At 35.6% G+C, this 142,764-nt stretch overlaps 14 protein-coding genes, 2 long non-coding RNA genes and 2 pseudogenes across 23 annotated transcripts; 11 read left to right on the top strand and 7 right to left on the bottom strand.

Annotated features, from left to right (window-relative positions):
* The first annotated feature begins 8,269 nt into the window (after nt 1-8,269).
* LOC129901651 (ubiquitin-conjugating enzyme E2 34-like) lies at nt 8,270-14,640 on the top strand. The gene is made up of 10 exons (XM_055976898.1): nt 8,270-8,399; nt 10,444-10,558; nt 11,006-11,065; nt 11,488-11,526; nt 11,718-11,781; nt 11,907-11,968; nt 12,059-12,098; nt 12,724-12,751; nt 13,677-13,768; nt 14,163-14,640. Coding segments are annotated over exons 2-10 (645 nt in total). The 5' UTR covers nt 8,270-8,399; nt 10,444-10,557; the 3' UTR covers nt 14,422-14,640.
* Nucleotides 14,641-17,954: 3,314 nt separating this feature from the next.
* Nucleotides 17,955-19,769, bottom strand: LOC129899900 (RING-H2 finger protein ATL3-like). Its single transcript, XM_055974899.1, has one exon. It carries the CDS (start codon nt 19,068-19,070, stop codon nt 18,198-18,200), a length of 873 nt encoding a protein of 290 aa, XP_055830874.1. The 5' UTR covers nt 19,071-19,769; the 3' UTR covers nt 17,955-18,197.
* A 5,680-nt stretch (nt 19,770-25,449) lies between these two features.
* Nucleotides 25,450-29,108, top strand: LOC129900783 (O-fucosyltransferase 36-like). Its single transcript, XM_055975828.1, has 3 exons — nt 25,450-26,803; nt 26,877-27,126; nt 28,773-29,108. Exons 1-3 carry the CDS (start codon nt 25,527-25,529, stop codon nt 28,947-28,949), a joined length of 1,704 nt encoding a protein of 567 aa, XP_055831803.1. The 5' UTR covers nt 25,450-25,526; the 3' UTR covers nt 28,950-29,108.
* A 5,100-nt stretch (nt 29,109-34,208) lies between these two features.
* On the top strand, nt 34,209-39,897 carry LOC129898706 (uncharacterized protein C23H3.12c). The gene is made up of 8 exons (XM_055973350.1): nt 34,209-34,586; nt 34,674-34,738; nt 34,815-34,913; nt 35,994-36,041; nt 37,601-37,670; nt 37,820-37,891; nt 38,437-38,568; nt 39,191-39,897. Exons 1-8 carry the CDS (start codon nt 34,386-34,388, stop codon nt 39,332-39,334), a joined length of 831 nt encoding a protein of 276 aa, XP_055829325.1. The 5' UTR covers nt 34,209-34,385; the 3' UTR covers nt 39,335-39,897.
* A 6,762-nt stretch (nt 39,898-46,659) lies between these two features.
* Nucleotides 46,660-54,356, top strand: LOC129898704 (26S proteasome regulatory subunit 7 homolog A-like). Its single transcript, XM_055973349.1, has 10 exons — nt 46,660-46,851; nt 48,770-48,851; nt 48,980-49,071; nt 49,152-49,229; nt 49,885-49,946; nt 50,680-50,824; nt 50,933-51,151; nt 51,229-51,410; nt 51,595-51,770; nt 53,954-54,356. Exons 1-10 carry the CDS (start codon nt 46,756-46,758, stop codon nt 54,109-54,111), a joined length of 1,290 nt encoding a protein of 429 aa, XP_055829324.1. The 5' UTR covers nt 46,660-46,755; the 3' UTR covers nt 54,112-54,356.
* A 195-nt stretch (nt 54,357-54,551) lies between these two features.
* Nucleotides 54,552-59,293, bottom strand: LOC129898707 (protein STRUBBELIG-RECEPTOR FAMILY 7-like). The gene is made up of 15 exons (XM_055973351.1): nt 59,166-59,293; nt 58,974-59,045; nt 58,819-58,884; nt 58,634-58,705; nt 58,472-58,543; nt 58,170-58,241; nt 58,025-58,090; nt 57,856-57,912; nt 57,469-57,758; nt 56,907-57,193; nt 56,484-56,749; nt 55,799-55,931; nt 55,546-55,682; nt 55,312-55,468; nt 54,552-55,067 (listed from the first exon to the last, which is right to left on the bottom strand). The coding sequence occupies exons 1-15, from the start codon at nt 59,282-59,284 to the stop codon at nt 54,960-54,962; spliced, it is 1,974 nt and encodes a 657-aa protein (XP_055829326.1). The 5' UTR covers nt 59,285-59,293; the 3' UTR covers nt 54,552-54,959.
* Nucleotides 59,294-63,062: 3,769 nt separating this feature from the next.
* On the top strand, nt 63,063-68,345 carry LOC129898703 (glutamate receptor 2.8-like). 5 transcript variants are annotated; one of them, XM_055973345.1, is made up of 6 exons: nt 63,063-63,150; nt 64,039-65,053; nt 65,251-66,590; nt 66,727-67,036; nt 67,128-67,534; nt 67,637-68,345. In XM_055973345.1, the coding sequence occupies exons 2-6, from the start codon at nt 64,768-64,770 to the stop codon at nt 68,189-68,191; spliced, it is 2,898 nt and encodes a 965-aa protein (XP_055829320.1). In that variant the 5' UTR covers nt 63,063-63,150; nt 64,039-64,767; the 3' UTR covers nt 68,192-68,345. The 5 variants fall into 5 exon arrangements, with proteins under 5 accessions (XP_055829320.1, XP_055829319.1, XP_055829322.1 ...); XM_055973344.1 differs by having other exon boundaries at nt 67,128-68,345; XM_055973347.1 differs by having other exon boundaries at nt 63,065-63,150; nt 64,955-65,053; nt 67,128-68,345.
* Nucleotides 68,346-84,333: 15,988 nt separating this feature from the next.
* Nucleotides 84,334-88,312, top strand: LOC129901204 (glutamate receptor 2.8-like). The gene is made up of 5 exons (XM_055976330.1): nt 84,334-84,965; nt 85,055-86,397; nt 86,536-86,848; nt 86,940-87,349; nt 87,459-88,312. The coding sequence occupies exons 1-5, from the start codon at nt 84,575-84,577 to the stop codon at nt 88,014-88,016; spliced, it is 3,015 nt and encodes a 1,004-aa protein (XP_055832305.1). The 5' UTR covers nt 84,334-84,574; the 3' UTR covers nt 88,017-88,312.
* Nucleotides 88,313-93,059: 4,747 nt separating this feature from the next.
* Nucleotides 93,060-97,132, top strand: LOC129901020 (glutamate receptor 2.8-like). Its single transcript, XM_055976125.1, has 5 exons — nt 93,060-93,691; nt 93,897-95,236; nt 95,358-95,670; nt 95,852-96,258; nt 96,346-97,132. The coding sequence occupies exons 1-5, from the start codon at nt 93,385-93,387 to the stop codon at nt 96,901-96,903; spliced, it is 2,925 nt and encodes a 974-aa protein (XP_055832100.1). The 5' UTR covers nt 93,060-93,384; the 3' UTR covers nt 96,904-97,132.
* Nucleotides 97,133-97,696: 564 nt separating this feature from the next.
* Nucleotides 97,697-98,443, bottom strand: LOC129900111 (uncharacterized). Its single transcript, XM_055975068.1, has one exon. The coding sequence runs from the start codon at nt 98,441-98,443 to the stop codon at nt 97,697-97,699; it is 747 nt and encodes a 248-aa protein (XP_055831043.1).
* A 33-nt stretch (nt 98,444-98,476) lies between these two features.
* On the bottom strand, nt 98,477-99,133 carry LOC129900110 (uncharacterized). Its single transcript, XM_055975066.1, has one exon. It carries the CDS (start codon nt 99,131-99,133, stop codon nt 98,477-98,479), a length of 657 nt encoding a protein of 218 aa, XP_055831041.1.
* Nucleotides 99,134-101,262: 2,129 nt separating this feature from the next.
* LOC129900109 (glutamate receptor 2.8-like) lies at nt 101,263-107,963 on the top strand (annotated as a pseudogene).
* On the bottom strand, nt 103,573-105,861 carry LOC129901397 (uncharacterized). The gene is made up of 2 exons (XR_008769832.1): nt 105,685-105,861; nt 103,573-105,085 (listed from the first exon to the last, which is right to left on the bottom strand). It is a non-coding gene; the product is annotated as an uncharacterized LOC129901397 (long non-coding RNA).
* A 4,284-nt stretch (nt 107,964-112,247) lies between the features above and the next one.
* Nucleotides 112,248-116,084, top strand: LOC129900908 (glutamate receptor 2.8-like). The gene is made up of 5 exons (XM_055975990.1): nt 112,248-112,699; nt 112,905-114,244; nt 114,366-114,678; nt 114,769-115,175; nt 115,285-116,084. Exons 1-5 carry the CDS (start codon nt 112,414-112,416, stop codon nt 115,840-115,842), a joined length of 2,904 nt encoding a protein of 967 aa, XP_055831965.1. The 5' UTR covers nt 112,248-112,413; the 3' UTR covers nt 115,843-116,084.
* Nucleotides 116,085-119,011: 2,927 nt separating this feature from the next.
* On the bottom strand, nt 119,012-121,426 carry LOC129898580 (uncharacterized). Its single transcript, XR_008769400.1, has 2 exons — nt 121,137-121,426; nt 119,012-120,537 (listed from the first exon to the last, which is right to left on the bottom strand). It is a non-coding gene; the product is annotated as an uncharacterized LOC129898580 (long non-coding RNA).
* Nucleotides 121,427-124,898: 3,472 nt separating this feature from the next.
* Nucleotides 124,899-128,661, top strand: LOC129898752 (glutamate receptor 2.8-like). Its single transcript, XM_055973411.1, has 5 exons — nt 124,899-125,350; nt 125,556-126,895; nt 127,017-127,329; nt 127,420-127,826; nt 127,914-128,661. The coding sequence occupies exons 1-5, from the start codon at nt 125,065-125,067 to the stop codon at nt 128,469-128,471; spliced, it is 2,904 nt and encodes a 967-aa protein (XP_055829386.1). The 5' UTR covers nt 124,899-125,064; the 3' UTR covers nt 128,472-128,661.
* Nucleotides 128,428-141,751, bottom strand: LOC129898755 (uncharacterized). 4 transcript variants are annotated; one of them, XR_008769439.1, is made up of 2 exons: nt 141,600-141,751; nt 128,428-128,515 (listed from the first exon to the last, which is right to left on the bottom strand). XR_008769439.1 is itself a non-coding variant. In XM_055973414.1 (2 exons), the coding sequence occupies exon 2, from the start codon at nt 139,464-139,466 to the stop codon at nt 138,813-138,815; it is 654 nt and encodes a 217-aa protein (XP_055829389.1). In that variant the 5' UTR covers nt 139,467-139,804; nt 141,600-141,751; the 3' UTR covers nt 138,487-138,812. The 4 variants fall into 4 exon arrangements, 1 of the variants encoding a protein (XP_055829389.1); XR_008769440.1 differs by lacking the exon at nt 128,428-128,515 and adding an exon at nt 130,884-130,970; XR_008769438.1 differs by lacking the exon at nt 128,428-128,515 and adding an exon at nt 133,125-133,368.
* LOC129898757 (glutamate receptor 2.8-like) lies at nt 129,942-134,610 on the top strand (annotated as a pseudogene).
* Nucleotides 141,752-142,764: the final 1,013 nt, after the last annotated feature.

Genomic DNA, 142,764 nt, shown 5'->3' with positions numbered 1-142,764 from the left:
AATGGAGCCCATATGGTGTGGGCATCCTTCTTTAGTGACCTTATTAAAAATAGTTTTGACAATTCTGCCAATCTCCTCAATGCCATTGATACCTTTCAAAAGGATGTTGTTTCCTCGAAGAAATGCACCTTTGGAAATATCTTCTGCAAGATGAAATGTATCCTAGCTAGACTAGATGGCATTCAGATATTCAACTCTTATCATACTAGTGACTCCCTTCTCCAACTAGAAAACGACCTCCTCAAAGAATATAATTCTCTTCTAAAGTATGATGAAGAATTTTGAAGAACGAAGTCTAGAATCAGTTGGCTTAGTGAAGGTGATGCTAACACCAAATTCTTCCATTTTTCTACCATTAACAGAAAAAGGGGAATATAATCTATAGCTAAAAAGATGAAACTGAAAACCTCCTCACCAACCAGAAGACATCTCCCACCACATTGCTACCTACTTCACCAGACTCTTCTTTACTGAGCAGAACCATTCTATCATCCATAGCCTCCATCCTCAACAGAGTCTTAACCACACTCAGCAAGCTGATTACCAGAATCTTGAGGCTTCATTGAGAGACTCTGAAATCACAAAAGCCATTAACTACTTCAGCCCCTTAAAGCTCATGGACCTAATGGTCTTCACCCACTCTTCAACCAAAATTATTGGCAAGAAGTTGGTAAAAAAATAACTACAATTTGTAAAGAGGTCTTTGACACAAACTCCATGCCTCATCACATGATTGTCGCTCTTCTTTGTCTCATCCCTAAATGCCCTAATGCCTCTAGTATAAGTAACTACAGACCCATTGGACTTTGTAACACTACTTACAAAATTATACTAAGATTATTGTGAACAGAATCAAGCCCCTTCTTTCAGTTATCATTGGTCCCAATCAAGCAAGCTTCCTCTCAAATAGAAGGAATGCAGACAATGCCATTATTGTCCAAGAGTATATCTCCTATTTTAAAAAAATAAAAGGCAAGAATGCCAATATGATCTTCAAACTTGACCTTTGACAAGCTAGAATGGTCCTACATCAGGGATTTCCTCTTTTAATTCAATTTTCCCTTGAAGCTTATGTCCTGTGTCAACACCAGCTTCATCTCCATCCTTGTGAATAGGAAAAAACTAACTTCTTTGAGCCTTCTAGAGGTATAAGACCGGGTGACCCTATGTCTTCGTACCTCTTCATAATCTGCATGAAAATCCTTTCAAGAGACATCAACAAGAGAATATACAATAAATCTTGGCATCCCATTAAGATCTTCCATAAATGCCCTAGTCTATCCCATCTATTATTTTCTGATGGCCTTACCCTTTTTGCTAGGGCCAACCATTTGAACTGCAAGACCATGCTCCTCACCATGTATGAATTCAATAAACACTCTGGGCAAAGCATCAATTTCTCTAAATTCATATTGATCTTCTCCTCCAATTGTACTTCTGAAAATGCCAGCAACTGCAGTAGTATCTTGAAAATTCAAACAAGTAAGACCTTTGGAAAGTACCTAGGATTCCTTATCTTTCATAAAATATTTGCCCACAATAATTTCTAATCCATCATTGACTCTATGAACAATAAGCTTGCTGGTTGGAAGACCAATTTCCTTAATATTAGTGGAAGAATTATTCAAACTAAAGTCATCTCCCTCAGTACCATTCCCGATCATATTATGCGTAGATCAAGCTTTCTACCAAAACTAGCAAGATTATTGATAAAATCCAAAGAAACTTTGTCTGGGAAACCAACACAGAAAAGAAAAAGCTCCATTTACTAAACTGGACACTTTAGCTAGACCAAAGAATCATGGAGGACTAGGATTATAGAAGACTGAGCTAAAGAACAAGTCATTACATGTTAGCCTAGCATGGAGAGCCCACAATAATCGTAACAAACTTTTGGGTGGAATCCTCCATAACAAATATTCCAATCACACTATTATTTGGAGAAACAAATCAATCTCTAGAACCTGAAAGTGTGTTATGGAATGATGGAATGATAGCACTGAAGGGCATAGGTGGATTATCCATAAGGGTACCAATGCAAATTTCTTTACTCAAAAGTGAATACCTCACCATGACACCATTAGAAGTACAATCCAGGGTCTTCTCCAAGCTGGAGAAGATAACATCAAAGTATGTGATATGATAAGCAATAGGGAATGGGATCTGGAAGGCATCTCTTTCACCCTTCCCGAAGACTTAAAGTCAATATTAAGGCTGTCATGATCCAACCCTGTAGGCCATGACTGGTTTCCGAACTGGATACTCATATACACACCTGTTATTTCTAATCGATCAACACTAACATGACACGGAATTTATACGGATGGAGCATCATCTCAAAAATGTCACACACACATATATATATGCATACCAAAACCATATGTCTCATAGGGAGTCATCATTATCAAAATATAAGATAAAATAGTATGTAAGCCGACAAAGCTGCCAATACGAAAGGGAATGTTCCAAAATATAAGTCATACTAGCACAGCTGGATAATATCTATATACAATCCACATATGTCTACAGGCCTCTAAGAGTATTAACAGTAGCATATGGCGGGACAGGGCCCCACCACACCCCTGGATAAACAAATATATACATCAAGAGATCAGTATCAAAAGTCTATGCTCCAGAATAATGGAGCACTCCAAAACAGCTGAGTGGAAATCCTAAGCTAGCGGATCTCCAAAATGAGTATCTGTATCTGCGGACATGAAATGCAACCCTCCCCTCCCCCCGAAGAGAGGGGGTCAGTATAAAATATGTACCGAGTATATAAAGCATAAAATACCATAAAAGAGATCACATTTGAAATAGAGATTCAGGAGACAAGTATAAAAATCAAGAAATCACTATACTTGTATTTTATAAATAAAGTCATACATATCATGGTCATATACTGTACCCAATCTATTATGGAACTCGGTGAATAAAGTTGTGTACACATATATCATACCTGGCCCGTCATGGGACTCGGTGCCATAATCATATCATCATATTATCATATCACATACCCGACCCTCTAGTAAGGGACTTGATGAATAATGTAGTGAAATCCATACATGATAACATACCCGGCCTATCATAAGACTCAGTGGATAATACAATAACAATATGCACGAATAGGGTATCATTAGAAATCATGTGTAATTTGATCATCATATGATACTTAATGGACTAATCAAAATAAAAATCAAGATAGTAGTCATTTTAAGTACCCTTTGATCATCATTATGAATTATACCAAATATGAAGTATACCAGAATATGAATTATACCAAAATATGAATTGCACTAAAATAGAATGACTAGAGTCATACACATGTATCAAACATATTGACATAAGTTTTAGAAATCAAGATCATTAGTCATCCTAGTGTATTTAAGAATAAGAGCTTTCTTTGGAATTTATACATTCGTCGTCAGTTTGTTTCATATGGATCATGCCAAAAAAAGAAAGGTTAGCTTTACATACCTTTAGCGTTTACTTGCACACAATATGTAGATGCTTCCCAATATTGTCTCAAACTATATTAAAATGTTAAGCACTATATTTAAGCTATGGAAAGGTATAAAACGTAATTTATCGTTAGTCGGTTATTTCTAAAAAAAGTTGGATAGCACCTCCCCTATACCACTCATTTTTCCCACTTCCAAACCAGTCATACAATCACCAAGAAATATCAACAATCACACATTCAAATGTCATGTCAAAACAAGCCAAAATGATATTCAAAAATACCCTGAACAACCTACATAACCTTCGACTTTCGTTAGTTATCTACATGACGACTACGGTGCTGCTGAATTACTCTTAATAGGTTATAGCCACCACATCTTATCAAAATAATTTATAACAGACCAATAATTAACCATATAAAGATGCTCAAAAACCTTATGAGCACCTACAACATGCCAATCAAACCACCTCCAATTTTTATATGTTATTTCATACAATCTTCTCATCTAATTTAATGACATATAACAGTAGCCCCATGACAGCAACATTACCCATTTAATTGCAAGAAAACCATGTTAATGTTACACCAAGTTCTACAATAGCCCACAAACAATTACAACTTCAACTTTAACCACTAATTACCTTCATAGAATCCATAACATTAACAATCAAAATACTAAGCAAAATTAATTCACCATTTTTCTACAGCAAATAGCCCCCAACGTCTCCCACCTGCTTCCATCATCAATGATCATAATTTTATACATTCATCATACATTTACCAACTCATACGAGTTCAAATTACCTCCAAAATGTGTAAAAGAAAGATTGAATCTTACCTTAAGCTATAAGGACACAATTTGCTTGAACTTGAGGACTTGATTCATCAAAATTTTTGCAGCCCTAAATACTCCATCCTTGCTGCCATCCACATGAAAAATAACCACACTTGACCCTTTATTTTTTCCCTCAAACCTAAGCCTTGGCCGAGACCCTCTTTCTCTACAACCCTCACTTCTCTCTCTAAGTTAATTTGGTCAAGAAGAAGAATGAAATATTTTTCAGCATTGTCCTTTAAGACTTAGTCTTTAAATTCTTTCTATAGGTAGCCCCTAGACTTCTACGTGACATCCTCTACATGTCTTCTATCTATTTTATTAATTAACTAGAATCTATCCATTTTATTAATTAACTAATTTGGGTGGGGACCACACAAGTACTTAGGCTAATTAATTTAATCAATCACTAACTCTTATTTAGTCATCTAATCCTAATTAAATGAACTCCAAATCTTCAAAATATTTTCTAATTAGGATTGGAAATTAAAGATTTCTACTTCGTGTCCAAAAATGATCTCGTCTTTAACTTGAGTCGATTCTATTCCGAATGAATCGACATATGAAAATATGGGATATAACAAAGTCCACCCACCTTATTCAGGACAATCCCAATAAAGACACTCTAGTGTGGGACTTAACCAGTAATGGCAAGTTCTCTACTAATAGTGCCTACTCCCTCATCCAAAACCAATTGCAAAGTTACCCTTCCACCCTTCCAAATCATGATTTTCACCGGATCTGGGCTTTGAAATGTCCAAACAAGATTAAAACCTTCCTCTGGCTTATGCAACATAAAAGACTCCCAACATCCTCCTACCTCAATAGGATAGGAATTAATGTTAACCCCTTATGTCACCACTGTAACCATCCTGTGGAAGACATTGAGCACATCTTCCTTAGATGCCCCCAAGCTACCATCTTATGGAAATATCTCCTAACCATAAATACCTCCACTCACAAGCTTAACATCACCAACCTCTCCCAAAATGACTAGACCAATTGTTCGGAAATAATGAAGAATAAAGACTTCAATAATTTCTTGACCTGGGGTAACATCCTTCCTTTTTGCTTATGGACCATTTGGATCCAAAGGAATCATAATCTCTTCAACAAAAGGAAGGATGAAATTTCATTCAGAAATACCATTAACCAACCATCTGAATACCACCTCACAATCGAGAATGTTTCAACTCCTAGTAAGCCCAAAGGCAACATCCTAGTCAAATGAGAGCCACATGATAAAGGAAGATACAATCTTAACACTGATGGTGCTATCAAGAATAGCCCTAGGTGTGGAGGATTGGGAGGAGTCATTAGGAACCATAAGGGTGATTGGATAATAGGCTTCATCAGTAAGGAGGCCAATGTTACTCCTCTCCTAGCTGAACTTCGAGTCCTTAGACAAGGATTAGTTATGGCCATCTCCAACAACCTCAGTTCTTTAGATATCAATCTAGAATCATTAGAGGCTATTAACTCACTACAACATGGTTATCCCCTCTATAACAACTTGATTTATGAATGCAGGTCATTAATAAAGAAGCTGAAAGTAACTTTACCCGTGCACACGTTCATGGAACAAAATAAGGTGGCGGATTTGCTTAGAGAAAGGAAGGCCTGAAGTGCACAGTTTTTGGAAGGCCCAACTTTTTGATAGTTCCCTCAATGTTTGTGAATAGCACACTCTGAGCAGACATTCTGAGAACTATGTATTTAAGGAAAACTAATGTTTGTAATGACTCTAACAATGATCCTATCACGTCCGCAACATACTGTAATTCTGTTGCATGCAACAGACCTTTCTTGCTTTAAGTTATAATATCTATCTTTTGAATCAAAAAAGAAGAAGGAGAAAGACCAAAAAAGAGCAAGAGTTGTCAAGCAAAACTTTAGTGGGCCCTATTCTTTTGGATGAATAAATTTTAAAAAAATTACAACTACATGCCATAGAAATTTGAATAAAGACCACACTTTCAGCAATTGAAGAAGCAGGTGGCGCGTACCACAGAAGTTATATGTGCACAGTTTGGGGTCCACAAGTCAAGGCAGTAGTACTCTTTTAGAGAGGACAGATGAATAAATAAAGAAATGTGCTTGGCTTTTTTGTCCAACAAAGAAATAATATAACAATAACGGTATTTAGTACAAGACATTCAGAGCAATTAATTTTTGATATACCCAAATTGCCCCTTGGTCGGCAAGCAAGCATGTCGACCAAGAGCTGCTTCGACTAGACTCTTATATATAGTAAGTTATGTTGGAATTAGCTGAAAAGGGCTACAAAATGAAATTATATTAAAAAGGCTAAAAAAAATGTCTTTTAACCTTCTTAGGCCATCTAGTGTCAATAGTTTCAAGTTGAAATTATTTCTAGAAATCTAGTTTAGTGCTACGTGTGAAATGACGTGGTACACAAAGTCACTTCAAAGAGTCAATGAAATTATGTCACGTGTCAAAATGACATAATATGCTTATCAAATCAAAGGTCAATGAAAATATGTCACGTGTACATGTGATATCTTCTATGACGATAAAAAAGTTGGTTATATATTAAATGATTTTCCATATTTAAAAAGTTGGATGTCTATATATTGAAACAATAGTTCTAAGTTCTTTCATATCTTTTCTTCTCGCTTCATCTCATCAGCAGCGGCAAATCTCTTAGAGCTTGAGATTTGCAATTTTCCTTTGTTGGACAATACGTTGTATGGACAGAGTGATCACCAGTTTTGAATCGGTAATTCTCTTGATTTTATAAAAATCTTTGATTTGGAATTTTAGATATAGTATCAAACTCTTTATTATAAAGTCTTGTTCTGCTCTACTTTTTTATAATGTCATCAAAAGTTTGAAAGTTAAACACATTCACAATCATGTTTTTTGATCAATTTTGTATCGATATGTTGAGTCATTTATGCCTTATGTTTGACATCAAGATTTAATATTCTCCCTCTGCTTATGTGAGTTTTATCCACCTTTTTTACTCTGCTTGTTACTGACTTCCGATGAGCTCTTACTTTTTTGAAAGGTTGAACATGACAAAAAATTTATTGTAACAAATTAAGAATCATAATAAAATCTTGGCTCATGTTGATTTTGCGTTTGCATATAAAATAGGCATGTCCCAAGAGAATGAAGGAACATCACCCTTTGCCGCATCGCACAGAAAAAATGTAATTAAAGATATTCTAATTTTTGATATAGATGTGACACATTTTATTAATGGTAGGAGTATATTTGCACTATATGTAAATAACGGTAAAATTATTCCATTTCTGATAGTTTAGGATGAATTTTAGTCTTATTCCCTAAGTTAAAAATGGATCAAATCGATATGGAAGTTTGTTGATTTTTAAGCGTAGATTTGACCCATTTTATTAACAACATATGTGTTTTGTAATGCCAACATCAGCATTGCCTAAACCTCTATGTTGCGATGATTATTCAATAATCCCGTTAGGTGCATATTGAATTCTTCCTGAATTTTCGAATGTTTCAATACAGGTGCCTCAATTATTATTTTTAATAGCCTGAGCAACTTAAAGACTTTAGCTAATAGCATTTAATTAATAATGTTACTTCAAAAGAAAAAGAAGGAGTGATGATAAAATAAAACAAAATTTTCAGATCTAAAGGATAAAGAATTTTTTTTTGTTAACCCCAGGCCAATGACAGTTCAACTGTTCTTTCTAGCAGTGCTATAGCACGCTATGTTTTAATCGAGTCAAATTTCTTATTTTACCAGTGCTATTGCAATTTCTTAATATGATCATTATTATTGAAACATTTCAAGATTTGCATGCTTCAAATTAATTTTTTTTATATATCATGTTTCTAGTTGTGTTTAATGAGTGATAAAATAGGCGTCGTTAATAAAATATTAATGACCACTAACTTTAAATTCAACATTTTTCTCAATATCATATACTATGAGGGAAATGTTGAATCTAAAACAAATACATTTTTCATCAATATTTTATCAAATAGGAAAAAGGTACTAATGTGGGCTGCAGAAGAAGAGTCAGAGAAACTTCAATAAAGGGTCAAAGCTCCAGTTGGGGATTTGAGATTCTCAATTTCAATTCCCTTTTCAGTGCGGTAATCTCTTTGTACCTACACTTTCCTTCACTTCAACTCTCTAATTGTCGGTTATTTTGCAATCTAATTTGGTGAATTTTGCTATAAATTCTGCATTAGATTGAATATATAGTCATATAATTCAGATGTCTTAAGTATAAATGACTTTTTCTGTTATTGTATGTGATTGCCGAGAGAAAGTAGAATGGAGAGAGAGAGAGAGAGAAGAGGGTTCCATTGATGGAGGTTGGAAGGAAACGAGAACAAGTGAAAATAAACGAAGTAAATGGTTTCGGGTCGGGTATGAGTTGTAATCTAAAATTCGGGGATAGGTTCTTTGCTTTTGAGCTTGCCTAGTGTCCCTTTGTCTAAATTAGGGGCAAATTACACGTTGTTTGGATGGTTGTTACCCATTGTACTATTAGTTTAAATATCATGCTTGTTTTGAGTGTGACTTAAATTTTATTTTATTGTATCGTGTAAATTCATTATTAGGTAGTGATGAAAAGTCTTATTTCGTATAATGGCATTGTTCTCAATATATATTTTTATTTCGTTTTGTCTTTATTTATTATTTAATAATTCTATTTTATTCTTTTCCTATGCTACTTTTCTTATAGATTTATCATTTAAATCATTGACGTGTCACATTATGTAACGACAAAGAACGATACAATCTATCCAAACTATACAATACGATACATCTATTGTTACATAATGTCACACATCAACAATTTGAATGATATACCTACAAGAAAAGTATAGCACGGGGTAAAGCTACTATGAAACGGTAGTGTAAAGAATATAATAAGATTATCAAATAAAAAGTAAAGATAAAATGAGAATAAAATATTAAGGTAACAACGTGATCACACCAAAGCGGTCATTATACAAAATAAGACTTTTTGTCGTTCCCTAACGATGAATTTAAATGGTACGATACGATAAAATTTAAGTAACAATCAAAACAAACATTATATTTAAACTAACAATACAATAAGTAACAACCATCCAAACAAGGTGTTAGTGGCAAAATATAAGGGTAGGGTCGTAGTTGAATGGTACTCATCAGAGGGAGGTTATATTGAACTATTTCGAATAGTACAAGGGTATATTTGATTGTTTTCACTATAAAATATTGTGAATAATTAAATTTTTGGTTCTCAGATAGTTTGAAAGACTTAGGTTCACCAAAATGTCATGTGTGATAACAGATCATGCATTTCTTGGCTTTGTACTTTTTCACATGCAACAGATTTCTGTGTAGAAAAGATGGACATCAACTGCTTCAGCCAAGCTGTAGAGTGGCTCCAATCGTATTTTATAGCTCACCAATGATTCTAAGTCCACATGTTTATCCTCTAATATGATTGTTTTGAGACACAATTCATACACTATGATGCTCGAATAGCTGGTTTATTATATATTGTTATACTTCTATTCAAGTATGTCTAGATATTTTTCCCTTGAGTGCTGAAGAGAAGGGAATTGAAAGGTGTTGATCCCTCATATTAAGAACATACACAGACCTCTCAACAGATAGCTAATTTCTTTTCCAACAAATCAAAACAAAATTCAATTCTATTGTAGAAAGACTCTCTCTCTGGTAAAGATAAAAAAGTTCGCTGCTTTGCCTGGACGATGTACCTGGTGAATTTTATTGGGGAGAAGATGAGCAGCACCCGTCACCCAAAAATTCAAGATTACAGCATTTTATCGTTTGGGATTTTGGGAAGTTCGGAGGTTCCTTAGAAATCTACTGATGTCCCTCTAACTTCTGAAAATTCATATTAATCCTTCTATAAATAAGTTCCTTCCCTCTTCAGTTCCTGGCTTCACCACTTTCTAAGTGTTTGTTCTTGTGGAATTGATGACCATGCTTAGCTGGAGGATAAGATTATATCCTTTAGCCTCTTTTTCTTTATGTTTCTGCACTGATTGATATTGACTTAATTTTTCTTTGGCTATGTTTTTAAGAATCATATACCCACGTCATTCTTAATTTTTTTCCCTTTACTTTAAATTTTTTGTTTTTTAATTCAAAATCTCATATGTTTACTTGTAGAGAATAAGTGAAACTCCAAGTATCATCCTGTAGTTTCCCTGCATTTTGAAGCTTAGACCTGGCAGAAAAGGCATGTGTAAAGCGACTCCAGAAGGAATATAGAGCACTTTGTAAAGTATGTATCTTTGTTCCTTCGGTGAATGTATTATACATAAATTTGTTGCATTACAAGGCAGCTACCTTTACTTCCCATGAAAATGAATATGTCAGAGGTGCTACTTAAAGTGCAGGTTAACCACATTGGATCTTACATATTATGAACTCTAGTTGTGACTTTCATCTTCTTGCCCCTCATGACATTACCACTTGGAATTTATTGTAGCTTAACATTTGTTAATTTAGTTGAAGTTCTTTGCTTTTCTCTGCCTGATTGTCAGAGGTGAAAGCATGGCACTTCTATTATTATTTCCTATACAACTAGGACCTAATTTTTTTTTTCGTGGACTTATTGGTATTGGACAACAACTACTGTGCCTTTGTTAATTGGACTCTTCTTCCCGATGTATGTTTGGACATTTATACTCTGATCTGAATCCTCAGAAAGTGATGAAGCTTGTGATAGTGCAGGAACCTGTCTCCCATGTTGTGGCCCGCCCTTCTCCAAATGATATTCTTGAGTGGCGTAAGTCCCTGCTGCTTGTTCTCTCAACCTGTATTTGTCAATATATTTAGTAGAACATATTGGTTTTCATGAACTTTGTCTAGTTCCTTTTCTTTTTCCCAAATAAGCAGACTATCTTATTCCTTTCCTTTTGATACCTCCTTTGCATGAATTTTTGTTTTCACTTGTTTGTGCCCCATGCATCTAAATAAACTATTGTAAGGCAGTCTAATAAGGAGCGAAATTGACACAAAACTCCTAAATGAAATGGTGATAAAGGAATAAAATTGTCATGTATCATCTGATGCTCTTCTTCTAGTACATATATTACTAGGCTTACTTGCCAATGTGCTATACTTTTAGCTTCTTTTCGTCAGATGACTCATTACCTGTTTGCTTTGCTTTTCCTAATCTTCCGACTTTTACCCAAATCTCATGTCCAGATTATGTTTTGGAGGGGAATGAAGGAACACCCTTTGCAGGTTTCTACTTTCTCTAACTACCTTTGATATTTATTTTGACAATGCACTTATACTGTAATGTGATGCACCTTTCTTCCCAAACCTTGTCCTTTGACAATCTTTTTATCACCTTTGAATACTCAGTTGTTATTCTCTGAGTTAGTCTATCTTTTGGTTGTTGCTTGTGAAATGTTGCCAACTCCAATAATAAGGTGGATTATATTATGGTAAGATCAAGTTTCCTCCAGAATATCCATTTAAACCTCCTGGAATCAGGTAATCTATATTCAGATGAGTTTTGATTATCCCAGACTTGTTTCTACTCTTTGAGCAATGTGTCTCTGTAAGGCTTTTCTTTTTTGGTTTTTGGATCACATCAACTATGTTTGCTTTGTCTGTAGCATGGTTACTCCAAATGGAAGGTTTATGACGCAAAAGAAAATTTGTTTATCTATGAGTGATTGTAAGTGTTTATAGAGTGCATTATAGTTACTATTATCTGTTGTTTTGAATTCGGTGTTCCTGACCTTCGTTTTGCCATATTGCTTCACAGTTCACCCAGAGAGCTGGAACCCGATGTGGTCTGTGTCAAGGTAATAACTTACAATATACTTATCAAAGAGTAAAACATATGGTGATTTATCTGGCAATAGTTACTTTAGGGCTTTCTTGGTACAAGAATTTTATTTTTCTCCATTTTTATTTCTGAGTATGTTAGAACAAGGCGAGTTTGTTCAAAATAAAACCTGTATTACTGTGAAAATAATTGTTTCACTTCTTTTTTTCTGAGAAAAAATGTGTTCACTTCATTTATCAAATTTGGTTTTCAGCATTTAAAAGATGAATAAATAAAACGTTGGTTTTCAGAACCACTTCCCCTCGAACTTCCACCTCACCGCTACCCATACAAAGCCCCCAAGCAGGAATCCCCTTCACCCTACCTTTTCCACTCATTTGTCCCCCTCACCACCCCACAGCTCTCATCTTTTTCAATCAAATTTATCTGAAAATCTTTATTTTGCCCACCAAAATTATTTCCACTTTTTGTATAACAAAAATGTGATATGAAATATTTTTCTGATTACTATTCAGAACAAAGTAGCAAAAACCTGTTTGTTTTTTTTTGTTTTCCGAAATAAGTTGAAAATTTACCATTATTATTTTGGCTTCATACTCATATTTATTCATTTGGATTGATCTTCCTTCACTTTCCTGCAGCATACTCACTGGACTGCTCTCTTTTATGGTAAAGGACCTGCTTTCCTTTTCATTACTGATTTATTTTTTGGGTTGTGCTCTTTTTTTAGTTAATGCTCATTTCTTTCATGTGTAGGACAGTTAGGTTCTTCTGTCTTTACGCATCAAGCAGCACTAAACAAAATAAGGTCCTTATTTTGAACTCACCAGCTATAGGCTGAAATTAATCCTATCTCATCCCACTACATCAGGACCTATTTACCATACCACCTTCGAATGGTGCAACAGAGAGGTGGGGGCTGCCTTGAATTCTTCCTATATTGCCCTTTGTCTGCTTAGAAAACTGCACTAACCCTCCCAGTTATCCACCCCGTCTGTGAGGATGCCTTTCTCTTTTCTATCTTTAGAAATGGTTACTGCTTCTTGACACTGTCACTTAAGCATTCTTACTGTCTTTCCAGCCTCTCCTCCTGCCCCCCCCCCCCCCCCTCCCACACACACACACACATAGAGAGAGAGGGGGAGATGTGAAGAGACCCTGTGGTGGATTAATTTGTATCTTCTTTCTGTGATTGTATAATAGTACCTATTTTTGGTTAGAAAAGAATCCATGGCTGCACTTAATTTTTTTCCGACTTTGTTGTTCCTCTCCGTCTCCGTTTGCTAAATAGAGACTTCAAGAAGCTTCTAGTTATGTTGGAAGCCCTTAGCCCCTTCTTATTATTAGTAAGATAGGTTGTCTTGGTTCCGTAACATGGATCATTTCAAATATGGAACCCCATCCACTATATTTTAGTAAGCTGAATAATAGGTCATATTAAGCCTGCATTATCCACAATGCTTATTGTAGTTATCTTGAAAACCATAGACGACTAAATCCATGAAATATTCTACATCCTATAGTTCAAAATCTCTTTTTGCTTCCCAAACATTCATTTGCATTAGTGGCAACATTTATGTCTCCCATCCTGCAGATGGACACCAGCTCTACCACAGGCAGTGTAACAACAACAGTTGCTGAGAAACAGAAGCTTGCTAAGGCTTCTCTTGCTTTCAATTGTAAAAAGTGGGTCAACTACGAGTTTGACGCTGCATACCTTGTATTTATTGCAGATAATTGCATTAAGCTGTATCGTTCATGCAGTACAACATCTGTTACATGATAATTGATCTACTAAAAAAAAAAGGGCAGCCCGGTGCACTTAAGCTCCCGCTATGCGCAGGGTCCGGGGAAGGGCCCGACCACAAGGGTCTGTTGTACGCAGCCTTACCTTGCATTTCTGCCAGAGGCTGTTTTCAAGGTTTGAACCCGTGACCTCCTGGTCACATGGCAGCAACTTTACCAGTTACTCCAAGGCTCCCCTTCTATGATAATTGATCTACTATTTTCATAATATTGTCAATTGTTTTAACTGCACCTTCTATTTGATCCCAGTTAACTCACTATTTTTTTATGACAGCCCTGCCTTTAGAAAATTGTTTCCAGAATATGTGGAGGAGTATGAAGAGCAGCAGCTCCTGGTGCATTCTGTTCAGGAGCAAGTGTCATCCATGCCAACTCAAGCGGAAAATTGCACACCCTTATTGGATGGTTTGAATAGAGTAGAGCCCCGTAAGGACATGGAAATCCAACGGAGGAAATCTTTGCCAACTTGGTTGTTGCTGTTGCTAGTATCAATTTTTGGTGTCGTTATGGCTCTGCCGCTACTTCAGCTTTGATGGTGAGTTCCATTAGCAGGGAACTTGCTACCCTGTAGAACAAAGCATCCGAAATCTATGGTTGTGTAATACTTATATGTGTAATTACCATTAGTGCAAAATGTTCTAGGTTTGCCATATATCTCTTGGGAATGTATAGGCATGCCTTTACCCTTGCAAGATGTTGTGGTTACACCAACATTTGGTAAATGCAAGTTTAGAAAAGTAAATTTAATTTCACATTGGTTAGCATCTCCATTAAATAGTTAATGTGGCAATCCTCAAGGGCACTAGCCTCTAGACATTAAATAGTTAATATGGCAACCGCTCAAATTTTATTTAGACAATTGAATTATGTTTCCCGCGGGTATGAAAGATTATAAAATGTCAATATATATTTATTCAGACATGTAATTGATTTCATATAGAAAAACGTTTAGTTAGTAATTAAATGACTTTCAACAAAGTCATAAGTTATTATTACGGAACAAAATACTATTATGGACCAAAAGAAAATACAAACTTACAATAATAATTTTTTATGTAAAAAACAAAATAAGAGAAATCATAAAGAGAACTACAATAAATAAATAAATAATGCAACATTATTCTTATAATCTTAATCATTAAAAAATAAAAAAGGAAAAAACACAAATTAATAGGCTAATGTGCTCATTTCTACAAAGTCTTACAATACTTCTATTTATAGGAAATAATTTATATAAAATACAAAATAAAGAGAACTACAAAAAGTAAATAAATAGTTAAACATTATTCTTACAGTCTTAATCATTAAAAAATAAAAATATAAAATATAAAATTAATAGGCTAATGTGATCATTTCTACAAAGTCTTACAATGCTTTTATTTTATAATATGAATACCAAATAATATCATGAATATAACTATTAATTATTTTAGGGGTTATGATAATAAAAATTATGAGAGCTATGAAAATAAATACCATTAAGTTTTGCATTAAAGAATATGAATGATCAGTTAATTGACATATTAAATATAGAATTATAATAAAGATGATAAACTCAAGAGACTCAAAACATTATTGTGTTGATTTTACTGTTATTTAAAGCTTACAATGAAGGATTTCTAATTGAAAATTCATGAAAAAGAATTATAATTAGACATTTTCAAGGAAGTAAAGGCCAAAAAAAATAGATAATTATGTCCTACAAAGTTATAACTTATAAGTTACTCAATGCACACATATTAAGAAAAACATTCAAGAACAAAATTTGAACCATATTTTCCTCTATTACCTTTTTATTTAATCAACCTCATAAAAAAGATTAAATGTGAAATCATAAATACAAGGAGTCTTTTATTGGATTATAACTTTGTAAGTAGTGTAGTTTAATTCCTAGAAAATTACAAAACTTCATTAATGGAAAGGGTAAACATGGAAAAAGTTTCAAACATTTCTCTTGAGCTTTGAATAATTCAATTATTTTGAACAATGAAAAAAGTTCTAAAAATTCAGTTAATATGGAATAGAGGGAGTACTATTTTGAACTAAAAAAATTATAAATTTACTGACAATTAAAACTTTATATAAAATACAAAAGAAAGAGAAATCTTGAGAACTAAAATAAATAAATAAATAATGCATCATTATTACGATCTTAATTGTTAAACATTAAAAAAAAATACATAAAATCAACCCACAATCTTCTTATATAAAGGTGAAAGTATAATCATTAGGAAAATTTGATGGAAAAATTTATATTTCTAGTTTGTTATTATATATAAATATAAATTATTATTGTTCTCTTGTAATGTATTTATCATAACGGTCATTTAAAGAGCCTTTTTTATCCTGCAAAACAATAAAAATCTATAGGATTTGCATGCAGAAAGACCAGCTTTTGACAATAAATCCAATGAATACTTGCACTGGGTTCCAAAACTCTTTGCGTCCTTGGCGGTGTGATGCAAAAGGCGCAAAAGCGAATTTGGGATCAACTCGAGGTTGACATAGAGAAAAAGCGTCCTATCCTACAAAGCAATCTCAAAACTTATATAAAGGTCAAAGTATAGCCATTAGGAAAGTTTGACGGAAAAATTTATTTGCACAACGATTTGGCTTCTTTTTTTTCCTACATTTCAATAGCTACCTTTCCTCTTCTATATTTTTTTTCTTCTTAATTAAGCTTTTTGATTTTATATGATTTATCTTTGTATCTGCATTATAACTTTTTATTCAACACTTTTATGGACATAATATACTAAAATTTACATCACTTGAAACTCTTGTCAAGTTCTTACAATAAAATTCATGTAATAAAAAAATACAACTTACATGTAAATAAAAAAAGGATTATACCTTTTCGCCAATAATCTTACGGAAATCTGATTAGATTTTCTCACTAAATTGCTAGATTGAAGTTCGATCTGTTTATCAAAAGAATATCATGAAGAAGGTGAAAATTTTTCATTCAACAAAAAAAAGCATCTGCAATAATATAAGTAAATCTCATATAGGGAAAAAAGTTGAAAACAATATATCAGCTATAAAATATTATTTTATAAAGTTATAAAAAAAACTACGATTTTTGGCCAAAAAAATGAGCAAGCTTCACCTAGTTAATCCGTAACTTTACTATACATATAAAATTGATCATTTCTTTTGTAACAAAATGTTCTTATGCCTCTATTTGTAGGACATAATATGAAATACCAAGTGATATCATGAATATGACCATTAATATGATTTAGGAGTTATGATTATCAATAGTCACGGGAGTAATGGAAATAAAGACAATTAAATTTTTATATTAAAGAATATGAATAAATGGAGTAGTAATTGACACATTCATTTTTGTATAATAATATAAAATAAATAAATAGAAAAAATTGTCAAAAAAATTATAAAAAAAAAGATAAATAGAATCTTTGGCCAAAGAGAGGTGCCACGTCACTTTTCTTTTATCTAGCTTTATATTATATATAGATTTTTTATTTAAATTTTGAAAACGACTTTCCCGTGTAATCTCAAATGTCCATTATATAAATAAGTTAATCATGATTTAAATTTGTCATTTTCTTTAATTATACACATCATCCTCAATCAATTGGAGTATGCTTGAGGTTAAGATAGTGTATTTTAAGTGGTTAACTTATCTATGTAATAAACATTAAAAAACATGCAACAAAATAATTTTAAAATTTGAACTAAAAATGTCTAATAAAAACATGTATTAGATATTTAATTAAAACAAGCCAGATTTCAAATGCATAAATGAAATTTGTTTGGTTGATATAGCCTTCTTAATATCTACTGTATAATAATTTAGCTAAATCAAAACTTAGTTAAAAAAGATTCTGACAGCATTTGACCTATTTTCAACTCTCACCAATGTAAGAGCCTGTTTCAATTGGCTTAAGAAAAGTGATTTTAAAGCCAAAAAAGACTTTTAAGTTGAAAAGGATAAAACAGGAGAACCGAACTTTTAATTTTTGATTTCTTTTGATAAATCTTACCTTTTTTTTATTCGTCAAACACTTTGAAAAGTTTAAAAAATAACTTTAAGACTTGCTTTGCCTAACTAATGTAACCAATATTGGTTTGATTATTTCTGCAACAAAAAATGCATGATATTTTTCAACAAAATACTCTACTGGAAGAGAAGACAGATTGTTTCATTCTCAATCAAAAAGCCCACTACATTGTTGTTTATACTTGTACAATATATATTCACTAGCAGTTTGGCCGGAATCATTTTTGACCAATTCATATCCCACTCAACCCGTCCGTTTGACAATGGAAAGTGTCAAAAACCTCATCTGTCTCCTTGTTCTACATCTACAATTCTTGGACTAGAAGGATTAACCCTCCTATCCCGACTCAAGAGCCTTTTCAAAGACCTCAATCTTGTCGGCATTGGAGATTTATCTTCTTCTTCTACTACTTCATTAATCTGCCTTGGAATATCAATTACCAATGAAACCAACGACAACGAAGACGATGATGGTGCTAGTGCTGGTTGTGGTGGTGGACAAGGTGACTGAGAAGAATTAGTACCTTGTAAAGAATCCTCCAAATTACTTGGACCCATTGTGCTCACTTGAGTCTCATTTCCCCAAAACAAGACATTAGTTGGGAAATTTGGTACCTCTATTGAATTAGCCGCTAAATCCTCTTCTTCTACTGTTGATGATTCTTGTGACATGACTGGGTTTCGACAAAGTGGGCAAGTAGAATGAGATTGAAACCACATATCAATGCAATCGACATGAAAACCATGATTGCATTTAGGCAAAATTCTTGCCATTTCACCATCACACACATCGCATAGACAAACAGCACATTCCAATCCATCTTTGAATTCTTCAGAATTGAATAAAACTACGGGAATTGTTTTAAGAAGAAAAGGGTCAAGTCCCCTTTTGAGAACAGATGTAACATTAACTTCTTCATGACCTGGAGAAAAGTCGAAGCGGCGGAGGCGGAGGCGCCGCTGCCGTGTGGTGGGGTTGGGGTTGTTGTCTGCTTGCCGGCGTTGGTTCCAGAACCATTTTGAGTAAAGGTGGAGAAAGAAAACCAACATCACTACAAGAAAGAGAACTATGACTGCCACCACTAGTATTTTCCCAGTCAGCTCAATCATACTTGGATCGTCTAGTTTACCATTGATTTGCGAAGCATCTGCCATTTTTAGAAAACTGAGCTAATCCAGAAAGTTGAATGTCAATTCTGGATTACCAAATCCTTAGGAATTTTTAAGAACGTCTTTACCAGACAAGATGAAAGTTCATCTACTCTACCAGCTGAGCTATTAATATTCTTCCTTTTGTTGGATCTGCAGACTTTGAAAAATTGTTCAAATTAACAAAAAGGAATAAAGGAAGATTTTTGAGATTCAAATAGGATGTGTCACAGAAAGCAAAATCTTCTCAAGGGGAAAACCCAACAAAATAAAGTGTCAGAGTTTTGGGATTCAGGAAAAAAACCCAGAAATGAAAAGAAAAAAAAAGAGTAGAAAGGAAAAAGATGAAGATGGAAATTTATTGATGTGTAGTTGAGGTGGGAATAAAGATAGTGGTATGTATGTATAGAAGTTGAGGTTTGAAGAAGACAAAAAATTGGTCTAATTTGGAAAGGAAGAAAAAGTGTAGAAGAAGAAGAAAGAGTTGAAGAAATTGACAGACAAGGAGGAAAAAAAAGTCACTCAGTAGTCACTGTGGCTGCTACGGCGTATTAAACGACGAATAACATTTCAAACTTCAAACAAATAGACTCCGGCCAGGAATGGATATGGTACCATATGATTTTACACCAACAAATTGATAATCATAGTTATTTTATTTTAATAACTATAATTTTTTTTATTAATCAATTACACAAATTAAAAAGCATCCCCCCAAAAAACACAACATACTAACATCTTACACGTTTCAATTTGATATGATAATTCGATACTATCATATCATGTTCATCCCTAACTCAGATCATGATTGTGAACCTCTCTTCTTTTTTTCTCCTTCTATCTATTTTAAAATTCCGACTAATTTAAAGGAAAATTGATCTTTATCAAAAATATATATTAATATTTAATTTTGAGATTTTTAATTAAAAATAAAAAAATATTTACATACCAAATACATAATATCAAACGTTAGGTTTGAAAGTTTAACGACTTACAACAACCATCAACTAAAAGAGAAATAGTGTCCAAATTTCTGTTTCAAGTTAATGAAATGTGGGTGCCTGAATGGATCGTTTGGTTACTGGATTACGAAAATAATTTTCATATCAAATTTGATATTTTTATATTTCAACTTTAGTTGCACACTTTTACTTGAACTTGAGGAATGAATAGTGAGGTTGAATAAGAGAAAATGATTTTTTAAAAAACTTTACACGTAAAATAAAGATCTTTTATAACAAAAACATATAAACTAAAAATAAATTTATAAATGACTATAGAATATGAGTTTTTTTATTGTATATAATCTCAAAGAATAAAAAAAAAAAAGTAATTGTATTATTTTAAGAAAGACATGATACATAAACATGCTCCTTAATTTGATTTCATCTAATATTTATGTTCTTTAAATTTATGTGTATACAAGTAAATATTTAAATTTAAATAAAATTAAATAAGTAAATACATACATCCTATATAACATAATATAAATCAGTTCAAATGTAAGTTCGACTGCTATTATATAATATGTAATTATATTTCAAGTAGAAATATTGACTCTTTTTTATTTAGAAAAGAAATTCCAGTTACATGAGCCTCATAAATTCCTTGCTCCAAAATGTCAGAGATCAGTTTGAACATGTTTTTGACGAAAGAGAGAAGTGAATGTACTATTTTATCCAACTTCAAAAATTAATTTACAAATTCTTGTGACCTCTTTTAATTAACTCTGATGCTGACTTAACTCACAACATAATACATTTCTGTTGAGAGCTATTCTTGTTCTAGGAGAGAGGAGATTGACATTTCTTTGTCGAAAAATTTCACGATATAAATAGATTAAATTTTTTATGTTATATATTTATCGATTCTTATATTGAAAATTTTGATTTAGCGCCGAACTAAGTCCAAACGTAATGTGTGGCATGATGTTTGGAGGGGGAAGAAAGTCAAAAAGAAATCCTTGTCCATCCCCAGACTTCTGTTTTTTAATATGATTTATTTTCCACCTAATGTATAGTTATGGACAACATGATGATGTTTAATTGTTTATTAATACTATTTAATCATTTTTCCTTCCTAACTCCCAACCCACTCATTTTCCCTAGCCAACTCCTATTTCTATCTTAGGCTTAATTTCTCCTCATGTTGTATGGACCTTTTCCTTTACTCTCTTACCTCTTCTTCAATAAGTTTAGGAAAAGGCATTCTCATCATGTCCATGAATAAATTATCTACATTCGAGTTTGATAAGTCCCATTGAAGAGTCTTCCTGACAAAAGAGACTACTATCTTACCTTTTCTTCAATAAATTTAGGAAAAGGCATTCTCATTATGTCCATGAATTAAATATCTATTGGAGTTTGATAAGTCTCAGAAGAGTAAAGTGTTTTCTGACAAAAGAGACTTCATATTCAAGGAGACTTGAACCTAAGACCTCAAGATAAGGATGAAGGAGTACTTATCACTCTACCATAACCCTTATTGGTAGAGACCTCAAGTTTGTTGCTTTCTTTCGTGGGCAGGATTGAAACTAGTATATTGTTAAGATTAGAAAAGTAGATTATTGAGTTGTGAGTAAATTATTTAAATATATTATATTTTTTAAATATAAATATAAAGGCACTGCAAAAATTACTGAGTTTTGTCTCGTCGAATGGTCTCGTGTGTGCTTAATAACTCGAGATAGATCTATGAATTAAAATTTATAAATTACTTATTTGAAGTTACCATATGATATTTACTAGTGTATGTGTATGTGTGTGTGTGGTGTGTGTATTAAGGTATGTGAAAATATTATTTGGAAAATCTACACAAAATAGACCCTTTAAACAAATTATTTATCACCCCATACCTCATCCCAAAATAATTTCTTTTGGTACCCATTCGGCCCAAACTAATACCTCTATACCCCCTTTAATTATTTTTAAATTCGCGCGTTGGCGCTATGCTGAGTTAATCCCCACCCTAAATGATACCGATAGGATATCAATATACCAATGGAGTATCATAGAGGATTAAGCTCACTCCTATATTATATCGATATGGTATCAACATACCGATAGAGTATCACAAAGAACATATTTACTAATTAATTTAATAAATAAGATTGTGATTTTATTAATTTTCTCTTAATTATTTTATTTTTATTTCTTAAAAAAGAGCTCAATCTTATATGATACCGATAAGGTATCAATATATTGCTATGGTATCGTTGAGGATTTTAAAAGTGCCTCATTAAGAATTTTCAATATCATGATAATATACGAATATATTGTGGTAGTATCATTCATGTAATACCGAATGACTTAGGAAAACCTTTATGATACCATCGCAATACACACACACACACACACATATATATATATATATATATATATATATATGTGTGTGTGTGTATGTATGATGGTATCATTCAACATTTCTATGAAACGATCCTTAATGATACCATGTCAATATATGGTGGTTTCATGGATATATAACTGAAGGATTGAAATAGACATCAATGATACCATAACTGTATATAGATATACTATTGTGGTATCATTAGGGATTAAAGCAACCTCAATGATACCATGTCAGTATATTGATACTGCGACGGTATCTTGATCGCGATTCTCATGCTTTGGAGGTATGAATTGTAAAGAGGTATTTGTCTGTAATTATTTTATTTTTATGGGCATGAACTTAATTTTCCCATATTATTACGTTCACGTAAATTCTAAAATAAACATAAGCCCTGATCCAATTCTTGGCCGCCCAACATAATTAGGCACAAAATTCAGTAGATTTTAATGTTTGATCTGGCTAGCCAGCACTAATTTCAAACAATTTGTAACTAAAATTATAATTTTGATAAGATTAAACTTGAGAGATTTTTAATTAAAGTTACGATTTTATGAAGGTTGTGGATTTCCTAATGTTAATCCCTTGTTACAAATATTGAAGATAAAGAGTGCACATATAATTCAAAGGAGGATAATTATGCCTGCACTTTGGTCCGTGTTTGAAGTGAAAAGATAAAATTCAAAGACAAATATACATGAAAATTGGCTAAATTGTAGTTAATGTGTGACAAGTTCACTTGAATTTTGCTTCGAATTTTAATAGTTTAATGCTCAAACTCTCTTTAAATAAGCTTAAATTTAAAAACTTAAGTTTCATATATTTTAAAAATTAAAGATTAAATTTCTATCATCAATTTGTCAACTTATTTGACAAACTCATTTGCAATCAGGATGATTTGCCATTATTTTTCAAGATCCATTTAATTTAACTCACTTTTTATATTTGAAATTGACGAACTATTTTTTTAAAAGGAAATCTCATAATTAGCTAAGAGAAAAAGTTTAATTAGCCTACAAAGTTACAATTAGCCTAATTACGCTCTATAACTTTGCTTCAAGTATTTTTGTTTGTATATTTTGTGTGCATTTAATTATTTATACAATTTGACTTTTAATTTTTTTTGAGAAAAATGGGCGATAATTTTAGTTGTGAAAAAGGAAAACAATCCCATAAATCACGGAATTATATCTCATTAGAATTTCTTACCAAATATGACTTCTACCAAACAAGAAAAAATAAATTTAACTTCCTAATTAAACATGTCAAAAAAATGACTTAACAAATAAGAAGTGATATGTATAATTTGTATAATGAGCTACTTCCGGAGGTATAATTCTGTTGGTAGACTATTCTGTATAAATATAATTCTGTTGGTAGACTTTCTGGATATGAGCCAGAAGATTATAAATTTTGTATGTGTATCAAAATATACAAATAAGTATACAATTTGTTGGATTGGAAACTAGATTCGAAACATACAAATAATTATCAAAATATACAAATAATAAGTGGACAATTTGAGTATGAGTCGAAAGATTATAAAATTTATAAATATATAAAAATAAGTATATAATTTATTGAATTGAATACCAGATTCAATTACAAATAAGTATCGAAATATACATATAAGTATACAATCAAGGTAGCAATATATAATTTCGAAATTATACAAATATGAATACAACTGTAGAACTAGAAATGGCTGTAAATATCAAAAATTCGTTTGAAGTTATACAAACATAACCATCAGAACTTTAAAATTTATACAAGTTACTTCAATTCCTTCCTCATCTTTTTATTCTTATCTTTGAAACTAAAAGCATGCACATGTTGTTGCATTTTCACTAGGTCATTCCGGTATTTCGATCTAATTTCTTGTTGATTACTCGAGATTTAGCAAGAGATCCTGCACTTTATTGAAAATCTTGAGTTAGACCCAAAGAAAAAGATGGGAAATCATCCAATTTTTTTGGATGCGTTTGTATACCTTGAGTGATTTTCTTGGAGGAGTTTGTTAATCCATGATTTTGATTGTATATAAAGAAATTAGTGTGAATACAAAATACAAATAAATAAATAAGATTAAAACTACAATTAAAAAAAATAAAGATAAAATTTAAAAGCACAATGATTATCAATAAAATTATGTTTCTTCATATTTTATTTGTGATTGTAATTTATTTTCCCATCACTTTAACATTATTGCAAACAAGTGTGAAATTGAATAAAAATATTTAGGCAATAATTTGGTCAAAAATTCTCATAGTATTACTTAATGGGTCAAAACATTTTTTTCCTAATAAATATATTATTTGTTTTCTTTTTTAAATATATTATTTGTTTTCTTTTTAAACACATTTTATTTCTAATAAGAATATTATTTTTAATTCTTATTATTTTTAAAGAACTTATTCGTATTTTTTTCTTTTAAAATCATTTTACCTAATAAATAAGTAGGAGATGGTCTTTTTTTTCTTAATCTCATTTACTAGTTAAAATAGAATAACTATATGTATATTTGTAACTTATAATATAAGTTATATATATATATAAAAAAAACTTATATCATAGTAACCCCATCATTAATTTCATTTTGATAATGATTACAAAATTCTAACAAAATAAAAACATTTATATTTGTTAATTTTTTTTTCAAATTGAAATAGAATAAACATTTACTAATAAAAGAATAAGAAAATAATATTAAAAAATAATATTTTTATCTTAAAAAAAGTATTTTTGATTCTTTAAATAACAATATTTTTAGACCAAACTATTAATAACACATTTTTATGAACTTTCTATAGCATTTTTGACTGTGTAACTAAATTAAATGACACTACAATATTTGGTTCTGAAGTTTGATTTTTAATGGAGTATTAATTGCATGAACCAAACACCTCCTCCTAGCTTTCCGAATCACGAAGATGCATGTTGTTCACTTTACACTTGGACCCCTAACTACACACACGTTGCTCCGACTCGCTGCTCTTATTCTCCGATCACATTCCGGCAGTCTCAATTCCATCGGAAAGTTGCTGCAAGTGTTAGATACACACTTCGCACTGTTGAAAATTCTCAGAAATTGCCAATGCACATTGATTTCCTGTCAAGATGATGGAGAGAGATCCCTCTGACGAAGAAGAGGATCAAGAGAACCTGATCGCGCAAAGAGAACGCGGAAACAACCTTGCCGAATCTCCTGTGCGTACGGCATTTCAAATTGACGACGTCGAAACCGTGAATAGTCGCCGCTTCAATTTCAGCTTCAGTAAGTGGTACTATTTCTTAGTAATTATTGTTCCAGTCTTCATGATCATCCTTTACTTCAGCACCGACGTTGATAGCCTATTCGGAACCGGAGTTATGAATGCTAATTACGATGACTCCGTCAATCGCATGCGAGAGTCCGAATTGCGGGCTCTGTATCTGCTTAGACAGCAACAACTGGGGCTCTTCAAGCTGTTGAACAGCACATTGATTGATAATTCCTTGAACGCTACTGCCGCCAACACTAGTAATTTTGTTTCAAAGCCCTCATTTTCTTCTGTGTTGTCTGAAGAATTGAAATTGGATTTGCTCAGTCAAATTTCACTGAATAAGCAAATTGAGAAAGCACTCTTGTCGTCTCATCAATTAGGTAACTTGTTAAATGCATCGGATAATGCTACTGATCCTAGTCTCGATAATTATGGTGATTTGCAAAGGTGTAGGAAGATGGATTATAGATTGTCTGACAGGAGAACTATTGAGTGGAAACCGAGGCCGGATAAATTTCTGTTTGCAATATGTGCTTCGGGGCAAATGTCAAACCATTTAATTTGTTTGGAAAAGCATATGTTTTTTGCTGCTCTGCTTAACCGCATTTTGATCATTCCTAGCTCAAGAGTAGATTATGAATTTCGTCGTGTGTTAGATATTGATCATATCAACAAATGCTTGGGGAGAAAAGTGGTTGTGGCTTTTGAGGAATTTGCAATAAGTCAAAAGGGTCATATGCACATAGATAAGTTCATTTGTTATTTCTCTCAGCCACAGCCATGTTTTCTGGATGAAGAGCATGTTAAGAAGTTGAAGTCATTAGGTGTTTCTATGAATAAGATCGAAGCTGCTTGGGATGAGGATGTCAAGAACCCGAAGCCAAGGACTGTCCAAGACATTATGACAAAGTTTTCTTTGGATGATGATGTTATTGCAATTGGTGATGTATTTTTTGCCAATGTGGAAAAGAAATGGGTAATGCAACCTGGTGGGCCCATTTCGCACAAATGCAAGACACTCATTGAACCAAGTCGTCTTATATTGCTCACTGCCCAGCGTTTCATCCAAACATTCTTGGGAGAGAACTTTATTGCTCTTCATTTTCGCAGACATGGTTTCTTAAAGTTCTGGTATGTTTGTTTCTCATCTAAGTGATTTATTGTAACATAGTTCCTTGCCTGACTTTACTTATCTATTTGATAGCAATGCCAAAAAAACTAGTTGCTTCTATCCTGTTCCTCAAGCTGCGGATTGTATTAATCGTGTGGTTGAAAGGGCCACTGCCCCAGTAATTTATCTTTCCACAGATGCTGCAGAAAGTGAAACTGGTATACTTCAGTCACTTGTTGTTGTCAATGGCAAAACTGTGCCACTTGTTAAAAGGCCTGCTCAGAATTCAGCTGAGAAATGGGATGCTTTATTGTACAGACATGGCCTCGAAGGAGATCGTCAGGTAAGATAGAGTCTAGCCCTGGAAATACATTTAGTAGATATTCATGCAGAAGACTGATACTAGTTTATGTATCAATTGCCGGAGCAAACCATTTGGTCACTTTAGTACTTGAACTTCTTTGCACTATTAATCTGACCCAGCTTTCTCTTAATCTTAGTTTATCAAGTAGCAAATTGACTTATTGGAATCGAACTTGGTCTTGATTGAAGTTAAATAGAACATCCTATTAAACCTAGGGAAGGGTTCAGCGAGTCTGATCTAATTTACTTAGTCTGCTTTCAGCCTAAAATTGGAAAAGAAATTGATCAACTCCACATCGTAATTGCTTTGGCTTCAACTTTAGACAGATTGACTTAGCTTCAGTGTTTGTTAAGTTTTTGCTAAAACCAAGCAGGTAAAAGTAAGTTTCAAGAAAACCATCCTCTAATCAATAGAAAAATGAGAGTAGACCCGATCTGTTTCTTTAGATTCCGTTGATTTGCTAGTCATCCTACCCTTCTCATTGTAATGGTTGCTTCCTTAGTTCACTGTCCATGGAAGGTTACCTAACTCCCTCTTCCCCTGTTCAACATTCCTTGGATCCTACGGCAGTTCCAAGTATGTTTTACCTTACGGATTGTTGGCGGTTGAACTCGAAAAGGGGTTTGTTGTGAAACTTTCCTTGGGCAAATCCTACATTGTAATGGGAGAAAAAAGTTAGGGTCATATAAGGGCGAGTTAATGATTCAACTATCAAGGTGTCTTTTGGGTCAAAGTCTAAGGGGACAAAATTGTGAGGCCCAAGCCTTGAGGCGGCAAGGGATCGGGCTAAATCTGACAATGCTTTGACAGTGGAGATTAGGCCATGACAGGTTGTATCAGAGCCAGCTGGCTGTTACACACCTCCTTTGCTGTGAAATTTGTCGTGCGAATTGGACTTGCTGTGGAACTTGCCTTAGGCAAATCTCAGATTAGAATTGGAGGAAAGAGTTAGGAGTCATATAAGGACGGAAAGAGTTAGGAGTCATATAAGGACGACTTTAGGATTCAGCTGTTGAGATGACTTTTGAGTTAAAATGCAAAGGGACAGAATAGCGACGCCCAAAAGCCTTGAGATTGGCCAGAGAGGTCAGGACAAAGCAGACAATACCTTGACAATGGGTCTGGGCTATGAAAAAAAACGTCATATATCCAAGATGCCTCATGTTTCTTCTAACAATTGTGTTGTCCATAAATTGTATGTGTAAATGTTACTTCTTTTGTGTCAATTTGTTTGTTTTAGTTTGATTCGACATGAAGTTTAAGAAAATAAATAAGACTTTTGAATCATATGATCTTAAACTAAAGATGGACAAAAATGTCCTTTGAATCTTTGGTTTTAAATATGTCATGTAGGATGTTGAGTGTAAAGAGTTGCTAAAAATATAGAAAAGTGATATTCGTTTTGGAACATACTAAAGAAGAAAGTAAGACAAACAAAATCAAACGGAGAGAGTAAGAAAATTTATTTGCAAAAGAGAAGGGCCATTTAGCTTTGTTCATAGAACATTGTTCAGCAAATATTGTTGTAAAGATTAATAGAGGGTGACAAGCAATTAGGACATAATGTTTTTGCTTTTCTTGATTTTGCTTCCCTTATTTACAATCTGTTTTTTCCCTTCACGAAGGTGGAAGCTATGCTGGACAAGACCATTTGTGCTATGTCTGACGTGTTTATTGGATCAATGGGCTCTACTTTCACGGAAGATATTTTACGGCTTAGGAAGGACTGGGGATCAGCATCCCTTTGTGATGAGTATTTATGCCAGGATGAAGTTCCCAATTTCATTGCAGACGATGAATGAACCTGATTAATTATTGAGATTTTCTTGTTATCGGGCAACACATTCTGCTACTGAAACTGGAAGATTTAGGAGCCCTTCCTAACAAGTTACCATTGCCTGAGTTGATTGCCCTACTTATTCTAAAAATGTTAGAATAGACTATCAGTCAATATCAATTATGAGTCCGTTTGGATGAGCTTAAAAAAAGTAACTTTTATGTACGAAGTGCTTTAAGAACTTTGAAGTGCTGAAAGTTATTTTTATAAATAAGCAGTTGAGTGTTTGGATAAAAGTGCTTATGTCGAAGAAATGGGGAAAATAATGTGAATTTTAGGGTTAAAAAGGAATAAAAAGGATAGTTTGGAAATTTAGTTAAAATATAAGAAATATAAAAGTAATTTTCATGGTAAAAAAAATGGCTTTAAGCACTTAAAAAAAAAATTAAGAATTCTAACTTTTTATTTTTGGCTAATTTTAAAAAATTTATGGCTTAAAGTTAGCATTAGACAAACACCACAATAAGCTTAAAAGGACTTATAAGTTGGTTTGACTAACTTATTAGTCCATCCAAACGGGCTCTATGTCATTGCCATCTTGATTGATTTCTCATTTTTCGGATCTGATTGTAACAATGGAGAAGTAGGAAGACTTTGGCGATTCATAATAGAAGGGGGTATCTAGAATATCTATGTCCCAGGACGGACATAAAAGACAGAATGATTTAGTTTGATCTTATGCATTTGCAGTTTACCAGTGTACAGATTCCATATACTTTAACATCACCTCACCTGTTCAATCCTTAAAATATTTAACCAAGTTCTTTTCACATCTGTTATGTGAAGATTTCTTATGCCTCAAAATGAAAATCTCTATTAAAAACAAGTTTGTATGTAAATCTAAATTGAAGTATTCCCAAATTTAGAAAGAAATTGTTATTTTCAAAACGAACTATAAAAGAAAACTAAAGTCACATAAACGAGAACTGCTGTAGTACTTATTACTAGTTAGTCCTTTAAGATTTACTATTAGGTTAGAAATTATACTACATATTTACCAAAGATTTTACTCATCTCAACAAAGTTCACAATAAATAATCCTAATTTTTATCTTTATTTTTACAAATTTTAGCATGAATGTATGTACATCACGAGTATATACCGGAGATGACTACAAATAATTAACGCTAGCCAGGTAAAATTTCTTTTAAAGATCCATTATGTATAGTTTAATTTCTTACCTAATGTTAGGTCCTCCGAGGGTGGCGCCAAATTCTTAGGGGTCGTTTAGTTAGGTAATGTGAAAGAAAGTAAAAAAAAAAAACAAAGTAAGGAAGAAAAAGTAAAAGTTAGGCAACAACTTTTGAACAATTGTTGTCAGCCTTTCCTTACGCGTTTTGATTGAAACACAAAACGCGTAAAAATCTTTTACACATTTTGTTTCTCCTATAAAGTGAGGTCCTCTTCCCTCATTTAATTTATCCCATAAGAAAAGAAAAAGTAAGAATACAAAGAGAGTTATATACAAAGATAAATATTGTAGTCTTGAGTGTGCTCTTTAGTGAGTTGTTCCTTTTACAAGAGAGGAGTGTTAATTGTTGTTTTCTCTTTGTATTTGAGAGCAGTGTACTCTCATATTTTAATAGTAAAATTCTTTTACCCCGTGGTTTTCCCCCTCTATTTGTTTGAGGGGTTTTCACGTAAAATTCTCGTGTCCAATTTATTTTCATCATTTATTATCATATCAAACTTTAGTTGTGGTGCTTCCTCCCCCAACAGTGGTATCAGAGCCCCCGGTTATTCTGTCTATTTTATGCGAAGGTACTATTCGTGAATAGTTAATTCGGTGAAAAGTACTATTCACGTGAACAGTAAATTTCGTTAGCGGTACAGTTTGTCACGATTGTTCGCAAAAATATTCAGAAATGATCTAGAAGGGTGTGAAGCAAATAACAATGTTGAGTACAACAAAGTTTGACGTTGAGAAATTCAATGAGACTAATTTCTCATTGTGGAAAATGAAAATAAGAGCGATGTTGAGAAAAGAGAATTGCTTAGCTGCAATTAAAGGCAGACCCACTGACTTCACTGATGATAGCAAGTGGAATGACATAGACAGCAATGCAGTTGTTAATCTACACTTGGCACTAGCTGATCAAGTGCTGTCTAGTGTGGCTGAAAAACGAATGGCGAAGAAAGTATGAGATACTCTTACGGGATTGTATGAGACCAAATTTTTGCATAATAAAATCTTCTTAAAAAGAAGATTGTATACTCTTCGAATGACAGAGTCCACGTCGGTTACTGAACACGTCAATACTTTGGATACTCTGTTTTTGCAACTTACAACAATGAGTTGCAAAATAGAGGGGACTGAACATGCGAAGCTTCTACTTCAAAGTCTATCTGACTCGTATGATCAACTCATCATCAACCTGACAAATAATACAGACAGTCTAGTTTTTAATGAAATTACAGTCGCTGTCTTAGAAGAAGAAAATCGGCGCAAAAATAAAGAAGATAGACAAGCAAGTTCGCAGCAAACTGAAGCTTTAATGATAGTGAGAGGATGACCAACGGAACGTGGCCCCAGTGGGAGTCACAATCATGGTAGATCTCAATCAAGAAGTAAGAAGAATATCAAGTTTTACAACTGTGGCAAGAAAGGTCACTTCAAGAAAGATTGTCGGTTCAAGAAGAAAAGTGAACACCCTGAGTCATCAAATGCTCAAGAGAACGTTGCAAGTACCTCGAATGATGAAAATATTTTATGTAGTAAAGCAATATCAAATAATGAAGGCAAAAAATATTTCACTGATATCTGGATCATGGACACAGGAGCAACATGGCATATGACTTCCCAAAGAGAATGGTTCCATCAATATAATCCTATCTCAGGAGGGTCTGTGTTCATGGAAGACGATCATGCTTTGAATGTTATTGGTATTGGGTCCATCAAAATAAAAATGTATGATAGCACGATACGCACTATCCAGGAGGTACAACATGTAAAAGACTCGAGGAAGAATCTATTGTTTTTGAAAAAATTATATGATAATGGATGTTCATATAAGACTCATGGTGGAGTCATGAAAATATCCAAAGGAGCGCTTGTAGTGATGAAAGTAGAAAAACTTGTTGCAAATCTATATATGCGTACAAGTGAAACACACCAAGAAGGAGAAGCGTCAATCGCATCAGCAAGTTCGTTTGAAGAATCAACGGTGATATGGCATCGTAAACTTGGTCATATGTCGGAACGAGGTTTGAAGATTCTTGCCAAGCAAAAGCTTCTTCTAGGGCTCAAAAATGTTTCACTATCCTTTTGTGAGCATTGTGTTACCGGTAAGCAAAATAGACTGAAGTTTAGCAGTTCATCTGCTAAAAGCAAGAAAATATTAGATCTGATCCATTCTGATGTCTGATAAGCACCGGTGGAGTCCCTAGGAGGAGCAAAATATTTCGTGTCATTTATCGATAATTACTCTAGGAGAAGTTGGGTGTATCCAATAAGATATTTTCTTTGGTGGTTCGACTCACAACAATTCGAGTGGTCCTGACGATGTGTGCTACATTTGTCTTGTACTTGAGCAGTTAGATGTCAAAACTGTATTTCTTCATAGAGAACTTGAAGAAGAAATTTACATACTCCAACTAGAAGGTTTTGTAGAATAGGGAAAAACGAACTTGGTTTGACGGTTGAACAAATCTCTATATGGTCTCAAACAGGCGCCGATGTGTTGGTATAAGATATTTGATTCCTTCATTATAATCCTTGGATACAACAGACATAGTTCAGATCCTTGTGTTTATTACAAGTGATTTGGTGATGACGATTTTATTATTTTGCTGTTGTATGTTGATGACATATTGGTAGCAGGCCCCAACAAAGATCGTCTCACAAATTTAAAGGCACAGTTGGTTAGGGAGTTTGAAATGAAGGACTTGGGACAAACAAACAAGATTCTAGGGATGCAAATTCACCGAGACAGAAATAATAGGAAGATTTGACTTTCTCAAAAGAACTACTTAAAAAAAATCTTGAGACGCTTCAAGATGCAAGACTGTAAGTCAATTTCTACTCCACTTTTTATTAATTTCAAGTTATTCTCAAGTATGAGTCCTAGCAATGAAGCAGAGGGGATGGAGATGTCTCGAGTACTGTATGTATCAGTGGGAAGTTTAATGTTCGTCATGGTATGTACAAGATCTGACATTGCACAAGCAGTGAGAGTGGTTAGTCGATACATGGCTAATCCTGGTAGAGAGCATTGGAATATTGTTAAGAGGATCCTGAGATATATCAAGGGTACCTCAGATGTTGCAATGTGTTATGGAGGATCAGACTTTACTGTTAGAGGTTATGTTGATTCAGATTATGCAGGTGATCTTGATAAAAGCAAGTCCACCACAGGTTATGTGTTTACTCTTGCTGGAGGAGCTGTAAGCTGGGTTTCAAAATGCAATCTATCGTGGCTACATCTACGACGGAAGCAGAATATGTAGCAGCTACACAAATTAGCAAAGAGGCAATATGGTTGCAGATGTTACTGGAGGAGCTTGGGCACAAACAATAGAATGTTGCTCTGTTTTGTAACAGTCAGAGCACTTTGCATCTTGCAAAGAATCCAACATTTCATTCAAGGACAAAACACATACGAGTTCAATATCACTTTGTTCGTGAGAAGGTGGAAAAAGGCAGTGTGGATATTCAGAAAATTCACACTAATGACAACCTAGCAGATAAGTTTACAAAGTCGATCAACAGTAATAAGTTCATATGGTGTCGATCTTCTATTGGCCTAGCAGAAACGTAACATTGCAGTAATTGAGTAGAAATGATAGTGTGAAGACTTAATTGATTCTCAATTAAATCTTCAAATGGGAGAATGAAAGAAAGTCAAAAAAAAAGGTTGCTAAGAAAAGTAAAAAAAAAACAAAGTAAGGAAGAAAAAGTAAAAGTTAGGTAGCAACTTTTGAACAATTGTTGTCAGCCTTTCCTTACGCGTATTGATTGAAATTATATTAATTACTATAGCACATAAATAACATTTAAGAACTCAAAAATTAATCGAATCATATCAAAATATTAATTAGAAAAACAATACCACTGAAATTTTAAAAAATATATTTTAATTATACATCATAGAGTAATCAAAAAATTATTTTTTTTAAATAACCGACCAAATCTTCTCATGAACTAAATGATCCCTTAGGTCTAGCCGCGTAGCCAAAGGCCTGTTTCTGGTGAGTGGTCTGGGCGGCCGCTGCTTGCTTCATTTATCTCAGCTTCACTTTTGGTGTGTGCTCCATTTAGTGTTCATTTCATTTCTCCAAAAACCGTTATAAACTTGCCAGTTTTTTCAGCTCCTTATTACTCACTGCCTTTGTTTCCTCAGAAGATAAATCAATCGAACAATCTTCCTTCATTTTTGTTGTAAATCGTGCATTGAAACGAATCATGAAGGCTAGATTAGTAGTTTTTCCAATCAGGGGAAGGAATTGGTGTTTCAGCCGATCGATCGAGTCATCGCAATCTGAAGCTCACTCTTCTAATACTCCTTCTACATTGAAAGACCTCTGGAACAAGATTTCCTCCAAATCTACTCATAATTCCTCCGGCTCGAATCTCGAAGTCGTCGTTGATTTCGCCTCCGATAAGGTTTTCCTCTTCACCTTTTTTTTTGGCTGAATTTACATTGTAATATGAGGTAATGGAATCGTTGTTATGTTTGTTATTATCGCTCAGATGAATAAAGCTTGGACTAATTTGGAAAAAGCGCCTGCAGGAAGTTTAAAGAACAAACTTCACGGGTAATCTCTAGTTTTTCTTGGAGTACAACGCTGTAGGCGAAGATACTGAAACTAAATAGACAATTGGTGATGTTAGGCTAGGGTTGTGGCTTCTTTCTCGTGTTAAGCCTTCGGAGATCTTTTTGAAATCCATTCCTAAGGAGGTAACGCGTGTCGACATCACCTATCCCTCAAGGTATGGACCCCCACTCTCTCTCCCCTTTTGTCTTTTAGTCAGTGTATAAGAATAGTACTGAATATGGTGCATTACTAATGTCGGGATTAGTTATGGCGGAATTATTTCTTATCCACTACTTGGTTTGGAGTATTAAGGGCAGTTTGGTCTTTAACCTTGCCTATCCATGTACTAATAGCTCTTGTGTTGCAAATACCATGGATTGCTATGTAGTATTAGTTATACACTGTGTAATACTGAATAGAATGTATGACTAATACACATAGGCTGAAAATGCTACCAAACAAAGGATTAGATAAATACATCCTATCAAACAACCCCTTACATCATTGGAGCTTGATATATGCTGTGCAGGATTGTTTCTGTGTAATGCAAGTGTTCCTTTTAGTCGTACACAAATCTGAATGATTATAGATCCTATTTTATGAACTAAAGAGTGCAAAAAAAGGGCGTTGATACATGATTTTAAACAAATGTTTGATGGAGATCCAACTTTTTTTGAAAAATTTATCAGAGAGATAATTTTAATTCATTTTAGCTTTACATGAGCAAGTAAACTTAACAGTTTAATCGTCAGGGTTGATCAGCAGAAAATGAAAATGGTAGTATTCATCAGTAATGAGGATCAAAGACTTGCTTTTAGAGTAAAGTCATATAGTCAGATGAAAGTAATCTTATTCCCAAGTTCTCATGACATGTCATGGCTTTGTAGAGTCAGAGTTACTTAGAGAAAAGATGGCTTCATGTGCTTTTGCTGAATAAAATTGGAAACAATTAATTTTGCTTCAATATCTCTGTTTGCACTCTGATAAGTTGATGTCAGGGTGCACTTTTTATCCAGGAGAAAAGCTTTTTAAAAAGATTAAATTTCTATCCACATTCAAAATATCTTTTACATTTTTTATCCATAGGGTTGCTTGAATTTCTTCAGTTTATGTACCATGTTATACCTTGTTGTCTCTGAGTGTACATGTGATTAAACGAAAAGGAAGGGGAAAGTCACATTAGATGAGCACCTCTACCTTTAGATTCTATGTTATTCATCTGTTTGCACCAATCTTGTCTTTTCTTTCTGCACAGTTTAAATGGGCGGCTTGTTCGGCGGAGGCTACGTCATATTGCCTCGAGGTAGGGTATAAAATGCTTATTTTCCTTGTTGCTTTTTGCGCCTTCCTTGCACAAAGTCATTTATTGTTTTTTTTTCCTTTTCCAAAACATCATATTTTCCCTTTCTCATGAGGTCTTGTAGTTCAATCTCCTTCGGTTCCGCTATAGTCGCCAAAAATAGACTATTTCTCCTGCTCTCTTTCGTGATATTTCTTACACCACTCAATAAAAGCTTCTATTTTTATTTAGGATAGCTTATATTTTAAAACTAAGGCATGTATCACTCGTTTCTGGAATTCTTGTTTCGGCAGGCATTTATCCCATGTAACAGAATATTTACCATTGTTTTCTACCATTTATAATTACTGTCTTGAGAAGCTAATAAGCTATGAACAGTAAGATCATCTGTCCACTTAGAAAAGAAAACAACGTTAATCCTCCTATTCCAATTTATCTGATCCACTTTGCACTTTGGGTGTTCCCAAATGTTTGACACACTTAATAGTTAATACTAATAATGCTACTCCTTACCTCTCTTAACAAAATCCAAGAAGTCAACTTGAACTTTGATAATACGATTGGCTAACTTTGTTATTAATACTTCAATATAATTTTCCTACTTTGATTTCTATATTATTTTTACTTTTCAACTTTTTTTTTTGAGAATTCTTCCTAGATGCTTTGCTCTGTGTCACCACTGCCAATAATTAACAATTTAGTCTGATCTTCCATTTTGTGATCCTTTTTCTGAATGTTTTAACCAGGAAGCAATTCTTTTAGCCTATTCTGTTTACTCGTACATTTTCCTATAAGTCACCTTTCTTTCTATGTGGTTTCTGCACTACTGCAACTTTTCTAGTAAATATTCACTGCAGAAAAAACCAGATGCTTGAAAGTCAGCCAAAGAGTTAATATCCTGACCACACTTGGTTAGGATTTAAAATCTCTTTCTGCTGTGGAGGAACATATTCTGATTAAGGTTAGAGTTTTGTGCATTCATAATCTACTAGACCAAATGAAGATGGTTATAAAATAATGCATGATAATTTCATTCCGGTGGCCAGGCAAAAGCATTTACCGTTGTCAGATGGTTAAAAAGTGCTTTTAGGCACTTCCTTTCATCTCAGATTTTGACATGAACAATAATGTGAGCAGATTCATCCTCCTGCCAGCAAACACGTGTAGCTCTTATTTTATTGTGTGAATCTGGATTCAGTATCTCAAAATAGATCCTGAAGCTTATCTCACTGTTTGAGATACTAATCCTTGACAATGCATTTTATTTTGCAGAAAAGAACTTCCTTGTGTTGCTGGGCCATGAATATCTTAAATGACTATATGTTTTCTTAATGACTATATCATTGGCTTGAATCTAATTGAAGTTATGTCAAGGGACAATGGAACAAATCCTTTTAACATCGACCAAGTCACCCAGTCAACTTTTCTCTTTCTGAACCCTGAATTAGTATTTGCTATTTTAAGGATGATAGTTTCCTATGGTGTTTGGTGTTGTAATCTAACATAATTCAAAAACTCTTTCCTTCTATATATTTCATATTAATGTATGATTTTATTACCAGGGGGACTATCATCCACAGGAAGTACTTGTATGGATCAGCTACATTGCTTCCACTGACATCATTTTTCATGGTATTGATACACTATTTATGAAATGTCTAGTCTTTTATTTAGTTTTTCTCTTTCTGATCATATTGAGATGTACCTTTTTCTTACTTGTACCTCTGATTTATAGTGTTGTGATTCTCGTGCTTTTCTCAATTTATTTTCATGTCATGCAGGTGCTACCCTTGCCTAATATACCTTTCTTTTGGGTCTTATTTCGGACATACTCTCACTGGAGAGCTCTTCAGGTGAAAAATATTTTGAACTGATTAAAATGTTGAGAATTGCCCCATGCCTACTATAGTGAAAAGATGTAAATAGTTCCTCTTTGTTGTAGCAAAACTAGACATATATTCACGTGCATGCTCATATACTGGGATCACATTTATAGAGTCCATGTGATTCCATTTCATTGCACAACTCTCTTTGTATAGTCACATTTCTTCCCCATCCTTTCACTCTTTCAAATCATTTAGCCCTGAAGTTTAATTTGTTCTATATGAACAACTATGCTCTCAGTTCCAATTAAGTGGGGGTCGGCTATATGATCCTCATAGACCATGTTATTCCCCATTAAATTTATCCCTGGCCAATATTGTACAAAATAAAAATAAGTCTGAAAGGTACTAGAAGTTTAATGTGTGCCCCCTAAAATTCGATATGTGCTTACACCTTACAGACAGTCTTATTATTGATTTTTGTATTTACTATGTTGCTTCGGTATTTTATCTTCTCTTCGTAAGAGCTCCTTCTGTTTAGGTTGCTAATTACCTTTACGTATTTGGATCTTCAGGGAAGTGAAAATCTTCTTCGATTAGTTACAAACAGCTCCTATCAACAGGAGTCAGATAAAGGTACAACAGACAAGAGTACAAATATAAAAGATGACCCTCAGAGAACGAACAACTGCTTTAGTCCCCCATGGGTAGGATATCACTTGGAACTTAGCTGAGACATTTATTAAAATTTTCTTGTATCCCTTTGTTTCTGCTTCCTTTCTGCAGGTGGATGCATACATCATTAATCTTTTGTACATCATATTCTAATTTGTCCGTCTTTATGGAATCATTTAACTCGGACAATTACCAAAAAAATTCTCGTCTTCCTTTCTTTGCTCCTTCCTTTTCAGCAGTTTTTCTTTAGTCGCTCTCTTGTTGGATATAATGGTAATATGATTGTCCTTGAGTCTTGCACGATACCTTTATTTAGATAGATGCATGTTTAAAAAAAATTGGCAGATCCATGCATCATTTTTCTGCTTCATCAAATTAGGAGTGTTTCAGCCACACACTTTCACTCTTAAAACCTGATCTTACTTTCAATCTAGGTATCTCTTTATGCCACTTCCTCTCTCTCTCGTTCAATTATTGAGTTGTTCTAATCTGTGACACTTATCCTTCTATACTTGCTTCCATGTTTGCAAAGCATGTTATTGATGGATCATTTTGTAGCTAATGGTTGGAGTCATTGGTTTGTTTATGCTGCTTTTGGAAGTTGCCTGTGTAATCAATATTAATTGCAGTTCTTGTACTCGGTGGTATTCACAGGTATTATTGCCATCAGAAGACCTTCAAAAGCTTATTCGATCTGGAGAATCTAATGATGGTTTGAGTGAGCCGACCATATCTGATATCTGCCAGAGATTTAACTTGAACACAATGGATGTTATTAAGTACAAACACTCACTGTAGCTGACTTTTCCCAAGTGCTGCAAGTCATTCCATATCAATCTGGAAAGAACAGGTCATGAGAATTTGAGCAGCTTCTCTGACTCTATAAGACTATGGGGAACCAAGAAATTCATCTTAATCTTCGCAATTACTACAGGAGTACACAACAAAATGTTTTTTCTCCTGTATTTTCATTGAATGCTGGGAAGCTGCCCTGGTTCAATAAATTCTGCCTCTATATACATTTGTTCCCTTGTGACATGTCTTGGAATCGACAAGACAAAAATGACAAACATTAGGACAATATCTCCATCCACTGTCACTAACATACATGTTACCTATAGGTTTCTTTGATTCAGTCTGCAATAATATCTTCCTAGAATTATAGCTTACTGTAGTAAACTAGAAAGCTATAACTCTTCATTTTGTTTTAGTGGTTGTCAAGAGGCTTAGTTTCAAAATTGTGGATTCGTATAAACCGAAACTGTATTAGAGCGTTTAGGCTCTTGATTCTGAATGTTGGATGTAATTGATAGTTTTTAAGTTCAGACTTCAGATGTGCATTAAACCATACCAAATGTGAATGCTTGAGCATCTGTTAAACCTGCCTCATAAGATGTCTTAATATGAACAAGTCGGGGTTTTCGCATTTTGCCTTACCCCATATTGCGACAATCCAGTCAGCACCACAGCCATCCTTGTTTCCAGTTTCCTCCTTTCATCCCCCAAACAATTGATGCGTATTTGGTTGATCCGATAGGGTATATAAACTCGGTGTAACTACGGTTGCAAAAATCTTCTTGAAGAAGTTGAAAGAGATGGCAATATCAATCAATTTATGAGCTAATAAAACATAAGAACATAGTTTTGAAGAGAGGAATAAGTTGATGCATATGGTTCAAAACTAGTCCAGTGTTATTCCCAATTTCCAAATAAAAAACTGGAAAGAGGGAGGTTCAGTAAAATAATTAAAATCACAAGACATGCACTACAAGTTGAATTTCAACCAAGTACAACCACTTCTCTTCATAACAACTATCAATCAAGTTTTTTCCTTGAAATCAAATTTCATGTTATATTGGATTACATGTTCTTTATAACAACATTTTGCTATAGCAGCCAACAAATATCAGGACAAACAATGTCGTTCTTGTTGTAAAATAGACTAGATTAATAATTCAGAAGAAGAAAATTAGAACAAAATAGATTAAGAAAAATAAGAGAAAGTAATGTTCATATTTCTGTATCTTATTTCACCTCTTCATTTGCATAGAATATGCACATTTTATAGTCATGAATAAGTGTCAATTTGTTGCCTAACTTGCTCAACTATCCAAATGGGTGGACTCCACTTGGATAGATACATCCATACATAACACTCCCCCTTGAATGTCCATGTATAATGTGTCTCCTTAGTAATTTTATAAGAGATAATATACATAGTTATTTCCAATATCCATAGATGTTGTGCCTCGTTAAAACCTTACTAGAAAAAAACCCAGTGAGAAAAGCCTAATAAAGGAAAAAGAGTACACAGATCTGGTAATACGTCTTGATTGCTGCCTCATTAAAAACCTTGCCAGGAAAACCCAGTGGGACAAAAACCGTGGTTAAGGGAAAAAGAGTGCAGCGCGTATTTTACTCCCCTGATGAAAACTTCATTTGATATTTTGGAGACGGCGCATTCCAAGCTTATGCCTTAGTTTCTCAAAAGTTGATGTTGATAATGCCTTTGTGAATAAATCTGCAAGATTATCACTTGAACGAACTTGTTGTACATCAATTTCACCATTCTTCTGAAGATCATGTGTGAAGAATAATTTTGGTGAAATGTGTTTCGTTTTGTCTCCTTTTATGAAGCCACCTTTCAATTGAGCTATGCACGCGACATTGTCTTCGAATATAATTGTGGGTATTTTAACATTATTTTCCAGACCACATCTTTCTTTGATGAACTGTATCATCGATCTCAACCACACACATTCTCTACTTGCTTCATGAATTGTTATTATTTCAGCATGATTTGAAGAAGTAGCAACAATGGACTATTTTGTAGATCGCCATGATATAGCAGTCCCTCCGTGTGTAAACAGATAACCTGTCTGAGATCGAGCTTTTATGTGGGTCTGATAAATAACTTGCATCTGCATAACCAATAAGGTCTGCGCAACCTTTGTTAGTATAAAACAAACCCATATCAATAGTACCCTTCAGGTATCGCAAAATATGTTTGATACCGTTCCAATGCCTTCGCGTTGGAGATGAACTATACCTTGCTAGCAAATTGATAGAAAATGTTATATCAGGCCTAGTTGCGTTAGCAAGGTACATAAGTGCGCCAATAACACTGAAATATGGTACTTCAAGACCAAGAATTTCTTCATCCTCTTCTGGAGGTCGAAACTGATCCTTTTCCACTTCAAGTGATCGAACAACCATTGAAGTACTTAATGGATGTGCTTTGTCCATGTAAATCTTTTTAAGATTTTCTCAGTGTAGGCAGATTGATGGACAAAAACTCTGTCTGCTAAATGTTCAATTTGCTAACCTAGACAAAGTTTTGTCTTTCCAAAGTCTTTCATTTCAAATTCTTTCTTTAGATATTCAATTGCCTTTTGGACCTCTTCAGGGGTTCCAATGAGATTTATGTCATCAACATAAATGGCGAGTATAACAAACTCCGATTCCGTTTTCTTAATAAAAACACATGGACAAATAACATCATTAATATAGCCTTTATTTATTAAGTACTCACTTAGGCGATTATACCACATGCGCCCTGATTGTTTCAGACCATATAATGATCTTTGTAATTTTATTGAGTATACTTCCCGAGACTTTTTACATGCTTCAGGCAATTTTAATCCTTCTGGGATTTTCATGTAAATTTCATTATCAAGTGAACCATAAAGGTAAGCTGTAACCACATCCATTAGGTGTATTTCAAGATTTTTATGTATAGCTAAACTGATGAGATATCGAAATGTTATTCCATCCATAACCGGTGAATATGTTTCTTCATAGTTGACTCTGGTCTTTGAGAGAATCCTTGTGCAACAAGGCGTGCCTTATATCTTACAATTTCATTTCTCTCATTTCGTTTTCTAACAAAAACCCATTTATAACCAATTGGTTTTACACCTTCAGGGGTTTGGACTACAGGTCCAAAAATCTCACGTTTAGCAAGTGAGTCTAATTCTGATTGAATTGCCTTTTGCTATTCTGGCCAATCACATCTACGTCGACAATCTTCGACGGATTTAGGTTCAAGACTTTCACTATCTTGCATGATGTTAATTGCAACATTATATGCAAAAACATTATCCACCGTAATTTTTTGATCGATCTAAATTTATCTTATCACCGGTAGAACTTATTGAAAGTTCTTCATTCACTTGAGTCTCGGGTTCACTAATTTCTTCAAGAATATCAGGATTACTCAAACCTTGACCTTTTTCAGGAAGTTCGTGTATAGTATCATCTTTATTATTTTTTACGCTTCTTTTTCTAGGATTTTTATCCTTTGAACCCAACGGTTTACCACGCTTCTGGCGTGTTTGGAATTCAGAAACTATGATACTTGTAGATGGTCCTTTTGGGACATCAATTCGGATAGGTACATTCACTGCAGGGATATGTGACTTAGTTATCCGTTTCAAATCAGTAAATGCATCTGGTATTTGATTTGCTATTTTCTGTAAGTGGATGATCTTCTGGACCTCCTGCTCACATGTGCGGGTGCGTGGATCAAAATGTGATAGTGATGAAACTTTCCACGCAATTTCTTTTTCTTTTTCGGGTTCCTTTTTCTCTCTCCCTAATGGCAGGAAAATTGTTTCATCAAACCGACAATCTGCAAATCGAGTAGTGAATAAGTCTCCAGTCAACGGTTCAAGGTATCTAATTATGGAGGGTGAGTCAAACCCGACATATATGCCCAACCTTCGTTGAGGGCCCATTTTTGTACGTTGTGATGGTGCTACAAGCACGTATATCGTACAACCAAAAATTCTTAAATGGGCTATATTTGGTTCATGACCAAATACTAATTATGACGGAGAGTATTTATTATAATGTGTCGGTCTTAGACGTACAAGTGCTGCTGCATGTAAAATAGCATGACCCCAAACAGTAATTGACAATTTTGTTTTCATTAGTAGAGGTCTTGCTATCAATTGCATGCGCTTTATAAATGACTCTGCAAGGCTATTTTGAGTATGAACATGAGCAACACGATGTTCAATTTTTTATCCCAATTGATAAGCAATAATCATTAAATGCTTGGGATGTAAATTCTCCAGCATTATCAAGGCGAATGGACTTAATTGGATAATCTGGAATTGCGCTCTCAATCTTATTATTTGTGCTAACAACTTCGCAAACGCCAGGTTGCGAGATGATAACAGGCACACATGAGACCATCTAGATGATGCATCTATTAGGACCATAAAATATCTAAACAATTCACTAGGTGGATGAATAGGTCCACATATATCTCCATGTATACGCTCTAAAAAGCCAAGAGATTCGATGCCAACCTTCAGGGTCGATGGTCTGGCAATTAATTTGCCTTGATAACAAGCAGCACATGAAAATTCATCATTTGTAAGAATCTTCTGGTTCTTTAACGGATGTCCAGTTGAATTTTCAAGAATTCGTCTCATCATTATTGATCCAGGATGACCTATTCGATCATGCCATAGCACAAATATATTTGGATCAGTAAACTTCTGGTTTACGATCATATGTGCTTCAATTGCACTAATTTTTGCATAATATAGGCCAGATGACAGAGTTGGTAATTTTTCCAAAATATATTTCTGGCATGAGACAGTCTTGGTTATACTAAGATATTCAATATTTATTTCATTTAGTGTCTCAACATGATATCCATTTCTGCGGATATCTTTAAAACTTAACAAGTTTCTTGGGGATTTAGAATAAAATAGTGCATCTTCTATAACAATTTTTGTTCCCTTAGACAGAATTATAGTAGCTCTTCCGGAGCCTTCTATCATTTTTGAATTATCATAAATTGTAGTAACATTAGCTTTTCTTCTAAGTAAACTGGAAAAATATTTCTCATCTTTAAATATAGCATGGGTTGTTCCACTATCAATTACACAAATATCCTCGTGATTTATTATTGATCCAAATAAGATTTGAGGCATTTCCATATTTTCTTCACAAAGAAAGAAAGTCAATATTATAATTAGTACATAATTTATTATACAAAATTTTATTTTATTACATGGATCTAGAAAAATACAAACATAATATTTAATACATACAACAATAAAGAGAATTGTTTAAATATTATCGGGCTTATCAACATTCATATTTACTTCTGGAAAATTAAAGAAATCAGCTACATCCAGATGCATGGGCTCAATATTGTCCTCAGAGATAAAATTTGTCTCTGGATTATTTTCTGCCCTCTTTAACGATGTCTGATATAGCTGAACCAGACGTTTTGACGACCGGAAAATCCGCGACCAGTGCCCAACACCTCCACATCTATGACATATTGTTTTTGAATTATTCTTTGGTAAAGCTTTTGGCTTTTTACCCTGCCTTTTATATTGCTGATTATTTCTCGGTGTCAGCCGAGCATCATGATTAAAATTTCTTCTTTGACTACGACCACGACCACGACCACGACCACGACTGGGGCCATGGCCTCTTTCTCGTTGGTTAGAATTTGTCTGATTCACTTCAGGGAGTGGCAAAGAACCAACGGGCCGACTATCATGATTTTTCATTAATAATTCATTATGGCGTTCAGCAATAAGTAAGTGAGATAATGATTCCGAATATTTTGTAAAGCCTTTTTCGCGATATTGCTGCAGGAGCATATTCGCGGGTGGAAATGTGGAGTATGTTTTTTCAAGTTTATCTTGTTTCGTGATTTCATCTCCGCATAAAGTTAACTGAGCTATAATTCTAAATAAAGCAGAATTATATTCAGTTATATTTTTAAAGTCCATTAGTCTCAGATTTAACCAGTCATGACGTGCTTGTGGAAGCATGACCAACTTCAGGTGGTCATACCTTTCTTTTAAATTTTTCCACAATTTCAAGGGATCTTTTAATGTAAGATATTATAATTTAAGACTCTCGTCAAGATGGTGGCGGAGGAAAATCATAGCTTTTGCACGGTCTTAACTAGATGCCGTGTTATCATCTTTGATGGTGTCTGCCAAACCCATCGATTCAAGATGAATTTCGGCATCTAGTGCCATGAGGAGTAGTCTTTTCTAGAAATATCAAGAGCAGTAAATTCAATTTTGGAAATATTTGCCATTTTATAAAAATAAAATTAAATAAAACTCTTACCACTTTTGTTACCTTGAAAAATTAGCCGGAGCCTCGTGCTGATAACGTGTTATAAAATAGACTAGATTAATAATTCAGAAGAAGAAAATTAGAACAAAATAGATTAAGAAAAATAAGAGAAAGTAATGTTCATATTTCTGTATCTTATTTTACCTCTTCATTTGCATAGAATATGCACATTTTATAGTCATGAATAAGTGTCAATTTGTTGTCTAACTTGCTCAACTATCCAAATGGGTGGACTCCACTTGGATAGATACATCCATACATAACAGTTCTAAAAATGTTTGGCTATATACATATATATATGTAATTTTCTCCTTCTTTTTAGTAAAAATGGCACCATTCACCCGCTTGTAAATTTACCTTGTTTAATACATAATTGATTGTTTAGTGACTATTTAAAACTTAGTCAAGGTTGACAAACTTTAGATCTGCACTGCTCCTCCTCCTCTTTTCTTTTTTTGCAACTTCATTCAATACACTTGTATGAATAAAAACTAGAAATCAAATTCAAAACTAATCTAACTCATTTTAGGTACCAAGATTCATAAAGTTGAACCGTAGTCATAAACAAATTTCGATGCTCTTGAATTTCAATTAGGATATATAGATTTCCGTTATTTTCTTTCTTCATTTTCACAGAGTATAAATAGACTAATTATTTCTCGAATTCAAAATCAAAGCAAACTTGAAGCTCCTTATTTTTGCCCGGTACGACTTTGTACAGTGAAAAAATAAAATAAGATCGCCTACCCTTAGGTCTAAGTTAGAAACTTCACAACTACTATTTCAACTTAAGATCCAAGTTGAATTTTTGGATTTTTTGCATGTTCTTTAAACAAGGACCCTAAATGGCTATTTTTGCACTTGTGCCTTCTTTTTCAATCTTTTACTATATATGTCCATTGGGCCCAAATAGAAGGTAACCGGGCCGATTTTGGATATACCCGGCCCAACAAGCACATGTATCGGGTTTTATAAAAGCGAAGAGATCTCATTGTTCTTATACTTTACTTGCTGCTTCTTTCTCAAGAATTTTTTTGATATACAGATCTTTTTTGTTCTTGCGATTAGTGAGAAGAACGAACGCATCTGAAAAATCCATGGCACCCGCAGCCGCCGATATCGAAGATGAGATCAAGGACGAGAAGAACCCTCCGCCACTTGATGAAGATGATATTGCTCTACTCAAGACTTATGTACTCTTTCTTCCCCTAATATTTAACCCTAATTTTTACTTATTGGCTCTACCTGATGCTTTTTAATTCATTTTGAACTGTTAATTTTTTTCATTGCCTACTGTTGAATAATTGAGATGGTACATAATGTTGCAAAAATGTTATTTTTGATATATTTTTTTCTGTTACTGAGGATTCGAATTCGAAGAGTGTTTGAGCTCTTGAAGATAGTGATTCTCTTATCAGGATTTAGGTTGAAGTTTTGTTGGTGTGGATGCGTGCAGCTAGTAGCATCTCTCATTTTCATTATGCTCAAACGCTTTTTTAGGTTATTCAATCAAATGAACATGTTCGGGGGAATCTTAGTAGCTCAGTTGATTGGCTATTTAACTACCTGAACCTTCACCTTGTTGGTGAGGGTTCCACTACCCACCTTGTAATCCCCTCCCCTGCCGCCATTATCTTTTTTTTTTTGAAGACATTGAACATGTTAACCCTTCTTGTCTTTAGTAACAAGAGCTTAGCTTGAACCTACTTAAATACAACTTATCAGGGAATTCCACTCTCTTACGTCTCACTCAAGTGAATTGGTTTAGGGAGGAGTCCTATGGATAATTCAGTTATTGGAACTAAGACAGATTCAATGGGAGAAATCAAGGTGCTTGGCTTAGTGGAAAATATTCTTTCCCCTGGGTGTAGCTCCGGCCTATCTAGTAACAGCCTCTAAAGTTATGTTTGGAGGATCAACATAGGGGCCTTGGTTGTGCCTTGCCACCTTTCTAACAAGCCTTTGAGAAGTCGCGTGTGCTTGACTGAATATGCAGCCACGGAACTGTTGAATCACTTATGAGACGTGTGACCAGAGTTACTCATAGCATAAACTACAACTTTTTATGGTCTGAGAGGATCCATAATGTTACTTATGTTGCATTGCTCTTTTTGTGCTTTCCAATTTATATTTTGTGGCTTAGAATTGATTTTAAAAAATTAAATTCAAGCTCTCCATTCACTTTTAGGAATGAAAAAGGCAACACATATTTTCTCCAACTACATGCCATGTTTGAGAGGCAGAAACATAACAGAGAGATTGTATCACTGCAAATATGGGTTACACTTGTATCTGAACCATTCTTGGGCAAATTTGGTGAACTGTAGCGGGGCATGTGTGATCCATGTGATCTCCTTGTTCCTTACTTGTTGCTTTCTGTTTTTATACTTCTAATGGAAGCTCTTATTGTCCTACATAAGCTCCATCCACTGTTGTAGCTGATTCCCCATCTGTTGTGTTGAGCTGATGCCTGGGAGCTCAGTAGGTTTATGCTAATCTAGGGTATTGAGGTTCCTCTGTTAAGCATGGATAAGTTGCCTTGGTCAATTTTGCCTCATTAAAAAATAAAATTTAAATAGAATTTGTTTTGATGATTGAGAAATCTGCCTGGGACCATCCTTAAGACCAATTGTTACCTTCGAAGAGTGGGTATAATGACCTGCCCTTTTACCTTTCTCCGCTGAAATACCAGGCTTAATTGTTATAGCACAAGGTTCAAACCTCTTGCCTAAGTCACAAGTCCCAACTAAGCTATGAGGGCAAAAATAGAAGAAATATGCTTGTTCATCTTTTTTTTTTTGAGAAATTATTAAGTTTTAAGAAGAATTGAATAAGCCGCCTTCAATTCTTCTTGCTGATTCAGACTGGAGGTATCAGATTGAATCAGTGAGGTGCATATGTGTTACTCTAGGCCTAAGTCACAAGTCCCTCCTCCTTGCTAGCTTTTTGGAACAATGACCCTTCTACATGAAGTACATGATGTAGATGAAATGCAAGATGTGATTGGGAATTGCCGAATTTGTTTTTTTATTTTGTTTGCTGGCTCAGTGGAAGTTCACAATTTATAAATTATTCTCATTACCTATCAACAAAATATAATGATTTCTCCAGGGCCTGGGACCTTATTCGACCAGCATAAAGAAAGCTGAAAAGGAAATCAAGGAAATGGCCAAAAAGATAAATGATTTATGCGGTATGTTTGTTATGTCTCTTGTTGATTTTGTATTTGATTATGCAAAGGAAATTCTTTTTGTTTTTGTCGAACCTTGTGTTTCCTTGTTGCACATTCTTGTGAACTACATCTTAAATAATTTTCCATAGGCATTAAGGAGTCTGACACTGGGTTAGCTGCCCCAAGTCAATGGGATCTGGTTTCTGATAAACAGATGATGCAGGAGGAGCAACCTCTTCAGGTGTGTTTCATGTAAATACAGATCCGTTGCTCTCTTATTACTAGGTACGTTGAAGCTTTAATTGAATTGTTTTGGAGCAGGTTGCCAGATGTACAAAGATAATTAGCCCCAACACTGAAGATGCAAAATATGTGATAAATGTCAAGCAAATTGCAAAGGTATGCATCATGTCAATTACGTTCGAGCTTTTTGTCAACTGATTCCACTCAAGCAATAGAAAGAAAGGCTATCTCCTCTAATCTCTAACTATGCTGAGTTCAATCTTCTGCTTTCTTTGCATTTGGCATTTGTCCTGAAAAAAGCCCTTATTGTGTCTTTCAAACATAGTATTGTGTTCAGTTCTAGCTTCTAGCAACACTTCTATCGGTGAATGTATTGGTATCTGGAAGGAGGGTGCCTAGGAAGCCAGGTTTACTGTTAAAACTGGAGAATCAGAATCTATATCTGAGCTATAATGTATGGAATGGTTTTTTAACAAGACAGAAGACGGTGTGAAGCTTGATAATTTTGTGGTTCAATCTAAACATGGGAATAATCTTGTTATCATGATAGTTGTAAAACATTTAAGTTTTCCAATCCGTCTTCAAAGAAAACATATTGATATTACATACTGGACACATTCCTTGTTTTTTTGATAAGTAATGTTTCAGGGTTATCATGTCTTCAGCCTGAAAGGTTATATCCATTTTCTTTGGGGTTGGGTGTATGTTTTTAGCTATCACAGAAGTTTGCGCAACATTTTTTGTTGGATTCACTCTTTAATGAAAGGACTCTGATCACCTTTTTTTTATTATGCTCATTTTATTCGTGCAGTTTGTTGTTGGATTAGGTGACAAAGTTTCACCCACTGATATAGAAGAAGGCATGCGAGTCGGGTAGATTGTTATTCTTATTCTCTCTCTCTCTCTCTCTCTCTCTCTCTCTCTCTTTCAATAGATATACATCCCAAAAACCTGAAGTGGTATTCTTAAGCAAAGGAAGTTATTCTTAAGCAAAGGAAGTTACTATGTATTGTCTTCTGGTAGCTGTATCTGAGAGTCATATGTCTTGTTGCACAAGAGTGAGTTTGTCAAAGGAAGTGGGTTACTGCAACATAGGGATACCCTAGAACATAGTAATCTTACTGAGAACTGGTGAGGATTTGCAGATACTAGTTATCCATTGCTTTATTGGAGATGATTATCTGGAACATTCACTTCATGTGCTTGCTCAATTCCTCACTGGTTCTCCACTTGATCACAGTACTCATTTTCTTGATGGATGGCTGAACAAGCACTTTATGGGTTAATAGGCGTGCTATCTTATTTGATTGGTGGAATCACCTAATCTGATAAACTGTGTCCCTTTTGCTTTTTGTTGGCCTCAAACCTTGACATTTGTGCTTTATGACAATATTAAGTTTAAAAAAAATCCTTGTCGATGGATTGCATTGCTTAGCTTTCTTTTAGTATTGGGGATACCTAATGTTAGGCATACTCACACTTTATAGGCGTAACAAAGAAGCTTTAGTGGGAAAATCTAGTTCTGTATATAACAATAATGAACTAGTCAAAACTTCTGCTTTGCCAAATCTTGCCAGTCTCTCTGACCATATTGTTATTGTTGTAGGGTTGATCGGAATAAATATCAGATTCAAATTCCATTGCCTCCCAAAATTGATCCTAGTGTTACCATGATGACTGTTGAGGAAAAGCCTGATGTGACATATAATGATGTTGGTGGATGCAAGGAGCAAATTGAAAAGATGCGAGAGGTATTCATGGTTGTATACTATGTTATTTATTATCTGTCCGACTCTGAACTTGTTCTGTTTAAAATTCATGGTATTGTATAAGCTGATTCATTTTGCTTTTAACTACAGGTTGTTGAGTTGCCCATGCTGCACCCTGAGAAGTTTGTGAAACTTGGAATTGATCCCCCAAAGGGTGTTCTCTGCTACGGGCCTCCTGGTACTGGGAAAACACTGCTTGCTAGAGCAGTGGCTAATCGAACAGATGCATGCTTTATTCGTGTTATTGGCAGTGAGCTTGTTCAGAAATATGTTGGTGAGGGAGCTAGGATGGTTCGTGAGCTGTTCCAGGTCAGAAGTAACCGTGTTGGCAACTTCTTTAGCAAGTTTTTGTAGTTTGATTGCTGACTAACTTTTTGGTGTGGCAGATGGCGCGCTCTAAGAAGGCATGCATTGTCTTTTTCGATGAAGTAGACGCCATTGGAGGTGCAAGATTTGATGATGGTGTAGGTGGAGACAATGAGGTTCAGCGCACCATGCTTGAAATTGTGAACCAACTAGATGGATTTGATGCTCGAGGGAATATTAAGGTTCTCATGGCCACCAACAGGTTAGTGTTCTCTCTTTGTTTTAGCTTTTCGTCCTGGTAGTCTCTCTTGTGGGTCGTCGTTGCTGGGACAACTTGGGGTGATTTATTTTCAGCATGATAACGGAGTGCTTCAAACTGGGTGTTAGCCATGGGTATTTTGTATTTGGTGGCTAACTTCTGTAATGCATTTTGTTTTTGTTTGCAGGCCTGATACTCTTGATCCAGCATTGCTACGTCCTGGACGTTTGGATCGCAAAGTTGAGTTTGGTCTACCTGATCTAGAGAGTAGGACCCAGATATTTAAGATTCATACACGGACAATGAATTGTGAGCGCGATATTCGATTTGAACTTTTGGCACGTCTCTGTCCAAACTCCACAGGTAATCTCCTATACATTGACATATAATAGAATGTCTCATGTATATTGCTCCAAAAGTTGCATATCAAACATCAATTTTGTATTTGATCTTGTGCACATTGTTCTATTAAAGAGCTCTTTCTCCTGATTATAATGCCCTGCCTTTTAAGACTGCCCAAAACGTATAATAATCTTCTAGAAGGGGAAGTTCTACCACATCTGAACTCAATTTTTTTTTTTTAATTTCTCAAAATATTATACATATTTCAGAATTTTTTCAATCTACGTGATTTCTAAAGTTCCGAGAATTTAAATTTACATCCCGATGTTTTATTTACCATAAATAGTTCGGCAACTTTTAGATTTATTTACAAGTTTCCTCGTTGGACACTGGACAATGTACAACTGAAACCTTTCATCTTAATTGTCGTGCTGAGTCAAAATGAGAGGAAGGAGTGATGGAGTATAGTCCGTTGGTAGTTTTAATCAAGAGTTGCTTCGGTACATGAGCTTGTATCCTGTGCAAAGTATAAGTTTATAACAACTAATGCACCCATTATTACTCTCATTCAAATAGTTTCTTGTTACATTCTGAATCCAACTTTACTTTTGTTCCATGTCACGGGCTTCTCTTACTTTCTTGATAGAACTTGAACTTATAAAAACATTTCAAATAATAAAACCTCCAACTGTTCTAGGGCAGTCTGTTAATGTAATCTTGATCAGTTCTATTGAAATGAATATTGGGGTTTAGATACATAATGTGGTGTCCTTGAGCCAAGGGTCTATAAAAAATAATACCCTTATCTCTGAGGTAGGGGTAAGGCCAAACCCCACTTTGTGGGAGTACACTGGGTATGCTGTTGTTGGTGTTGTACATACATACTGTGGTCGGAGAACTTAGATTACTTGTTTTTGTACCCTCAATGTTGGATGGGTTTATATCAAAAGGAATTCTTTTGAAACTTATATCAATAGGATTTTAGGGTGAGTATTTACAGAATGAGATCTCTTTGAGATTGTCCATTGACCAGTTAAAGGCAAATTTTGGAAGAGGTTGATATTTTAATTGAGTTTGATGTATTTGAAGAGTAAATTTGGCAATAAGTTATAGCTGCTTCTGCCGACTTTATGGCATTTAAAACAATATGAAGTGATTGTGGCAAATATGGAGGTCTAGAGAAGGTTGATTTACTAGAGAAGGTTTACTTTCATGTAAAGAGAAGTGATAAGTTCACTTCTATACAATGTTCTTTACACCCAAAGTAGAAAGTTGCAATGCAGCTCCCTTTGATTTTCTAAATGTTGTTGAATCTATCTTCAAAGTTTCTCCCATTCCTTTTCCTCAAGATAGTCCACCAGATACAGTGTGGGATTATTCTCCTAATCCAGCAACTTAACAAGTCTGCTGTGTGCTCTGGCATTGACCATTTGGTCTCTGTTAAACTGAGGAACGTAGTCCAAAGCTGAGATGTGACTTTACAATGGAGAAGCAGATGGTTATTTGTCTCTCTAGCCTCACTTCATGACGTGCATCTGGACACAATTGGCAATCCCTTTTTCTGTAGGATCTCATGAGGGAGGCAAGCTTTCCTGATTACTAACCAAGCAAAGCTCTTTAGTATGAGCCATACTTTCCCATACATGCTTCCCAAGGACCTATTTTGTTTTCATGCATCCTGGATACCTCTTTCCTATAAATTCTTCCTACAGAGAACTTGCCATCCTTATTGAGTTTCCATCTAAAAGTGTCATTCTCTGCAGTTGTGCCTTTGAAACCATCAATCATCTGCAATAGCTCCACAAACCTTCCTACTTCCCAGTCATTAAGATGCCTCCTGAAGTAGTAGTTCTATCCCTTTGGGGGGGGGGGGGGGGACCAACTATCAGCCGCTGTAACCTCAAGGATAGTGCATATTTTGGCCAGATCAGGGAAAGCTTGCATTAAAATTTCTTGTCCAATCCATAAGTCTTTCCAAAGCAGTATTTGTTATCAGCACCCACCTCATAAGATGAGTTCTTTACTAGTCTAGGCCAAAGATTCCTTATAGATCTCCATACCAATGTTTCATAGGTGGTTTTTGGACAAGTATAATTTCACGTACATGTATCACTTAAAATTTCAGAATATTGTAGTAATTAAATGCACAAATACGACAGTTAGGGGCTCACTTTTGATCTTTTCTCTGATTTCGTTTATTCCAGGAGCTGACATAAGAAGTGTGTGCACGGAGGCTGGAATGTATGCTATTCGAGCAAGGAGGAAAACTGTTACGGAGAAAGACTTTTTAGATGCCGTCAATAAGGTCATTAAAGGATATCAGAAATTCAGTGCAACACCGAAGTACATGGTGTACAATTAGTTGGACTACTTTCTATTTGGTACAAACAATCGAGCGTTGGCAGGAATGGAGTGACTTTGCTATTTGCCATTTAGTTATCCCATGTACTCAATTTGATGATTTATGATGTCCACTAAGATTTTATTACCTGTTTATTCATCTCTTGGTGCTTCTCTTTGTTGCCAACAAAGATGCAGGACCAACTTCTGCATTGTAATGCTTGATGATTTGGTGTTTTGAGTTAAAATCTAAGAGCCGTAATGATAGCTAGCTTCCCTCCTTATTTTGATTTAATTTCATTTCCGTGATGTTCACTTCTGCTTCAGCGTCAACAATTTTGAAAGCTAACACTATTTTCTCAGGTGTTCACTCAATTAGATTCTTAATAGTTTCATACGCATTCTTAGTGGTGTTGTAATTGCTTAGTATGAATGAACCTTTGCCAGAAGGTAGGTGCAAAACTGGTAGTTTTTGAAGTAGAATAAATGACACGCACTTAAGAGCCTCTTTCTCAAGGGTCATTCAATATGCAGATGTGATTTTGTCGGATCTTCAATCCAAGTCGTGTATCCATCAGATGTCAATGCCGGTACAATATGTGGGAAAAGAGTACAAATGCTGGTATCCATTTATTTATGTGTTAAAAAGGTTCTTTATAAGTAGAGATAATTTATGTATGTTTTGTAGGGTGATCAGTGAGAAGCAGCTGAGGTAATTTACAATATTTTAGCATTTGGTATTTTAATCAAATACGACTGCACTGAACAAGATATTGCTGGGCTGATCAGCATCAGGTGTTCTCCTATAGCAGCAAACTGTATAAGAGAAGCATTTGTTGTTAACATTTAGCAGGTCTTGAGCATATCTCTTCAGTCCTGATCATTACTGTGTAACCTCTTGCTCATGGTTGCTCGTTGTACTAGCCGGACTAATGGTTGAACCACTTCAGACATGGGTGGACGGAACTCAGGCTCAGGCTGACACAACATACACAAACCATTGAGATAGTGCGATTTAGGGGACTACGTTATTGCAAATTGAACACATGGTATATATCAATTTATTATTTGAAATAACAATGTACTTCATTCATTCCAATTTATGTGACTTTATGTAGACGATTCCAAAAATGAAGGAATGAAGACCACAAGTTTCAAATGTCTTCATTTGTTTCTTAAACTTCGTGTCAAATCACATGAACTGAAACAAAGGGTGTATTACCTGAACACATAGAGCAATCACATCAGCAAACCGGGAAAGAGATTTGACAGAATAGAGTCCAGTGAGAACTGGATCAACCATCTTTTCCAGGGCATCAATATCATGGAGCTGAGGGGTTGCCCATCTAACTAAAGACTGTTCAGATCTTGGTCTTGAGCTGAGTAGAGAAGAGCACTCGTATTTTATTATTTGTTTTCAACAGATTTGGTTTCGAAATCATTAAATAACATTTACCTATCGAAAGGTTTTCGTCCAGAAAAAAGTTCCAACATAACAACGCCAAAGCTGTATACATCACTCTTGGTAGTACACTTTCCAGATATAGCAGCCTCTGGTGCACCATATCCAGACTCTATATTATGGTTCAATCCCTACAGGGAGCAAAAGAAAAGGGTCCAAGTTGAAGCCATTTAGAAGATACTTATGTGGAGCTTTAGGAAATTGTACTTTAAGAGTAAGGAAAAACACAAATTTATAAAGTGTTTACCTGATCTACATCAGCCATAAGGTTTGCCAACCCACTGTCTGATAGATGAGGATTGAGATCAGCATCAAGTAAAATATTTTCAGATTTTATATTTTTATGAACTAAAGATGGAGAACAAGCTTCATGTAGATACCTGCAAATTAAAGGATGCTTATGATTTAGCAACTAGAATAAACCTGCTCATAAGAATTGGAGAGTTCGCGACCAAAAATAGAAAAAATATTCTGATTAGATCTAATGGAAAGCCAGCATCTACGGTGTTCTACAACTTTAAATAATATAATTGCTTTTGTATTCGAAATAATATTGAAACACTTTAACATACTTGCTTACTAGTTATCAATGGTGTAAGGAAAACTAAAGCTCTAACATTCATTGATCTTTCCAGTTCAAATTTGTTAAATTTATTTCCAAATGAAAGACAACTAATGAATCTCTATCAGTAATATCACAACTCAAGACGCCCTCAGGGCTTTGGTCTAATGGTATAAGGGGTTGTTTGGTAACTGGTTAGAGTTATGCATGTATTAACTAATACAAAATTTGGTTTTGAGAAGATCTATGTATTATTTTTTTGCAAGGATAAATTATGTAGAGTTTAATTATTCATGTGTTAGTTTTCTCCAAGCTGCATTAATTTTATGTGATGCCCAATCAAAGTAATTTTGTAGATTATGATACTGACTCTAGTGCTCTTGCTGTGCCAAGTGCAATCTTGACTCTGCTATCCCACGTTAGTCGCGTGCTGTCTTCATCCATCTGATGCAGGAAATCATGCAGAGAACCATTTCTTTGGAATTCATAAACCAGCAGGTGCTGCTCATCTTCTGAACAATAACCAACTAGTTCTGTTACATTTGGATGATCTAGCTGGGATATTTCAGGAATGATCTTTAGAAAATCTTCAGGATTCCGGAGCTCAGATGAATAAAGTTTCTTGACAGTGAGAACCTACAGCATTTCAAATAAAATAGAAACTTAAACTATTAGTACGTAAGCAAAGGGAATGTTAGCTGCAACAAGAAATAGTTAAAACAACGGAACTAATATATCTTTTTCTAGTAGAACTAATAGTTACATTTGCATCAGTCAAACAAAGAGATATTACTTTGCCATTGTCAAAGTGCGCACGATATACACTTCCAATGGATCCTTCACCAATAAGATTTTCAACACTGAAGTTGTCAGTAGCCATCTGTAAGTCTGCAATTGAATATTGCACAACTTTTCTTACAGCTGTACGAGTTTTCTTCTGCGGAAGAATGAGTTTTTCTGAAATGTCATCTCCACCAATGGATTTATGAGGATTAATAGGTGGAGGTCTTAGAGACACTACAGTGGGGGTTTCAGTAGCTTCCATGCTTGTTGCGGATGGAGTTTGGCTGAATTTCATATCTGCAGCCAACATAGGTGATGAATAGAAAACACAGGTTCCAAAACTAACACAAGAATGAAAACAATAGAACTTCCTTGCAAGGCTACATTTATAGTTTTACCAATTAAAGGCTACAGTCCAGCATCAAATCTCATTTTCCATATTAACAGCCGGGGTAAGTAAAATTAGATTTATAACACGTGGACTAAATGTTGAGATACTGAAGGATGTATCAGTAAAGGTGACCAGCTATGTTTCTCAACTGACCACAAAAAGAAGTCATAAAATTATATACCTTGTACTTCCTGTGACTGAGGAACAAATGGCTGAACGTCAAGTTTTTCTATGTCTATTGACGACTTTCTGCGTCTTTTCTTGATAATACAGATTACTGCAACTGCTCCAACCACTGAAACTGATATCAGTATGCCTGCAACTCCTCCACCACCTATACCAGATTTCTCACCACTATCACTTTTACCTCCACCGCTGGAAGGGTTGCCATTGCCTCCTGATTTGTGACTTTGAGTGGACTTGTTCGCAGGGGTTGCAGGCCCTGAGCTCCGTGTCTTACCGTTAGATTTTCTACAATTGTGTCACAAATCCCAAATTCAGTTAGGAAAGTTATTCACTACGAATTTTCAAGGATGAAAAATAATTTACAAAATGAAACACTCACTGCATTATCCCTTTTAATTTCTCAGGAATCCCACCAGTGAACTGATTGTTTTCAATATTCCTAAAGCATAAAGTAATCAACATGACAAACAATATAGTAACTGAGAAAGCCTAGAAATGGAACATTCAGAGATTGATAACATTCACACACACAAAGATGTTACATAACTCACAGATCGTCAAGAGGAAGATTTGCGAGGACATCAATGTTTCCAGTAAACTGATTGTTCTGCAGGTAGCTGCACAACACAATACTAGAAAGTTCAATGACACTCGACCAGTACAGTACAATAATGAATCAGAAGATATTCGTCTTACATTTTCTTCATGCTAGTCAGTGACTTTAAGCTTTGAGGAAGTTTACCGGTCATTGAATTGAAAGAGGTATCTCTGAAGCATAAATGTAAACAATCAAAAGTAAGCAACACGGGATAAAACATAGTGTAATCAACCAAGAAGAAGAAAAGATACTTTCACTAAGTGACAACAACTCACATGATAAACTGAAGAGATACTCTATTTATCTATCAAGAATAGCACAACATACATTGGAAATCTCAATCATATCAGGGTAATAACGATCTGAAAAAGAAACGGGACAAACTGAGACAAGGCCTTACAATGTGTTGAGAGAAGAAAGTGATCCAAAAATGTCATTCAATTCTCCTTGAATTTGATTATGACTGACATTTCTACAATCAGGCACGTACAACAGAGAGAAAATTAGAACAACGAGCCTAATGGTACTATATAGGTAAATTAAATTTTGAAAATTCACTTACAAGTATTGAAGGGAAGTTATTTGTGAAACGGAATAAGGTAGGACACCGGTAAAACCATTACCAGCCAGGTTACTGCAATACAAAGTAAGTGGTCAGAATGATTATGTAAGTAATTTTTTAAAAACACTTGGAGCCTGGAATTGAGCACCGAAAAAAAGAAAGAAAATCCGAATAAAAATACATACAGTCTCTTTACATTCGGAGGAAGCTGGTAAGGTATCTGGTTTCCGAGATTATTGTTGCTTATATCACTGCAAATTACAACATTATACGATTTAAATACAAATAACTGAAGGAATTTTGGAAATATTGAATTGAAAGCCTTTGATGATCATCTTACAAGTTGGTTACAGATGTTAGACTCGTTAATTGATATCCCATTGATCCGGATAGTCCTAAGCCGTTTATCTGGCTGAAGGAAATGTAAATGAAAACTGAAAATCAGCAATTGTCAAATCAATTACCAACTAGAAGTTATCAAATAAAGTGTATACGGAAAATGATAGCAGGATCGCGAAGAGAACATAGTTACATTTCAGTTACTCTATTGCCCGAACAAGTAATTCCTTTCCAGGATTCTCCACAAGGATCACCACCATCTGATGAGCTCCATTTCGTAAGCTGCCCCGGTGAATTTAGGGAGCTATACATCACTCTCAGGGCAGAACCTGATAATCAAAGTTTCACGCAACATATAAATAAACACACAGAAAGAGACTAAAAACAGCTCCAAAAAAATTAAACTCTACACTATTTTGTTAAATTTCTAATCTATTCCAAAAAGAATGACAGCCTTTTATTATACTTCCTCGTTCACCTTTAATGAAATGCTCCTATATCCACAACAATGTCATGAGTTGTTACTGTGAACTCTTTGACTTATCAACGGGCTTTTCAGTGAAAATTAGCAACCTAGTTTAGCTATAAAAAAGTCTCAGATTTGAGCTTTGAGAATGAAAAATTACTGACAGGAAGTGCTTCCCCTTCTAATGAGTTTTGGGCATAACGAGTCTGAATTAGTGAGTTAATTTCTTTATAATTAAGATATGGAGTAGTAGAATTAAGCTGACCGTCGGATGGATCTGTGCCCGCATTGATGAAGCTGCGGCCATGCAAAATGAAGAAGAGTAGGGCCACCCTTACCACCAAACTCATCCTGACCCACCTTCTTCGTGTTCAATTAAACCCAATATTTTAACACGGAATTTTATCAAATAGTAGTATATCATTAAATTGCAAACTCATAAGTCATAACGTGATAACGTGATCAGATGGTTTCAATTGTCATAACTTTAAAGGTTGATTCATCAAATTTAAATTTTAAATCCATCGTCGAACTTCTCTAAATCCGTCGTCTCTAAGTTCGAGAAAAAAAAAGGCTTTATTAGACCTTTGCTTTTTTGTTGTTATAAAAAAAAAGAGTAATCCTCTTGACAAATTAATAGGAGAAAAAAAGGGACGATCTGCAAATCCTCTTGTATATGATCAATCGATCAATATATATATGCATATCGTCAGTAAAGCTGACTGAATAATTTGATTAATGCCGGATCGGAAGAGTTAAAAAGAACTGGAAAATATATATTTAATATTAATGCGGAAGAAAAATGTAGTTGATAGGTTAACGTTGATAAATTGGCATGCACGATAAAGTTGGTGCCGGGGTAGGGAGGGAAGAAGGAGTGATAGATGAAAATGGAAATGTGAGGGAGGGAGAGATTTACGGGTATCGGGTTGCCCCACAAGGTGGGGGTGGGTTTATTTCGAAATTTTACCTTGTTATATATTAGTTAGTTGTTTTAATTTATTTGTCTTATAATTTCATTTAAAAATATATGGTCTTTTTTTTTGCTTCAACTCTTTAATTTTCATTTTTTAGTTTTCATGTGACATGTTTAAGATCATTAAATAATATTTTGATATATTTCATATGTATTAATTTAAAATCACAAAATTTAAAAATCTCTATCTTTTACCGTTTACATGTTAAAACCAAAAAAACAGAAATTAGAAAATAGTAAATTACTCCGTAATATGCACGTTTAAGGTGTAAAATATTTGGAAAAAGAAAGAGCTTATAACTTGATATAGTAACGATTTTATTTTGATAGTGTAAAACCTTTTATACCATCTATGAAAGTTGTCAACCTAAAGAAAATGGTTAGTAACATTGATACAATATGAAAAAACGGAAATATAAGAAACTCTAAAACTAAGAATAATTAAATAAAAAGATAAAAAGTTAAACGGAGAATAATTAATAACTATAGCTAATTTAAAGTTAAAATTTTAATTATTAGAATTCAAAAGGCATTTACAGTCACTATAAAGACAGTCTCAAGAAAATGATATTCAAGCAAATAATTTCATCAATATTTTCTAGCAATTATGGCCTTAGACTCAAACTCCCTCAACAATATATTCAATTGAGAATTCATCATATCAATATCGCTAAATGAGTTATTCTCCACTAATTATCGCTTATGCTAATTATTATAAAAATATATTCTTACATTTCAAAAATAGCCATTTGTATTTATGTCATCTTTATCCCTACCGTGAATCCTTTTTTCCCCCTTCCATTTTAGCACATTATCAAGCTTTAGGCCTTTGTTTGAAGGGGAGCCTTGGAGTAACTGGTAAAGTTGCTGCCATGTGACCAGGAGGTCACGGGTTCAAGCCTTAGAAACAGCCTCTGCAGAAATGCAAGGTAAGGCTGCGTACAATAGACCCCTTGTGGTCGGGCCCTTCCCCGAACCCTGCGCATAGCGGGAGCTTAAGTGCACCGGACTGCCTTTTTTAGGCCTTTGTTTGAAGCACCCTCCAAGCCTCCGAGGTACACAGTGACTCTAATTTTGGCTAAATTCATTCCTTCACAATGACTCAGCCTTACGTTTCATCCTTGTGCTATAATAAAGGGCAGTCCAGTGCACTAAAGCTCCCGCTATGCGCGGGGTCCGGGGAAGGGCCTGACCACAAGGGTCTATTGTACGCAGCCTTGCCTTGTGCTATAATAATGAACAAAAAACATTTGATCTAAAATATTGTAAGAATTATCCTTCCGTTTATTCTTGTTAAAAAACTAATGCTACGGTTCCAAAAACATGACTTTTTCTCTCCAGGTTAGTTTTTTAATAGGAATAAACAGAAGGATGATTCTTGCAACATTTTAGACACTAAAGATGTTTTTTGTTCAATATTATAGCACAACGATGAAACTTAAGGCTGAGTCATAATTAAGGGATGAATTTAGCCCAAAACTCCAGTGACTCGATGACAAATCTACAAACTCATGAGCTGGGCTTCTTGAGAAAGGTTTTGATGAAATTCGGCCTGCATCACCATATATCCTCTGCATATTCATATACATTCTGTTGATTTTGATACAAATTTGTGTTGATTCTCTTGGACTTGTGATGTAACTGATACGGTTTACACCTTGTTTGGATGGTTGTTACCCTTTGTATTATATTATTAATTTAAATATAAGATTCGTTTTATTTGTTATTTAAATTTTGTTGTACCGTATCATTTAAATCTATTGTTAGGTAACGACGAAAAGTCTCATATCATGTAACGACCTATTCGGTATAATTACGTTGTTATTTTAATATATTTTTAATAATTCTATTTTAGACTTTATCCTATATTTCAAGAGTAGTTTATCACGTGCCCTACTTTTCTCATAGCTTTATCATGCAAATTATTGATGTGTGACATTATATAACTATACAAAATGATACAATTTATTCAAATATTATATTAATTAAAACATTACAATACATCTATTCAAATATTATAGTAATTAAAACATTACCAACCTGTTTGGATTGACTTATTTTTAAGTAGCTTATAAATTGAAAATTACTAGTTAAAAAAAAAGTAGCGCAGTTCATCAAAATAAACCCAACTATTTATATTTTAACTACAAAATAACTTTAAATTAACTGGTCAAACTTAAAAAAAAAAAAACTCAAAACACCTAATTGGCCTCTACAAACCATTAAACAAAGTAGTGCTGCCTGACAAGTCCATCGTTTGCTCCAAAAATCCACAATTTTCACTTCCTGGCATTGAGTTGATTAACAGGTTTGATATCTCTGAGGAAAATGTTGCGGCGGTGGTGGAGGGAGGTACAAGAACCCCGAAAGAATCTGGCTTGGCGGGTTATATCCATCAGAAAGGAAGGCCTCGTAACCCTTTGTTCGTATACTCGAGCATTTCGTGACATCTGACGACGGTAGGGTTATCGACATCCCGGAGAATTTCAAATTTCAATCCCTCTGGATGCGAACGCAGTCCTCATGGATACAGGAAATCACCTTGAGGGCGTAAAATTCACCGATGGGCCTTTGTTGGACCTTGTACGCGGAACTTCCGAAGCCGGTGCCAGTACCCGTAAGAGGAATAAGAAAATTCCCCAATGGATCCCGCTGCTCAGAGAAAGAGGGTGGTGCCGCCGTGAATAAGGAAGAGGCGGCGGTATGATGGATTTAGTGATACGGGGCGAAACTCTGGTATGCATTTTGTTCTCTCCTCTGTTTTTCCGATTAGGGATGTAAATTGGTAACAATAATATTGTAATCCCATTATCCCAGTTTGGATAATAACATACGCTAATATACTAGGGATAATACACAAAATCCCCTCTACTTGTCTTTTTTATGTGGCGAAGCTATATTATTATCTAAAAAACATGCCATATTTATTACTCCCTTTCAATTTGTTTTTCCTATTTTCCTTTTTAGCTCGTTTTAAAAAGGAAATGCCTCTTTCCTTTGTTTAAAATTCCTTAATTCAAATTTTCCACATAACATTTTGGTACATTTGACGTGTCCTTAGTTCAAGACACAAGATTCAAAAAGTCTTTTTTTTTCTTAAATTCCGTGTCAAGTCAAAACAGAACAAATAAATTGAAATCATATTTTGTAGGATCATGTATATATTTATATAATGTCTGCAAATAATGTTTGCACAAACCAAAAATTTCATTCAATATCTGCAAATAATGTTTGCACAAACCAAAAATATTGCAAAATGAGAAGGAAAAAAACTTATAAGTTAGAAAGATGGTAGAAATGCTAATTTATTTTTTTTGGCTTTTCAAATTTTATTGTTGTTTTTGTTTTTATCATCAACATCTATGTAGGGGGATATGATTTGACAGAGTTATGTGGCATGAAAGAATTCAATGCATGCATCCATTGATAAGACACTCAAATGAAGTAGTATCTTTGTTATGTTACAAAATAGAACAAAAAAGAAATTAGCACATAAGATGCCAACTTATTTTTAGATTACATTATATTGCTACATATGAAAGAATGGGGTATATGGAGAGTTTATGAGATAATTTCACAATAAAAGGGCGAGAGATAATTAGTAGTACTGAACTTATAATGCAGGTGCTAGGAGACAAGATTATCAACAGCAGACAAAGACCATAGTAATGGATCAAAAATGATGAAACTCTTTAGGACCACTATTGCTTGGAAGACTAGCAGTAATATGTTCATTTTGACATCATAGATAAGTTCCCAAGCAGCTTCCTCTTGCATTAACAATTACAGTGAGCGAATGACATTGATACCTACACATATAGTCATCTCAAAAACCAACCGTCCAAGTTAATTACTTCTGTCATCTAACTGCATCCTCATTCCCGTACATGATGCTATCTCGGAATATTGGTCAATCAGAGAGGTGGATGTTGGTGTGTTTGCTTATTTTGGTGTGCAAGCTACTACTATTGACCCAGTCAAAGCTGAACTATTTCTGAATTTTCAGCTACTAGATAGTCTGCATTAAATAGAATGAAAATTAGGGATTGGGGGAATGTGTCAACAAAAACAATTTTGTCACTGAGTTTACTTAGTCTGTATTTGATTGGGTCAAACTTAGGAGGAAGCTTTACTAACTTCTTGTGACTCCGCCCTCTCTCTCAATAATCAAACAACATATTTTGAAATATTTGTTCTTTGGAAACTTAAACTTTGGCTGCTCTTTCCACATTTACGGGGCTTGGTATAAGGAGGGGTTAAGAGAGCTTGAGACTCATCTCTGAAAGTTGGTTACTTGCACAAAACAACTGCTTCTTGCCCAACTCTCCGACTACTTCTACCAGAGTTTTTCAAATGCAAAATCCAAGATGCAGTTTCCTAATTCTTTTCATTCAACTTGTCTCTATCATTAGCTTTTGTCACTACACAAGGCAAATAAGAGGTGAAGATAATAACACTAGTGCTGTAAAGGTGGATGTGGGCATAATTCTTGATCTGGCAACAGATGTTGGAAAAGTAATGAATATATCTATCTTACTAGCCCTTGCAGATTACCATGCCAATGCTAGTCGCGGTGCCATTAAGATAGATCCTCATTTCAGGGATTCCAAGAAAGATGATGTTGAAGCAGCATCCGCTGGTAAATTCAGCTCCATGATTTACTTCTGTTAAACTAGCATGTCTTACTCTCTTTGCTTCACGAGTCAGACATACTCTCGTAGTTAGTCATCCATGCCCTATTTGCACAAGATATTCTCTTTTTCTATAAGTTATCGGTTTTCCTATTTTAAAAGGGATTTTCAGATAATTTCTTACAGTCTGATTGTGTATGTGCAGCCATTTACTTGCTAAAGGATGTCCAAGTACAAGCTATCTTTGGGCCACAAATGTCTACACAAACTGGTTTTGTGATTGACATAGGGAACAGAATAAAAGTCCCTATCATTTCTCCAGCAACAAGTCCTTCACTCTCAGTCAAGGAAAATCCCTTTTTCATAAGGGGAGCACTTCCTTCTTCCTGCCAGACTAAAGCCATTGCAGCAATTGTTAGAAACTATGATTGGAGGCAGGTTGTGATCATCTACGAGGATAACTCTTATGGAACTGGGATAGTTCCATATCTGACTGATGCTTTACTGGAAATCAACACTTTAGTCTCCTATAGAAGTGTTATTTCTCCTTCAGCCAATGATGACCAAATCCTCAGGGAGCTATACAAGTTGAATACAATGCAGACCAGGGTGTTTGTCGTGCACTTGCAACCATACCTTGCGTCACGTCTTTTTCTCAAGGCCAAAGAAGCCGGGATGATGAGCAGTGGATATGCATGGATCATCACAGATGTTCTAACGAGTCTTCTGGACTCGGTAGATCATTCAGTCATTGAGTCATCAATGCAAGGTGTTCTTGGTATAAAACCTTATATTCCAAGATCAAATGAGCTTAACAACTACACGAAGAGATGGAAAAAGAGATTCCGTCAAGAGTATCCAGACACGGACCCAGTTGAACTCAATGTGTACGGGCTATGGGCATATGATAGCATCACTGCTTTAACAAAAGCAATAGCGAAAGTGGGCACTACTATTATCCCAAAATTCAAGAAAGCAGACACTAAAGAGAATTTAACGGACTTAGATGCACTTGGAACCTCAGAATTGGGATCTCTGCTCCTTGACTCTATGCAAAACACAACGCTAAAAACAGGACTAAGTGGTGAATTCCGTATCATTGATGGAGAATTGCAGCCATCCCCATATGAGATTGTGAATATAATTGGGAAAGGAGAGAGAAGCGTTGGATTCTGGACAGAGAATGATGGCATTTCACATAAATTGAAGATGAATGGTAAAACAGCCAAGAGTATGAATGAGCAACTAGCGGCCATCATTTGGCCCGGTGAATCTACCGTTGTTCCGAGAGGCTGGGAAGTACCCACAAGTGGGAAGAAGTTAAGGGTTGGAGTTCCTGTCAAAGGAGGATTGAAGCAGTTCATTAAAGTGGAAATAGATGCCAAAACACAAGCAGTAACTGCAACTGGTTTCATTCCAGATGTCTTCAAAGAAGTCATCCAATCTTTGCCATACGCCATCCCTTGTGAATTTATTCCATTTTCAATAGAACATAGCCCCACTTCTCAAGACTATCATGATCTTGTTTACAAGATCTCTTCGAAGGTAATATCCAGTCCTCTTTTGAATTAACCTTTTTGGATGATACCTTGCATGCTCCTTTTTGGAACTTCCATATCTACTTTCTGCTTTGACTGAGATCAACCATAATACTAAAATAATCATTCATTGCATGAACCAGGAATATGATGCAGTTGTAGGTGATGTGACCATTTTAGCGAGCCGATCCAAGTATGTGGATTTCACATTACCTTTTTCAGAGTCGGGTATTTCTGCTGTTGTGCCGGTAAGGGATGATAGGAAGAATGCTTGGATTTTCTTGAAACCTCTAAAGAACGAGCTTTGGATAACAACCGGAGCATTCTTCGTTTTCATTGGTTTTGTGGTTTGGGTACTTGAACATCGTGTAAACAAAGAGTTTCGAGGACCCAAACACAAGCAAGTCGGGATGATATTCTGGTTTTCCTTCTCAACTCTCGTTTTTGCTCATAGTAAGTCTCTGACGCGAGGCAAATTATATACGAAAGCTTTATGATTTATCCTTGTTTCTCCACAAATCATATATATGGTTGGTTGTTTCAGGAGAGAGGGTAACAAGTAACTTTACAAGATTTGTGCTGATTGTGTGGGTTTTCGTGGTTCTGGTGCTGACATCAAGTTATACAGCCAGCTTAACATCTATGTTAACAGTGCAACAGCTTCAACCTACTATAACAGACCTTAATGATCTCATCAAGAATGGAGAATATGTTGGGTACCAAGAAGGTTCCTTTGTCAAAGACGTATTGAAGCGCATGAATTTTGACAGCTCCAAGTTTAGAAGTTATCGTTCATTGGAAGAGTATAATGATGCCCTCTCAAGAGGGAGTTTAAATGGAGGTGTTGGTGCAATTGTTGATGAACTACCTTATCTCAGACTCTTCCTCAACAAGTACTGCAGGAAGTATATTATGGTCGGTCCGACATACAAGGCTGCTGGCTTTGGATTCGTAAGAATGTCGCACTCCAGTGATGTTTCAAAACGCGTTTACATTTGTTTAGTATGGTTTGGTTTACTCAATAACCTTTTATTTTCCCCCAACTTCTGGCAGGCATTTCCAAAAGGATCTCCTTTGGTACCTGACGTCTCAAGAGCAGTCTTGCAGGTGATGGAAGGAGAGTTGATGAATAACATAATACAGAAATGGTTTGGAAATGAAACAGATTGTCCACAGAAAGATATAATGGCTATGGAATCTAGCCTCACGCTAGATAGTTTTAAGGGTCTTTTCCTCATAGCTGGTGTATCAGCAGGCTCCGCTCTTCTCCTATTCTTCCTCATCTTCGTTTATCAGAATAGAGAAATCTTAGCCACTGATGATTCAGTATGGCAAAAGCTTTCTGCAATAGCAAATGTTTTTGATGAAGAGAAAGACAACTCTAATTCTATGTCAGAAGAGCCATCTGAAGGCAATGAAATCCAAACTGCTACGCTATTTGCAGAAAGTGAACCTTCTACTGAAATATTGCCCGAACTTCCTTTGCAAAGCCCAGAAATCAGAATTTCTGACGGCCTAGGAGCATCCCCTGCTGCTGAAGTGTTCTCTACAACAGAACCTGGAACTCCAGTTCATGAAACCATTACAGGGTCAATTGAAGCAAGATGAGCTAGGTTTAAAATAGTTAAACCATATTATATTTGCATTAAGAGACGGCTCTAGAATTTAGACTTGATGGGTTTTACCTTCAATATCTTACAATTGACTTCCTTGCACTTTTGTAACATGAGTTCAAAATTTAATATTTATTGAAAGTTTACTACTTTTTCGCATATATTTATGTTCCATGTCGAAATTTTGCTTTCAGTTTTGAGAAAGCATCTGCATCTGTTTTCATCAAGGTTTTCAGGTGGGCAAATGAGAGATTCCAGTGGAATAGGAACAGAACTTCCGCACAAGTTTTAAGATGCCTTTGAGTTATCAAAAAGGATCAGATTGTGTTACTATGAAATTCTGGAAGACTAATTTCTGACAAATAAATATATTTGAGAAGGGAGCCATTATTATCTTCCTCTGCTCCCTGCGGAGTTGATTTCTTAGATATCACTCAAATACTATTTTCTTAGAAAATCATTTTGTTCGTCGATATGTGACTGTCCTGTCCATTTTTATGTGTTGTGATCTATTGCCTTTTTAAAATAATTATTAGTTGAGTAACCATACGAGAAAGTCATTCCCATCCATGTTTATGTGTTCTCTGCAGTGAGATATGTGATTCTCCTTCCTTGGTAGATGCCTTTTGAGTCACGAGGGATCAAATATTTGTGGTTAAATGCGATCGTTATGAAGAAACAGTAGGAGATGCACACGCAGTTAGTTGACGGTAACACAGAGAGTTTGAGTTTGAGCAAGTACGATATATAGTAAAAAAAAATAAAAAATGTATCAAGTGTTTGATTTTCTTGACTTCGCATCTTCATAAATCTTCATTTGTGCAATTGTTGGATTTGGTCAAAGTGGAGGAGGATCATCTTTTCTTTCAATTATTTTCCATAGGCTAAGAGCTTTGAAATAAGCCTTCATCTTTATCACTCATATGCGATAATTTTCTCCTGTAAACATAGGAGGGCCTGTTTTATCCCGATTATAAGTCAATTGATTGTAATGAATATAAATATGAATAATGGTTAACTGTTTAGATTTCATAATATAATAAACTGATGAGACTATAAGAAAATTGATTGTCTCATTTTTTTTGGTGATTAGACTTTATTAATTTACTGGGAACGTGGCCGATCGTATCATTATCTTCGGAGTTAATTGTTTTATAAATATTATTTTGAAATGATGATACATAACAAAGCTTATCAAATTTAGCATCTTTTAATGATGGATAATACATTTATAATGAATAAGTCAGAATATATTCTCTAATAAAGAATTGTTTCATTTCTATTACATTGAATAGACATTTGATAGTATGTTTTGATGGTCCTGCGTACTTTCTGTTGGGAGATAAAAAATTATTTCATTTATAAAATTTTAAAAATTAAAAATTATGAGGATTGGAGGTGAAAGAATACATAAATGCGCATTAAATTTAATATAGTTTATCATATTATAGTGAGAGGTAAAAAATTGAGTAATTGAATGTAAAGACTTTTTGAGATATTAAAAATAAAATAAACAATTAAATGAAGAAAAATTCTTTTTATCTCCCAATTTTTAGCACATTATTACTTCACATTAATAAAATTGATTAAGAATAATGAAGGTAGAAGTGAAAGAATACATGAATGCATATTAAGATATCTAATAAAGAAATATCGTTATAGTGGGAGGTGAAAAGTTGATGAATTGATAAGTAATTTTTGAGCTATTAAAAATAAAATAAATAGATAAATGAAGGGGGAAATGGTAAAAAAAAAAAAAAAAAGGATAAAAAGATAAATAAGTTTCTAAGCCAAGAGAGATGTCATGTCACCTTTTTTACATCTAGCTTTATATATATAAATGCACATTATATCTAATAAAGCATATATATTATTATGGGAGGTTAAAAGTTGAGTAATTGAATGTAAAGACTCTTTGAGATATTAAAAATAATATAAATAATTAAATGGAGGGGAAAAAAGGGTCAAAAAAAATAAAAAATAAATATGAATGGAGGTATAGAAAAGTGTCTCATCACCTTGTGTATGTTCTTTCTTTATAATATGGTAGACCATATCATATATTTTTATGGGCAACAATATCCAATTGTTATGAAAAATATACCATAGATAATATACCTTTCGATTGTAGGCAAAATTTTAAAATATTAATTAGAACTTGGCAAATAGATATACGCATAAACAAAAACGTGCATCTTTTCATCTTCATTCGCATAATAATAAGATGAAGAAGAGCGAAAGTTAATTGAGTAAAATTTGGTAATTGAGCTTTCTAATATCTTGGTTTGTAAAGTTTCATAATTTATTTTTTTGCTGAAATAAAGGAAATCATATATATGATTAAATATCTTTGTTCAAAATGAAGTAATAAAATAAAAAAGAATAAAATAATATTAATCGAAATCAAAATAATACATTAATGAATCTTCAAAATAGTTGAAAATCATTCAAACTTTTCTACTAATATGACCATCTCTCTTGATGAATCTTCCAAAATAATCAAACTTCCTTCATCTTCATTTTGGTGAACTTGTACCAAATAAATGTGAACATCTCTCAATGATAAATCTTTGAAAAATATATCTATGATCTTCATCAAAGTGAAGGCCATATCGTGACATTATCTTTTCTATGTCTTCTCTTTTGATTATTAAGCACATGATTGATAAAAAAAGATGAAGAAAACAAATTTAAAAAGGAGAAAAAAAACTATACTACATAAAAAAAAGAAATCATTCAAACTTTTATACTAATATGACCATCTCTCTTGATGAATCTTCCAAAATAATCAAACTTCTACTTTATTTTGATGAACTTGTGCCAAATAAATATGAACATCTTTCAATGATAAATCTTTAAAAAATATATCTATGATCTTCATCAGAGTGAAGGCCATATCGTAACATTATCTTTTCTATGTCTTCTCTTTTAATTATTAAGCATACAACAATAACAACCCAGTGAAATCCCACAACGTGGGGTCTGGGGAGGGTAGAGTGTATGCAGACCTTAAACATATGATTGATGAAAAAAGATGAATAAAAAAAATTTAAAAGGAGAAAAAAATTATACTACTAAAAAAATAAGAAAATGGAAATGAATATTCAACATCTCCATAGATGATTGTTATTTATAGGTTGGGTAATTCATAAGAATAGTGTTAGAAAGGAGTTGAGGAGACATGTTATTTAAGTAGAGAATGTAAATAGATGGAGGTTTTTTGTAACTCATTAGACATAATTAGAATATAAATTTGATTAATTGTTTTTAATTAATAAACAAATTGTTTAGTGAAAAGAATGAAGAAAAAAAGGCAAAAAAGAAGAAAAAAAGATAAATAAGAATGGAGGTCATAGAGAGGTGCCACATCACCTTGTCTTCATTCTCCTTTATATGCATGTATATATATATAAAGATAGATAGATAGATTTTTTTAAATTAAATTAAGTAATAAATTATTATAGGATCAATAAAACAATTATGTGCAGTAGAAAGTTATGAATTTATATTGTAGAGTAAATGGTCAGAAGTTAAATAATTAATCCCTTGATCCTGCTTTCGAGTCTAGTTAGGTACTTGTTTTTGTTTTATTTTTTTTAAAGATCTTTTGGTGGAAAATTCTAAAATTATCAACGGTGGAAAATTCTAAAATTTTCAATGGTGAGATGAAAATGATATATACATTTTTACAAAAATAAAGATTTCATTTTTTCCTCTCCAAACACAAAATCCTCCGAAACAGATTTTATTTCATTTATGTAATTCATTATTTTAAATTCAATAATTAGTAACATTTTATTTTGTTTTACATTAAATAAGTAATTAACGTTATGTCATAATTAACAAATTTAATAACGATGCATTAATTTAACTAAAAAATCAATACGCTTGAAAAATAGTAATGAAAATCCATATACATCATCTCACATTAATAATTTGCATTAGCAAGAGAGAAAGAACTATTTGAAAGTCTTTTCAATATCTTGTAAAAAATGTAGAGTAAGTAGGTGTACTCAAGTACCATTAGTGAAGTTAAACCCTCTTCCCCCAAACGAAATATAATCAAGTTATGTCGGTTTGATTTATTTTTATTGGATAACAAGTTTTAAGATTTTACATTAAATAAATAATTAACATTGACTTATAATTAATAAATTTATTAACGTCCCATTTAATTAACTCAAACATTAACGTGTTTGAAAAATACAAAATATAAACACATCACCTCACATTAATTACTTTGTATTAAAAAGAGTGAACAAAATCAAATCTTGTGAAGAAAAACATTTTTTTCAATTGTTTGTAAAAAGAAAGTAGGTGTACTCAATTACTTAAGAAGAAGAGGAAGAGCTAAAATAGCCCAAAGCGAAATATAATCAAGTTTCATCGATTTGATTTATTTTTATCGAGTAACAAGTTTTAAGATTTTATTTTACATTATATAAATCATTAACGTTGCTTTATAATTAATTAATTTATTAACGTTGTGTTAAATTAAACCAGAGATCAATAGGTTTGAAAAATAAAAAACATAAGAGGGAAAGAAAATCTTATCTATTCAATTTGATAGGATCTTAGGTGTAAGCAATTAATTTAGTGAAGAAGAGCACAACTCTCAAAACTAAATATAATTCATTTCCGTCAGTTTGATTTGTTTCTTTCGGGTGTTTAGAATAATGATTCCAAATTTAATGAGTTGTCATGTAAATTTTTTATATTACACTAAATAAATAATTAGCATTGCGTTGAATTAAATCAACGATCAAAAGGTTTGAAAAATAAAAAACATCACCTCATATTAATTATTTTGCATAAAAAAAGAGGGGTTATGGTCTTTAGATGTACTCAATTACTTTAGTGAATAAGAGTCAAAACTTCCAAAAATGAAATATAATCCATTTCCGTTCTTTGATTCATTTCTTTCTAATGTCTAGAATAATGATTTCAAATTTAACGAGTTTTAAGAATTGTCATGTAATTACATTAAATAAATAATTAACGTAACGTTGAATTATTTTTTGACATAGTTCGAGTCTTGTACTCAATTACTTTAGTGAATAAGAGTCAAAACTTCCAAAAATGAAATATAATCCATTTCCGTCGTTTGATTCATTTCTTTCGAATGTCTAGAATAATGATTTCAAATTTAACGAGTTTTAAGAATTGTCATGTAATTACATTAAATAAATAATTAACGTAACGTTGAATTAACTTAAAGATCAATAGGTTAGAAAAATAGAAAAAATAGAAATCTATACAAGACTCGAACTATGTCAAAAAATAATTTTGACTTAATTGGCTATTATCATTAATAGGGTCTATTTTAATACAATTATATGACTTGAATTTAAAAATGACCTCAGAAAAATCAAAGAGTTAAAAGTAGATTTAATACAATTATATGACTTGAATTTAGAGCTGACCAAAGAAAAATAAAAGAGCTAAAATTAGAATGAGAGCTAGTATAGATAAATTAAGTAAAGTTATTGAAAGAAATAGAAAAAAAATAAGAAAAGTCAAAAGTTGTTTTGATTTTTGAGGGAAAGATTGCAAGCAACTTTCCTTCTTTTGTCGACACATGTCCCTTGAGAAAGAGTAAATTAGACAAAAAGACATGGAGACAACAATGGCCGCATCTCTCGATGAAAAAGGCCAGCAAAGAAAAGCCCCTCTTTCTTCCCCTTCGGATGGTTTTGGAGCCAAAAGGGCATAGTATATTATTCAAGGGAAAATAATCAAAAATGACCTTAAATTATTTAAAACAAATAAAAATGCCCTTCGTTTATAATTTAGTTCAAAAATGTCTTTATCGTCAATATTTTGGACAAAAAATGCCCTTATTGTTATTTAATGGGTCAAAAATGCCCTTTTCCGAATAAATATATATATTTTTAAAAATAAATAAATCTTGTTCCTTATAAAAATACTACTTTTAAGGAACTCTATTCTTGTTTTCTTTCTTTTTAAACCTCTTTAAGAAATAAAAATGTAGGAAATTATTTTATTCTTCGTAATCTCATTTTATCAATTAAAATAGAATAATTTCATGTACTCTAAGTTTTAACGGATAATATATATCATATATATAAGATTATAATAAATTCATCATTAATTTTTATTCAAATAACGATAAAAATAATTATCATAAAATAAGAAATATTTTAAATATTTTATTTTTTTTTCTAATAGAAGTAGAATAAACAATTGCTAATAAAAGAAATATTATTAGGAAAAAATATGTTCAAAAAGAAAATAAATAATATATTTATTTGAAAAAGGACATTTTTGACCAATTAAATAATAATAAGAGTATTTTTGGCTCAAAATATTGACGTTAAAGATATTTTTTGACCAAACTATAAACGAAAGATACTTTTGTTCTTTTCAAATAATTTAAGAATATTTTGACCTTTTTGCCTTTATTCAAAAATAAATCTATACATGAAGAGCTATTACTGTTTCACTATTTATTATGAAAAGTTAATTTGACATTAACTTTTGACCTTTTTCATTTCTTGGAAAATGATAGAAACAACAACAACAACCCAGTGAAATCCCACAACGTGGGGTCTAGAGAGGGTAGAGTGTACGCAGACCTTACTCCTATCAAGGTAGGACGGCTGTTTTCGAGAGACCCTCGACTCAAAAAAGACATAAAAAGGGGGTCAGAAAACATTTAGTTTTTTTGTACTCGTACTTTTTCTTATTGTTTTGCTAATACATTCTTTCTCCTCATTTATTTAATAGCTACATACTTTTTTATTTTCCCATAGACATCTTTATATACAAAGTTGGTAATTGTTTTTTTAACTTTCTTCATTATTTCAATTGCTCAATGTAACGATCCATTTGGTCGTTTTGAGTATTAGGAATTTTTAGTTCATAAATGATCTATTCTGTAAATTTTTAATTGAATATTTTGTACTTTTTCATAACTATAGTTATTTAATTGACGGATGAATTTAGATAACCTATTTAGTTAATGGGCTAAAGTGATAATATATTTAAACTCTATACCAATTATTAAAATAAAAGGATAGGATTTAAGAATTGTATTACATAAAAAAAATATTTTTAAATTAGAAGTGGGTCATATTCACTAATCCCTTAAAGTCCATATATCTAGATTAGAAAAATAAAAATAAAAGAAAGAAAAGAAGAGAGAATGATTACCTGTTGCTAGCCGCGTGGAACAGGATTTGCTTCAGGTAAGCATTCCATAGTTGTATATTAACTATTTTAATGATAGGAAGTCCCTTTAATACAATTGAAAACTTGTCTTTTTCTGTTGAAAGATTCCAACTAGTAGGGGAGATGATGCAATCATCACATGGTATTGGTTAATGTTCATTGGGCCAAAAAGAAAAACAAAAGGAAAGAAAACAAAGTGTTACTTCCTGTTGAATAATTGTATATAAGAAGTCTCAATTTTATTTTATTTTATCTTTGCAAACCTGCAACTGATCAAGTTTATGTTGTCCGTTAATATTTCTTTCTGTAACCGTAGGGGCAAAACATAAGGTTCGCTTATAATATGCTCGTTAGTTTCTTAGAAGTCCGTGAGTGTTTCATAGTTAATTTGGTTTTGACATGCTGGTATATATTGAAATAGTAGAGATATTGTATTATATGAATACCATTAAATTTATGTTATTTGGGGAAATTAAGATTTAACCCTTGTTTAAGATTTAAGAATATGAGACTTGAGATATTAGTTGGTATCAAAATTTAGAAAATTAATTATAGATTCGAGTAAGTTTTCGGGTCTATGCTAAACATATAGTAATATGGGTGTTGATAGAATCGTTTACTTACGAATATCATATACTTGATAGATTGAGAACGCGAGACATCGAAGAAAGGAAAATCACTGGTGAATTAACTTGCTTTATTTCGGTTCTTCGGTTGAGGTAGGTTATGGTTTTATTCTATATCATAGATAGACTCTTAATAGTTATTGATATTCATTGAGTAATGTGTGAAGTTTACTATGCATTTAATTATTGTGGTTTGGATGGTTGATTGTTGTTTTGATTGGTCTGAAATCCCGAGGCCATGAAATCCATAATCTTGAACTTGTCCTATCAAAAATGGTGCCTTGAATAAAGAAGGTTTGATGAAATATTTTTAATGAAGTGGAATGTAATCATGAAGAATGATAAATTAATTATATTTGAATCGGGTGTCACGTTTCGATACGGTATATTTGGATCGGGTGTCACGTTCCGACACGATATATTTGGATCGGGTGTCACGTTCCGACACGATATATTTGGATCGGGTGTCACGTTTCGATACGGTATATTTGGACCGGGTGTCATGTTCCGGCATGGTAATATTAAGGAAAAATAAATCAAAATAACTTAATACTACCCAATCTCCAAAACTCATTTTTCAAAAGAGTGTGATATGGAGGCTTGAGTCCTCATGTGTGATCTTGATGTTGTTGACTGGTTCTGAAATTGTTCATTGTGTTGTCACTTGATCTTGTTGGCTGCCACCTGTTTAGTGCTATGGTTGATTTCCCCTACTACTTTATGCATATTGATTTCTATTTTGAGTCGGCCGATGATATCTACTCAGTGCATGTTGTCCTGTACTGACCCCTACTTGTATCTTTCTTTGTTTTATTTTGTGGAGTGCAGCGAGTCTTCCATCGGCTTCGACTCAACCTCAGCTCTAGTCCGTCTCAAGTTCATCGGATTTAAGGGTGAGCTATCCTTCTAGCTCATGATGGATTCTCTTAGTCATCACATGATGTCCTTAGTGTTCGGACACGAACTATGTCACTAATTTGTTTTTAGTGTTTGACATTCTAGACTTAGTATTTTATAATTATATGTCCTTGATGTGATGACTTTCAAGTTTTGGAAAAACCTATTTAATTGAGCTTTCGCGTTATTGTCATATTTATTAGTTGGGGTTAGTATCGTTGGTTCTCCCACCTAGGAGGTCTTGCAGGTGCCACTCATGACCCATTTTGGGTCGTGACACTCAAAGATATAGTATGCCTGAGTTCTATAATTTTCTAACAAAAAGAGAGTAAGAAAATATTGTGAGTGTTTTTGTACCATTTGTTCTTTCACAAATTTCAAGCATTGAGACAAGTATTTCAAAGCATCAATTATAACATATCTTGGAATCTAGTCTTCAAGTTGTTTCTCAGATTTCATCATTTCAATTTTCGAATTTTATATTTAAATTAGGGAGCGTAGCCGCGCTTCGCGCAAGCGTTAAAATATATGTGTTAAAATTATTTTTCTTTCCGAGTAATTATATTTTAATGATATTATTCGACCGTATCATTATCTGTTGATTTAATTATATTTTAGAGATTATTTTGAAATGATGATACATAATGAGACTTAACAAATTTAGGATGAATAGTACATTCTCAAATGAGGCTCACAAGTACTCATCTCATCTCACCAGCCTGCCTCTCAGCTTTTCTTTGCTTTAGTTCTCTCTCACAGGCTGCATAGTATTTGGCACAACTTCTTCTTCTTCTTCTTCTTTCTTTTTCTTTTCTTTCCTTTTGCTTGTTTTTCAACGAATTTCTCCAGATCTGTTTAGATTTGGCCTAGATCTATTGATTTCCGGCGTCGTCTCGCGGTTTTCCATTTTCCGGCGTGAACAGTGTTTCCGGTGTGAACAGTGTTTCCGGTGTGAACAGTGTTTCCGGTGTGAACAGTGTTTCCGGCGTGAATCAGGTTCTTTTCAACTGGAGTTGGTACCTCCGGTTTATCTATATTTTTGTTCATACACTTATCGTTGCATTTAGCTAACTTTAGATTTTTGAATAATTTATTAATTCCTACATATTTTCGTGGCTTTAGATAGTGATGGTAGATTAAGGTCATGTTCTCATTCAGGGACGGGGTCGGGGACGAGGGTAAGGAGGGGTAAGTGGGTTAAAGGAGCGTCTAGACTGAGAGTTGGTTCTTGGAATATTGGAACGTTAACGGGCAAATCCATAGAGCTAGTTAAAATTCTAAAGAAGAGAAAGATTAATATAGCTTGTGTCCAAGAGACCAAATGGGTAGGTTCTAAAGCTAGGGAGGTAGACGGGTATAAGCTTTGGTTTTCAGGTAGATCAAAATATAGGAATGGGGTAGGCATTTTAGTAGACAATGATCTAAGGGATCAGGTAGTGGAGGTTAGGAGAGTCAACGATAGAATGATGTCGATTAAGATGGTCGTTGAAGGGAGCACATTCAACATTATTAGTGCTTATGCGCCACAAGCGGGCTTAAGGGAGGAGGATAAGAGGCGCTTTTGGGAGGATTTGGATGAGTTAGTGGGAGGTATACCACCTACTGAGAAGCTTTTCGTGGGAGGGGATTTCAATGGGCACATCGGGTCTATTTCAGGAGGGTATGATGATGTGCATGGAGGCTTTGGCTATGGGGTCAGAAATGTAGGAGGCCTTTCACTTTTGGAATTCGCAAGAGCTTTTGGGTTGGTCATAGCCAATTCGAGTTTCCCAAAGAAGGAAGACCACTTGGTAACATTCCATAGTTCGGTGGCTAAGACTCAGATAGACTTTTTACTCCTGAGGAAGGTCGATAGAGGTCTGTGCAAAGACTGTAAGGTCATTCCGATAGACAACCTTACAACCCGACATAAGCTTTTGGTGATGGATTTAGGGATCAAGATGATGAGGAATAAGAGGGTCGGGGATGATCGATCTAGGATCAGATGGAGGAGTTTGACCACTGCAAATGCCCTGGAGATGGGAGAGAAGTTGAAGGCCATGGGGGCCTGGGATAGTAATGGGGATGCGACCAGTATGTGGGATAGGACGGCTAGTTGTATTAGGACTGTGGCAAGGGAAGTGTTGGGAGTCTCGACTGGTAGTCGTAGTCGGCATCGAGGAGACTGGTGGTGGAATGGAGAAGTGCAAGAAAAGGTGGAAGCAAAGAAGATGGCGTACGCAAAGTTGATAGAAAGCACAGATGAGGTGGAGAAGTGGACGAATAGGGAACTTTATAAAATAGCGAGAAAGGAGGCGAAGTCAGCGGTTTCGACGGCAAAAACAACAGCTTTTGAACGCCTTTATGCTGAACTAGAAGAGAAAGGTGGGGATAGAAAATTGTTCAGGCTAGCCAGGGCGCGGGAGAGAAGGGCACGCGATGTGGACCTAGTGAAGTGCATTAAGGACGAGCATGGAAAAGTATTGGTAGACGAGACCCTCATTAAACAGAGATGGCAGTCCTATTTCCATAAACTCTTGAATGAGGAAGGGGACAGAGACTTTGTGTTGGGAGATTTAGAACATACAGAGAGGCGTTGCGATTTTGGGTATTGTAGGAGTATTAAGGTCGAGGAGGTTAAGAGTGTCGTTCGTAGGATGCGCTGGGGAAGAGCAACCGGACCTGACGAGATTCCTGGGGAATTTTGGAAGAGCACGAGTTCGGTAGGTTTGGAGTGGTTGACTAGGTTATTTAATGTCATCTTTAAAACGGCAACGATGCCCGAAGAATGGAGGTCGAGCATAATGATCCCTCTATACAAAAATAAAGGGGATATCCAGAGTTGCAACAACTATAGAGGTATTAAGCTACTAAGCCATACTATGAAACTGTGGGAAAGAGTGGTAGAGATGAGGGTGAGGAGAGACGTGTCTATTTCAGAGAACCAGTTTGGATTTATGCCGGGACGCTCAACTACAGAAGCCATCCATCTTATGAGGAGACTGGTGGAGCAGCATAGGGAGAGGAAGAGGGACTTGCATATGGTATTCATCGACCTAGAAAAGGCTTATGATAAAGTCCCAAGAGAAATACTATGGACATGTTTGAAGGCTAAAGGTGTACCTATGGCATACATTAGGGTGATCAAGGACATGTACGAGGGAGCCAAAACCAGGGTAAGGACAGTAGGAGGGGACTCAGAACACTTCCCAGTGGTGATGGGGTTGCATCAAGGATCAGCTCTTAGTCCTTTTTTATTTGCCTTGGTGATAGATGGATTGACGCGACAAATTCAAGGTGCGGTGCCATGGTGTATGCTTTTCGCGGATGACATAGTCCTGATCGATGAGACTCGCCACGGAGTTAACGCTAAGCTGGAGGATTGGAGACATACCTTGGAGTCTAAAGGGTTTAAGTTGAGTAGGACAAAGACAGAGTACTTAGAGTGCAAGTTCAGTGAGACACCTCAAGAGGTTGATGTTGAAGTTAGGCTTGGTGCTCAGGTCATCCAAAAGAGAAGTAGTTGCAAGTATCTTGGGTCTATCATGCAAGGCAGCGGGGAGATTGACGATGATGTCACACATCGTATTGGGGTAGGGTGGATGAAATGGAGGCTCGCTTCCGGAGTGCTATGTGACAAGAATGTGCCACCAAAACTTAAGGGCAAGTTCTACAAAGTGGTGGTTAGACCGGCTATGCTGTATGGGGCGGAGTGTTGGCCAGTTAAGACTTCTCACATTCAAAAGATGAAAGTTGCTGAGATGAGAATGCTGAGATGGATGTGTGGGCACACCAGGAGCGACAGGATTAGAAATGAGGCTATTCGGGACAAGGTAGGAGTGGCCTCGGTGGAAGACAAGATGCGGGAAATACGACTGAGATGGTATGGACATGTGAAGAGGAGAGACACAGATGCCCCAGTGCGGAGGTGTGAGAGGCTGGCCATGGATGGTTACAGAAGAGGTAGGGGTAGGCCGAAGAAGTATTGGGGAGAGGTGATTAGACAGGACATGACGCAGTTACAGCTTACGGAGGACATGACCTTAGATAGGAGGGTGTGGAGGACCCACATTAGGATAGAAGGCTAGTTCATAGTCTCGTTATTCTTCTCTATTCATAGGTGTAGTAGTGCATTACGATCTCTTGCGCTTTGACTTCTGATTTCTGTTATTTCTGTTATTATTTATTACTTTCTATGCTTTGATTACTCAATTTTACCTGTGACGCTTTCATTATTTATTTAATCGTTATTTGTTATTAGTCTTTATTTATTTGTATTTATTTGTCATCTATTCGTTATTTGTTTGTTGTTTTTCTCATAAAGCTTTTAATTTTCTATTCTTATCTAACATTTTTTTTATGCATTTATGCTTTTACTGAGCCGAGGGTCTCCAGGAAACAGCCGTCCTACCTTGGTAGGAGTAAGGTCTGCGTACATTCTACCCTCCCCAGACCCCATGTTGTGGGATTTCACTGGGTTGTTGTTGTTGTTGTAGTACATTCTCAATGACTATTAATAAATTATTTCATTTATATTGCACTAAATGGGCAATTGATAGTATGTTTTGATGGCCCTCGGTGTTTTTTTATTGGGATACGAATGATATTGAACTTTAAAATTGTAATATCTATCATGGGGTACTGTTCGTGAACAACGTCCTATTAATTTTTGTCAGATTGATCTATAGAAAATATATTCTCTAATAAAAAAATATTTTATTTATATTACATTGAAATCAATACATGAACAACATTGTGTCATTCTTTATTAGATTGATCTACTGAAACTCCTCTGGATTTTTTTTTTTCAATCGCTCTTGTTTCCCTTCTGAAATATGCAACTCGCACTAAGCATAATATTTTCATACATCACTTTAATCGATTTGCTTGGTTCTTCAGTTGCATCTGTCCAAAAATAAATATTTTGTTAATTGTATAAAAGAAAAAAGTAGTATAATTAATAATGTTACCATTAATATTTTATCTTGAAAATTATCCAAACTAATTTGAAGTGGATGATCCATAATTTTCTTATCCATTGTAGTACTTCTGTATAAGTATTTGTCAAATTTAAACTATAAATAGAGTGTTGCAATAAAATGTTACTTAAACATATTTGTATTGAACATTAGGAAAATTAACCTCAATCAACCACTCTGACCAGATGGTGACTATGAAGATAAATGATATGTCTTGATGTTTATTTTTGTCTTTGGTATTTATATCACTTTTCTCCTTTCTTGGTTGTGGTCTCCATTTAATTCTTTTTAAATAATGAGTTAATATCTGGATTAGTTAAATCTTTTTAAAAATAATTATCAAGATTTTAAAAAAGAATAGGAGGAAAGTTAGGAATTCGGATGGTTATTATTTATTATGAAATATCTGTTATTATTTTATTGTGCTAATATAATAAATGAAAAGTGTAGATGAATAGCTTAGGATGGTGTAATTGTATAAAAATTAATCCATAAATATAAGATAATTAATTATCAATTTCAATGGGACTTTTAAGACAAATGATCATTATTCTATCAGTTTTATTTTCTTCAATATATCCTTATAAAAAAGAAGTTGTACTGGCTATAATTAATACTTGTTAAGATAAAATAAATAAATGCAATGAAAAAAAGCTGCCTGTTACATGTGACTATTCATTCTCTCTTTATAATTTTTAATTGTCTTTTTTAAATTGCAGACAACAAATCAAAGAATGAATGAAAAAATAAGCAAAAGAAATAAACAACAAAAAATTGTCCAAAGAGAGGTGTCATGGAGCCTAATTTATGCTTACTCTATACATAGATATATAAAAATTGCTCTATAATATTATTTATTGCATAATAAATGATCATTAAATCACTAAATTAATGACAGTTATTTTGGACTTTCTAAACTAAAAATTATATGAATAATTAAGAGAAGTAATTAAGAAATAATTTTTAAATTTTCTAATTTACATATATAAACAAAAATAATTAGAAAAATATAAAAAAATTAAAAAAGAAGAAGAAGATAGATATCATTCTTGACTTTTAGAGACATGTCATATATATATATATATATATATATATATATACTAGATATGTGAGCCCGTACAAGCCCAACTTATGTCGTAATTTATGTGATACAGATCAAATGTGGAGAGCCAACCCAACTTTTAATATATTTTTCAAAATTAAGTTGTTAATTATTGTGAACTTATAGTATTTACATAATTTTTAAATTATATGTTATTTTCTTTGTCTCAATTTATGTGGCACAGATAAAATTTGGTGAATCGGTTAATTTTTTTATATGATTTTTAAATATTTTAAGTCGTGATTTATAGTATTTTATGTAAAAAAATATAAAAGCTTTTTATATTTATTACTCTATCAATTTAAACCCTTTTTTTTATTACTAATAAAATGATTTATATCAACACAAATATTTATGATTTATTTTGACTTTTATTTATCCAATTTTAAAAATTAAAAGATAATTTATTACTTATTTTCTCATTTACTTGTATTATTAACTATATTATTTTAATTTATTTTTAAATATTAAATTTATTATATTAAAAAACAATATACTAAAGTTAATATTTTATTTACTACTTCTTATATAATGTAAGTCAATACAAAACAATTAAAATTGGCGGAAGTACTCTAATGATGTCATATTTTATAAGTTAGAAAATGGATGTGTTACTAATTTTCCCAAAATAATTGCAAAAATAGTGCGTGGGAAAAAGGATCCTAATAGAGCGCGTGAAAACAAAATGCATGCAGGGTCCATCGTTTTCCACATTCATAAGATAGTATACAATATACTCCCTTTATTTTATATTAATTAAATTTTTAATTTTTTTTTTATTATTAAAAATTTAAGATGGATGTTTGAATTTTTTTTATATTATATATACACCAAAAAACTATCATATATATATGGAGCCTCACTTTTACTTCAGCCTCACGTGTCATGCACGCCATTGAACTTGCATGTATTCTATCTTATTGTATTCAACTTTCAACTTAACATTAACTCTATTGTGAGTCTCGTCGATCATGACTGTGTCAATTGTCATTTGCAAATAGCATATATAATGACACCTTATCTTAATTTTGTATGATAATAATTAATATAGTAATTTTTAAAACAAAATTACTGAGCCAAAGTTTTCTAACGGATACCCCTAGGTATATATGATTATAAAAGATAACTATTATTATTCACCCAAAGTTATGGATAATATAAATAATGAAAGATTATATGACCACCACTGCATGAAAGAAAACTTCAGTATCATATTCGTAACTTCCCAAGCAGCTTCCTCTTGCATTAGCAATTGCGTGTGTATATATATTGAGCCAATGGTATTGACACCTACATATTCATCTCCAAGTAATACTCCATTCCCATATTTGGTCAATCGGACTAATGGTTGTGTTGGCTTGTTTGGTGTCCTAGCAAATTACTACTACTGACCAATTCTAAACTGAAACAGTGTCAAACCAAAATATGGCAAGTCCTTTCAATATATATAGTCAGACACAAAAATTAGTAATTGGGTATTGGGGGAACGAGTACCAATCAATTTTGTCGACATGGTAGCATGTGTGAAAAGTCCTCTCTTTGAATAATCAAAGGTACATTTGATTTTCAACCATTTGTAATTCTTTGACTTTCTTTCAGCATTTATGGGGTTTGGTCTTATTAAGTTTATCAAGTTCCCTCATTCTGAAGCCATATATGTTAACGGAGTTAGCACAACTCTTAGATTACTTGCTACCAGAGTTTTTCAAATGAGAAATCCAAGATGTAGCTTCCTAATTATTTTCATTCAAATTGTCTCCATCATTACCTTTTGCCACTACGTAACTCCAGTAAGAGGTGGAGATAATAACACTAGTGCTGTAAAGGTGGATGTGGGCATAATTCTTGATCTGGAAACAGATGTGGGAAAAGTAATGCACATATCTATCTTATTAGCTCTTGAAGATTACCATGCCCATGCTAGTCGCGGTGCCATTAGGATAGTTCCTCATATCAGGGATTCCAAAAAAGATGATGTTGAAGCAGCATCAGCTGGTATATTCTGATCCATGATTTACTTCTCTTAACCTAGTATGCATTTCTTACTTTGGGTAAATTCTTATTGTCTGATTGTGTATGTGTAGCCATATACTTGCTAAAGGATGTCCAAGTACAAGCTATCTTTGGGCCACAAATGTCTACACAAACTGATTTTGTGATTGACTTAGGGAACAGAGTAAAAGTTCCAATCATTTCTCCAGCAACAAGTCCTTCACTTTCAGTGAAGGAAAATCCCTACTTCATCAGAGGAGCACTTCCTTCTTCCTGCCAGACTAAGGCCATTGCAGCTATTGTTAAAAACTTTGATTGGAGGGAGGTTGTCGTAATCTACGAGGATAGCCCCTATGGGACCGGGATAGTTCCACATTTGACTGATGCCTTACTGGAAATCAGCACTTTAGTCTCCTATAGAAGTGTTATTTCTCCTTCAGCCAATGATGATCAAATCCTCAAGGAGTTATACAATTTGAATACAAAGCAGACCAGGGTGTTCGTCGTGCACTTGCAACCATATCTTGCCTCACGCCTTTTCCTCAAGGCCAAAGAAGCTGGGATGATGAGCAGTGGATATGCATGGATCATCACAGATGTGCTAACGAGTCTTCTGGACTCGGTAGATCATTCAGTCATTGAGTCATCAATGCAAGGTGTTCTTGGTATAAAACCTTATATTCCAAGATCAAATGAGCTTAACAATTACACGAAGAGATGGAGAAAGAGATTTCGTCAAGAGTATCCGGACAAGGACCAAATAGAACTCAATGTTTTCGGGCTATGGGCATATGATAGCATCACCTCATTAGCAGAAGCAGTAGAGAAAGTGGGCACTACTGCTATCCCAAAATTAAAGAAACCAGACACCAGAGAGAACTTAACAGACTTAGATGCACTTGGAACCTCAGAAGTGGGATCTCTGCTCATTGACTCTATGAGAAATACAGTGCTAAAACAAGCACTAACTGGTGATTTCCGTATCATTGATGGAGAACTGCAGCCATTCCCATATCAGATTGTGAATATAGTTGGGAAAGGAGAGAGAAGCATTGGATTCTGGATGGAGAGGGATGTCATTTCGTGTAAACTGAAGATGAATGGTAAAACAGCAGCTAAGTGTAATAATAAGCAACTAGGAGCCATTTTATGGCCCGGTGAATCTACTATTGTTCCAAGAGGCTGGGAAATACCCACAAGTGGGAAGAAGTTAAGAGTTGGAGTTCCTGTCAAAGGAGGGCTGGAGCGATTCATCAAAGTGGAAATAGATCCAAAAACACAAGCAGTAACTGCAACTGGTTTCTGTGCAGATGTCTTCAAAGAAGTCATCCTATCTTTGCCGTATGCTCTCCCTTATGAAGTTATTCCATTTCCAATACCAGATCTCCTCAATTTTCCAGACTATGATGATCTTGTTCACAAGATCACTTCTCACGTAATATATAATCCGTGTATAATTAAATTCTCTGGCTCTATATCTTACTAACATAGTCCTTTTTGGGGCTTTCATATCTGTTTTCTACTTTTGCAACCAACTATAAATACTGAAATAATCAATGTTTGGTTGAACCAGGACTATGATGCAGTTGTAGGTGATGTGACCATTTTAGCGAGCAGGTCAGAGTATGTGGATTTCACATTACCTTTTTCAGAGTCGGGTATTTCTGCAGTTGTGCCGGTGAGGGATGATGAGAGGAGGGATGCTTGGATTTTCTTGAAACCTCTAAAGAGCGAGCTTTGGATAACAACAGGAGCATTCTTCGTTTTCATTGGTTTTGTGGTTTGGGTACTCGAACATCGTGTAAACAAAGAGTTTCGAGGACCCAAACGCAAGCAAGTTGGGATGATATTTTGGTTTTCCTTCTCAACTCTCGTTTTTGCTCATAGTAAGACGCTAACTCAAAGCATATTATATATGAAAGATTTAGGATTTCTCCTTGTTTCTCAACAAATCATATATATGGCTGGTTGTTGCAGGAGAGAGGGTAACAAGTAACTTAACAAGATTTGTGTTGATTGTGTGGGTTTTCGTGGTTCTGGTGCTGACATCAAGTTATACAGCCAGCTTAACATCTATGTTAACACTGCAACAGCTCCAACCTTCTATAACAGACCTCAATGATCTCATCAAGAATGGAGAATATGTTGGGTACCAAGAAGGTTCCTTTGTCAAAGACGTCTTTTTGAAGCGCATGAACTTTGACAGCTCCAAGTTCAGAAGTTATAGCACATTGGAAGATTATAATAATGCCCTCTTAAGAGGAAGCAAAAACGGAGGTGTAGGTGCAATTGTTGATGAACTACCTTATCTCAGACTCTTCCTCAACAAGTACTGCAGGAAGTATATTATGGTCGGCCCAACATACAAGGCTGCCGGCTTTGGCTTTGTAAGATTTCCGCACTTCACTGATGTTTCAGACAATGTTTACATATATTGAGAATGGTTTGTTGTTTGCTCAATGGTCTAATCTTTTAATTTCTCGCAACTTCTTGCAGGCATTTCCAAAAGGATCTCCTTTGGTACCTGACGTCTCAAGAGCAGTCTTGAAGGTGATGGAGGGAGAGAATATGAATAACATAATACAGAAATGGTTTGGGAATGAAACAGATTGTCCACAGAAAGATGGAATGGCTATAACATCTGATAGCCTCACGCTAGATAGTTTTAAGGGCCTTTTCCTCATAGCTGGTGTATCAGCAGGCTCCGCTCTTCTCATATTCTTCCTCATCTTCCTTTATCAGAATAGAGAAGTCTTAACCACTGATGATTCAATATGGCAAAAGCTTTGTGCAATAGCAAAAGTCTTTGATTTAGAGAGAGACAACTCTAATTCTATGTCAGAAAAGCCATCTGAAGGCAATGAAAGCAATACGCCTACACTGCTCGCAGCAAGTGAAGCTTCTACTGAAATATTTCCCGACCTTCCTTCGCAAAGCCCAGAAATCAGAATTTCCGACAGCCTAGGAGCATCCCCTGCTGCTGATGGGTTCTCTACAACAGAACCTGGAACTCCAGTTCATCAAACAATTACAGACACAATTGAAGAAACATGACACATATAGCTGCTACCATAATTGTGACACACTTGAATAGGGCCCTACGAGAGATTGTACAGAGATGAGCTAGCTTTAGGGTTAGTTTAACCAGATTACATTATATCTTTGTCACTCTTGGCCAGAATATTAGCATCAAGAAGTGGCTCCAGGATTCCATTTGATGGATTTAATCTTTACTTTTTCTTAGTTGTTTCTTTTTCAATTTTACTTTTACTTTGTTTTCGTCATCACTACTTATCATGGGCTGTAATTTAACGAAGTTATATATGTGGCATGAAAGAATTCAACGCATACATCCATTTCGAGAAAATTCAAATGCAGTAGTTTTGTTATATCATAATAATAGAACAAAATCAATATAATTAACAGATTAAGATGCAAACTTATTTTTAGAAAACAAAATTTTCTTACATAGAATATGAAATAATGGGGTATCTAGTAGTAGTGAAGTTATAATGCAGGTGCTAGAAGATAACGACCATAGTTACACTACTGCATGGAAGACAAGCAGCAACATGTTCCATTCAACAGCGCGGATGGAGAATTACTACTATATAGAGAGTAACATGTATTGGGTCCGTGCTGGCACGAGTTTCCATATCTAGTATATGTAGAAGTTTGAAGGAGGTGATAGGGGCTGATTCAACACTTTATATTAGTCTAATAGGTAGTTTGCTGTATTTGACAGCAACAAGACTTGATCTCATGTTCGCAACAAGTCTTCAGCCGAGGTTTATGCATGCTCCAAGTCAAGTTCATCTTGGTGGTGCTAAATGAACGTTGAGGTATATCAAGGGAACTGTGGATTATGGTATTTGGTTTAAAAAGGAAGATCAAGGGTAATTGATGGGGTTATTCAGATAGTGATTGGGCAGGAAACATTGATGATATGAAAAGCACTTTTGGATATGTTTTTACACTTGGTTCAGGCATTTTCTCATGGAATTCAAGGAAACAAGAGGTGGTAGCTCAATCTTCTGCAGAAGCAGAATACATCACTGCTGCTGGTGCAACTAATCAGGTTCGTGATTTGGAGCAAAATCACATTGAAGCTACTGTCATAAAGGTTGACAACAAGTCAACAATATCTATGGCCAAAAATCCAGTGAAACATGGTCAACGCAAGCATATAAATGTGAAGTTTCACACTATTAGGCAAGCATAGAAGGATGGAGAAGTTAAACTGTAATGACCCTGAAGGTCATTTTTAATAAAATTACCATTTTACCCCTCCTTTCAGTTGTCCCGAGTCATTTTAGATTGGGTTTGAAAGTTGGTTTTTGGAAATCTTGTGAAAAGTTGAGGTTTTGCTAGAGAAATGAATTTTAAAGGCTTAAGTTGTCAAATTTTGAGTTTCGTAGTCATTTGAAGTTTCGAATTTCGAAATGGAATTTCATCAATTCCATCAGTTCCGGAATATGGAAATTGGTCTAGGAGAGTTGTCGGAATCAAATTTGGACTTGAAATGTGGAATTTAGGTCCGAAGTTGGAAATTGAATTAAAGTTTGATCCAAATTTGACTTTGGTCAATATTTGGGGTTCGGGTGCTCGAATTGAATTTCTGATGGTTCTAATGGTTTTAGAGGTGATTCTAATGCTAGAAAGGCTTTCGTTGTAATTTGTGGAAGTCTCAAGCTCGTTTTGGTATTTTGAAGGCCTAAGTTAGTTTAGGTGCGACTTTTCAATTTTCGGGTCAAGAAATATCATTTTCAAGTTAGTAGCATATTTGGTTTGTGTTCGGGAAGTTCCGAATGAGTTTTGGGTGGATTTTAAGCTTCGTGGGTGGTTTGACGCTGTTTCAGCAAATTGTGACAACTAAAAGGTTTATTATTAGTTTTAAAGATGAAAAAATTATTCCGAAACTTCTAAAATTTTACACATGAATTATAGGATTTATCTAAAAGTTTGGTGTATTTTCTCCAAGTCGAGATTGGACTTTTATCATAAAATTAGAAATAATTATTTATCGAGCAGAAATGATATTTTACTAGGCAAATGAGTTCAAAATTGAGTTTCGATTGAAGGAACTGGTCTGTATCATTATTTAGGATATTTAAAAAAAATTGGATCATTTCGCTATCGTATAAGGGATTTACGGCTTTTTTACTGAAAATATAAGTTGCAGATTTTCTGGTGCAAATAAAGTTATACATGTATATAAATTTCAGACTGTGTTCATTTGGCATTTTGAGCATAATTGAGAGTTCTAGAGCTCGGAATGAAGTGATTCTTGCGTATTTCTTCTCGATATAACATGGGGGTTAGTATACAATCCTCAATTCGACATTTTCTCATGATTTCTTCATCTGGTTTGCTTTTCTTATTCGTAAATTTCTTGAGAAAATTGGGGTTTTATCGATTTGGACTCCGTTTTTTAGTTTTAAAAAAAGGAATATTTAGGATCCTTGTGTTATGGGTAAACTAATTTTGGCATAAACTTGTTGATTCATCAATTATTTTCATCATATTAACCGCATATAATTTGAATTTTATCGGTAAAGGTAAAATTTGCTAAACAAGGATTTCAAGGTCGATTGTAACTTTATTTTTGATGAAATTTCATATTTGAACTTTACTAAACATGGGCAAGATATTTTTCAAGAAATATTTTAGATTTGAGTTGGTGTTTCGGATCTAAATATTGAGAGTTTTCTCAAGAACATGAATTTTAGTAAAATTGGTGTTTGAGGGTTGATTTCAACTCCAAATTTAAATTGGTTTTCAACATTAGTTTCTAAATACTTCAAGGATCGTTTTCATGTAAAAAATTTCATATTTTTTTTCATTTTTGAAATCGAGTTTTTCAGGTATTTCGGCTAGTTTCAGCCCTGTTTTCAAAAATATTGATTTGGGTATCATTAGAATCGTGTTCTTATTGGGATTGCATATTTGAATAGATTATCTTGATTTGAAGTGCTATCGTAAGGGCAAGGCTCAAGTTTTGGACTAGTGGGATCGAATTCTAGGCAAATGAATTTCTAAACTTATTCTAAAACTTGTAGGATCATGTATTTGTGTCTTATGTGTCGAGGATTAATAGAAAATGGTGTTAAAAACTATTGATATTCAAATGAACTTGATGATATCGAGTGGGGTAATAAATAAAAAAATTGAGATGAGATGACATGTGGTGTTCGATGTGATAGAACATTGGGTTTGTTATGAATATTTAGATATATTTATATGTTGTTGATATGATATTGATTAGTTGGATGATTGTGGACTATATGACATTATATGTGAACATCTATTCTGTTTTCACTCATTACTTATGCATACACTTATCTGTGATGGTTGATGAAGTGATATGAGTGAGATACTGGATATTGGGACTGAAGTTTCTATCGATCGAGATGATTGGCCGAGGTCCTTTCCGGCGGCCGAGGTCTTTTCCAGCAGATGTTATAGCTGAGGTCTTTTTCGACAGATACATGGTCTTTGTGAGGCCACCACGAGCTCCGATCTGAGGTGATCAGTGGATGTTTATCATTAGGGCAGACATGCATCATGATATGTGACATTGTATTGCATTTCATTGCATCATACATCTTTTGCTATTGTGGATAGTTTTACCCCTGCTATTTCCCTAATCTGTATTATTGATTGTACTAATTTGCTTGCGAATTAAATTGTACTGTTGTTGAGGTATATGAATATTGTGTTGTTAGAACTGTTAGACTAGGCTGATTTTTGTTTAGGTTGTAATCTAGGGGTTGGATGGTGTGGCATGAGTACTGTATTTTACTAGCTTTACTAGTCTTAGTTGTTTACTTGCTGGGTACCATATTGTTGGGGTTACCCTACACTTGGAAGAAGAGGTAGAAAAAGGAATAAATATAGTGATAATTTAATTCTTCGTCGCCGTAGTAAATAGTACTCACTCCTTGTTAATTACACTTGTGTAGGTTCTAAACCTGGATAGTGACCCAACTTTTCTTATTTTCATCCGAGGCTTCTGAGGTGATTTGAGAGGTAGCTGTTGATGCCGACCATCTTTTCTATTCCTCTTTACTTATTACTTTGTTCTATTCGAGAGACAAAAATTGAGACTTATAGTTATTTCGTATCTTGTAATCAGAAGGTTTGTACATGTGACAACCAGTCCGTGGGAGATTTTGTAGTTGACTAAGTTACCGTTTTATCCATATTTATTTATTTAAATTGTCTTCCGCTTTTACCTTCTGCATTTATTAGGTTTAGGCTGATTTGTCCGATGGGAAAGGACAAGTGCCATCACGCCCGATTTTCGGGTCGTGACATAAACGTGTTCATTGCAGCTAATCACATCAGCAGATTGCAGACATCATAACCAAGGCTCTTCCTAAGGGGAAATTTGAAGTTTTAAGGCTAAGCTGGGAGTATCCAAGAAAAATCTCAAGGAGAAGTGTTAGAAAATGAGATTTTTGTTTAGTTTGTAAAGAAATGATAGTTCTTGTTTTATGAAATATGTCCCGTAAGAAAGTACAATAATGGTTGGATAGGTATGGTCCAAAAGCTTAGGTAGATACAAGTATGCCTTTTGTTTTCTTTTCCAACTTTATTTTTATATTTTGTTTGTGTAACCACCATTTAGTAGAGGAAATAGTTTAACGAAGTTGGCATAAATTTATAAGGTAGTTTTGTTACACAGAAGAATAAATAATATAAAATTAATACATAAATAATGAAAGATTATAGGACCACCAGTCCGCCACCGCATGGAAGAAAACTTCAACATCATATATGTAACTTCCAAGGCAGCTTCCTCTTGCATTAGCAACCATCCTCATTGACATTGACATTGACACCTACATATATACCCAACAATTCTCATTCGAATAGTCCATTTCCATGTTGTTCAATCGGACTGGTGGGTGTGTTTGCAAACAAGTTACTACTACTGACCAATTCTAAACTGAGACCGTGTAAACTAAAGATTACTAGTCGTAGCTACCCTTGTCCAAGTAATAGAAATAATGGTTTCTTCTACTTATTTGTAACTGAGCTAGCTCTGAACGTTCGCCATGACTTTTCCAAGATATGGGAAGTCCTTGGGGGAATGAGTACCAATCAATTTCGTAACTTAGTTCAATTAGTCAGTTTTTTGATGTGGTCAAAACTGAGGTGGCTTACTAGCTTGTGGTCTGGCATGTGAAAAGCCCTCTCTCAATAACCAAACGAATATTTTCAACCATTTGAGATTCTTTGAAAACTTTGACTTTTCTTTCTGCAGTTATGTGGTTTGGTCTTGTTTAATTGTAGTATGAAGTTTCCTGATTCTGAAGCCATACATCTAGAGCCCCACAATAAAAGAGAGCTTTAGACACATCTCTGAAAGGGGGTCATCTTGCACAAGCACAACTGCTTCTTGCCTAATACAGACTACATGCTACCAGAGTTTTTTCAAATGCCTAATCCAAGATGCAAATTCCTATTTCTTTTCATTCAACTTGTCTCCATCATTACCTTTTGCCACTACACAAGGGAAATAAGAAGTGAAGATAATAACACTAGTGCTGTAAAGGTGGATGTGGGCATAATTCTTGATCTGGAAACAGATGTAGGAAAAGTAATGCACATATCTATCTTACTAGCTCTCGCAGATTATCATGCCAACACTAGTCGCGGTGCCATAAGGATAGTTCCTCATATCAGGGATTCCAAGAAGGATGATGTTGAAGCAGCATCCGCTGGTAAATTCAGCTCCAAGATTTACCTATATTAAACTAGCATATCTTTCTCTCTTTGCTTCAACATACTCTGGTAGTTCGTTATTCATGCATGCCCTATTAGCACATAAGATTCTCTATTTCTCTAAGATATTACTTTTCCCTTTGGCTTTCCTATTTTGAAAGAGATGTTCAGACAATTTCTTATAGTCTGATTGTGTATGTGCAGCCATATACTTGCTAAAGGATGTCCAAGTGCAAGCTATTTTTGGGCCACAAATGTCTACACAAACTGATTTTGTGATCGACTTAGGGAACAGAGTAAAAGTCCCTATCATTTCTCCAGCAACAAGTCCTTCACTTTCAGTAAAGGAAAACCCCTTCTTCATCAGAGGAGCACTTCCTTCTTCCAGCCAGACTAAAGCCATTGCAGCAATTGTTAAAAACTATAATTGGAGGGAGGTTGTAGTAATCTATGAGGATAGCCCCTATGGAACTGGGATACTTCCACATTTGACTGATGCCTTGCTGGAAATTAGCACTTTAGTCTCCTATAGAAGTGGCATTTCTCCTTCAGCCAATGATGATCAAATCCTCAGGGAGCTATACAAGTTGAAGACAATGCAGACCAGGGTGTTCATCGTGCACTTGCAATCATCTCTTGCCTCCCGCCTTTTCCTCAAGGCCAAAGAAGCCGGGATGATGAGCGATGGATATGCATGGATCATCACAGATGTGCTAACGAGTCTTCTGGACCTGGTAGATACTTCATTAATTGAGTCATCAATGCAAGGTGTTCTGGGTGTAAAATCTTATGTTCCAAGATCAAATGAGCTTGACATGTTCACCAAGAGTTGGAGAAAGAGATTTCGTCAAGAGTATCCAGACATGGACCAAGTAGAACTCAATGTTTTCGGGCTATGGGCATATGATAGCATCACCACATTAGCAGAAGCAGTAGAGAAAGTGGGCACTACTGCTATCCCAAAATTAAAGAAACCAGACACTAGAGAGAACATAACGGACTTAGATGCACTTAGGACCTCAGAAGTGGGATCTCTGCTTATTCACTCTATGCAAAACATAGAGCTAAAAACAGGACTAAGTGGTGATTTCCATATTGTTGATAGAGAACTGCAGCCATCCCCATATCAGATTGTGAATATAATTGGGAAAGGAGAAAAAACCGTTGGATTCTGGACAGAGAAGGATGGCATTTCGCATAAACTGAAGATGAATGGTAAAACAGCTAAAACTAATAATAAGCAACTAGGGGTCATCATTTGGCCAGGTGAATCTACTATTGTTCCGAGAGGCTGGGAAATACCCACAAGTGGGAAGATGTTAAGGGTTGGAGTTCCTGTCAAAGGAGGGTTGGAGCAATTCATTAAAGTGGAAAGAGATCCAAAGACACAAGCAGTAACTGCAACTGGTTTCAGCGCAGATGTCTTCAAAGAAGTCATCCGATCTTTGCCATATGCTGTCCCTTACGAATTTATTCCATTTACAATAGCACATAGCCCCACTTCTCAAAACTATGATGATCTTGTTCACAAGATCATTTCTAAGGTAAAATTAACCTCTTCGGCTGAATACCCCTCCCTTACATGCTCCTTTTGGACTTCTTATCTATGTTCTGCTTTTGCAACCAACAATAAATATTGAAATAATCAATGCTTGCTTGAACCAGGAATATGATGCAGTTGTAGGTGATGTTACCATTTTAGCAAGCCGATCTGAGTATGTAGATTTCACATTACCTTTTTCAGAGTCAAGTATTTCTGCAGTTGTGCCTGTAAGGAATGGTGATAAGAAGAACGCTTGGATTTTCTTGAAACCTTTAAAGACCGAGCTGTGGATAGCAACTGGAGCATTATTCGTCTTCATTGGTTTTGTTGTTTGGGTACTCGAACATCGTGTAAACAAAGAGTTTCGAGGACCCAAACGCAAGCAAGTAGGGATGATATTCTGGTTTTCCTTCTCAACTCTCGTTTTTGCTCATAGTAAGTCTCTAACTCAAATCAACTTATATACAAAAGTTTAAGATTTCTCCTTGTTTCTCAACAAACCCTATAATGACTGGTTGTTGCAGAAGAGAAGTCTCTAACTCAAATCAACTTATATACAAAAGTTTAAGATTTCTCCTTGTTTCTGAACAAACCCTATAATGACTGGTTGTTGCAGAAGAGAAGGTAACAAGTAACTTATCAAGATTTGTGCTGATTGTGTGGGTTTTCGTGGTTCTGGTGCTGACATCAAGTTATACAGCCAGCTTAACATCTATGTTAACAGTGCAACAGCTTCAACCTGCTATAACAGAACTCAATGATCTAATCAAGAATGGAGAATATGTAGGGTACCAAAAAGGTTCTTTTGTCAAAGATGTCTTGATGCGCATGAAATTTGACAGCTCCAAATTTAGGAGTTATAGCACATTGGAAGAGTATAACGATGCACTCTCAAGAGGTAGTAAAAATGGAGGTGTTGGTGCAATTGTTGATGAACTACCTTATCTCAGACTCTTGCTCAACAAGTACTGCAGGAAGTATATTATGGTCGGTCCGACATACAAGGCTGCCGGCTTTGGATTCGTAAGATTGTTGTACTTAACTGATGTTTCAGAAAGTGTTTACATTACTCAATGATCTAATCTTTTATTTTCCCACAACTTCTTGCAGGCATTTACAAAAGGATCTCCTTTGGTACCTGACGTCTCAAGAGCAATTTTGAAGGTGATGGAGGGAGAGTATATGAATAACATAATACAGAAATGGTTTGGGAATGAAACAGATTGTCCACAGAAAGATGGAATGGCTATAACATCTGATAGCCTCACGCTAGATAGTTTTAAGGGCCTTTTCCTCATAGCTGGTGTATCAGCAGGCTCCGCTCTTCTCCTATTCTTCCTTATCTTCGTTTATCAGAATAGAGGAATCTTAGCCACGGATGATTCAGTTTGGCAAAAGCTTTGTGCAATAGCAAAAGTCTTTGATTTAGAGAGAGACAACTCTAATTCTATGTCAGAAAAGCCATCTGAAGGCAATGAAAGCAATACGCCTACACTGCTCGCAGCAAGTGAAGCTTCTACTGAAATATTTCCCGACCTTCCTTCGCAAAGCCCAGAAATCAGAATTTCCGACAGCCTAGGAGCATCCCCTGCTGCTGATGGGTTCTCTACAACAGAACCTGGAACTCCAGTTCATCAAACAATTACAGACACAATTGAAGAAAGATGACACATATAGCTGCTAACATAATTGTGACACACTTGAATAGGACCCTACGAGAGATTGTACAGAGACGAGCTCGCTTTAGGGTTAGTTAAATCAGATTACATTATATCTTTGTCACTCTTGGCCAGAATATTAGCATCAAGAAGTGGCCTCCAGGATTCCATTTGATGGATTTAAGCTTTACTTTTTCTTAGTTGTTGACTTGTTTCTTTAGCAATTTTATTTTTACTTTGTTTTTGTCGTCACTACTTATGTAGGGAAATATAATTTAAAGAACTAATATATGTGGCATGAACAAATTCAATACATGCATCCGTTTTTAAGAATTCAAATGAGGCAGTTTTGTTATGTTACAATAATAGAACAAAAACAATAAAATCAACACATAAGCAGTGGCGGATCCAGGAATTTTATGAAGGGGGTTCAAAAAAAATTAAACGCGCTAATTATATCCATAAAAAAATGGGTCGGCTCAAATATACCTGTTTTGCAAGAAGTATGGGGTCTTTCTACAAGTTGTTCAGTTTCTTTTGAATTCTCTTTAGCTCCTGAAAGTGCAAATGAAGAGCAAACATAAACTTTTACATTTAAAAAGACTTAAAATAAACACCAACTCAAAGTAAAAGCACTCTTCCTCCGGAAAAATAATTTGACATAAAATGGCTTCAAAACAATACAAAAACATCCTGAACAATAGAGTTATAGGCATTTTCTATCGAATTAGAAAGCATGTAATAATAAGCCTATCAAAACATTGTTTTACAATTGAAATTCAACTACATACACTACTACAAATCTACAATTGTACTCTACGAGGTTTCATATCTTGAAATGTCTTAATAATAGCATCATTAGAAATACTATCAAATACATCTTTTTCTAAATAAGGCACCAAACAACCACTAAAAAAATCATCACTCATTTTGCTCCGCAAGTCATTCTTGATATACTTCATTGCCGAAAAAGCTCTTTCAACGGAGGCAGTGGCAATTGGTAGAAGTAGAGCAAGTTTCACTAAGCGGAATACCAAAGGATAAGTAGAATGTTTCTTTGTCTGAATTAATATTTTGGAAAGATCACAAAGCCCATTTAGATCGGAGAACCTTTCATCAACATCACGAACATCTACAACATTACTTGCAAGTTGATTCTCAAGAGCACTCATATTAGATTCATCAAAGTCATCCGGATATAATTTTGCCATTCTCATTACTTTTTTAATGTCAAAACTTGAAAATGAGTTAATTGGATTTAAGCAAGCAATTCCATGGAGCAAATCGGTAGTCACCTCATCAAAACGACCATTAAGTTCTTGAAGTTGCCAATCAATAATATTGCAAAAAACTTCAACACGATAATGATGTAAGATTGTATAGTTAGCAAGATTTCGTCGTGATCTTAAAGAGCTAAGATATGGCTCCTCAAAGTTAGGTATCAAAACATCATGTTTGATACAAAATGTAGATACCTTAGCAATAAGAGAGTCCCATTCATCATCCCTTAAAACTTGCAACCTTCTCTTTGCTACTTCAACAAGTAGCATGGCATTTGCAATATCTTGCTCCTTTTTTTGTAATCATTTATTAAGCTCATTTGTAATTGCTAAGACATCTCTCATCAAATGCAACATGAACGCAACCTCATATGTTCGGCAAGCTTCGAGATGTCCCATTGCCTTAGCTCTTTCATCCATATTTCGTGCATCAAGAGCAAGTGATTCAAGAACATCAAGAATAGAGCCAAACATAATAATAAAATTGTTAAAGGATTTATAATGAGATCCCCAACGAGTGTCACAAGCTCTTGAAAGACCAAGTTGTTGATTCAAGCCCCTACCGGTTGTAAGTTCACCCATATCTAATGCCTCTTTAATCGTTTCTTTTTTAGAATCACGTAATTCATCCATACGTTTGAAAGAAGATCCCAATACATTTAAAATATTTGAGACCAATACTACAAGTTTTCCCACTTCAACACACTTTTTAGAGACCCCAACAAGAGTTAGTTGAAGTTGATGAGCAAAACAATGGATGGAATGAGCCGATCTACTTTCTTGCCTAATCAATATTTTAAGGCCATTGATCTCACCTTGCATATTGCTTGCTCCATCATAACATTGTCCACGCACACTTGATGGACTCAAAGAATGTTTAGCAAGTAAATTAACAATTGCCTCCTTTAGAGATGAAGCACTAGTATCTTGAACATGAACAATGTCAATAAGTCGCTCCATCACAAATCCCTTTCTATCAATTTATCGAAATACAATAGCATTTGCTCTTTGCGTGACACATCAAAGGATTCATCAACTAGCAAGGCAAAGTAATCACCATTTAATTCCTCAAGAATAGCTTTAACGGTCTCTATTTTACATGCACTCACAATATCTTTTTGAATTATTGGAGAAATCATTTGATCATTTTTAGGAGCATGTTCTAGTACATAATCACATATTTTATCACATTTTTTTGCATACCATGAGAGAATTTCAAGAAAGTTACCCCTACTAAGTGATGATTTAGATTCATCATGACCTCGAAATGCAAATTCCTGAGTTATGAGAAGTCTTACTACATCAACCGAAGCACTTAAGCGAATCCAATATCCATACTTGAGTTGATTAGATTGCCTCTCAAATGCAAATTGAATAGACTGCCGTTGTCGTAATAAATCTTGACATTTCTTTTTTGATTGATTATGAATGCTATTTGGTAGACCAATATGTTTGTCAAGACTACTCTTTTTATTCCAACTCTTAAACCCAACACTTGAAAATACTTCACCTCCTCCTTGATGAATGTTATGGTCTTTAAATAGATAACAATACAAACAATAGACTGCATCTTTGCTAACACTATACTCCAACCAATCATGATATACATCATCAAACCATTCATGATTAAAACGACGCATTGATCCAGAAATATTTGTTTGAGGATACTCATGCACCGCTAGACGAGGTTGGCAAGGACCATTCAAAAGGTATGTTCTTCTAATAACATCATGATAATTTGGTGATAGTTCAATATTGAGATTCTTTCACCAGGATCAAACTTTAAAGAATCCAAATCAAATTCTTGAGAAGAGTGTAATGATACTTCCGAATGATTAGCATTTTCTTCTTGGTTAGATTGACTATGACTATGAGAGGCTAAACTTGATTTCGAAACTTTGGTGAAATACTTCTTCATTGAAGCTTGATAGTTGAGACTAAACAGTAAAGAGCACATAAATAAGACAATAAATACCATTATACCAAAGCCAAAGGCATATATAATTCTGAAAATTTTTAGAACACACAAAAAGGGAAGAAGAGCTAAGAACTTACAACAGGTCAGCAACGAGCAATGAGCAGGCGCAGCGAGCAGCGGCAACGGGCAGCAACTGGCAGCAACTGGCAGTGACGAATGGACAGCAGCAGCAAAGACCAAAGAGCAGCTAGGAGAAGAGAAGAGTTGAGGAGAAAAAGAGGGTTTTTTTATCCCTAGAAATCCCTAGAAATTAGAAGAAGAGGGCTTTTTTATTTGTTAAGTTTTCAATTAAAGATTTAAAATTTAAAAAATTAAAATGTTAAGAAGTCATTTTTTAATTTAAAAAACGCCAAAAAAATAAATCTAAAAACGCACCTAAAAGCAGAAGAAAAAAAAGTGTGGCTATTTTTGGATTCGAACCCGCGACACAAGGGGCATGCAAGCGAAATATTGAACCCTCTTTGCCACTGAGCTAGTCCTTTGGCTTATGCTTAGGGTGTTCAACATTAAATATATACACATAAATTAAAAAAAATATTTTATATATACAGTATAATTTTTTAACGAAGGGGGTTCGGATGAACCCCCTGGACTCAACGTAGATCCGCCCATGCACATAAGATGCTAACTTATTTTTAGATTAAATAATTTTCTAACATAGAATATGAAATAATGGGGTTATATTTGAATAACCACATGAGAGATTTGTGCAATGTTTTGATAAGAAAAAGCAATCTGCAAATCGCAAATAAAATAAGAAAGAAAGATCTACTAGTAGTAGATTTATAAATAAGGGAAGGGGCTAAGGATCACTACTACATGAAAGACAAGCTGTAATATGTTCTGTTACACATGGGAGGATGGAGAATATAAGCATTAGGTTCGCGTTTTCGACACACAGAATAAAAATATATGTGAATAAATCATAATAGAATATGAACCCATAATTTCAAAGTATAATGGGCTCAACAGTAAGAACGTAAAAATTGAACCCACCAAATCAAAATCTTATATGAGTTATATCCCATCTGCTTCAACATATATCATAGGCAACTTCCCAGCAGCTTCCTCTTGCATTAACAATAACAGTGTCAATGAGCCAATAAGGGGCGGGAGGGTGTTTATTGTTCAACCGAACCCTCTCGACAAAAAATTACATTGTATATATAGGATATATTTTATGTGTTTATGTACATATATAAATTGTGAATCCCCTAAACAACATGCAAAAGGTTAGTTCACTGAACCAGGAAATTCGAAATGCACCCCACTGTCCGAGGTTTGATTCTCAAGGATTGCATTATTTTTTACATTTTTATTTTTCAAAACCCATGAGTGAAAATCTTGAATCAACACGCCAATGGTGGTGGTTGTTTCATTATTGGGTGTCCAAGCAAGTTACTATGACCAAGTATAAACTGGAGCCGTGTAAAATACGCACCATTCCAAGTTCAACCAAATGAATTTTAGTCACTGTGTTCGTTTTGTCAGTTTTTTATTGGGGCAAATTGAGGAGGAAACTTACTAGCTTACGGTTTAGAATGTATGGCAAGTCCACTCTCAATTCTTCTTTGGAAACTTTATCTTTGACTTTTCTTTCTAATTCTGCATTGCCTTATTATAGGTTTGTAAGGTATTTACAGGTACAAGTATATGAGGTTCCCTGATTCTGAAGCCATATATCTAGAGCCACACAGTTGAGAGATCTTTAGACACATCTCTAGAAGGTGGTTAATTACTTGCACAAGCAGAATTGCTTCTTTCCCAACTCTAAGAATACTTGCTACCAGAGTTTTTCAAATGCAAATTCCAAGATACTACTGCCTAATTGTCTTCATTCAACTTATCTCCATTATTAGCTTTTGCCACTATGTAATTCCAATAAGAGGTGAAAATTAAACTAGTGTAAAAAGCTGGATGTGGGTATAATTCTTGATATGGAAACAGTTGTAGCAAAAGTAACGCACATATCTATATTACTATCTCTTGAAGATTACCATGCCGCCGCTAGTCGCAGAGCCATTAGGATTGTCCCTCACTTGAGGGATTCCAATTAAGATGATGTTGAAGCAGCATCTGCAGGTAAATTAATTCAGCTCCATGGTTTACTTCTGTTAAGCTATCATATCTTTCTCTCTTTTCTTCTTTAATTCCCTTTGGTTTTTTGTTCAGACGATACGTTATAGTCTGATGTGTATGTGCAGCCATATACTTGCTAAAGGATGTCCAAGTACAAGCTATCTTTGGGCCACAAATGTCTACACAAACTGATTTTGTGATTGACTTAGGGAACAGGTTAAAAGTTCCTACAATTTCTCCAGCAACAAGTTCTTCACTTTCAGTCAAGGAAAATCCCTTCTTCATCAGAGGATCGCTTCCTTCTTCCAGCCAGGCTAAAGTCATTGCAGCAATTGTTAAAAACTATGCTTGGAGGGAGGTTGTAGTAATCTATGAGGATATCTCCTATGGAACCGGGATACTTCCACATTTGAATGATTCCTTGATGGAAATCAACACTTTAGTCTCCTATAGAAGTGGAATTTCTCCTTCAGCCAATGATGATCAAATCCTCAGGGAGCTATACAAGTTGAAAACAATGCAGACCAGGGTCTTCATTGCGCACTTGAGATCATCACTTGCTAATAACCTTTCCCTCAAGGCAAACAAAGTTGGGATGATGAGTGATGGATATGCATGGATCATCACTGATGCGCTAACGAGTCTTCCAACATGCCATTAGTAGCCATAGAAAAGTCTCGACCAAAGTCATTTCGTCGCTTTGTGTGAATCTATATCGTGATGGCAAGGGTCCAAATGTTAAAGAAATTCAAAGGTTTTTTTTTTTAATTCCTTTCGTTGTAGTCCAACTATTGGAAATGTTGGAAGGAAGGTGTGATTGCCAAGAAAAATGCTTTGAGGGACAGCTGAGCACATATATTTATGCTTATCGGCTTTTTCTTACATGTTTGACACTCTTAATGTTGGTTTTAGCTATTCTATCATGGTAAATAAAGTAGCCATACGTTCATGTATTACTTCTTAGCCTTCAGTGTTGGTATTAGGGGATTCGTCTGCATGAGAAAGGTAATTGCAGTCGACGACACTCATTTACATGGTAAATACGAGGGCGTGTTGTTAAGTGCTGTTGCACAAGACACCGAGAATCATGTTTATCCAATTGCCTTTTGTATCGTGGACAAAGAGAATGATGCATCTTGGACGTTCGTCTTTAAGAAATTGCAACAGATTATGGTCGATGAACCAGATCTGTGCTTTATCTCTGATAGCTACAAAAGTGTCACGACCAAACCCCGTAGGCCATGACGGATGCCCGAACTGGACACTCGCGTATACCCCTGCTAACTATAAGTAAACATGTCTCCTATTTGAGTCATAGCATACCAACAGGCAAGACAATATATAAGCCGACAAGGCTATCATAACATATAGGCATAACCTTACACGCATACATATACAACCCACATACATGTCTACAGACCTCTAAGAGTAAGAACAGTAACATAAGGCGGGACAGGGCCCCCGCCGTACCCATGAACAAATAAATGTATACATCGAGGGTTAATACCAAAACTAGGCTCTGGCACAATGGAGCACCTCTGGACCGCTGAGTGGGACTCCTACGCTGGCGGATTCCCCGAGTGTGTATATGTACATGCGGGCATGAACGCAGCCCCCCTCCCCCCCGAAGAAAGGGGGTCAGTACGACATATGTACTAGGTAGGTAAAACATAACATAGCATAACTGGAAGCATATCTAAAACAGAGAAACAGGGGAATAAAATATCATATAAGAAACCTCTGTACCTGTACCTCGTGAAACATAAGAACATGCATGCTCATACTATACAATATAGCCGGCCCTTTCAGGGGCTCGGTGAATCATAACTGTAGGACCATCATAGGGTCGGGCGCCACCATCACCTTATCACATCACATCATCATCATATATATATATACATACGTACCCGTCCCTCTAGTGAGGGAATCGGTGAGTCATTCATGTCATTGCATTATCATTTCCTCATATAGCGTACCCGGCCCTTTAGTGAGGGACTCGGTGGATAATGTAGTGAACTGCGCACGATTACATACTCGGTCCGGAACTCGGTGATAGAAGGGTTACAGTATACACGAGTAGAGTAGTGAGTAACCATATGCAATTTAAAACATTGTCCAAGACTCAATGAAGTAGTAACAACGAATTGTCATTTGAAAATCAAGACGATAGTCATATCACTCATTCCTCAAATATTACTATTGATCATATCAAAAGAGCCTTAGAAACCATAGGCATGAATCAAGACGATACAAAATAACTTATAAAAGTCAAGGACATTAACTACCGGAGAATCTCTTAGAAGAGAAATCATGAATCACCCTCAAGGCTCATATTAATCCTTACTTAATACTAAGCCATTCCGAAAGAAAGAAGGGAAGGCTTTACATACTCTCTTATTTTCCCTTATGGAGTCATCATATACATATGTGCTGTGGAACGTACGACCCGATCCTTAGATAATAACATATATCATACTTGGCCCATCACGGGACTCGGTACCATAAATATTTCATCATAATATCATAACTTATGTCAAAGACATATCAAGATAGAAGAAGGGTAGCTTTACTTACTTATGCCAAAAACATGTCAAGAGAAGGAAGGAAGCTTCACAAACTTACTACTCTCCATCGTATAGAAGCCTTGAGAGGCAATAACTCAACTAGTATAGGAATTCTACCATCGAGAAGTGAATAAGACTTATGAGTCATACTTGGAGTTCTATGAATGGAATTATCCCCACATTTCGTATATCAATCACTTAAGGCTAAGACATGCCAAAAGAAAAGAAGATAGCTTTACATACCTTTTTCGAGATTAATTGAAATCTGGCTTGCCTTGATACCTCCTTAACCTATTGACATGAAAGTAATACTAAGATGAATAGCCTATCACTTTCCAATAGCCCACTCCACAACCAAATACTAATAGGAGTCATTTTCTTATCCATTACCCCCGACTAGTTTGTTACTAGTTTCGATGCTACGGAAAATCGGGCAGCATTTTCCCTACAACTTCAACATCCCCGAGATTTCAACTCGGCCACAATATCAACAACAACTAACAGCATATTTACAATTAAATCACTTCAACCTTACACAATACAAGCTCCAAACAACTAGTTCCAAACTACGATACCAAAAATAGAGTTTCTAGTTTCCATTTTGCAAAACCTTTAATCGTATGAAGCGGGGGTCGTGTGGCTGCATCCAGCAGCTCCCCCACCTCCTTTAGAACAATTTTAGTCCCTGTAATACCCCACCACACGACCAGAAGCATCCCCCACCTGTACAACGCCTCATTTCGACTACAATTTAACTATAACGATTTCAATTTAGATTATTTCTACCGTCGAGCATTTCTACGACGTTTTTCCACTTCCAGCAGCATAAAAGATGTGTAATACACCCTATAACAACACCATAAACTTCAAATTGAAAGGAAAGACCTTACCTTTCCCGAAATTGGCCAAAACTCGCCAAAACTCGCCTCGGAACTTCTCTAGACACGCTGAAATTGCGTGGACTGCTTGCTGTCCGTTTTGGGTTGCACCAAGCCATGATTTTATACTATCAATACCCCCATATCATCGTGGTGCACCCTAGATAATTAATTCATGGAACAAAATCGAGGAACTCACCTTTTTTCTCTCCAAATCCGTGGCCTTCTCCCTCTCTAGCTCAAGGTTTTTTTTTCTTCTTCTCTCTTCTTGAACTCTATTGAAGAAAATGACTTATGGGATAAGGATGAGGGAAATAAGTCATAAAACATATATATAGGCCACTTAATTAATGGGCTAAGTTTCCAAGACTTGGGCCTTTTCTTTTATTGGGCCTCAATATTACTATTATTATTATGAGAGCCCAAACTACTTATTGCAATTATTATTATTATTTAAGCTCAAAAGCTACAAGTCTTCTCTCTTTTTGCAATTCACAAACTACTCTCCAATTTTTCCCTCGGCCTTCCTTCGTATTTCCACATCAATTTTTTCATGAACTTCACACCGGTACAAAATAGAATAAACAAAATAAATCACAACATCATTCCTTGCAAATCAAAATTTCTTTCTTTCCGAATGCCCAAAAGTGCAGGATATAACATCCCTCGCTTCCTTAGAGTTGTTTAGTAGCATTATAGATTATCCGGCTCACATGGTAACTTCTAAGAAGCTTAAGAAATTTAAGAACGCGTTCCAAAGTACAAAGGTACGGGGTGTAACAAAAAGCATCACCAATGGCATTGCGAGGGTTTACAATCATGCTCATCATTGATATTGTATGAGGCACCTTGGTGGAAATCTCCGAGTAAATCAACATTGTTGAGATTCCCTCTACCTATACTACAATGCGGCTAATGCATATTCTCTCGCAGAGTTTAACAATCATTTTGTAGAATTTAAGAACAAATGCCCTGAGGATGCATTCGTTCTTGAGCATGAAATTGATTTTGAGAAGTGGAGTAGGCACATTTTTCAGGCAATAGGTATGATGTGATAACCACAAATATTGCCGAGTCACTCAATGCTATATTGATAGACAAAAGAGAGTACCCCGTGGAATCCATATGTAATTCGATAACTAAGATATTTGGAGAATTATTTAGGGAGAGGTATGCATATGTCCTCAAATCAAAGGGTAATAAAATAGTGTGGGTTTTCGTGGTTCTGGTGCTGACATCACGTGATACAGCCACCTTAACATCTATGTTAACAGTGCAACAGCTTCAACCTACAACAACAGACCTTAATGATCTCATCAGGAATGGAGAATATGTTGGGTATCAAAAAGGTTCTTTTGTCAAATACTTCTTGATGTGCATGCCATTTGACAGCTCCAAGTTAAGAAGTTATAGCACATTGGAAGAGTATAATGATGCGCTCTCAAGAGGAAGTAAAAATGGAGGTGTTAGTGCAATTATTGATGGACTACCTTATCTCAAACTCCTTCTCGACAAATACTGCAGGAAGTATATTATGGTTGGTCCGACTTACAAGACTGCTGGCTTTGGATTTGTAAGATTCTCTCTGCGTCTTTTATTGGAAAGGTTCCACAACTGAAGATATACTCTCACTCAATCTAATTCATTTTTTCTCGACAACTTCTTGCAGGCATTTCCAAAAGGCTCGCCTTTGCTACTTGACATCTCAAGAGCAATCTTGAAGGTGGAGGGAGGAGAGTTTACGAAAAACGGAATACAAGAATACTCTAGGAATGACATAGATTGTCCCAAGAACAAGGGAACATCTGATATTTTCACGTTAGATAGTTTTAAGGCCCTTTTTCTCATAGCTGGTGTATCAGCAGTCACCGCTCTTTCTCATATTCTTCCTCATCTTCCTTTATCAGAATAGAGAAATCTTAGCCAGTGATGATTGACTACGGGAAAAGCTTTTTGCAATAGCAGAAGTCTTTGATGAAGAAAAAGATAAACTCTAATTCTAAGTCAGTAAACCAGAAGCCAATGAAGACAGCCAAACGGCTACAGTACTGTTAGCAGAAAGTGAAGCTTCCCCCGAAATATTGCCTGATCTCCATTCGCAAAGCCTAGATGAAGTAGGAGCATCCCCTGCAGATGAAGGGTTCTCTACAACAGAACCAACAACTCCAGTTCAAGAAACCATTACAGAGACATTTTAACTTTGTAACTATTGGCCTTGATATCTGCGTCAAGAGGCAGCTTCAGAACTTGGGTTTAACCTTCGATGGTTGTTACCTATTGTATCATTGTATTCCCTGTATACCAATTTATGTGGAAACTTTCTGATCTAGAATATTCATTGACGCTATAAATCATCTACTATGTCATCATACTTACTCTAAAAGCAGAAAGCCCCATAGTTGAAAGTTGATTTATGAAATTACCTTCAATAGTTTATTGACAATTTTACTATTGAAGGTAATTTCGTAAATCTCGAGATTAGCTATCCCAAGATTGTTATTCACCCTCAATGTGGTATAAAAATAAAACTACAATTCCGAGATAAGTTATCCTGCGATTTTATACCAAACAAACATGGGATAAATTCATCCGGATTACTTATCCATTATCCCTCGTACCAAACGTGCCCTTAATGTACCCTTTAAACGATTGACCTTTCACTTTATCGTAATCCTTTTTCAATTTTTTTTCATATAGTTGTTATTCATGCTTATAATTATTACTCTTGAACTAAACATATATATTTGTATTGTTTCTCCATTTGCTCTTTTTCACTAAAGCCCACGTTTTATATGTGATTTGTGCTTAAAACTCCGATGGACCTTAGAACTGTTTTATTCTTTTTTATTTTGATAACACTACTTTCAACTAGACATCAAAGCCCTCGGGTCCGTGCATCAATATATTCTATCAAACCTCAAACTTATTTCCAAAGCATTGTTTAGGAGTAGTGAACAAAGAAAAGAGTTCAAACTTCAAGCCATGAACTTTAAGGTGGTGCTAGCATTTAAAGTTATAAGATTTGGTTTCGGAAAATATTATGGGATGCAAGTTGTATTGGTAGGAAGCAAACTCATACAAGATAAAGCATAAAACAATTCTACTCGGCCTTCTGGTTCCTTCTTACCCCTTTTGTATTAACTTGGAACATAGGAAGCAACTCACAAGTTTGCTTAGATGACCAAGGCGGTTATTTTCTGTTATGTTCCAAGACAGTCTTCAAAGGCTCAATGGTTTAAATTAACCAGGTGAACATTGTCATTGATACATAATGATAGCCTGAGTTTCCTTTCAAAACTGAAAATAAGTCACTTGACAACAGAAGCAGGTTCTAAAAATAAACATTATCAATTCATGAACTTCACACCGGTACAAAATAGAATAAACAAAATAAATCACAACATCATTCCTTGCAAATCAAAATTTCTTTCTTTCCGAATGCCCAAAAGTGCAGGATATAACATCCCTCGCTTCCTTAGAGTTGTTTAGTAGCATTATAGATTATCCGGCTCACATGGTAACTTCTAAGAAGCTTAAGAAATTTAAGAACGCGTTCCAAGGTACAAAGGTACGGGGTGTAACAAAAAGCATCGCCAATGGCATTGCGAGGGTTTACAATCATGCTCATCATTGATATTGTATGAGGCACCTTGGTGGAAATCTCCGAGTAAATCAACATTGTTGAGATTCCCTCTACCTATACTACAATGCGGCTAATGCATATTCTCTCGCAGAGTTTAACAATCATTTTGTAGAATTTAAGAACAAATGCCCTGAGGATGCATTCGTTCTTGAGCATGAAATTGATTTTGAGAAGTGGAGTAGGCACATTTTTCAGGCAATAGGTATGATGTGATAACCACAAATATTGCCGAGTCACTCAATGCTATATTGATAGACAAAAGAGAGTACCCCGTGGAATCCATATGTAATTCGATAACTAAGATATTTGGAGAATTATTTAGGGAGAGGTATGCATATGTCCTCAAATCAAAGGGTAATAAAATAGTGTCTTGTGCCGAAAGGATCGCAAGAGAAAATATGATCAAGGGCGAATCTTTGTATATGGAGAATGTAATCGGGGAAGACAATTAATTCACCGTGTTCGGCATAGGCTCTATTGCCAATGTGAATCTGCTAGAAAAGTAGTATTCTCGTAGGGAGTATGACTTGATCAAGATACCATGTGCTCATGCGATGGCCGCTTTGCGATCAAAGCGTGGCAACGAGTATAGTATGAGCATCTATGAGTACTCTTTACCTTTGTATAAAGCCGAAGCGTACCTCCTTGCATACTCCGAATCTATTAAAGTTGTCCCTCTCGAATCGAAATGGTGTGTGCTAGAAGAAATACTAAACGTGACAATTCTTCCACCCCTTGCCGATATCAAGCTTGAAAGGAAGAGAAGAAAACGTGTCAAGGGAATCGGTGAGAATTTCAAGAGCAAGAGGAGGAATAAATGTTTAATTTGCAAGAGACCCGGACACAAGAGAACCATATGTATAACAATAACAAAGCTTAGATGTAATTCACTCAATTTGTTTTTGTAAGATACTGTTTTTTTTTGGACTTGTGGATTTTGATCAATTTGATGTCATTTGTTATCAACTCTACTTATTATGTATTATCGAAATGTCAAACGATTCCATATATCGTGTACTTTGTCTATTAAAGTTTATTGTGAATCCTACTGATTATGTTTTGAGGTCTATATTATTAATTGTCCTTAAAATATTTTTTCTTTTTCCCTTAAAATATTTCTACATTTTTCATGTAATTTAACTTCTAATAGCATGTTATAAGTTGATCATCATTTTTACTAGATCACGCCTAATTAAATAATACTTCTCATGAAGATTTACTTATAATTATACTATAAATAAATAACTTGATTGATTAAATTAATTTTTTATATATATTTACAATCATAGAACATAAACTCTTATTGACCAAAAAAATAAATTCAAACAAATTAACAAAAGCATTACTTTAATATTACACTCTACTAGACAACTCCTTAAAGATTTGTGGAAAAAACAGATGTTAATCTTAAAAAATAGTAATTTGTACTTTGTTACCATTGGAGAACTTGGATATTTAAATATTAAATAATGATCAAAATATTTAAACATATGATATAATCAGTACTTTTCTAAGTGCATAGTTCATGATGGACCAACGAGATCTACACTCCATCATTAGTAAAGTATATGTGGGTTGATACAATAGTCCATATATGATCTATATTGAACCTACAAGAACATGATGCATATATGTAGATCATATTTGAAACTTCGAGTCTCGAAATGGAATTCCGTCGATTTCATCAGTTCTGAAATGTGAAAATTGGTCTAGAAGAGTTGTTGGAATCAGATTTGGAGTTGAAACGTGGAATTTAGGTTTGAAGTTGGAAATTAAGTTAAAGTTTGATCTAAATTTGACTTTGATCAACATTTAGGGTTGGGGTGCTCGGATTGAATTTTTGATGGTTCTAATTATTTTGGAGGTGATTCTAATGCTAGAAAGGCCTTCTTTGTAATTTGTGGAAGTCCCGAGCTCGTTTTGGTATTTTGGAGGCCTAAGTTAGTTTAGTTGCGACTTTTCGAGTTTCGAGTTAAGGAGACCTCAAATTCAAATTCCGTCAGTTCCATTGAATCTGAAATATCATTTTCAAGTTAGTAGCATATTTGGTTTGTGTTCAAAAAGTTTCGGATGAGTTTTTAAGCCTCTTGGGTGGTTTGGCGTTGTTTCAACAAATTGTGGCAACTAAAAGATTTATTATTAGTTTTAAAGATCGAAAAATTATTCCAAAAATTTTAAAATTTTGTTCATGAATTACAGGACTTATCTGCAAAGTTTGGTGTACTTTCGCTAAGTTGAGATTGGACTTTTATCCCAAAATAAGAAATAATTATTTACCGAGCAGAAATTATATTTTACTGCGCAAACGAGTTCAAAATTGAGTTTCAATTGAAGGAACAGGTCTATATCATTATTTAAGACATTTAGAAAAAAAATCGGATCATGTCGCTACCGTATGAGGGATTTACGGCTCTTTTACTGAAATATAAGTTGCTGATTTTCTGGTGCAAATAAAGTTATACAGCTATATAAATTTCAGACTATATTCATTTGGTATTTTGAGCATATACACGTATGCCTTTTGTTTTCTTTTCCAACTTTATTTTTATATTTTGTTTGTGTAACCACCATTTAGTAGAGGATATAGTTTAACGAAGTTACGTGGCATAAATTTATAAGGTAGTTTTGTTACACAGAAGAATAAATAATATAAAATTAATACAAGAATAATGAAAGATTATAGGACCATGACTGAGCTAGCTCTGAACGTTCGCCATGACTTTTCCAAGATATCGGAAGTCCTTGGGGGAATGAGTACCAATCAATTTCGTAACTTAGTTCAATTAGTCAGTTTTTTGATGTGGTCAAAACTGAGGTGGCTTACTAGCTTGTGGTCTGGCATGTGAAAAACCCTCTCTCAATAACCAAACGAATATTTTCAACCATTTGAGATTCTTTGAAAACTTTGACTTTTCTTTCTGCAGTTATGTGGTTTGGTCTTGTTTAATTGTAGTATGAAGTTTCCTGATTCTGAAGCCATACATCTAGAGCCCCACAATAAAAGAGAGCTTTAGACACATCTCTGAAAGGGGGTCATCTTGCACAAGCACAACTGCTTCTTGCCTAATACAGACTACTTGCTACCAGAATTTTTTCAAATGCCTAATCCAAGATGCAAATTCTTATTTCTTTTCATTCAACTTGTCTCCATCATTACCTTTTGCCACTACACAAGGGAAATAAGAAGTGAAGATAATAACACTAGTGCTGTAAAGGTGGATGTGGGCATAATTCTTGATCTGGAAACAGATGTAGGAAAAGTAATGCACATATCTATCTTACTAGCTCTCGCAGATTATCATGCCAACACTAGTCGCGGTGCCATAAGGATAGTTCCTCATATCAGGGATTCCAAGAAGGATGATGTTGAAGCAGCATCCGCTGGTAAATTCAGCTCCAAGATTTACCTATATTAAACTAGCATATCTTTCTCTCTTTGCTTCAACATACTCTGGTAGTTCGTTATTCATGCATGCCCTATTAGCACATAAGATTCTCTATTTCTCTAAGATATTACTTTTCCCTTTGGCTTTCCTATTTTGAAAGAGATGTTCAGACAATTTCTTATAGTCTGATTGTGTATGTGCAGCCATATACTTGCTAAAGGATGTACAAGTGCAAGCTATTTTTGGGCCACAAATGTCTACACAAACTGATTTTGTGATCGACTTAGGGAACAGAGTAAAAGTCCCTATCATTTCTCCAGCAACAAGTCCTTCACTTTCAGTCAAGGAAAACCCCTTCTTCATCAGAGGAGCACTTCCTTCTTCCAGCCAGACTAAAGCCATTGCAGCAATTGTTAAAAACTATAATTGGAGGGAGGTTGTAGTAATCTATGAGGATAGCCCCTATGGAACTGGGATACTTCCACATTTGACTGATGCCTTGCTGGAAATTAGCACTTTAGTCTCCTATAGAAGTGGTATTTCTCCTTCAGCCAATGATGATCAAATCCTCAGGGAGCTATACAAGTTGAAGACAATGCAGACCAGGGTGTTCATCGTGCACTTGCAACCATCTCTTGCCTCCCGCCTTTTCCTCAAGGCCAAAGAAGCCGGGATGATGAGCGATGGATATGCATGGATCATCACAGATGTGCTAACGAGTCTTCTGGACCTGGTAGATACTTCATTAATTGAGTCATCAATGCAAGGTGTTCTGGGTGTAAAATCTTATGTTCCAAGATCAAATGAGCTTAACAATTACACGAAGAGATGGAGAAAGAGATTTCGTCAAGAGTATCCAGACATGGACCAAGTAGAACTCAATGTTTTCGGGCTATGGGCATATGATAGCATCACCACATTAGCAGAAGCAGTAGAGAAAGTGGGCACTACTGCTATCCCAAAATTAAAGAAACCAGACACTAGAGAGAACATAACAGACCTAGATGCACTTAGAACCTCAGAAGTGGGATCTCTGCTTATTCACTCTATGCAAAACATAGAGCTAAAAACAGGACTAAGTGGTGATTTCCATATCATTGATAGAGAACTGCAGCCATCCCCATATCAGATTGTGAATATAATTGGGAAAGGAGAAAAAACCGTTGGATTCTGGACAGAGAAGGATGGCATTTCGCATAAACTGAAGATGAATGGTAAAACAGCTAAAACTAATAATAAGCAACTAGGGGTCATCATTTGGCCAGGTGAATCTACTATTGTTCCGAGAGGCTGGGAAATACCCACAAGTGGGAAGATGTTAAGGGTTGGAGTTCCTGTCAAAGGAGGGTTGGAGCAATTCATTAAAGTGGAAAGAAATCCAAAGACACAAGCAGTAACTGCAACTGGTTTCAGTCCAGATGTCTTCAAAGAAGTCATCCAATCTTTGCCATATGCTGTCCCTTACGAATTTATTCCATTTACAATAGCACATAGCCCCACTTCTCAAAACTATGATGATCTTGTTCACAAGATCATTTCTAAGGTAAAATTAACCTCTTCGGCTGAATACCCCTCACTTACATGCTCCTTTTGGACTTCTTATCTATGTTCTGCTTTTGCAACCAACAATAAATATTGAAATAATCAATGCTTGCTCGAACCAGGAATATGATGCAGTTGTAGGTGATGTTACCATTTTAGCAAGCCGATCTGAGTATGTAGATTTCACATTACCTTTTTCAGAGTCAAGTATTTCTGCAGTTGTGCCTGTAAGGTGTGATGATAGGAAGAATGCTTGGATTTTCTTGAAACCTTTAAAGATCGAGCTGTGGATAGCAACTGGAGCATTCTTCGTCTTCATTGGTTTTGTTGTTTGGGTACTCGAACATCGTGTAAACAAAGAGTTTCGAGGACCCAAACGCAAGCAAGTAGGGATGATATTCTGGTTTTCCTTCTCAACTCTCGTTTTTGCTCATAGTAAGTCTCTAACTCAAATCAAATTATAGACAAAAATTTAAGATTTCTCCTTGTTTCTCAACAAATCCTATATATGACTGGTTGTTGCAGAAGAGAAGATAACAAGTAACTTATCAAGATTTGTGCTGATTGTGTGGGTTTTCGTGGTTCTGGTGCTGACATCAAGTTATAAAGCCAGTTTAACATCTATGTTAACAGTGCAACAGCTTCAACCTGCTATAACAGAACTCAATGATCTAATCAAGAATGGAGAATATGTAGGGTACCAAAAAGGTTCTTTTGTCAAAGATGTCTTGAAGCGCATGAAATTTGACAGCTCCAAATTTAGGAGTTATAGCACATTGGAAGAGTATAACGATGCACTCTCAAGAGGTAGTAAAAATGGAGGTGTTGGTGCAATTGTTGATGAACTACCTTATCTCAGACTCTTCCTCAACAAGTACTGCAGGAAGTATATTATGGTCGGCCCAACATACAAGGCTGCCGGCTTTGGCTTTGTAAGATTTCCGCACTTCACTGATGTTTCAGACAATGTTTACATATATTGAGAATGGTTTGTTGTTTGCTCAATGGTCTAATCTTTTAATTTCTCGCAACTTCTTGCAGGCATTTCCAAAAGGATCTCCTTTGGTACCTGACGTCTCAAGAGCAGTCTTGAAGGTGATGGAGGGAGAGAATATGAATAACATAATACAGAAATGGTTTGGGAATGAAACAGATTGTCCACAGAAAGATGGAATGGCTATAACATCTGATAGCCTCACCCTAGATAGTTTTAAGGGCCTTTTCCTCATAGCTGGTGTATCAGCAGGCTCCGCTCTTCTCATATTCTTCCTTATCTTCGTTTATCAGAATAGAGAAATCGTAGCTACGGATGATTCAGTATGGAAAAAGCTTTGTACAATAGCAAAAGTCTTTGATTTAGAGAGAGACAACTCTAATTCTATGTCGGAAAAGCCATCTGAAGGCAATGAAAGCAATACGCCTACACTGCTCGCAGCAAGTGAAGCTTCTACTGAAATATTTCCCGACCTTCCTTCTCAGAGCCCAGAAATCAGAATTTCCGACAGCCTAGGAGCATCCCCTGCTGCTGATGGGTTCTCTACAACAGAACCTGGAACTCCAGTTCATCAAACAATTACAGACACAATTAAAGAAAGATGACACATATAGCTGCTAACATAATTGTGACACACTTGAATAGGACCCTACGAGAGATTGTACAGAGATGAGCTCGCTTTAGGGTTAGTTAAATCAGATTACATTATATCTTTGTCACTCTTGGCCAGAATATTAGCATCAAGAGGTGGCCTCCAGGATTCCATTTGATGGATTTAAGCTTTACTTTTTCTTAGTTGTTGACTTGTTTCTTTAGCAATTTTATTTTTACCTTGTTTTTGTCATCACTACTTATGTAGGGAAATATAATTTAAAGAACTAATATATGTGGCATGAACGAATTCAATACATGCATCCGTTTTTAAGAAATTCAAATGAGGCAGTTTTGTTATGTTACAATAAAATCAACACCGAAGATGCTAACTTATTTTTAGATTAAATAATTTTCTATCATAGAATACGAAATAATGGGGTTATATGTGAATAACCACATGAGAAATTTGTGCAATGTTTTGATGAGAAAAAGCAATCTGCAAATCGCAAATAAAATAAGAAAGAAAGATCTACTAGTAGTAGATTTATAAATAAGGGAAGGGGCTAAGGATCACTACTACATGAAAGACAAGCTGTAATATGTTCTGTTACACATGGGAGGATGGAGAATATAAGCATTAGGTTCGCGCTTTCGACACATAGAATAAAAATATATGTGAATAAATCATAATAGAATATGAACCCATAATTTCAAAGTATATTGGGCTCAACTGTAAGAACGTAAAAATTGAACCCACCAAATCAAAATCTTATATGAGTTATATCCCATCTGCTTCAACATATATCATAGGCAACTTCCCAGCAGCTTCCTCTTGCATTAACAATAACAGTGTCAATGAGCCAATAAGGAGTGGGAGGGTGTTTATTGTTCAACCGAACCTCTCTCGACAAAAAATTACATTGTATATATAAGATATATTTTATGTGCTTATGTACATATATAAATTGTGAATCCCCTAAACAACATGCGAAAGGCTAGTTCACTGAACAAGGAAATTCGAAATGCACCCCACTGTCCGAGGTTTGATTCTCAAGGATTGCATTATTTTTTACATTTTATTTTTCAAAACCCATGAGTGAAAATCTTGAATCAACACGCCAATGGTGGTGGTTGTTTCATTATTGGGTGTCCAAGCAAGTTACTATGACCAAGTATAAACTGGAGCCGTGTAAAATACGCACCATTCCAAGTTCAACCAAATGAATTTTAGTCACTGTGTTCGTTTTGTCAGTTTTTTATTGGGGCAAATTGAGGAGGAAACTTACTAGCTTACGGTTTAGAATGTATGGCAAGTCCACTCTCAATTCTTCTTTGGAAACTTTATCTTTGACTTTTCTTTCTAATTCTGCATTGCCTTATTATAGGTTTGTAAGGTATTTACAGGTACAAGTATATGAGGTTCCCTGATTCTGAAGCCATATATCTAGAGCCACACAGTTGAGAGATCTTTAGACACATCTCTAGAAGGTGGTTAATTACTTGCACAAGCAGAATTGCTTCTTTCCCAACTCTAAGAATACTTGCTACCAGAGTTTTTCAAATGCAAATTCCAAGATACTACTGCCTAATTCTCTTCATTCAACTTATCTCCATTATTAGCTTTTGCCACTATGTAATTCCAATAAGAGGTGAAGTTTAAACTAGTGTAAAAAGCTGGATGTGGGTATAATTCTTGATATGGAAACAGTTGTAGCAAAAGTAACGCACATATCTATATTACTATCTCTTGAAGATTACCATGCCGCCGCTAGTCGCAGAGCCATTAGGATTGTCCCTCACTTGAGGGATTCCAATTAAGATGATGTTGAAGCAGCATCTGCAGGTAAACTAATTCAGCTCCATGGTTTACTTCTGTTAAGCTATCATATCTTTCTCTCTTTTCTTCTTTAATTCCCTTTGGTTTTTTGTTCAGACGATACGTTATAGTCTGATGTGTATGTGCAGCCATATACTTGCTAAAGGATGTCCAAGTACAAGCTATCTTTGGGCCACAAATGTCTACACAAACTGATTTTGTGATTGACTTAGGGAACAGGTTAAAAGTTCCTATAATTTCTCCAGCAACAAGTTCTTCACTTTCAGTCAAGGAAAATCCCTTCTTCATCAGAGAATCGCTTCCTTCTTCCAGCCAGGCTACAGTCATTGCAGCAATTGTTAAAAACTATGCTTGGAGGGAGGTTGTAGTAATCTATGAGGATATCTCCTATGGAACCGGGATACTTCCACATTTGAATGATTCCTTGATGGAAATCAACACTTTAGTCTCCTATAGAAGTGGAATTTCTCCTTCAGCCAATGATGATCAAATCCTCAGGGAGCTATACAAGTTGAAAACAATGCAGACCAGGGTCTTCATTGTGCACTTGAGATCATCACTTGCTAATAACCTTTCCCTCAAGGCAAACAAAGTTGGGATGATGAGTGATGGATATGCATGGATCATCACTGATGCGCTAACGAGTCTTCCAACATGCCATTAGTAGCCATAGAAAAGTCTCGACCAAAGTCATTTCGTCGCTTTGTGTGAATCTATATCGTGATGGCAAGGGTCCAAATGTTAAAGAAATTCAAAGGTTTTTTTTTAATTCCTTTCGTTGTAGTCCAACTATTGGAAATGTTGGAAGGAAGGTGTGATTGCCAAGAAAAATGCTTTGAGGGACAGCTGAGCACATATATTTATGCTTATCGGCTTTTTCTTACATGTTTGACACTCTTAATGTTGGTTTTAGCTATTCTATCATGGTAAATAAAGTAGCCATACGTTCATGTATTACTTCTTAGCCTTCAGTGTTGGTATTAGGGGATTCATCTGCATGAGAAAGGTAATTGCAGTCGACGACACTCATTTACATGGTAAATATGAGGGCGTGTTGTTAAGTGCTGTTGCACAAGACACCGAGAATCATGTTTATCCAATTGCCTTTTGTATCGTGGACAAAGAGAATGATGCATCTTGGACGTTCGTCTTTAAGAAATTGCAACAGATTATGGTCGATGAACCAGATCTGTGCTTTATCTCTGATAGCTACAAAAGTGTCACGACCAAACCCCGTAGGCCATGACGGATGCCCGAACTGGACACTCGCGTATACCCCTGCTAACTATAAGTAAACATGTCTCCTATTTGAGTCATAGCATACCAACAGGCAAGACAATATATAAGCCGACAAGGCTATCATAACATATAGGCATAACCTTACACGCATACATATACAACCCACATACATGTCTACAGACCTCTAAGAGTAAGAACAGTAACATAAGGCGGGACAGGGCCCCCGCCGTACCCATGAACAAATAAATGTATACATCGAGGGTTAATACCAAAACTAGGCTCTGGCACAATGGAGCACCTCTGGACCGCTGAGTGGGACTCCTACGCTGGCGGATTCCCCGATCCCCGAGTGTGTATATGTACCTGCGGGCATGAACGCAGCCCCCCTCCCCCCCCCCCCCGAAGAAAGGGGGTCAGTACGACATATGTACTAGGTAGGTAAAACATAACATAGCATAACTGGAAGCATATCTAAAACAGAGAAACAGGGGAATAAAATATCATATAAGAAACCTCTGTACCTGTACCTCGTGAAACATAAGAACATGCATGCTCATACTATACAATATAGCCGGCCCTTTCAGGGGCTCGGTGAATCATAACTGTAGGACCATCATAGGGTCGGGCGCCACCATCACCTTATCACATCACATCATCATCATATATATATATACATACGTACCCGTCCCTCTAGTGAGGGAATCGGTGAGTCATTCATGTCATTGCATTATCATTTCCTCATATAGCGTACCCGGCCCTTTAGTGAGGGACTCGGTGGATAATGTAGTGAACTGCGCACGATTACATACTCGGTCCGGAACTCGGTGATAGAAGGGTTACAGTATACACGAGTAGAGTAGTGAGTAACCATATGCAATTTAAAACATTGTCCAAGACTCAATGAAGTAGTAACAACGAATTGTCATTTGAAAATCAAGACGATAGTCATATCACTCATTCCTCAAATATTACTATTGATCATATCAAAAGAGCCTTAGAAACCATAGGCATGAATCAAGACGATACAAAATAACTTATAAAAGTCAAGGACATTAACTACCGGAGAATCTCTTAGAAGAGAAATCATGAATCACCCTCAAGGCTCATATTAATCCTTACTTAATACTAAGCCATGCCGAAAGAAAGAAGGGAAGGCTTTACATACTCTCTTATTTTCCCTTATGGAGTCATCATATACATATGTGCTGTGGAACGTACGACCCGATCCTTAGATAATAACATATATCAAACTTGGCCCATCACGGGACTCGGTACCATAAATATTTCATCATAACATCATAACTTATGTCAAAGACATATCAAGATAGAAGAAGGGTAGCTTTACTTACTTATGCCAAAAACATGTCAAGAGAAGGAAGGAAGCTTCACAAACTTACTACTCTCCATCGTATAGAAGCCTTGAGAGGCAATAACTCAACTAGTATAGGAATTCTACCATCGAGAAGTGAATAAGACTTATGAGTCATACTTGGAGTTCTATGAATGGAATTATCCCCACATTTCGTATATCAATCACTTAAGGCTAAGACATGCCAAAAGAAAAGAAGATAGCTTTACATACCTTTTTCGAGATTAATTGAAATCTGGCTTGCCTTGATACCTCCTTAACCTATTGACATGAAAGTAATACTAAGATTAATAGCCTATCACTTTCCAATAGCCCACTCCACAACCAAATACTAATAGGAGTCATTTTCTTATCTATTACCCCCGACTAGTTTGTTACTAGTTTCGATGCTACGGAAAATCGGGCAGCATTTTCCCTACAACTTCAACATTCCCGAGATTTCAACTCGGCCACAATATCAACAACAACTAACAGCATATTTACAATTAAATCACTTCAACCTTACACAATACAAGCTCCAAACAACTAGTTCCAAACTACGATACCAAAAATAGAGTTTCTAGTTTCCATTTTGCAAAACCTTTAATCGTATGAAGCGGGGGTCGTGTGGCTGCATCCAGCAGCTCCCCCACCTCCTTTAGAACAATTTTAGTCCCTGTAATACCCCACCACACGACCAGAAGCATCCCCCACCTGCACAACGCCTCATTTCGACTACAATTTAACTATAACGATTTCAATTTAGATTGTTTCTACCGTCGAGCATTTCTACGACGTTTTTCCACTTCCAGCAGCATAAAAGATGTGTAATACACCCTATAACAACACCATAAACTTCAAATTGAAAGGAAAGACCTTACCTTTCCCGAAATTGGCCAAAACTCGCCTCGGAACTTCTCTAGACACGCTGAAATTGCGTGGACTGCTTGCTGTCCGTTTTGGGTTGCACCAAGCCATGATTTTATACTATCAATACCCCCATATCATCGTGGTGCACCCTAGATAATTAATTCACGGAACAAAATCGAGGAACTCACCTTTTTTCTCTCCAAATCCGTGGCCTTCTCCCTCTCTAGCTCAAGGTTTCTTTTTCTTCTTCTCTCTTCTTGAACTCTATTGAAGAAAATGACTTATGGGATAAGGATGAGGGAAATAAGTCATAAAACATATATATAGGCCACTTAATTAATGGGCTAAGTTTCCAAGACTTGGGCCTTTTCTTTTATTGGGCCTCAATATTACTATTATTATTATGAGAGCCCAAACTACTTATTGCAATTATTATTATTATTTAAGCCCAAAAGCTACAAGTCTTCTCTCTTTTTGCAATTCACAAACTACTCTCCAAAATTCCAATTTTTCCCTCGGCCTTCCTTCGTATTTCCACATCAATTTTTTCATGAACTTCACACCGGTACAAAATAGAATAAACAAAATAAATCACAACATCATTCCTTGCAAATCAAAATTTCTTTCTTTCCGAATGCCCAAAAGTGCAGGATATAACATCTCTCGCTTCCTTAGAGTTGTTTAGTAGCATTATAGATTATCCGGCTCACATGGTAACTTCTAAGAAGCTTAAGAAATTTAAGAACGCGTTCCAAGGTACAAAGGTATGGGGTGTAACAAAAAGCATCGCCAATGGCATTGCGAAGGTTTACAATCATGCTCATCATTGATATTGTATGAGGCACCTTGGTGGAAATCTCCGAGTAAATCAACATTGTTGAGATTCCCTCTACCTATACTACAATGCGGCTAATGCATATTCTCTCGCAGAGTTTAACAATCATTTTGTAGAATTTAAGAACAAATGCCCTGAGGATGCATTCGTTCTTGAGCATGAAATTGATTTTGAGAAGTGGAGTAGGCACATTTTTCAGGCAATAGGTATGATGTGATAACCACAAATATTGCCGAGTCACTCAATGCTATATTGATAGACAAAAGAGAGTACCCCGTGGAATCCATATGTAATTCGATAACTAAGATATTTGGAGAATTATTTAGGGAGAGGTATGCATATGTCCTCAAATCAAAGGGTAATAAAATAGTGTCTTGTGCCGAAAGGATCGCAAGAGAAAATATGATCAAGGGCGAATCTTTGTATATGGAGAATGTAATCGGGGAAGACAATTAATTCACCGTGTTCGGCATAGGCTCTATTGCCAATGTGAATCTGCTAGAAAAGTAGTATTCTCGTAGGGAGTATGACTTGATCAAGATACCATGTGCTCATGCGATGGCCGTTTTGCGATCAAAGCGTGGCAACGAGTATAGTATGAGCATCTATGAGTACTCTTTACCTTTGTATAAAGCCGAAGCGTACCTCCTTGCATACTCCGAATCTATTAAAGTTGTCCCTCTCAAATCGAAATGGTGTGTGCTAGAAGAAATACTAAACGTGACAATTCTTCCACCCCTTGCCGATATCAAGCTTGAAAGGAAGAGAAGAAAACGTGTCAAGGGAATCGGTGAGAATTTCAAGAGCAAGAGGAGGAATAAATGTTTAATTTGCAAGAGACCCGGACACAAGAGAACCATATGTATAACAATAACAAAGCTTAGATATAATTCACTCAATTTGTTTTTGTAAGATACTGTTTTTTTTTGGACTTGTGGATTTTGATCAATTTGATGTCATTTGTTATCAACTCTACTTATTATGTATTATCGAAATGTCAAACGATTCCATATATCGTGTACTTTGTCTATTAAAGTTTATTGTGAATCCTACTGATTATGTTTTGAGGTCTATATTATTAATTGTCCTTAAAATATTTTTTCTTTTTCCCTTAAAATATTTCTACATTTTTCATGTAATTTAACTTCTAATAACATGTTATAAGTTGATCATCATTTTTACTAGATCACGCCTAATTAAATAATACTTCTCATGAAGATTTACTTATAATTATACTATAAATAAATAACTTGATTGATTAAATTAATTTTTTATATATATTTACAATCATAGAACATAAACTCTTATTGACCAAAAAAATAAATTCAAACAAATTAACAAAAGCATTACTTTAATATTACACTCTACTAGACAACTCCTTAAAGATTTGTGGAAAAAACAGATGTTAATCTTAAAAAATAGTAATTTGTACTTTGTTACCATTGGAGAACTTGGATATTTAAATATTAAATAATGATCAAAATATTTAAACATATGATATAATCAGTACTTTTCTAAGTGCATAGTTCATGATGGACCAACGAGATCTACACTCCATCATTAGTAAAGTATATGTGGGTTGATACAATAGTCCATATATGATCTATATTGAACCTACAAGAACATGATGCATATATGTAGATCATATTTGAAACTTCGAGTCTCGAAATGGAATTCCGTCGATTTCATCAGTTCTGAAATGTGAAAATTGGTCTAGAAGAGTTGTTGGAATCAGATTTGGAGTTGAAACGTGGAATTTAGGTTTGAAGTTGGAAATTGAGTTAAAGTTTGATCTAAATTTGACTTTGATCAACATTTAGGGTTGGGGTGCTCGGATTGAATTTTTGATGGTTCTAATTATTTTGGAGGTGATTCTAATGCTAGAAAGGCCTTCTTTGTAATTTGTGGAAGTCCCGAGCTCGTTTTGGTATTTTGGAGGCCTAAGTTAGTTTAGTTGCGACTTTTCGAGTTTCGAGTTAAGGAGACCTCAAATTCAAATTCCGTCAGTTGCATTGAATCTGAAATATCATTTTCAAGTTAGTAGCATATTTGGTTTGTGTTCAAAAAGTTTCGGATGAGTTTTTAAGCCTCTTGGGTGGTTTGGCGTTGTTTCAACAAATTGTGGCAACTAAAAGATTTATTATTAGTTTTAAAGATCAAAAAATTATTCCAAAAATTTTAAAATTTTGTGCATGAATTACAGGACTTATCTGCAAAGTTTGGTGTACTTTCGCTAAGTTGAGATTGGACTTTTATCCCAAAATAAGAAATAATTATTTACCGAGCAGAAATTATATTTTACTGCGCAAACGAGTTCAAAATTGAGTTTCAATTGAAGGAACAGGTCTATATCATTAATTAAGACATTTAGAAAAAAAATCGGATCATGTCGCTACCGTATGAGGGATTTACGGCTCTTTTACTGAAAATATAAGTTGCTGATTTTCTGGTGCAAATAAAGTTATACAACTATATAAATTTCAGACTATATTCATTTGGTATTTTGAGCATATACACGTATGCCTTTTGTTTTCTTTTCCAACTTTATTTTTATATTTTGTTTGTGTAACCACCATTTAGTAGAGGATATAGTTTAACGAAGTTACGTGGCATAAATTTATAAGGTAGTTTTGTTACACAGAAGAATAAATAATATAAAATTAATACAAGAATAATGAAAGATTATAGGACCATGACTGAGCTAGCTCTGAACGTTCGCCATGACTTTTCCAAGATATCGGAAGTCCTTTGGGGGAATGAGTACCAATCAATTTCGTAACTTAGTTCAATTAGTCAGTTTTTTGATATGGTCAAAACTGAGGTGGCTTACTAGCTTGTGGTCTGGCATGTGAAAAACCCTCTCTCAATAACCAAACGAATATTTTCAACCATTTGAGATTCTTTGAAAACTTTGACTTTTCTTTCTGCAGTTATGTGGTTTGGTCTTGTTTAATTGTAGTATGAAGTTTCCTGATTCTGAAGCCATACATCTAGAGCCCCACAATAAAAGAGAGCTTTAGACACATCTCTGAAAGGGGGTCATCTTGCACAAGCACAACTGCTTCTTGCCTAATACAGACTACTTGCTACCAGAATTTTTTCAAATGCCTAATCCAAGATGCAAATTCCTATTTCTTTTCATTCAACTTGTCTCCATCATTACCTTTTGCCACTACACAAGGGAAATAAGAAGTGAAGATAATAACACTAGTGCTGTAAAGGTGGATGTGGGCATAATTCTTGATCTGGAAACAGATGTAGGAAAAGTAATGCACATATCTATCTTACTAGCTCTCGCAGATTATCATGCCAACACTAGTCGCGGTGCCATAAGGATAGTTCCTCATATCAGGGATTCCAAGAACAATGATGTTGAAGCAGCATCCGCTGGTAAATTCAGCTCCAAGATTTACCTATATTAAACTAGCATATCTTTCTCTCTTTGCTTCAACATACTCTGGTAGTTCGTTATTCATGCATGCCCTATTAGCACATAAGATTCTCTATTTCTCTAAGATATTACTTTTCCCTTTGGCTTTCCTATTTTGAAAGAGATGTTCAGACAATTTCTTATAGTCTAATTGTGTATGTGCAGCCATATACTTGCTAAAGGATGTCCAAGTGCAAGCTATTTTTGGGCCACAAATGTCTACACAAACTGATTTTGTGATCGACTTAGGGAACAGAGTAAAAGTCCCTATCATTTCTCCAGCAACAAGTCCTTCACTTTCAGTCAAGGAAAACCCCTTCTTCATCAGAGGAGCACTTCCTTCTTCCAGCCAGACTAAAGCCATTGCAGCAATTGTTAAAAACTATAATTGGAGGGAGGTTGTAGTAATCTATGAGGATAGCCCCTATGGAACTGGGATACTTCCACATTTGACTGATGCCTTGCTGGAAATTAGCACTTTAGTCTCCTATAGAAGTGGTATTTCTCCTTCAGCCAATGATGATCAAATCCTCAGGGAGCTATACAAGTTGAAGACAATGCAGACCAGGGTGTTCATCGTGCACTTGCAACCATCTCTTGCCTCCCGCCTTTTCCTCAAGGCCAAAGAAGCCGGGATGATGAGCGATGGATATGCATGGATCATCACAGATGTGCTAACGAGTCTTCTGGACCTGGTAGATACTTCATTAATTGAGTCATCAATGCAAGGTGTTCTGGGTGTAAAATCTTATGTTCCAAGATCAAATGAGCTTAACAATTACACGAAGAGATGGAGAAAGAGATTTCGTCAAGAGTATCCAGACATGGACCAAGTAGAACTCAATATTTTCGGGCTATGGGCATATGATAGCATCACCACATTAGCAGAAGCAGTAGAGAAAGTGGGCACTACTGCTATCCCAAAATTAAAGAAACCAGACACTAGAGAGAACATAACGGACCTAGATGCACTTAGAACCTCAGAGGTGGGATCTCTGCTTATTCACTCTATGCAAAACATAGAGCTAAAAACAGGACTAAGTGGTGATTTCCATATCGTTGATAGCGAACTGCAGCCATCCCCATATCAGATTGTGAATATAATTGGGAAAGGAGAAAAAACCGTTGGATTCTGGACAGAGAAGGATGGCATTTCGCATAAACTGAAGATGAATGGTAAAACAGCTAAAACTAATAATAAGCAACTAGGGGTCATCATTTGGCCAGGTGAATCTACTATTGTTCCGAGAGGCTGGGAAATACCCACAAGTGGGAAGATGTTAAGGGTTGGAGTTCCTGTCAAAGGAGGGTTGGAGCAATTCATTAAAGTGGAAAGAGATCCAAAGACACAAGCAGTAACTGCAACTGGTTTCAGTCCAGATGTCTTCAAAGAAGTCATCCAATCTTTGCCATATGCTGTCCCTTACGAATTTATTCCATTTACAATAGCACATAGCCCCACTTCTCAAAACTATGATGATCTTGTTCAAAAGATCATTTCTAAGGTAAAATTAACCTCTTCGGCTGAATACCCCTCCCTTACATGCTCCTTTTGGACTTCTTATCTATGTTCTGCTTTTGCAACCAACAATAAATATTGAAATAATCAATGCTTGCTCGAACCAGGAATATGATGCAGTTGTTGGTGATGTAACCATTTTAGCAAGCCGATCTGAGTATGTAGATTTCACATTACCTTTTTCAGAGTCAAGTATTTCTGCAGTTGTGCCTGTAAGGAATGATGATAGGAAGAATGCTTGGATTTTCTTGAAACCTTTAAAGACCGAGCTGTGGATAGCAACTGGAGCATTCTTCGTCTTCATTGGTTTTGTTGTTTGGGTACTCGAACATCGTGTAAACAAAGAGTTTCGAGGACCCAAACGCAAGCAAGTAGGGATGATATTCTGGTTTTCCTTCTCAACTCTCGTTTTTGCTCATAGTAAGTCTCTAACTCAAATCAAATTATAGACAAATATTTAAGATTTCTCCTTGTTTCTCAACAAATCCTATATATGACTGGTTGTTGCAGAAGAGAAGATAACAAGTAACTTATCAAGATTTGTGCTGATTGTGTGGGTTTTCGTGGTTCTGGTGCTGACATCAAGTTATAAAGCCAGTTTAACATCTATGTTAACAGTGCAACAGCTTCAACCTGCTATAACAGACCTCAATGATCTAATCAAGAATGGAGAATATGTAGGGTACCAAAAAGGTTCTTTTGTCAAAGATGTCTTGAAGCGCATGAAATTTGACAGATCCAAATTTAGGAGTTATAGCACATTGGAAGAGTATAACGATGCACTCTCAAGAGGTAGTAAAAATGGAGGTGTTGGTGCAATTGTTGATGAACTACCTTATCTCAGACTCTTGCTCAACAAGTACTGCAGGAAGTATATTATGGTCGGTCCGACATACAAGGCTGCCGGCTTTGGATTCGTAAGATTGTTGTACTTAACTGATGTTTCAGAAAGTGTTTACATTACTCAATGATCTAATCTTTTATTTTCCTACAACTTCTTGCAGGCATTTCCAAAAGGATCTCCTTTGGTACCTGACGTCTCAAGAGCAATTTTGAAGGTGATGGAGGGAGATTATATGAATAACATAATACAGAAATGGTTTGGGAATGAAACAGATTGTCCACAGAAAGATGGAATGGCTATAACATCTGATAGCCTCACCCTAGATAGTTTTAAGGGCCTTTTCCTCATAGCTGGTGTATCAGCAGGCTCCGCTCTTCTCCTATTCTTCCTTATCTTCGTTTATCAGAATAGAGAAATCGTAGCTACGGATGATTCAGTATGGAAAAAGCTTTGTACAATAGCAAAAGTCTTTGATTTAGAGAGAGACAACTCTAATTCTATGTCGGAAAAGCCATCTGAAGGCAATGAAAGCAATACGCCTACACTGCTCGCAGCAAGTGAAGCTTCTCCTGAAATATTTCCCGACATTCCTTCGCAAAGCCCAGAAATCAGAATTTCTGACAGCCTAGGAGCATCCCCTGCTGCTGATGGGTTCTCCACAACAGAACCTGGAACTCCAGTTCATCAAACAATTACAGACACAATTGAAGAAAGATGACACATATAGCTGCTACCATAACTGTGACACACTTGAATAGGGCCCTACAAGAGATTGTACAGAGATGAGCTCGCTTTAGGGTTAGTTAAATCAGATTACATTATATCTTTGTCACTCTTGGCCAGAATATTAGCATCAAGAGGTGGCCTCCAGGATTCCATTTGATGGATTTAAGCTTTACTTTTTCTTAGTTGTTGACTTGTTTCTTTAGCAATTTTATTTTTACTTTGTTTTTGTCATCACTACTTATGTAGGGAAATATAATTTAAAGAACTAATATATGTGGCATGAACAAATTCAATACATGCATCCATTTTTAAGAATTCAAATGAGGCAGTTTTGTTATGTTACAATAATAGAACAAAAACAATAAAATCAACACATAAGATGCTAACTTATTTTTAGATTAAATAATTTTCTAACATAGAATATGAAATAATGGGGTTATATTTGAATAACCACATGAGAGATTTGTGCAATGTTTTGATAAGAAAAAGCAATCTGCAAATCGCAAATAAAATAAGAAAGAAAGATCTACTAGTAGTAGATTTATAAATAAGGGAAGGGGCTAAGGATCACTACTACATGAAAGACAAGCTGTAATATGTTCTGTTACACAGGGGAGGATGGAGAATATAAGCATTAGGTTCGCGTTTTCGACACACAGAATAAAAATATATGTGAATAAATCATAATAGAATATGAACCCATAATTTCAAAGTATAATGGGCTCAACAGTAAGAACGTAAAAATTGAACCCACCAAATCAAAATCTTATATGAGTTATATCCCATCTGCTTCAACATATATCATAGACAACTTCCCAGCAGCTTTCTCTTGCATTAACAATAACAGTGTCAATGAGCCAATAAGGGGCGGGAGGGTGTTTATTGTTCAACAGAACCCTCTCGACAAAAAATTACATTGTATATATAGGATATATTTTATGTGTTTATGTACATATATAAATTGTGAATCCCCTAAACAACATGCAAAAGGTTAGTTCACTGAACCAGGAAATTCGAAATGCACCCCAATGTCCGAGGTTTGATTCTCAAGGACTGCATTATTTTTTACATTTTTATTTTTTCAAAACCCATGAGTGAAAATCTTGGATCAGCACGCCAATGGTGGTTGTTGTTTCATTATTGGGTGCCCAAGCAAGTTACTATGACCAAGTATAAACTGGAGCCGTGTAAAATACGCACCATTCCAAGTTCAACCAAATGAATTCTAGTCACTGTGTTCGTTTTGTCAGTTTTTTATTGGGGCAAATTGAGGAGGAAACTTACTAGCTTACGGTTTAGAATGTATGACAAGTCCACTCTCAATTCTTCTTTGGAAACTTTATCTTTGACTTTTCTTTCTAATTCTGCATTGCCTTATTATAGGTTTGTAAGGTATTTACAGGTCCAAGTATATGAGGTTCCCTGATTCTGAAGCCATATATCTAGAGCCACACAGTTGAGAGATCTGTAGACACATCTCTAGAAGGTGGTTAATTACTTGCACAAGCAGAATTGCTTCTTTCCCAACTCTCAGAATACTTGCTACCAGAGTTTTTCAAATGCAAATTCCAAGATACTACTGCCTAATTCTCTTCATTCGACTTATCTCCATTATTAGCTTTTGCCACTATGTAATTCCAATAAGAGGTGAAGATTAAACTAGTGTTAAAAAGCTGGATGTGGGTATAATTCTTGATATGGAAACAGTTGTGGCAAAAGTAACGCACATATCTATATTACTAGCTCTTGAAGATTACCATGCCGCCGCTAGTCGCAGAGCCATTAGGATTGTCCCTCACTTGAGGGATTCCAAGAAAGATGATGTTGAAGCAGCATCTGCAGGTAAATTAATTAAGCTCCATGGTTTACTTCTGTTAAGCTAGCATATCTTTCTCTCTTTTCTTCTTTAATTCCCTTTGGTTTTTTGTTCAGACGATTTCTTATAGTCTGATGTGTATGTGCAGCCATATACTTGCTAAACGATGTCCAAGTACAAGCTATCTTTGGGCCACAAATGTCTACACAAACTGATTTTGTGATTGACTTAGGGAACAGAGTAAAAGTTCCTATAATTTCTCCAGCAACAAGTCCTTTACTTACAGTCAAGGAAAATCCCTTTTTCATCAGAGGAGCACTTCCTTCTTCCAGCCAGACTAAAGCCATTGCAGCAATTGTAAAGAACTTTGATTGGAAGGAGGTTGTAGTAATCTATGAGGATAGCCCCTATGGAACCGGGATACTTCCACATTTGAATGATGCCTTGCTGGAAATCAACACTTTAGTCTCCTATAGAAGTGGAATTTCTCCTTCAGCCAATGATGATCAAATCCTCAGGGAGCTATACAAGTTGAAAACAATGCAGACCAGGGTCTTCATTGTGCACTTGAGACCATCACTTGCTAAACACCTTTTCCTCAAGGCAAACAAAGCTGGGATGATGAGTGATGGATATGCATGGATCATCACTGATGCGCTAACGAGTCTTCTGGACCTGGTAGATACTTCAGTAATTGAGTCATCAATGCAAGGTGTTCTTGGTATAAAATCTTATGTTCCAAGATCAAATGAGCTTAACAGTTTCACCAAGAGATGGAGAAAGAGATTTCATCAAGAGTATCCAGGCATGGATCCAGTTGAACTCAATGTTTTTGGGCTATGGGCGTATGATAGCATCACTGCATTAGCCAAAGCAGTAGTGGAAATGGGCAACACTGCAATCCCAAAATTCAAGAAACCGGACACTAGAGAGAACTTAACGAACTTAGATGCACTTGGAACCTCAGAATTGGGATCTCTGCTCCTTCATTCTATGGAAAACACAACACTAAAAACAGCATTAAGTGGTGAATTCTGCCTCATCAATGGAGAATTGCATCCATCCCCATATCAAATTGTGAATATAGTTGGGACAGGACAGAGAAGCGTTGGATTCTGGACAGAGAAGGATGGCATTTCATATAAACTCAAGATAGATGGTAAAACAGTCAAGAGCAATGATGAGCAACTAGGAGCCATAATTTGGCCCAGTGAATCTACTATTTCTCCGAGAGGCTGGGAAATACCCACAAGAAGGAAGAAGCTAAGGGTTGGAGTTCCTGTCAAAGAAGGGCTGCAGGAATTCATTAAAGTGGAAAGAGATTCAAAAACACAAGCAGTTACTGCATCTAGTTTCTGTGCAGATGTCTTCAAAGAAGTCATCCAATCTTTGCCTTATGCTGTCTCTTACGAATTTGTTCCAGTTCCATTAACTCGTAGCCCCAATTCTCCAGGATATGATGATCTTGCTTATGAGCTCTTTTTTAAGGTAATATCCAATCCTTGTTTGAATTAGCTTCTTTGGCTGAATACCTTACACAAATGCCCTTTGGATTTTCTTGTTTTGCTTTTTCTTTGGCAAAAGCACTGAACTAACCATTGTTTACTTAAACCAGAAACATGATGCAGTTATAGGTGACGTGACCATTTCAGCGAACCGATCCAGGTACATGGATTTCACATTACCTTTTATAGTGTCGGGTATTTCTGCCGTTGTGCCAGTAAAGGATGATGACAGGGATAGTGCTTGGATTTTTGTGAAACCTCTAAAGAGAGAGCTTTGGATAACAACCGGAGCATTCTTCGTTTTCATTGGTTTTGTTGTATGGGTACTCGAGCATCGTGTAAACAATGAGTTTCGAGGACCCAAACACAAGCAAGTTGGGATGATATTCTGGTTTTCCTTCTCAACTCTAGTTTTGCTCATAGTAAGTCTCTAACTCGAAGAAAATTATAGACGAAAACTTTAGAATTTCTCAACACATCATCTATATATATGTGGCTGGTTATTGCAGGAGAGAGGGTAACAAGTAATTTAACAAGATTTGTGCTGATTGTGTGGGTTTTCGTGGTTCTGGTGCTGAAATCAAGTTATACAGCCAGCTTAACATCTATTTTAACAGCACAAAAGATTCAACCTACTGTAACGGACCTCAATGATCTCATCAAGAATGGAGAATATGTAGGGTACAAAAAAGGTTCCTTTGTCAAAGACGTCTTGAAGGGCATGCAATTTGACAGCTCCAAATTTAGGAGTTATAGCACATTAGAAGAGTATAATGATGCACTCTCAAGAGGTAGTAAAAATGGAGGTGTTGGTGCAATTGTTGATGAACTACCTTTTCTCAGACTCTTCCTCAACAAATACTGCAGGAAGTATATTATGGTTGGTCCGACATACAAGACTGCTGGCTTTGGATTCGTAAGATTCTCTCTGCATCTGGAAATGTTCCATAATTGAAATTATACTATCCATGGTAGTTTGCTCAATCTAATCCTTTTTTCCCCCAACTTCTTACAGGCATTTCCAAAAGGGTCACCTTTGGTACCTGACGTTTCAAGAGCAATCTTGAAGGTGATAGAGGGAGAGTTTATGAATAACATAATTCAGAAATGGTTTGGGAATGAAACAGATTGTCCACAGAAAGATATGATGTCTATAACATCTGATAGCCTCACGCTAGATAGTTTTAAGGGACTTTTCCTCATAGCTGGTGTATCAGCAGGTTCCGCTCTTCTCATATTCTTCCTCATCTTCCTTCATCAGAGTAAGGAAATCTTAGCCACTGATGATTCAATATGGAAAAAGCTTTCTGCAATAGCTTAAGTGTTTGATGAAGAGAAAGATAATTCTAATTCTAAGTCAGAAAATCCATCTGAAGGCAATGAAAGACAAACAACTACACTGTTCGCAGCAAGTGAAACTTCCCCTGACGCATTGCCCAACCTTCCTTTTCAAAGCCTAGAAATCAGAATTTCCGATGGCCTAGGAGCATCCCGTGCACCTGAAGAGTTCTCTACAACAGAACCTGGAACTCCAGTTCATGAAAACTGAAGAGAGATTGAATAGAGACCTACAAGAGTTTGTACAGAGATAAATAACTTTATGGTTAGTATGACCAGCTGACATTAAAACCATCTCTCTTGGCCATAATATTTGAATCAAGAGCCAGCTCCAGAATTTAGATATGATGGGTTCAGCGTTTATATTCTTAAGATTGAATTCATTGCACTTCTGAATTTATGAGTTAAGAATTTTATATTCGATGAAATTCTACCAATCTTCCACTTATATTTATGTTCCATGTTGAAATTACTATATTTGCTTTATATACTTGACTTTTTATAAAGAGTATAGGGAAACAGTTTCTCACACCACCCTCTCCCGACCTCACTTGTGGTACTACGCTGGTTATGTTATTGTTGTGTTGAAATTAGTGGTTCAGAAGTTGAAATAAGGAAGCATTTGCCTCTTTGTTCATAAAGGTTTTGCAGGTGGGCAAATGAAAGATTTTCAGAGGCATAGGAACAGCCGTACAAACATATCTGCAGCTATTATGTTCAGTTTGACATGAAATAAACCACACAATGTGTTCTAGTCTCGGTGGACAATGTTACCGGATACCTGTTACTGGTGGAAGGTGACAGGTGTTAGACCCTCAGCTTGATGGTTCGAGTGGCTCGGGCATGGCTGGGGATTTACATGATGAACCTAGTCAAAGCCTAATGCAATCAGTCAAGATTAAGTTCAATTGACAAGACCGTGGCAATGCCGTGGCTAAGGCATGCAGGACAAGACGTGGCTAAGGCATGACAAGGGCTGGGCAAGCTAAGGCAAGGCTATGATCGTGGCAAGGTCGTGGCTAAACAAGTTTGTGGGCTAAGTGTTGGACGAAGGGGCAAAGGCTGAGGAGACTAGACCACAACGGCAAGCTGTGCGAGGCAGGACTTGGGCACAATGCAGGCACGTGGGCAGGCGCGAGTTTGGGAGGCCAGAGACTGATTATGGCGCCAGAATTGAAGGCTGCCCACGTGTGCCTCGGACATGCGTAGGCAGTTGGGCGGTTGGGAAGTTTCTAGCCATTTTGGCTTTGTCGGCATTTTGGATAAGCTTGTTTATTTCAAATTTTGAATTCGCCTATCAGTTGGGGATGTCAACTGACTTTGTAAGTCACATGACTGGGTGTTGTGGCTTATTTATTGGCACAGGTAGACCAATCACAGGCAGAGAGTCATTGGTTAAGATTTTTGTAAGGCTGATTTTATGTGCTTCTTTGTGGCAAGAGTTTAATATAAAGTTGAAACTTGTTCCTGTACGTGCTGGTGTATTTCTATATTCGTAGGCATTGTCTAAGTGTGAAACGAGATTGAGGGAAAAGAAAGAAAGGTTGAGTCTAAAGTGTTAAGCTGTCGAAGTGGGTTAGATCATCGCGAGTTGACCCCCTCACAACTGGTACCAGATCAAAGGGTTTCGACACAAACAATGGCCAGCGGAAATAGTTACAATGACTTAAGGGAAAAGGTTGCACGATTGGAAGCCATTCTAGGCATGACAGCAAGGGATGAAGGCACGGTTGATGTTTTGACTCAAATTTAAGGCATCAATGCAGTGATGCAGACTTATCGTGGGAATGTTGATAGAAAGTTTGCCGAGTTGCAACGAGTCTGAGGGTACATGAATTGAGGGCCTTAAGAAGAAACACGAAGATCTGAAGGCGGAGGTGAAATTCCTTCGTCTAGCTGTTGCAAATCTGCCCAGAGGAGGCGAAGAACATGCCGAGATTAAAGTTCCTGAACCCAAGTCGTTTGATGATGTTCGTGGTGCCAAAGAACTGGAAAATTTCTTGTAGGATCTGGAGCATTACTTTGCTAGTGCTCATGTCTCTACAAACGACAATTGACTATTGCAGTCCGTTACTTTCGTGGTGATGCCATTCTTTGGTGGCAGACGAAGAATGCTAATGATGAGAGTGCAAACAGGCCCAAGGTTGATACGTGGGAAAAAATTAGGGTGCACTTCGTGAAAAATTCCTGCCAAGTAACTCTTCTTGGGTTGTTATGGGACAGGTTGAAACGTTTGAAACAAGTGGGATCTATTCGGGAATATGTGAAGGAATTTTCATCACTGTTGTTGGATATTCAGAACATGTCCGACGAAGATAAGTTGCACAATTTCATTTCTGGCATGCAGGGGTGGGCACAAAATGAATTGCGCAGGAATAAAGTTCAAGATCTGCCGAGTGCAATTGCTGCAGCGGATGCCTTGATTGATTTTCGGTCTAACAGTGCCACTACTAACCCAACTCCTTCGTCTAAGACTAAGAGGAATGAGAAGGGTAAAGACCGGAAGAAAGACAGCCGAAGGCAAGAAGGAAATGACAAAGGAAAGAGGAAGATGGATGTTGTGTCGTCCAGTCAAAGCAAACCCACTAGTGAAAAGATTTGCTAGACTTGTCAGAAACCAGGCCATTAGGCAAGGAACTGTCCTAAACAAGGCAAATTAAATGCTCTCTTGGCCGAAGAGGAGAAACAAGTAAAGGGTAAAGGACAGGAAATTGCTAGTTATGTTAATCCCTTGCGTTTGTTGAACACTTTGTCTAGTGTTAGTAAAATGAACACAGACGAAGATGTTGTTGCTGATGTTGCCTACATAAATGTTGCTGAAACGGTGGATGATTTATCAGATGCCTATGGAATCTAATGTACATTGAGATGAAGATCGGAGACAGGAGTGTGATTACGATGGTGGATACTGGTGTTACTCATACTTTTGTTGCCTCGAAGATTGTCAAAGAATATGGTTTAAAGGTGACTGGATGTGCAACAAGGATGAAGGCAGTCAATTCTGCCGCACAACCAGGCTACGGCATGGCTCTTGACGTGCCTCTGACAATAGGGCACTAGTCTAGTGTGCATAATCTAACTATTGTACCACTTGATGATTTCAACCTGCTGTTGGGAATCGACTCTATGAGGAAATTCAAAGTTGCTCCTATTCCTCATTTAGATGGTCTAATGTTTATGGGTGAGAAAGATCCTGGATTCGTGAAAGGAATCCACCCTTTTGACGAGGAAAGTAAGTAGAATACTGGAATTGCTACACTACTGTCTGTTATGGCTTTTAAGAAGGTCTTCAAGAAGGGTGAACTGGCTTATCTTGCTGCCTTAGTTGAAGTGAAGTCGGATGTGCAGATTGAAGTTCCAGATGCTATTGCTAAATCGCTGACTGAGTACAAGGATGTGATGCCTCCCAAACTACCTAAAAAGTTGCCTCCAAGAAGGGAAATTGATCACAGGATTGAACTGATTCCTAGATCAATGCCACCGGCACGCCCTCCTTACCGCATGTCCCCATTGGAGTTGACTGAACTTTGCAAGCAATTGTCTGAGTTGCTTGATGCTGGAAGGATTCAGCCTCTGAAGGCTCCATTTAGTGCGCCTATCCTATTCCAAAAGAAGCAAGACGGCAACCTTAGGATATGTGTTGATTACAGGGCATTGAACAAAGTGACTATGAAGAACAAGTATCCGGTGCCGCTGATTCAAGACTTGCTGGATAGGTTGTCTAAGGTTATTTTCTTTTCTAAGTTAGATTTGAGTATGGCTATTGGCAAGTGTGTATTGCTGTGGGGGATGCCCCAAAGACCACTTGTGTCACTAAATATGGTAGTTATGAATTCCTTGTAATGCCGTTTGGGTTGACTAATGCCCCGGCTACTTTCTGCAAGTTAATGAACAATGTACTTTATGAGTATCTTGATGACTTTGTAATAGTCTACTTAGATGATATAGTCATATATAGTAGGACACTAGAAGATCATCTGCTGCATTTAAGAAAGGTACTGCAATGACTTAGAGAATACCAACTCTATTCAAGTTGGAAAAAAATGAGTTTGCTAGTCGCGAAATAAAGTTTATGCGCCATTTGGTAAGCGAAAACCAAATGCGCATGGACCCTAAAAAAGTACAGGCAATTGTAGAATGGCAAGCACCCAGTAGGATTAAAGAACTGAGATCGCTTTTAGGACTTGCAAACTACTATAGGAAGTTCATAGCAGGCTAGTCAAAGAAGGCTGCCCCATTGACGGATTTGCTAAAGAAGAACGTGAAATGGCCTTGGTCAGAATCTAGAGAGAAGGCTTTTAATTCATTAAAGAAGGCCATTGCATCTGAACCAATATTGCGGCTGCCTGACTTTGATCTTCTATTTAAGGTACACACTGATGCCTCTGATTATGCTATTGGCGGTGTGCTGGTGCAAGGTGAACATCTTGTTGCATTTGAAAGCAGAAAATTAAATACTGTGGAGCAAAGGTATTCTTCTTATGAGAAGAAGATGGTGGCAGTACTCCATTGTCTTCAAACCTGGAGGATGTATCTACTTGGAACGAAGTTTGTTGTCAAGACAGACAATGTGGCTAATACGTACTTCAAAACTAAACAGAAATTGAGTTCGAAGCAGGCTAGATAGCAAGAGATATTGGTTGAATATGACTTCATGCGAGTACATAAACCAGACAAGCAAAACCAAGTGGTTGATGCATTAAGTCGCAAAAAGGTATTTGCTGTTGTTTATGCAATTACTAGACTTGAATCTAATTTTCTTGATAAGATCAAAGTTAGTGCTGCATATGATTCATTATATGTTAAGTTAATGGATCAAGTGAAGAAGGATACAGTTAGACAGTATTGGATCGAGAATGATCTGTTCTATTTCAAAGGGGGGAGAATTGTTGTTCCTCAAGGTGATCGGCTGCAAAGAAAACTCCTAAAAGATACACATGATACTGTTTATGCTGGGCATCCGGGTGTTGAAAGAATGATGGCATTGCTGTCTCAAAATTATTTTTGGCCAAAGATGAAAGATGACATTAAGGCCTATGTGAAATCATGTCTAGTGTGTCAACTGGAAAAGACAAAAAGAAGGAAGGAAGGAAGCTGAGTTACTTCAGCCTCTACCTATTGCGGAGTGTCCATGGGCTTCTGTTTCAATGGTTTTCATTAATGGATTTCCAAGAGTGAATGACAAAGCATCAATCATGGTTGTGATTGACAGGTTCTCAAAATACGGTATCTTTACTGCTACCCCTACTTTGTGTTCTTCTGAAATAGCTGTTTTTTTTTGTTTTTTTTTTTTCACACTTATAAAGGGGAGACAATTAGCTAGAGCAGCGGATGAGATAGGAGCAGAGTCTACAAAAGCTCCAAGTACATTTGCTTATGAAAGAAGAGTAGCTTATTCTGTAACAGATTTTCAACCTCCCTTGTAATAAGGAAATTGAAAAAAGTAAAGAGAGTGAATTATAGATATAGAAAAGAAGGAACTATTCTCATCTGCTAGGAGCTCCTATTTTGCTTTGCAAATGCAATATTTCAGACCATGCAAGATCACAATTTGCAAGTATGCTATTTGAACACTAAGTAGCTTAGGAAAAGGAAATGTAAAAAATCTTCAAGCAGCCAAGCGAAAATATGCAGCAAACCTCAAATTGTTTCTTTGGTGTAAAACAGCAAACCTCTAGACCCTTGTAGAACCAGCATTCATATTCCTCCTAAGAATCCGACCTTCATTATTCGAATCTCCTGATGATATCAACTCTCTCAACCCCAAATTCCCAATCTTCTCCTCTTTCTCATCACTCTCCTTTTCTTCTTTCTCAGTCTCCTGTTCCTCTTTCTCATCTTGTTTCTTCTTCTTCATAAGCTTCCCATTAACTCTTTCAAAGTAATTCCCATAAATGTATTCAGGTGTATACCCATTTTCCTCATCAAACAGCATAATATGACCATGCCACTCCCACACGCGATAATCCGAACCCGTATCCTCATGAAACCCGATACATATATGGTGTTCACCAATAGCAACAGCTTGACCCGAATTTGGTTTTAGCGAATCAGTTTTTCCAGTTAGGATTGTCCGGATTATCTCTTTCTCGACCCTCGACTCTTCTTTCGCTAGCTGAGATTTGGAAGAAGAAGAAGACTCGTTGTTGTTATCATCATCTTCGTCGTCGTCTTCGGAGAAAGGGAGAGTGTTGAAGAGGAGATCTTCGAGGGATTGTGGGGAAAAGGAGGAAGTTGGGTTTGAAGGAGGACGAATTTGAAGACGGTTCATTAGGGATTGGAGGAGGAGGTTGTCGAAGTTTGGGGTGGTGGCGTTGTAGGCATTCATGGTGGTTGGCGGTGGTTGACGGTGGTGGAGTGGTGGTTGATTGGTTTCGAACTTTGAACTGAAATAGCTGTTGAGTTATCTATAAGAATGTTGTGAAGAATTTTGGTGTTCCATTGGATATTGTGAGTGATTGTGATGCTAGGTTTACTGGTCGATTTTGGACTGCATTGTTCAAAATGATGGGTACTGATTTGAAGTTCTCAACGGCAAATCACTCACAAACTGCTGGACAGACTAAAAGGATCAATCATCTGCTTGAAGAATATCTCAGACACTACGTGACAGCAAGTCAGAGGAATTGGGTTGAGTTGCTGGACAGTGCACAGTTCTGCTACAACCTGCATAGGTCGTCAGCAACAGAGAAGAGTCCGTTTGAGTTAGTATTGGGCATTCAGCCTAACACACCACTATAAGTTGCTAAGTCTAAATCACAAGGCAGTTGCCCTGCTGCTTCAAGGTATGCGCGAGACAAGCAAAAGTTGCTAAATGAGGCGCAAGATAGCTTGAGGAAGGCAGCAAAATGAATGAAAAAGTATGCTGACAAACATCGGCATGCTTTAGAATTTCAGGTTGGTGATAAGGTGCTACTAAAACTTACTCCCCAAATTTGGAAGAAAATCAGTAGTAAGACTATTCATCGTGGACTGATTTCAAAATATGATGGGGTTTTGAAGTCATAGAGAAGGTGGGTGAAGTTGCTTATCGGTTGAACTTGCCGAAAAGATTGAAAATTCACCCTACATTCCATGTGAGTTTTCTGAAGCCTTTTCATGAAGATGTTGAGGATCCAACAAGGTCAGCAACCAGACGTGCTCCTCCTGTTATAAGAAAGCAGTTTGAAGAACAGCTTGAGAGGATTCAGGATCATAGGACTTTAGGTCAAAGCAAGAAGAATCGGCGAATAGAATTTCTGGTTTGATAGAGATGGAAGCCAGTATGTGATGCTACATGGGAGAAAGGTTCATCTTTGTGGCAGTTTGAGGATGAGATCAAGGCATACTTAGATCTTGCCTCATCGAGGACGATGCTCATCTGGTGGGGGAAGTTTGTTAGACCCTTAGCTTGATGGTTTGAGTGGCTCGGGCATGGCTAGGTATTTACATGATAAACCTAGTCAAGGCCCAATGCAATCAGTCAAGATTAAGTTCAATTGACAAAGTTCAATTGACAAGACCTTAGCAATGCCGTGGCTAAGGCGCGCGGCTAAGGCATGACAAAGGCTGGGCAAGCTAAGGCAAGGCAAGGCTATGATCATGGCAAGGTCGTGGCTAAACAAGTTTGTGGGTTAAGTGTCGGATGAAGGGGCAAAGGCTGAGGAGACAGGACCACAACAGCAAGTTGTGCGAGGCAGGACCTGGGTACAATGCAGGCACATGGGAAGGTACGAGTTTGGGAGGCCAGAGACTGATTTTGGCGCTAGTTGGGCGGCTAGATAGTTTCTAGCCATTTTGGCCTTGTCAGCATTTTGGATAAGCTTGTTTATTTTGAATTTTCAATTGGCCTATCAGTTAGTGATGTCAACTGACTTTGTAAGACACATGACTAGCATGTGAGTGGGTGTTGTGGCCTATTTATTGGCACAGGCAGACCAGTCATAGGCAGAGAGTCATTGGGTCAGATTTTTGTAAGGCTGATTTTGTGAACTTCTTTGTGGCACGAGTTTAATACAAAGTTAGGACTTGTTCTTATATGTGCTGGTGTGTTTCTATATTTGTAGGCATTGTCTAAGTGTGAAACGAGATTGAGGGGAAAAAAAGAAAGGTTGAGTCTAAAGTGTTGGCCTTATAGCAGGTATCCTAGTTGAGGTACGTGAAACCAGACGGACATCAAAACCAAAAAAAAAAAAAATGTCGATTACAAAGAGGAAATTAAGAGAGTGGACCACAAAACATCATTTAGGTTGAACCTTAATTGCCAAAAATACATATCCAAACCAAGAGCATATTAGTTAATAATTAGCTATCCATAAAAATCGAAGATTTTAGCAGATCATTAGCTGTTTGCAGCTCAAAGTTAAACTACAAATGAAAAGAATCTGAGGCAGAAGAAAATTGACAAAATCTTTAATTTGACCTGTTCATGAACAACTTAATTATTTTAAAATTGTGTTATTAGAGATTAGAAAGGTTGCACCTTGAATACGTATTTGAGAAGGGAAGCACTATATCTGAATTCCTTATCCCATCCTCTCTGCATTGAGATATGTTGTTGTCATGTCCCCTCCCCTCCTCTAGGCAGGGGCGATCCAAAAATTATCACTTGTCCTGTCCGCTCCCCTCCTCTTAAGCCAGTGGCGGATCCAAAATAAAAACTTGAAACCTCAGGATTAAATACTAAGTCAATTTTTAATCTTAAATTTAAGTAATTTAAAATTAATATATTTATATATATAGATAGATAGATAGATAGATAGATATATTAAGAAAATACTTTATATATATGATATAATTTTTTATCGAGGGGTCGGGGGTGGGTCACCCGAACCCTTTCAATCAAAAAATTACGTTGTATACAGAAGGTTAAATTTGAATATTGAGAATATATACCTAGGGATGTCAAATAGGCGGATTGGTTGAAATTGAGAATATTAAAATAGATTTAAATAAAAAACGGGTTAGGTCATGACCCGCCCAAATTTACTTTGGACTCAAATGGGTTGGGCTCAATTGGGTTGAAATTGAAGTTAGGTCATAACCCGCTTAATCTCAATAATTTTAATCTGCCCTTTTTTTATTATTTACCTTTTATAACCTCAATTTGAATTTCAACTTAAGAAAATAAAAATAAAAATTTACAAATTGATAGATTAATCATAAATTGATAGATTAATCATAAATTGATAGATTACAAATTGATAGATTAAAAATTTACAAATTGATAGATTAATAAAAACTTGTGGTCAGGCCCTTCGCAGTGCCAGTAGATTAATAAAAATTTTAAAATAATTTGTTTATATTTTTTTATATAATTGGAATGAAAATATTTCAATTCTCTCTTTATCATGCTCGCATGCTAATTTAAAGTCCTAGCTAGATTTCTATAATTTCTAACTGATTTTCAATATTAACACACTTTTCAATTCAAAAGAACAGAAACAATACACTATGCATATCTCATTTTATTAAATTTTATTTATTATTTATCAAGTTACATAATGCGTTCTTTTCAACTATATTTTTATCATTCTACATATTAATATATTGATGTTGTTCAATATCTTTATTATTACTACTATTATTATTGAGTACTAAAAATATGTTATTCTTAAAAAAGTGTAAGTATTAAATTATTAAAATCA

Source organism: Solanum dulcamara, chromosome 8, assembly GCF_947179165.1.
Source record: "Solanum dulcamara chromosome 8, daSolDulc1.2, whole genome shotgun sequence".
NCBI lineage: Eukaryota > Viridiplantae > Streptophyta > Magnoliopsida > Solanales > Solanaceae > Solanum > Solanum dulcamara.
The sequence above is the reverse complement of the archived record's forward strand: the minus strand, read 5'-3'. Positions and strand labels throughout refer to the sequence as shown.

Bases quoted from the DNA above. Each gene is read 5' to 3' on its own strand.
- LOC129898706 (XM_055973350.1), top strand. From the start codon at position 34,386: ATGAAGGCTAGATTAGTAGTTTTTCCAATCAGGGGAAGGAATTGGTGT. The intron at 34,739-34,814 runs GTAATCTCTAGT...TGGTGATGTTAG, and splicing joins TTAAAGAACAAACTTCACGG to GCTAGGGTTGTGGCTTCTTT. The intron at 37,671-37,819 runs GTATTGATACAC...CATGTCATGCAG, and splicing joins CACTGACATCATTTTTCATG to GTGCTACCCTTGCCTAATAT.
- LOC129901651 (XM_055976898.1), top strand. The intron at 11,527-11,717 runs GTTTCTACTTTC...TCCAATAATAAG, and splicing joins TGAAGGAACACCCTTTGCAG to GTGGATTATATTATGGTAAG. The intron at 12,099-12,723 runs GTAATAACTTAC...ACTTTCCTGCAG, and splicing joins CCGATGTGGTCTGTGTCAAG to CATACTCACTGGACTGCTCT.
- LOC129900908 (XM_055975990.1), top strand. From the start codon at position 112,414: ATGCCTAATCCAAGATGCAAATTCTTATTTCTTTTCATTCAACTTGTC. The intron at 114,245-114,365 runs GTAAAATTAACC...TGCTCGAACCAG, and splicing joins TTCACAAGATCATTTCTAAG to GAATATGATGCAGTTGTAGG. The intron at 115,176-115,284 runs GTAAGATTTCCG...AACTTCTTGCAG, and splicing joins AGGCTGCCGGCTTTGGCTTT to GCATTTCCAAAAGGATCTCC.
- LOC129898703 (XM_055973344.1), top strand. From the start codon at position 64,768: ATGCAAAATCCAAGATGCAGTTTCCTAATTCTTTTCATTCAACTTGTC. The intron at 65,054-65,250 runs GTAAATTCAGCT...GTGTATGTGCAG, and splicing joins TGTTGAAGCAGCATCCGCTG to CCATTTACTTGCTAAAGGAT. The intron at 67,037-67,127 runs GTAAGTCTCTGA...TGGTTGTTTCAG, and splicing joins AACTCTCGTTTTTGCTCATA to GAGAGAGGGTAACAAGTAAC.
- LOC129900111 (XM_055975068.1), bottom strand. From the start codon at position 98,443: ATGCTACTTGTTGAAGTAGCAAAGAGAAGGTTGCAAGTTTTAAGGGAT.
- LOC129898752 (XM_055973411.1), top strand. From the start codon at position 125,065: ATGCCTAATCCAAGATGCAAATTCCTATTTCTTTTCATTCAACTTGTC. The intron at 126,896-127,016 runs GTAAAATTAACC...TGCTCGAACCAG, and splicing joins TTCAAAAGATCATTTCTAAG to GAATATGATGCAGTTGTTGG. The intron at 127,827-127,913 runs GTAAGATTGTTG...AACTTCTTGCAG, and splicing joins AGGCTGCCGGCTTTGGATTC to GCATTTCCAAAAGGATCTCC.
- LOC129901020 (XM_055976125.1), top strand. From the start codon at position 93,385: ATGCTACCAGAGTTTTTTCAAATGCCTAATCCAAGATGCAAATTCCTA. The intron at 95,237-95,357 runs GTAAAATTAACC...TGCTTGAACCAG, and splicing joins TTCACAAGATCATTTCTAAG to GAATATGATGCAGTTGTAGG. The intron at 96,259-96,345 runs GTAAGATTGTTG...AACTTCTTGCAG, and splicing joins AGGCTGCCGGCTTTGGATTC to GCATTTACAAAAGGATCTCC.
- LOC129898704 (XM_055973349.1), top strand. From the start codon at position 46,756: ATGGCACCCGCAGCCGCCGATATCGAAGATGAGATCAAGGACGAGAAG. The intron at 48,852-48,979 runs GTATGTTTGTTA...AATTTTCCATAG, and splicing joins AAAGATAAATGATTTATGCG to GCATTAAGGAGTCTGACACT. The intron at 51,152-51,228 runs GTCAGAAGTAAC...TTGGTGTGGCAG, and splicing joins TGGTTCGTGAGCTGTTCCAG to ATGGCGCGCTCTAAGAAGGC.
- LOC129898755 (XM_055973414.1), bottom strand. From the start codon at position 139,466: ATGAATGCCTACAACGCCACCACCCCAAACTTCGACAACCTCCTCCTC.
- LOC129898707 (XM_055973351.1), bottom strand. From the start codon at position 59,284: ATGTATAGCTCCCTAAATTCACCGGGGCAGCTTACGAAATGGAGCTCA. The intron at 58,885-58,973 runs GTAAGATGATCA...TGTAATTTGCAG, and splicing joins CTAACATCTGTAACCAACTT to TGATATAAGCAACAATAATC. The intron at 57,913-58,024 runs GTGAGTTATGTA...TTTATGCTTTAG, and splicing joins AATCTTCCTCTTGACGATCT to GAATATTGAAAACAATCAGT.
- LOC129900110 (XM_055975066.1), bottom strand. From the start codon at position 99,133: ATGGAGCGACTTATTGACATTGTTCATGTTCAAGATACTAGTGCTTCA.
- LOC129899900 (XM_055974899.1), bottom strand. From the start codon at position 19,070: ATGGCAGATGCTTCGCAAATCAATGGTAAACTAGACGATCCAAGTATG.
- LOC129900783 (XM_055975828.1), top strand. From the start codon at position 25,527: ATGATGGAGAGAGATCCCTCTGACGAAGAAGAGGATCAAGAGAACCTG. The intron at 26,804-26,876 runs GTATGTTTGTTT...TCTATTTGATAG, and splicing joins CATGGTTTCTTAAAGTTCTG to CAATGCCAAAAAAACTAGTT. The intron at 27,127-28,772 runs GTAAGATAGAGT...CCCTTCACGAAG, and splicing joins GCCTCGAAGGAGATCGTCAG to GTGGAAGCTATGCTGGACAA.
- LOC129901204 (XM_055976330.1), top strand. From the start codon at position 84,575: ATGGGGTTTGGTCTTATTAAGTTTATCAAGTTCCCTCATTCTGAAGCC. The intron at 84,966-85,054 runs GTATATTCTGAT...GTGTATGTGTAG, and splicing joins TGTTGAAGCAGCATCAGCTG to CCATATACTTGCTAAAGGAT. The intron at 86,398-86,535 runs GTAATATATAAT...TGGTTGAACCAG, and splicing joins TTCACAAGATCACTTCTCAC to GACTATGATGCAGTTGTAGG.